Genomic DNA, 144,179 nt, shown 5'->3' with positions numbered 1-144,179 from the left:
AGTAGTTAGCTTCAGTAGAGTTAGCTTCAGTAGAGTTAGCTTCAATAAAGTTAGCTTCAGTAAAGTTAGCTTCAGTAGAGTTAGCTTCAGTAGTTAGCTTCAATAGAGTTAGCATCAGTAGAGTTAGCTTCAGTAGTTAGCTTCAGTAGAGTTAGCTTCAGTAAAGTTAGCTTCAGTAGTTAGCTTCAGTAGAGTTAGCTTCAGTAAAGTTAGCTTCAGTAGAGTTAGCTTCAATAAAGTTAGCTTCAGTAGAGTTAGCTTCAGTAGAGTAAGCTTCAGTAGTTAGCTTCAGTAGAGTTAGCTTCAATAAAGTTAACTTCAGTAGAGTTAGCTTCAGTAGAGTTAGCTTCAGTAGAGTTAGCTTCAGTAAAGTTAGCTTAAGTAGAGTTAGTTTCAGTAGAGTTAGCTTCAGTAGAGTTAGCTTCAGTAGAGTAAGCTTCAGTAAAGTTAGGTTCAGTAGAGTTAGCTTCAATAAAGTTAGCTTCAGTAGAGTTAGCTTCAGTAGAGTAAGCTTCAGTAGAGTTAGCTTCAATAAAGTTAGCTTCAGTAGAGTTAGCATCAGTAGAGTTAGCTTCAGTAGTTAGCTTCAGTAGAGTTAGCTTCAGTAGAGTAAGCTTCAGTAGTTAGCTTCAGTAGAGTTAGCTTCAGTAGAGTTAACTTCAGTAGAGTTAGCTTCAGTAAAGTTAGCTTCAGTAAAGTTAGCTTCAGTAAAGTTAGCTTTAGTAAAGTTAGCTTCAGCAAAGTTAGCTTCAGCAAAGTTAGCTTCTTCAGTAGAGTTAGCTTCAGTAAAGTTAGCTTCAGTAGAGTTAACTTCAGTAAAGTTAGCTTCAGTAGAGTTAACTTCAGTAAAGTTAGCTTCAGTAGAGTTCAGTCTTTAAACCTCAACAGTTTTACATCAAACTGCGACTTTCTTGACTTTAAAATGTATCTTTTAAATTGACAAACATCACATGTGTAGTTCAAGGCACAATTCAGACAAGTTATTCAAAATTCAATATTTTTCCGGAATAAGGTCCCATGGTGGTCGACCGGAAGGGGAGTTACTTAGGCTCTCTATTAAAGATAGTTTTACCACTTCACAGTACACCAAAAGCAAATAAATTATAACACCAGATTATCGATGTAAATGTGTTGAGAGAATAATGTTAGAAATCGAGCGTCTCAATGATCACATTACATTTACAGGAACTAGTTTCTCAGCAGCGGTGGAATTTTACTTTGCAGTTTTACAGTAGTCCTGAATACAGTTTATATCACAGTTTATATAACATTCCCAAGGGAAAAAGTGGATTATGGTAAATAATTGTGCAATTCGGAGGAAAAAAATACAGAATTACATGTGGAGGATTTGATTGACAGTGCAGAAATTGTGGCATATAAGATCAATTATCGTTCTTGGAGTTAGTCAATTAGCATTATGCCTTTCACAGGCTGGATTGTGTGATAGTTTGTGAATTATGCATGTCATGAAGAAAAGTGTCGTCTTCGCTCTCCTGTGGGTTTATGGGATGCATCTTTGATGTGTTTCTTTCAGGCGTCATGACAAACATCCCATCTGTGTCCCATCTTCCATGACATCCCGAAGGATTCGGCTCTCTCACTCTACCTATATCGTGTAAATGGAGAATGGGAGAGAGAGAATACTGTGATATGCATGGAAATAATTTAGTCCGTTTCAAACCAGTACAAGATCCACATAAATGTGGTTTCAGCTAAAAAAGGACAATTTATAGACCTTCACAACTCAAATATCAATAATTTTTGCTGTAGAATTTAAAGATTTCTTTAAAGATATAGCCTAAATTAGATATATGGAGATTACAGTTTTAACGTAAACATGCCGGGTTTTTGTTTAATCTGAAGATGTGGTTGCTTTTTATATCTTTCTAACACAAAAACTACATTTGAAAAACCTTTTATGCATTTCAGCATGTTATTAAAAACCCATTACATAGAAATGCCCTGAAAAGATTCATTTCTATCCTCTCATCACAATGTTCTGCATTGAGACGCACTTCGCTTGCATTGCCCTGTGGAATTTGACCCTGATGGAAACATCCATTGAATTTTAATTAATCATAGATTTTCAAAACTGCTATTTAGTTATGCATTTTTAGAAATGTTTTATTTGTCTCCCAACTCATTACCAAAGCTTAAAGATCACAGTTGACAAAACACACATGCTTTTGTTGAAACAAATGAACATGTTTTCATCAAATTAAAATTGTGTTAAAATATGTGGCATTGAAATATTTGGATGTTTTGTGATTTGAGGTATTTGCTAATATAAGTGGGCAAATGTGTGTGTTTCTAGGTTTATCCAGACTGATCTGAGCATGTGTTGGTACATGGTGTGTGTCACAACATTTTGGAGCAGATGTGATCTGAGAAGAAGAAAGAAGGTGAGTGTGAAGTCGCCCAGGGCTGGTTGTCTCTTGAGATTTATTTTTGGGCGTGTCAAGGATGTTAGAAGTGTGTGTGTGTTCCTGGTCTTGATATATGTGACCCTGGGTCACAAAACCAGTCACAAGTCGCAACGGTGTATTTGTGGCAATAGCCAACATTGTGGGTCAAAATTATCGATAATTAATGTCAGAGTGATTCCGCGTGTATGTACACGCCGTTAAATGTCCGAGCGAAACGAAGCAAAATGTAGATCTACTTCTGAGGAGTGATATTTTTTTCCTACGATGGTAATGGAAGACTCATTAATGCTATTAACCCCAGTGACGGGTAGGTTAAGGGACGGGGTAGGTCATATATTTATATATACAGTAATGTAACGTTAAGTCAACGGCGTTCATAAACACACTGAAAAGCGATTATGCGTGTTGATGGCACGCCAAAAATGGAAATACGAATTGGCGTGTCATACACACGCCATTTCATGAGATCAGTCTGTTGATTCCTGAAAAAACAAAAACAAAAAAAAACATTCTTCCTATTTCAGATTTCATTCGTGTGAACATCATACACAGCACAAAAGTCCGCCACCATCAATTAATTCACAGTACAGGCAGAGATAGCAGCGTTACCTAGCTACTTCCTATGACAAGACCCCTGCTCCAAGATGGCGACGGTTTTGACGCATGCTTAGATCCCCAAGGTGACGTCTACACTCTCAGAAAAAAAGGTACAAAAGCTGTCACTGGGGCTGTACCTTTTCAAAAGGTACACTTTTGTACCTTAAGGGTGCATATTGGTACCTTAATGGTACATATTAGCACCTAAAATGAACATATCAACACTACATATTAGTACCTGAAATGTACATATTAGCACCTGAAATGTACATATTAGCACATATTAGCACCTAAAATGTACATATCAACACTTAAAATGTACATATTAGCACCTGAAATGTGCATATTAGCACCAAAAATGTACATATTAGCACATAAAATGTATATATTAGCACATAAAACATACAAATTAGTACTTAAAATGGACAAAAGTGTACCTTTTGAAAAGGTACAGCCCCAGTGACAGCTTTCGTACCTTTTTTCTGAGAGTGTAGTGTATATATCTATGTTAAAGCAAACGCTCCCTTCATAGCGTCTCCGAAGCCACGCCTCCTTCATAACACATGACCACACAGACAGCAGAGTCTGCAAAGCGTCACGAGAGACGCGGTTAAATTACTTCATGTCTCAAAGCACGTACCACCTGTCTGTTGCAGATTCAATTTGGCGTGTTGACATAGAATTGCAAAAAGTCTGAGGATGTGAACAGCTCCGGGTAGAACGCCACAGGTTTCCTTCTCTCGTAATTACGGTTATGACATGGCATGAACACGGCATAAGCTCATTGTTTTGCCTCAGGAGGAACTGTAAAAGGTTTCTGCTGTTTGTTTGTGGCACTCAGTGACTGACATCTGTGTACAACTCTGCATAGCATAAAACACACTGATGTCTGAGAGCAGATGCATGGAGGTATTGAAATATATATGTTGACAGGCAGGCAGTCGAACATCCTATCATTTCATCCATTCGGACTGAACATTGCTTGGTCCTGAGACTTCCACAGAATATATTTGTACATATGCACTTCTATTATTGTTTGCTATCAGGATGTGAAGAGAATTTCAACCAGTAGAACAAAAATAGTTTATAAAAGAATTGCTGTACCTTTAAAAGTAACACCATCAATGCCAATAAATAACATTTAGTATATTAAACTAGTTTAATAGTGTGTGAGAGATACTGTAGCTAATGCATAAAAACAGCACAGCCAATAAAAGAAAAAGCAAGGCAGTGACAGGAAACAGAGATTAAAACAACACCTGTGACAAACAAATCACACCCCTGCCACTCCGAACACTCAGCAGCCAGTGCCACGAACGCTGGGCTTTAGACGTGTGAACACTGTCACACAGTCACAGAGCATTAGCGCTGAGGCCACCGCTCAGGTCAGAGAGTCACCCTGAGGTCAACCAAAAGGAAACACCAACCATCAATGCCACTGTATAATCAGCAGTGACAGAAACATGCTGATATATTGACTCTTCAGCACAAATGTACTGTGGGATATTCAGAGAGCTGCTATCAAGATGGTTTATTCACATATAGAACCTACACTGTTAAAAACAACTTGGATGTTTGTCATTTCAACTTAAATTACATTAAACTGACTTTAAAAAAAGTTGAAAGTTGCTGAACTTATTTTGATTGAGGTGCCATATGGAAGAATTGAGGTAAAAATATCCAAAAAATGAGCTACACGCATCAAAAGAATGAGAAGAAATAAGTGCAATGATGTCATTAAAAAACTGACAACTGCAAGTTATAGTGCTGCCGAGATATAAACCTAAATTAGCATGCTAAATTACTAGCCCCGGCCGGCAGGTGTTGTAATACCAGTTTCGGCCATGGGAGGCGGTATGCGGGCGGGCAACATTACCACCAGCTAAACTGCAGTACGAGTAAGTCGCGCCGTCTTGTGTGTGTACTTGATGTCCGTCGTGTGGAAATACGGTCCACTACTGCATTTCAGTTCAGGGAAAAGTTCAAAAAATGATTGGTCGACATTATGCATGAGGAATAATAAATTTTGGTAAGTTGTACCATACTGTATCTTTCAACAGTGTTCATGTTCTTTTTCCATTAGCTAGTAGAGATGATCGGGTCACGTGCGCTAGGGATCTGTCGTGTAATGTGCAAACGGTATTTATTGTTTGAATTGCGTAATGAAATTGACAGAATCTGAGAGCTTAACTAACCTGCTTGCTAAGTGTCTCATGGTGAATTTGTGCGAGTTGGCAGCTCTGAATGGATCAGCATCAGCGAATGCTGTCTGTCAAATTAATTCAAACTAACAATAAAAGTGTAATATGTATACAAAACGAATACCGTAAACTTAAAATAAGAGCCCAGGCTTTTATTTTCCCATATCGTCGAAATGCACCAGCTTGTTTTTGAGACAGGCGTCAATGAGACGGTCTTCATCATTTAGTGTTGATATGTTGTTCATTGAGTCTCTGATCTTTAAAAATCTCCAAATGCTCCACGTGAAACTGCGGTCTTCCAACCTTTTACTATCGTGTCAAATGATTTGAATAATATGTGCGAGAAAGAGAGAGCAAAACAGCGCTCCTTTGTGTTGTTTGAACTTGAAGACGTGAGAGTGCGCGCGGCCGCGGCACAACTCACTTTCTGGAGGTATACTGCCCCCATCTGTTATGGATCATGATTTGATTTTATGTGCAAGATGGCATCTGTGCAAGCAATGTAAAAACTTAACTTATTGATCATTTTTCTTCACAGTGTACCATTTAAATAAAGTGATCCAACAATTAATTTATTGAATTGCAATTCATGAAAATTTAATCTCAGAAAATAACATTGAATTGGGAGACTATATATATATATGTAAAAACTGATAGCCCTATGTATATTAATAAACACGTGTTTATACATATGAATTTGCAGTTCAATAAAATCATTGTCACGTAGTCAGCACGTGTCTGTTACTAATTATACATTAAAACCATGATTATATAGTTATTGTTATAAAATTTAATTATCTCTACATTGAGGCTTATTTCCTCTCTTTAAAATGGTAAATGTGTGGATTTTGTGCATATGTAAAGTAGCATATTGGATATTACCACACATTCTCATCCTTAAGCATCATATAGGTGACGCCATATGACGTTTTGTCGAAATACTACACGCATGGCACCCTTGAGCATCAATATAACACGCACTGTTATGGGTAGGTTTAGGTCTGGGGTAGGGTCTGCGTGTTATATTGATGCTAAAGGGTGCCATGTACGTAGTATTTAGACGAAATGTCACCTAAATGATGTCGAAGGATGAGAACGGGCTCAATATTACTCATCAAGTCTGATATTCTGAAGCCTATTGGCTGAAAAAAAAAAAAAAAAACGGTCCCAAAGCTCAGTCTCAAGGATCCACCATCACATTCATCCCTGTGGAAGATCAAGCTATACTCTCATCTAATTATGAACTGAATTATTTACTCCGGTACATCTGCTTTAGCAGCGACTGATGCTGACAGACGGGGCCAATATATCAAACCAATGATAGATGGCATGCTAGAACTCTTCTTTGCATGTGCACATTGATGGGCGAACAGTTCAGACAGAAGCTGTGTCTGAAATCGCTCACTCGATCACTCGTTTAATCCATATGAGTAGGGATACAGAACTTCCGGTCAACAGTATTTCTCGATAAGGATTTAGATTATCAGTCCTCATGTCTAAACCATCCGCTGTAGACTGACCACGAGCTGTGAGGTTGTGAAACGAATGTTTTTGCTCCTGTTGAAGCTATAAGTGTGTATTAAATCAACCTTGTTTAAAGAAAAACATGTTTTATCCACAATCTTATGAAAATAAACTACACTACCCACAATCCTAAGCATAGCAGCAACGTCTGCTGATTTTTGTTTGCTGCGTTCAAGTCCTCCTGGGAAGTTCGTACGTACGAGGTGGGAAGTCGTGTTTACGACGTGAGGTGCGTTCAAGTCAGTTTCGTCGGAGCAAAATGCTGGTGTACCTTGTTTTAACGAATGACACGAAAATACAGCAAGGTTTGTTAACTCTGTTAATAGAAAAAGAAGAACTAAGAATGTTTTTCTTTTATATTAAAATGTATATATATATATATATATATATATATATTATATTACAAGGTCTAATTTTTATATTACAATGATATCATATTTTCGTCATACAGAGAGCTTGCTTTATAAATTAAAAAGCCTTACGATTTGTCAATGAGTAAACATTGAAATTCAATTAAAATTTACCGTCAACTACATTGCATCCATTGATTTTCCCCCATGTTTCTCACTGACACGCCCCCAACTCGTACAAATCGGGGTTTAAAGAAAATCACGAGCTACGACATTGTGGTGGCGTTCAAGTGCGTTCAACTCGTAATTACGATCTATACGAGATGACTTGAACGCCGCATTACTCGCTGTTACTCGCGAACGGCTACCCGCGGCTGTTGTTGTAGTGTACCTGGTTGCTCTCCATCATGACGTAGACAGCCATACCTCCGCTTTTACGCTTTCACTTGAGAGTTTTCATTTACCATCCGAACCACATCGTCATATGTGACTTCAGGCAGGTTGCGGAGAGATTTGGTCCAGCGGTAACTTATCTATTTTTCGTGCCTATTTGGCTGGCTTCCGGTGTCATTCGCTTCAGTTATTTTTCAGTGACAAAACAACTTCTAATGCTGCTAGATATTGCAAACTGGTACATCTGCATTGCAAAACAAGCGAATGAGTAAACATTCAATTTTATTTTATTTAGTTATTTGGAGCATATGGATTTTTTTTTTCTTGTCCAAGGTCTGACATCCATCAAAAGAAGCTCTCTTGGTTTCTGTTGAGATGTGTGGAGGGCTGATATGATTGGTAGAGAAGAGAAAGAGGAATGTGATTGGATCAGAGGAAAAACGTGTCGTCTGACACTTCCATTAGATTATAATTGTACCTGGCACCTGGCACACTCACCATTTATGACTAATAATGCATGCATGCGTTCAAATGAGCTCATTTACACACATATTTTCTCAATCTCTCTCTCTCTAGGGCTGTAGATGGCATCAGACACTGTTTGCCCCACATTAGATGGATTACCTTTCAGTGATTAGATCTGGTTTAAAGACACAGTTGTGCTGCTTCATATTTTTGTGGAAACCATGATGCATTTTTTTTCAGGATGCTTTATTGAATATTAAGTTCAAACAGAGCAACATTTATTTGAAATATAAATCTTTTGAAACAGCTCTAATATAAAGGTTAAAAAAAGGTTTTCTAAAACCAATTTAATGGGCATTTTGTGGTGCTGCAAGGCGAATTCAACATCTGTTTGATGACTTGTGCTAATTGTGTTGACAGTGTTATTGACAATGACATAATTAGTCTAAATTGATGATGAGTTTTGCGGCAAAACTCCTCTGTCGTGACTGTGTAGTGTTTGAGTGAATTGCAATTGTAATTGAGTGTCCAGAAAGGCGTTATATAAAACGGAAAATGTAATGAATTAATTCAGTAGATTCCTTGTCCTGTCATTCCAATTCAAATTTCAGCTAATTAAAGGTGCAGTAAGTGATTTGTGAGAAATGCTGTTGAAAATGGATCAGAAGAGCAGCACAACACACTTGTAGCCAATCAGCAGTAGGGGCTGTGTCCACTCATAATAGGGGAGGAGAGAGAGAGAGCCAATCAGCAGTTAGGGGCGTGTCAACTCATAGAGGAGGAGAGAGTGAGCCTATCAGCAGTTAGGGGCTTGTCAACTCATAGAGGAGGAGAGAGTGAGCCTATCAGCAGTTAGGGGCGTGTCCACTTATGAAGGAGGAGAGAGTGAGCCTATCAGCAGTTAGGGGTGTGTCCACGTATGAAGGAGGAGAGAGTGAGCCTATCAGCAGTTAGGGGCGTGTCCACTCATTATGGAGGAGGAGAGTGAGCAAGAGGGAGGTTTGAAGAAAGACTGTAGAAAGAGAGATAGCTGAGAGACATTACAAAAGAGAAAAGCTCTGAGGAATTGAATTGAAAGCATTTATTGTCATTGTATTTGCATACCACGAAATAATTAGGAGTGCTGAATGATATTTGAAAGACATACATATGACCTTATAACCAGACAACCATATAACCACAACAATAAATAAACTCTCTAGAGACACTACAGTGACATTAGTATCACATTAAACTCTTATTAAGTGCATTTATTTTAAGTCCTTATACAGTAATACAGTACGTTAACATGCTTTCAATTGTAGAGTGGTAAAAGGACACCAGCAATTTACAATATAAATTATGCGTTTCCTGAGCAGTCTAAGGAAATGCTGCCTTTGCTGTGCCTTTTTGATTATTTCTGAGGTGTTAGGAGATCATGATATCCACCAAGATAGGTTTTGTTGCTAGAATGGATGGAAGTAGTCATGTGTGTATAAGGAGTAGAGGGCTCAGTACACAGCCTTGTGGGTAAAAGAAGGGTTATGATCAGATAAGAGCTTTAGGACTCGCGTTAATATTAGAAAAGCTTTCCAGTTCTGCAGAGACAGAAAGCCTGAAGATCTGAAAATGGCCGAGGTTGAGTTATTTCTGCTCCATACGTGAGTAACATTGGTTTTACACGGCTTCACTGAAGCTGGCGACTAACAAACTTGTAATTGCTCAAGTGTACTGTATGTTCATTGTTAGTTCTTCCTTGTTGTTCACCCGTCACCTTCACTTTATTTTTCTTGAATTTTCATTTCGTGATCATGAATTTTTGGGGCGGAGCAATGAAAAGAGGGGTGTGTTTGTTTGGGTTGTTTTCAAATATCAACAGTGTTTCGCTTAATGCGCCTTTAACTGAAAATAAGGAGCACAGATTGAGCAGATACACACAGACATATATATATATATACATATGTGGTATGTGTGTCATGTTCAGGCTGCGCTCCATCAGTCAAATAAACAGTAGCTTTGCCTTTATCCATCTCTCTTTCCAGGGGTTCTCAGGAGATTGTCAAAGCGCTCCAGTAATGGATCTTTGGGGAAGTGCTAATCTGATGGATAGCATGAAGTGTGAAAAACATTTCACTCAGCCATCGCTTCAAAAGAACTCCATTTCTCTCGTTTTCTTTCTGCTTCCTTACTATAGATGACCTTGCACTTTGAAAGAGATGCACAGAAAGTCGCCAGTGATAAAAAAAAATGGAGTTTACTAACACGTCGTTTTTCTTTAAAGGTGAAGTGTGTAAATTAAAATATGTTTTTATGGTCCGTTAATGTGGATAGATAATCATAAGTCATTCGTAGGTTGATTCCCCCAGCAGTTTAAGTGCTATATGATTCTGCGGCGCTATCCCTTGAGTATTACAACTCCATGGTGCAAAAATTACCCACTTCACCTAAAGTTGGATGTGAAGATAATAATAATAATAATAATATTGAAAGTAATAATCTCAACCACCATCCCATAATGATTGTAAATAAAACCCAAGAGACACTTCTATGGAGAAAATGCTTCATGTTTTTGTCTCCAGACAGTATTTCCAGTGTCTATAACCCCACAGGCTGTGCTATCACAAGTTAACAAGTGCAAAAGCGACACCTCAGTTTGACCTGAAGGACATATGCAATAAAAAAATGTAACAAAAAAAGTATGCAAATATTAAATATTAAAACTAAGTATGCAAATATTATTTTCTCTGGAAATGCGCCGACTCAACTCCCAAAGTTTATGGTCCAAACAGGCAGGAGACAGGTAAGTTAATCTTTCTCTCAAAATCGTTCGATACTGTTTGCATCAGTAAGTCAAGCCAGACTATTATCAACTTCACATAGTTTCTTTGAGTAGGATGAAAATAATCTTATTTAAAGAAAGTGTTTAGCAGGATTGATATTCAGAACGGTAAGCACGCGCTGCTTTGTTTACGTTATGTCCATCTTCATCAGGTGTTATGAAAATTCATGCTACCCATCGAGATTTGCTACTTACCGGTTATGCGCATGTGCAGACTCATTGTTTTTTTTGTTTTTTTTTTACAAAAGGTACATTTTCCTGTTATAATGTATAATTTCCCTTTAAAAATGCTTACTACCATATGAATATTTTTACGGTCAGCCAGCTGAAAAAGAATAACTGAAAGTTTCAGTTACTATGAGGAAAGGTGTACTTTGACAAGTCAAAAATGAATATTTTATTTTATAATTTTTTTACTTTTCACACCATTTTAAAAATAAAAACAGTAGTCTACAGTATACAGTAGCTACTCATAACTTAGAATTGTATTATAATTGTATTTCATACGACTTTAATCGGCGTTCTGTGATCAATTCGCGCTACGGTAGCATTTTTCGACAAGGCAGCAAAAATCGATAGAACACCGGGCTTTAGAGAGAATAGAAACTGCATTACACTGCACAACGAAGCTCTTACTGTATGTACATCATCGTGTTTGAATTGGTGAAAGCAGAGAGTGCAGAAAATGTGTTGCAATAAGATCTTGAAAGATCATTCTCGCGATCGACAGACTGTCATCTGTTGCTCAATGCTCATCACAGCAACATTTTGTGATGAGAATCTAAATACTTCAAAAACTTCTCTCTCACGATTTAGTAATGTCGATTCGTAGTGAAAAACTACATTACCCATAATGCTGTGCAGAAAATTCCACCAGAGTGAAAGCATCAAGCATCTCTAGTAAGCTCCACCCATCATTCCATTGAATTGGTGATACCACACCAATTCAATGGAGTGATGGGTGGAGCTTACGAGAGATGCTTAATGCTTTCACTCTGGTGGAATTTTCTTATATAGAAAAAATATATATAATCAGGTTTATATTTCTCCATCGTTTGTGATCATTATTCGATTATGCTCGCAATGCTTCGTGGGATTGTAGTTCTTTCTTTAATTAGCTATACAATCTTCCTTTGTATTTTTGTCAATATTTGGTCCTCAAAATTAAATTTGTAGTTTTATGACTCAGTTCATGGCTAGATGGCTTGGTTTATAATTTACAACGCTTTAACAAAGACAAAATCCCTCTGGAGAAATTGATGGAAAATATTTCCGCTGAAAAAGTGAACGTGCACTGTTGCACTCCCATTTTATGAATTTATTTTTCATTAATTTTGTCCATTAATTCTGATTAAATTGTATACATTAAAAGCTTGTACATGCTTTATCAATATAATAAGAAACAACCCGTAAAACGTGAAATTATTTTGCGATCATTTAAGATATTTCTCTAGAACCATTTTTGAGGTTTTTTAACACTGAGCTCTAAAAACTTTTTTTTTCATATGCGTAGCCTGTCATTATAGTTTTTATAAGGAATTTTCATCTGTAAGCAAAGATTTCTGCCAGTATAGATGTGAACTGTTGAACAGCTGTCCGAGTCAGAGGCCCGTGTGGGTTCAGGAGGGTAAGATGTGCTCCCTCAAACGCGCACTGACACATCACCTCGCCAGAGTCAGCAGAGGCTTTTAAGATCCTCCCAGACCCGTCACACTGCACTGCCTTCACTTAATGGAGTGTGTCTTCAAAGCATCTGCCTCTCTCTATCTCTCTATTTCATTACCAGCCCTATGGTCGCTCTCTCTTAACCGAAACGTCACACACTGGATTTCATCGCAGCACGCTTGTGATCTCGTGTCTTTCTCTCTTAAAATCATGCCTCCATTTTAACAGGACGAGAACATGTAGTTTTTCAGTCATGTCCGCTTGAACCTCTCCTGCCCTTTGCAAAAGTCTCACTTGTGTCTCTAGGCTATATACCGAAAATTACATTTCATGGGCAGTTTGCAATAAAATGCATGAAGAATTCAATAAGCTTAACTGATATCCTCAGATACTGGCTTATTTTGTGGAAATCAGGCCACTCGCAATACTAATTTCTGGTTTCGTTGGGCATCATGGCATTCAACTTTATTAGGAATATGCTTCTGCAAACTAATTGGTAGCTACAGGGCCGTATTAAGAGCTCACTGGGCCCCGGGGCTATGAGTTACTGCAGGCCCCCCCCCCCCCCCCCCCCCCACCACTTTAGGTCACCAACTACATGAGCTAAATGTTATATTATTATAGCCTACGAGTCATTTTATCCATGATATACTTCACAGTTAAGTTATGTTACTTTTAACATGATTTTTTTATCATATCAAAATGTATTGACTAAAATTTCATAATTATTGTGACCAATTTCAATATCACCAAAAAATAATAGTAGCTTAAGAAAATAATCTCAAGCTTACTGATGACAAGAGTCACAAATTAAAATAGAACAAAGGCACAATAAATCGACCTATGAAAAACTTAAAGCACTGAATAATATTATATAAAGTAATCAAATATACAATACATGGTTTTCACTATAAATTCAACATTCATTCTTGTTAATTTTGCAAAAGTAATTCAGTCAAATGCAGTAAATTACTTTCTTTCTGATGTTTGATTAACATTATTGACACACATGGCGACAGCAGCTTTATTAGCGGCGTCTGTCACTTTGAGACCTCAGAGTCGGATTCAAGTGCGCTGTGCAAAACCGTCTCAAGTTCACCACAGTCTATGGTTCACCTTGGTCTTAAAACCAGCATTTACAAAATAAATTCTCCCGCTGCTCACTGTGCCTGAGCAGTTTGAAATATTTTGTATCCAAACCACAACGTTTAAAAACGCGTTTAAATGATAAACTTACATCATGATGGCGCAGCAAAATTTAAATATTTCTACCGGATATATTATCGCCAGTCCTTTAGGCGAATATAGAGTTTAATCAAACACAAAAAGCAAAATTATACATCCATCAAGTTAATATTCAAACTTACCGAAAGTTTGTGGGGTCGATGATGACGCTGTGTTTTAAGAATAGACTAGAATGAAGAGAAGAGTAAAGGCGATTTATTGGTTGATATATAACCTATTCTAATAAGGCGCAGGCAGCAATCATCTATAGGCCTACGTGCAGCAGCAGGTCGGTCGTTCACAAGTTAAATATAGAATAAATATATTTGTCATATCAAATTAAAACCTGACGTTTCAATTTACCATGCCCTGCTCAGAGCCGTTGGCCCTGCATGCCTAGGGGGTTTGATTGACAGGTGGCCTGGCCAATCATAACGCCGAATACGCAACTTTGTCCGACAACAAAGCTGTCAGTCGGTGGACATGAACTTGAAAACGGTAATGTTTAAATTACTTAAATGACAATATTTGAAAGTTGAGACTTTGTTTCATATCAACAGTAAGCTGCCATGAACTCTCTCTCGTAATCACTCGGTGTAACGTTACGCCCGTTTCACACATACTCCGTTTGCAGTGCGTATGCGGTGAGTGTTGCGGTGCGTATCCGGTACAGGAGCCGCACGCGCTAAAGTGCTTTCACATATGCTGCGTTTGCATTGCGTCAGCTGTACCACAAACACTCGCTATTTTTATTTCAAAATCAGAAGTTATGCAGCAATAGCGTGACCAGTGACCAACAGTCCTGTTATCCCTGTTTTCACGTCCTTCCTGGCCGTTTTTTATAAAGTGATGTCCTGGTTTTCAAAAAAAAAAAAACGCTGGAAAAGATCAGCTTTATAGCAAAATAGGAGATGAGCAGACAAGGAGGATGAGGAGGAAAAACAGGATAAAGAGGAAGGAAACTAGTTCGTTTTTGTACGTTTGTGAGAGGTATTTTTGTTCAATTTGAAGGTATTTCTTTTAGTTAATTAATATTGATATATTTATTTTTCTAATACAAAAGAGACATTATTATTTTTTAATCATTATTTCATTCATTATTTTTTAAACCAACCTGTCATAATAAAACATGTTGAGTATCCTCTGAGAAGCCTATCTGATTTTGTGTCTTAATACAACAATTTTCTATCCACAGAGGGGGCATAGCCTATTTTAATTGTATTGAAATTAATAAGGCATCTTTGAGTAAACTTCGAGTATCATTTGTTTTCTGGGCCATGTGTCCTGGTTTTTGGTAATCAAAATACAGTATGTTTACCATATGCAGTAACTTTTTTAAAAATAAAAGTTTTGCCATGGCTTTGCGATTCTCTTTTACAAATGTAGCAAGATAAGCTTGAATGGACGCATGCTAGCTCGTTTAAACACGATTTAAACAACGAATGCATACAATTCCATGCATTACTTGTATATTAAGATGTCTTAAAGTAAAAATATGAAACAATTAAATACCTTTATGGAGAGATTACTACATTTTATTGAATTAAATGCATTTATGGTGAAACTACTACATTTCGAGGTCAATCTGAGTTCATTTTGACCACGAACCGAGCGCTGTCACTTTATTTCTGCGTTTGCAGCACAGCAGAAATAGACTCGGTACGGAAACGATCTCTGCACTGCTGTATACGCACCGCAACTGGAACGGATCGACGGACTGCATCCGCGTGCAGTGTGAAAGCTCTAACCTGTTAACATGGGTACGGAAAAAAATACGGACCGCATACGCACTGCAAACGGAGTATGTGTGAAACGGGCGTTAGTCTTTGCCCCGCGAAGTATTTTTCACTGCGTGAGTGCATGAGAACATGATGTGCGTGACTCGCGAGAGCCGCCTGGCTCGTGGCCCGTCCGTCACATAGTACCTAAAAAAGGCGGGTCTTTGCGAACGTCTCTATTAATGATAATGATTCCATGATAAGGCAAAGTGCAACTAAATAACAGGGATAATTTGTGGGGGACGTTGCGTGGTAAGGCTTTGGTAATCAGATGGCTTGCAGTATCTGCTCCACAGCCAATCACGGGCCCCCTCCTTGCTTGGGCCCCGGGGCTTAAGCCCCGCCTAGCCCTATGGTTAATGCGGCCGTGGGTAGCTATGCAGAAGATTATGGCAAGGTTCTCTCAAAGTTATGAATAAACCTTCTTCCAGTAACTAACTTTAATTCAGTTTTCTGGTCTTTGATAATGTTCCCAAAATGTTAGCATAATACTACGTTTTCCCCCTGAAACATTTCAGATGGACGTTCATATAACATTTTATTATTTGTTCCACGTTCCGAGAACATTTAAAAGAAATGTTCCCATAATGTTTGTTTGCAAAATTATAAATTAGAATGTTCATTTCACATTTGTATAACCCAGGGAAAAAAAAACATGTAAAAGACCTGAATATTTTGAACGTTTTAATAGCTAACTTTATCGGAACGTAGGTTATTTTGTCAAACAAATTTTTTTTTTTTTGTTAGCTTTCTGAAATGAACTTTTTTTGTGGTCTCAGACATGGACTAACAGACATAAACTGAAATTTTGTTTTCACACACACACACACACACACACACACATCAACTCGATCGGTGCTGGTTCTCTCCGTCCGGATCATCCAGGTGAACAGGTCTAAATGTCTTGACCCCGGGTCCACCTGACGGTAAGCGGGAGGATTCGCTTTGCATCCCCGCGCAAAGATGACCTGACACCGCGGGCTGCATTTGCCGCTTCGCACATAAGCGAGCTAAAAACGCAGTGCTATTTTTGTTGATGTTAATTTGCTCCGTGTTAGAGCCGCGGTTCACGGCTCGGTCAGCCTTCCCTGATACTATACTCCCGTTTGTTGCTGTAAAGGTTCCCCTGTCTCATCGCGTTAGCGTCGAGGCGCCGTGAACTGTGAATGCACCGCGCGCGGGGAGATGAAGCTCTGCAGCCCGTGGTCCTACATTCCGCTCGGTTACTGGCTCAAAGAAACACATTTATAATTAACATTAAATTTATAAAGGCAAATGTGTACAAAACAAACAAATAAACTACACTCGTTGATTTGAGGAATGTTTCTTCTATTATAAAAAACAATGCAAAATCAAAGTCTAAATATTACCTAAATGCAAAGTCTATATATTAGCTATTCCTCTTAAAATGACATTCAAAACAGAAATAAAAAAAAAATTAATATAAAAATCACTTATTCTACGCGTGTGTATATATAGGCTATTTTTTAAACATTTTTTATAATCAAAACTGTTTATAAAGAAGGAAGACTATTGCTCTACCTTGTGTTCGTCCAGCCTCGCGTGTGTCCTGTGATTCTGTGAAAAGGGACTGGACGCTTTCTGGAAACTCAAACCTCTCAGCCAGTCTATAAAATCTCCTCTTTTTCTACATCTGAGATGCTATGCATAATTAATAAATGGACAACGGAATTAGAAGATATTTTAACGCAATCCTTTTTTTTAACGCCATAAAAAACAACTTTAAGTTTTACTGTTCATTATCTGAGTTTTAAAATAATTAACGAATCAGAATATTATACGAAAAGCATCTTATTTTATTGAAATAAATACAAAAACTTGTATAGTGGCTATTCACACTTTTAGGTTGGCTAAAAATCCAAACTTAACATTTGTAATCAAGCTATTTGATTTGGAAAAAACAAGCAAGACCATGTAGGCTATTAGTGTTTCCAAATAAGTTTTTAAGAGTTTATCTTCGTTTCATATAAAACAGCCACTTTCTATTACACTGCGATGAACTGATGCACAATATAATTAGGTCACCGAACCATAATAGCGAATGCTTTTATTTCCACTAATAATAATTTGGCATATTTTCAAAAATATTTGGACTTGAGGTGCAAATCTACAATTCAATGCTTTTTAAACTTTTACAGTTCCGCGTTTACTCATGCGTTTGGTTTTCTAACAATTTTAACTATTTAAAATAAATTATGAAACAAATACTAAGTAAATGATAACCAAGACACGTACGCGTAAACTCGTAGTCTTTTTGCTAACATGAGATAAGATCTATCAAAAACAATGACCATCACGCATTGTTTTGCATATTGGCAGTATAACTATAGAAGCCTATAGCCATTTTTGTAGAATGACAACATAACCAAGGTGAGTGAAACCGCCTAGAAATAATGCAACGCAACGTTTGTCAAACGGAGGACAGGTGCGTGCGGTGTCAGTCAGGACGCATTAACCTATTGCAGAAAGTCAACCTGAGTCTATTGCGGGTTTCTATGGCAACAGCAGCAGAAGCGCGGGTTCATGTGATGCGATGTGAACTATTCACCCTGAGAGAAAATTGCAGTAATGGATAGGGCATCTTTGTGAGCGCATCTTTCGTATTTACATTGTATCAGTCTTGTTCAGACGCACTGACACGATGGTCAGTTTGGCTGTCGGCAAACAAAATGTTTGTCTAAATCATTAGGCCTACTGAAATGACCATGCAATTGACATTTTTGCGTTGAATAGGCCTGTGGCATTTTCCTGATTGAAGACCATGCGCACATTTTAAAATAAAATTAAAAAAAGATAAAAGAATTGTTAATTTTAAAATTGGGCTCCAGCTCCTTAACTCTATTTGGCCCGTGTCTGCCAGTTCTGTCTCTGTGTAATTAGTCCGTTTTCACTGAGCGCATGTGTTGTGAAATCACTCATAAAATCCACCGCGTAGCGGGCACTGCCAGGAGACATTTTGTGCCCTAGTCGAGCTCCACTGCCCAGGCGGGCACACGTGAAACCACTGCCACTGATACATCAAAACAAAAGCAATCTGAGCAGACGTCCCGGAGAAGCCCCGTCACCGGCCTCCACAGAGCCAATGAGTTCCCAGAGCAACTCTATTCTTCTTCACTTCCACCTCAGGCACATTTGCTTTGCTTCTTCGCTGTCCCGAATCTACCATTCAGCTGTAAGTCTCATGCAATTTTAATGCTCTGCCTTCATTGATGCATCGTTTTTCTTATTCATTAACTTTCCCCGTCAAAGTGTCTGTTTGGATTCAGAGAGAGCCCCAAAAAGAATGTAATTTATTTTCGTTATTATCAGATTCAATTATTGCTAATCTACATAGAAAATCACGAACCAAGAATAAAACGTTCTTAAAACATTTTCTAAAATACTGGATGTGTATGGAAACGTTAGCAAAACATTTTCAGAACATATTTTTGTTAGCCGGGCTTATACAAAGGAGGTCAAAGAAACACTGAACACATTTCTTTGAAGTTATATTTTCGACTCCAGAATCAATTATACCCTAACGATCACTAATCTGCATTGAAAATCACGGAGAACGTTTAAAAAGTTCTGACAAGGTTCTCTCAAAGTTATGAATAAACGTTCATCCACTAGGAATGTTCATTCAAAAAAGATATCTGGCCTTTGATAATGTTCTCAAAACGCATCATTCGTGGAATGTTTCAATAATGTTACTTGTTTCAGAATGTTCAGAGAACGAACATTAAAAGTAAGGCATCATTTTTGCAAAATTATTAAAAAGTAATGTTCCCCGTTTGCATTATAAAAAAAACGTATTAATTGTTTATTTATTTATTTTTTTAACTTGATGTTCAGAAAAATAAAGTTTTTGTAACTTAATGGAAACGTTAGCAAAACTTTTTTGGGTTTGTGGTAAAACTAAAGAGGTCAAAGAAACACTCAAATGCAAATTAATAGTTTAATTTCAAAGTGATTGTCCCCCCTAAACCATGGGGATCTCTTAGCCTAGCTAACGTCAGACCACCACGTCTCATGGTCTGGGAACCACATGTTCATATTCTCGTATTTGAGGCGTGGATGCCTGAGCCGTTTATCGGGTGCTACGAATGTCTATGCGCCGGTACATAGCTCATAGCCGATCGTTTTAAATAATTATAGTAGAGCGACAGAAATTAGACGATGGGTCAGAGATTTATTTGCGTTCTACTTAGAACAATATTTAAGCCTGCATCGAAAGGTAACTTCGCGTCTGCTGCCATGTTTGATCCATATATAAACAAACTGCTTCGGTGACGCATAAACGTCGTCATCGTTGCTGCTCCCTCCCCATTCTGTGATTGGTCTCCTCATGAGGTACAAATCTGGTTACATCGTATCCATACTGCCTAGCCTAGCAGCGTGAATAAAATCGCGCTGCCCAAAGGCAGTATGGGGAAACCCTGTCTTTGTGACTCTAAGCATAAAGAAAATAAAGTCTTTATGGCTAAACTGATCCAGATGTAACGGACATTGGCTAGTAAGACCTGTGCGGGTAAACTTCACTCCCTTGATCTCAAGAAGTGAGCTAGCGACTGATGCTGGAGAATGCTGTCTTTTACGTACTAGTTAGCGCGTCCGCCTCCCAGGGCAGAGACCCGGGTTCGGGTGAGTGACAGAGTGAGTACACAGACCCAGGCCTTCTCAGAGCACTGCCTCACTGGTTCCTTTGGTTTCAGCACGAACACGCGCTCACAGACACAAGCGTTCACACTCCCACCTCCGCTACCCTTTCAGGCGAGACCTCATTACATGATCAATCTTTAATCTGCCCCATAGAAATGCTACCATGCACTCTCAGCGCCAGCATCAAAATTTCATGCAGGTAATTGAGATAAAACCAAAATGGAGGGAGCTCCATCTCCGTTACCCTTCGCTCGTCAAAAATACATTTCTGTGCGGTAGAAACGTAGATGGTGTTAGACAGTGCTAGACTGTGATTTTTAGGAAGAGACCAGTCACACCTGCCATCAAACACACCGAATAAACTTAAAAAATTCAGTACTACGTTAAAGTACTATAATGTTGAATATAATATATAATAATGCAATGGGGGGAAATTTGTAGGTCCTTATGATAATATATTTTTGGGGCCAGATATCTTATTTTACCAGTAAAAAATGGCCTACATTATTTTAAATATATCTATTGAAAGTGTGCAAGCATATTCATCTAAAATAGTATATTTTTGAATATTGTCCTGTGCATTGGGTTATCAGCATCAAGCCTATTTATTTACACCCACAATGTCATATCAAATGTAGCATTTTAATCAACAGTTTATTTTTTGTTAACCTTTTACCATGTCAAAAATCGAATCGTAAGTTCGGTACTGTGATATGTATTGAATCGTAACATGAGAGTATTGTTACACCCTACTTAGTAGCTTACTAATCAAATGGTGTAAACAAACACAGACTAAGAACTGTTTAATCTTCTTTCAGAATGCACGCACGCTGTTCAGCAGTTTGCAGAGCTGTCATTTGAGCAAAATAAGCTGTATCTCTGGACAAATTCCAGTCAGAATGATCGAGATAAATTATACATATTATTACACAAACAGATGGAGAACATATGTGTGTAGTGTGGACTCCAAATGTGATAATGGGCTTTATGCACGGCGGTATTTCCGGTGAAAGCTTAAGGATGCTCGATAACTTCCGCCGATAGTGGAGTCCAATGCAATCGAGAATTTATATTGAGTTTTATACTCCATGGTTATACTAAAAAAAATGTTAGTCACAAAAACAGACAAAACAGACATCCCTCGTTGTGTGCTTCTTTTTAAAATTATATTAAATAAACATAACTATATATAAAATTACATCTAAACGTATGGAAGTTTCGTTTCAAAGATTATTTTTGACAGTACATTTTGAAGACTGTCTTAATCCCGTTTTCCTCCCCAACCGGAAACTGACGAGCATCCTTGCGTCAAATGCGGAATTTATGCGTGCATATAGCCCATTAAACGCGTCATGATTCTTTAGATATTAATAGCTTACGCTTAATTCTTCCACTAGGTGGCTTACAGACAGTTGAACTTTTGACTTCTGCCCTATTGCAAAAGGCAACACTCTTGAAAACGAATATGGATCGTTTAAGATGACCAAAGCCATACACTAATATTGCAAATAAACCGAATATGAGTGTAAGTTAACAAAAAGCGAAAAACATCAGACACATCTGTTATTTGCAAGCGATGACAGAATGACCTGAACTTGCGACCCTCGATACTTCCCCGTGTTGTTTACAGGCCCCGAGGCGAGTGTGTTCACATCCCTGATCCCACAGACACACACTGCTATGTGGAAGTCACTCAGAGGTCACGTGATTCTGCGGGTTTTGGGCACCTCACCTGAGACCCGTGAGGTTTACATTGTGCACGCACGCATTCAACTGTTTTCTAAAACTATGAATATGACCTTGCTTTTAACCCATAGCAGATGATGCCTCGCCGACTTACGGAAAAGAGAGATAATTGGAGAGAGAGAGAACTAAGTGAAGAGAACAGTGCCATCTAGTGCTCACCAGACTATAGTAGTATAGTAGTAAAAAACAATTATAAAGTTTAGTGCACCCGTTCATGACATTTCTGTCATAGTTTGTTCATTCCAAAGCTGAATGCTTTTTGTTCTTGTGGAACTCAAAAGCCGATTTTTAAAGCTTTGAAATGAACAGACAGGAAATCATTATGAAATAAAGTATTTTACAGCTAAAAGAAGCAGATGTTTTGATGATTTGCATTTAGAGGCCTCTAAATGATCAACATGATTAAAACTGTGGGAAAAGTGTTGTTCTGCACAGTCTGCATGCTTTCTATTGTCTGTTAATGTTTTTAGGAAGTTAAAGACCTTTTTTGCATTGACTTTTGAGTTTTCTTGTTGTGAAATCTTGACTGAAGGTTATAAATAACTTTTGAATTGTTAGTAATATTTCAGGATGAACAACTTATCCATAAATCCAAATCCAAAATTTTTTTGAGAGAGAGAGAGAGAGAGAGAGAGAGAGAGAGAGAGAGAGAGAGAGAGAGAGAGAGAGAGAAATCGTGTTAAAATGTGTATCAAATATGATCCATCAGGCTTTTGAGGAAAGTTTATTTGTTCATTTCTCAATCATCAATGTATTGCATTGAATATGTTTTGTCCCCGACAATAAAAGATAGCCTACAGCTTTGATGATATTTAAATGCATTGTATGTAAGGCGTCTGTTAACTTTTATTGTCATGGCAAGTGTATGTTCTGTTTTGGTTTAGTTTAATGGTTTGCCAGTTCTGCAATGGTTTCCCAGTGCTGCATTCAAGGAAGGCACCAAGGCACATCCGAATCCAATGTTAGCTCCACTGTCTCAGAGATACCTTCATCTGGTCTATTTTTGAAGGCAGCAGATGTATCCTTCGCTATTTTAATAAAATAGTTATTACAATACACAGTTATTACAATTATAGTAATTCAATATTAAGTTAGTTCTCACCAAACTCATTCTATAGATCATTAAAACGTTATGCTACCCCAGAAGTCTGTCTGAAATCAGTTTCGTGAGGAATCTGTGTGCGCAAACTCTGCCTGCAAGTTATTGCCTGGCAACAAGTCAGCTGAATTGTACGGAAGAAATCAGTGTTTGCACGTGCACTCCCATACTGAAAAGTTTACAACTTTTCATCTTGCTGCTGAGTTGTGAACAATATTTGAGAGAAATCGGCCTTTTGTGTTCAAAAGGTCTTAGATCATTGAGTTCAACTCATGAAAAATGGGGGCAAAAACAACCCAGATAGCACAAGGCTATTTGTTTGCTCATCTGCATCCTACCAGATGTCAAATAGACGTTTAATAAAAAGTTAATTTTATTAAAAAGACATGCAGGCATGATCATCATTTTGGGTCGCTTTTGGGATTTTCTTTTAAACTGGACTGTTCTGTGAAGTGTGGATAAAGTGACATTTGATAAGCCATAAAACCATTTGCAATATATAATATGCGGGTTCAGAATGAAACTTTTCAAGGTAACATAAATTGCCTTTGCTTAATGGTCCATTTGTAAATGTGGCTAAAGGTTGGCCTTTACTCACAGATATGCTGCTCTGAGGTCAGTTCTGTAGTTTTTTTCTCCAAATATGATGCTATATTTAAGGATTGGAAAACTGTTCCTGGATCAGCATTTAAGACTAGACATTATTTAGAGTGTTGCTCCTCATGGTCCATCAAAATTGATATGTCTGCCCTCAGAGACATCAGGTTGACCTTTATAAGTTCGCTGCACACTGTGCATGCAGACAGCATCTGAAGTTTTTGAAAACAGGGAAATACAAGCACCAAAGGAGCATTTTAAAGGGCATCTGGAGGGTCAGAGCTCGAATTTTCAGCATTCTTCAGAAATCACTCTAATATGGTGATTTGCTGCTCAAGAATTTATAGATTCTTTTCTTTTTTTCTATTAAAAATATTTTTTTTTTATGTTACAAACAGCTAAGCTGCTTCATGGTTTATGAAAACCGTGATGCATTTCATTTAAAAAAAAAATATTTCAGATAAATGCTGTTTTACTGTCACTTTTGATCAAATTGATGCATCCTTCCAGATAGAAAAAGTATTATTTTTTTTTCAAAACAAAAAAAACACTTACTGATCCTAAACTTTTAAACGGTACTGTGCATATTATGACCACATTGTGTTATCATTAAATGACAAATAAATAAAACAGATAACACTGCTGCGAAGGGGTTTCTAATTGAGATGCTGAGGGAGTGAGTGAATTTGAGAAAAGTCATGGGAATGCCAATGTGGATTTGTTCCCCTTTTACTCATAGAGTAATGCAACACTTACATGCTATGATCTCTCCAGAAATTGACCCTGCTTTCAGACCCAGAAAAGTGCACCATTTTATCTGCATTTGTATGTTAATCTCATTTACATTTGAATTGAGTCTCCTGGAGTCACTGTATTTAGATGCCGTTTCCTACCATTTAGGAGACAAACAACAATGCACCTACTTACATTGACTCATGAGTTTGCATGTTGGGATTGGGAATCTGGAAGAACCTACATTAAAAGTTTCAAGCAGTCAAACTAAAACAGTATAATTATACATTGAAACATGAATGGAGTGAGTGTTTTACATCCTCTTATATAAACCTCAACATTGCTTGATCTGATCTGACCAAAAGAGAAATGGGCACATGGTAATTGCAGTGAATTTAGGCTAATTAGAATTGTCAAGAGGTTTTATCATCCATTAGAGATAGCAGGATTTACTACACATACAATAAGCATGCCTATGAATGCACATCTGTCAAGTAGTTTAAGAGGAGACTGAAATTTGAAGTTTCTGCTGATGAAATGATGTTAGCATGGCCGTGTTCATTATTACCTTAAAAAGCTATAGTGCAGATAATGACTAGAAAACCCAAAATAGCAATTAATGGGTAAATGAAAGAAGTCGACTAATGCACTCAGACACACTTTCAGTTAGATTGCATATTATTTTCGTCTAATTGAAGTGTTTTCCTAAAATCTAACAATGTTGGTTTTATAAAATAAAATATGTAGCCTGCCTACTTGATGTAATAAGTGATAAATTATAGATTCTTTCAAAAGACTTGGAAATAGACCCCTTTCACACACGGAAACGACACGCTGTTGAGGAATTATTTTTCCAACATTTCATTTGTTTGACACGCCTAATAGCGAGGCGGAGGAATACTATCCTCGTAATTACCTCAGATTATATGTAAGCGTTTGGGTTTTCTGTATGTGGGCCATAAAAGAGAAATTCATTTTAAATGTGTGTTTTCACTCGATGGGAAGGGTTTTTCTCTTTCAGACGAAACAGACCCCAATTTTTAAGGTAATAATTTACCTGTCAGGATCACAGCGGAAGCACAGCAAGACGCCACTTCACCGAGGCACTAATGGAAAACACGTTCCGGAGAATCCCTTCAATAAGCTTGAATCGGTGTTAAATGTGAGTAATTTGTCTCGTTCCAATCTCGTAACCCATTATGTGAAGCTCGACTAAACTTCTTTATGATTATTTTTTTGACTGAAATGATCGTTAAACATAAAAAGGCGTTTTGGAAGTGAACCATGCACTTTACCTTAACTCATTGTATTTATTACAAAGAGAGAAAATTGCGTATTCTTCCTCATATTTGATGATAAATTAGCTAAAGATAACAAAATACAGTGAAACACATTGTTTGGGAAACGTAGTGGAACTATTTGTACAAGTGCGCCACCGTCTGTTAAGAGTGTGAATTACACACTTGCATCTGCATACTCTTGTACATAAACAGACAGCCTACTCTAAAGTTTTTTGAAAATCTGATTTATTTTCATTTGTACACCTAAACACATAAATATAGTTTAAAAGCCAAGAATCTACCAGATAGGTCTATATATTTAAATGTAATTCACACAGTCATAAAACCAACACTCCTTTTCAGTCCAGTTTGTAGCAACATCCATTGTTTCCTCCAAGCATCTCCTCAACTTTCTCCAGCAACTTAACCACGTGAGATTCCCGATATCTGTTGTCAAGCACGTGGCATCTATTCCCACACCTGCGAACCAGCCTCTCCAGGTCACCATATCTCTTCACGTGTTGCGGGCCGCTCTCTCCTAATGTTTCCCCCCAGGTGAGCAGAACAATAGTGTGTCTCCATGATGTTTCCCCTAACGCTGATACGGTACGTTCCACTGCACGCCTGTACTGACCAGTGAAGGATACATAAGCGGGAATCACAAGGATGAATGCATGTGGTCCAGGTTGACACAGAGAGACACTTTGAGAGAGATGTTTTTGAAATGTGCCTTTATTGTCAATCCCAGATCTCCATTTCAGGCCCTGAGGCTCTACAATAGTGACTTGCCTGCCGGAAATCTCTCCTCTCCAAGGGTTGCATTCATTTGCATCAGGCCCCACGAGGGTGCATCTCGCTGGGTGACGGGACGACCAGGAGTCTCCTATAAGCATAAGCCTTAGATCAGACACAGGCCAGGGTGAACATCCGATGGTGCTTGAAGATTCAAAGAAGTCTTCCTCACTTTCGCCTTCAGAATTGTCAATCTCACCATCTTCCTGAATTTGCTTAGCCTGCAGTGTTCGTTTAACCCTCTGGTTCTTCACCGATCTGTTGTTTACACACTTCATAGTAGCCAACACCAATCGCTCTTCACTTCTTTTGTCTTTTGCATTGCAAATCCCACCATCATCCACTATGTCTTGATGCATTAGATGGATGTCTTCACCTTCCATTTGTTTCCCATTCATTTCAGCGCTGTTTGCCCATGTGGAAGGCTCTTTGTGTATCAATTTAAGCTCTGTGTTGTACAAATACTTCTCCCATTTGTCAAGTTCCTCGTGCTTCCTTTCCAGCTTGTCTCGTTCATTATTTACCTCCTGCGTTCTGCTGTCCAGTTGGTTTTGACGTTCCTCAAGCTCCTTTTCTCTCGCATCTAGTGTTGTTTTTAGGAGCTCTAGCATTTGGGTTTTGGCCTCAAAATCGCTCTCTTGGTTCTGCAGAAATTTGTTTTCGTTATCTTTCGCCGCGAGCTGCATTTCCAGCTGACGCAGGTCTGTTTCTCTGGTGTCTAAAGAGCGTTCTCTGTCTTTCAAAACATCCTGCTGTTTCTTCAGACCGCGTAACAGGTCTCCATGCTGTTCTTCCCGTTTTTGCATGACTTGCTCTCTTTTCTCTAAATAGATTTCTTCACTTTTCAGCTTTTGCTCTCGTTGAGAAAGCTCTTCTTCACCTTTAATCAGCTCTTGCTCCCTTTTTCCCAACGCTTCTCTAATGCTCTCAAGCTTCAGGTCATGTTCACGTCGAGTACTGTCCCATTGCTCCATCAGCCTTTGACCTTTGAGGTCAAGTTCTTCCTCCTTTTCTTGCAATCCTTTTATTTTTTGCTGAAGATTACTTTCCTCGTTGCTCAACTCGGCTTGCCTTTTCTCCGCGTTGTGTTTGTTATTTTCAAGTTCCTCTGAGCGCTTTAAAAGCTCACGAGTTTTAACGTCCCACATCTGCTCTCGTTTATGAAGTTCACTTTCTCTCGTTTCCAGATTTGCTCTGAGCATCTCCAAGGCTTGTTCTTCTCCCTTAAGCCTGTGTTGCTCTTTAACAAATTTCTCCTCCATTTCGAACAGCTCCTCTTCTCTCCTTTCCAGCTGCTCCCTACGATTCTCCATATCTTTCTCCTGCTTTTCAGTCAGGGCTTTAATTTCCATCTCCTTGCTCTCCAACATCCTCTCCGTTGCTTGTAGTTCATCCTTTCGACGTTTCATCTGCTGCTCTTGCTCCTTTAATTTTTCCTCTTGAACCATAAGCCCTTCTGCTCTTTTCTCAATCTCTTCTCTCATTCTCATCAGATCTACAGCTAAACGTTGGTTATTCTGGGCCTCGTTTTCCAGATTCTTCTCCTCTTCTCTAATCCTGTACATCTGCACCTCCAAATCCTGCTTTTCATCTGTTAGCGCTTGTTCTCTCCTATTAACTTCACCCTCTCTAGTTAACAAATCTTGTTTGTTTTGTGCTAATTTCTCTTCTTTCCTTTCTACCTCCCTCTCTCTTTTGCAAAGCTCCTGTTCTACCTCCGTCTCATGCTCTTTATGTCTTTCCTCGTAATACACCTTCATGTCTCGCATATCGCTCTCCTTCTCCTCCAGCAGCCGTTTTAACTCGTCTAGCTGTTGTTCTAACCCGTTCATCTGGATCTCATAGCTCTCCGCTGAAGTCTGAAGTCCCTCACACTTGAGCTTCAGCTCTTCGAACTCTTTCTCCAGTTCTGCGTTCACGTTTTGTAGGACGTCGTTGCGCATTTGCTGTTGTTTCAGCTCTTCCGAGCGTCTTTCAGTGTCCGCTTGTTGCTGTTGTAACTGACTGATGATATTCTCTTTCATCTCAATTTTTAGTTTTGCTTCCTCGTACTGTTTCTTTATATTTTCCATCTCCTTTTCCATCACCGTATTCTTTCTTTTGTAGACCTCCATCTTCACGTCAAGCTCCTCCTCTAGAAGTTTTAGTTGAACCGCACCTTGCTCAGTATTCGCTTGAATGCTGCTTTTCAACTTTTCTATGTCTCTTACATGCTTTTCATTGATTGTTTGCAGCAGTTTGTCCTTTTCCATATCTCTCTGATTCAATTTGGTTATTTCTTCTCGTTTTGTTTGTAGCTCCTCCTCTAAGTGTTTAAGGTGAGCTGCACTTTCCTCAATATGTGCTTGAATACTCTCTCTTAACTTTTCAACGTCTTTTTGTTTTTCGTGAATGTTTTCCCGCAGTGTGTTCATTTCCCTGTCTTTCTCCAGGTCTCTTGTCCTTAATTGGATTATTTCCTCATCTTTTATTTTGAATTCGTCATCTAAACGTTTCATTTGAACTGCACTTTCGTCAATATTTGATTGAATGATGTCTTTCAGTCTTTCAGCGTCCTGCTCTTGGCCAATAATATTCTTCTTAAGTGTGTGAATTTCTTTGTCTTTCTCCTCGTCTCTTTGTTTTAATTGGGTTATTTCCTCTTCTTTTATCCTCAGCTCTTCCTCTAAATGCTTCAGTCGAGCTGCACTTTCTTCAGCATGCGACTCAACACAGTCTCTTAACTTTTCAATGTCTTTCTGTTTTTCGTTAATGCTTTGCCTAAGTGTGTCAATTTCTTCTTCTTTCTCTTGGACTCCCTGTCTTAATTTTTCATTTTCCTCCTCTTTTACTTTGAATTCCCCCTGTTGGTGCTTTAGTTGAGCCGCGTGTTCTTCAATACGTGCTTTTAACTTGTCAATATCATTTTGTTTTTCGCTAATGTTTTGCTTCAGTTTGTCGACGCATTTCTCATTCTCTAGGTTTCTTTGTTTTAACTTGTCAATTTCGTCTTCTTTTGCTTTCAACTCTTCCTCCCAAACTTTACGCTCCGCTGTGTGTTTATCAGTATTTGCCTGTATGGTTTCTTTTAACTTTTCTGTATCCCTCTGTTTTTCGCTAATGTTTTGCTTCAGTGTCTTCAATTCTCTGTCCCTTTCCTGATCTCGTTGTCTCAATTCGACTATTTCGTCTTCTTTTTGCCGAAGCTTCTCTCCCGTTTCAGCATTTCGATTCTGCTCTCTTTCCTTCTCTCTCATCGTTCGCTCTATTTCTTTGTCTTTCCCTTCAAGTTTATCTATGAGCGTGTTGTATTTCTCCATAAGGTCTAAATGCACTTCTCTCTCGGCTTCGGTCGTTTTTGCTTGCTCTTGATTGGACATTCTCAGCTGCTCTATCTCTTTTGTCATCATCTCGATTACCTCTCTCATCTCTTTCTCTCTCTCCCTGAATATCTCACCTTGTTCTCTTTCTCTGCTCTCAGCCTTAAGTTTCACCTCCTCGATTTCTCTTAAAATGTTTTCAATTTCATTGTCCTTCTCTTTCAGTTTGCTCTCCTTTTGCCTGGCCTCTTCTTCACACCTGCGTTGTAATGAATCCATCTCTTTTTGACTTTCCTCAGCCTTTCCTCTCATCCTATCAGTCTCTTTTTCAGCGTCCAACAATTTATTTTGAAGTTCATTCTTCTCGTCCAAATGTGCTCGCTGAATTTCGGCCTCTCTCTCTTTTCGTTCTTGCTCTTTCACGGCAGCCAAGCGCTCCTGTTCTAGCAGTTTAATTTGAAGCTCATCCACTTTCTCTTTAAGTTCCTCCCCCTCCCGCTCTCGTTCCTCTGATCTCATTAGCAGTTGCTCTTTCTCTTTCAGTCCCTGATGGTGAGTCACCATGAGTTTGCTTATTTCGGCGTTCAGGTCATGTATCTCTCGCTCCTTGTCTTCCGTTAACCACGCCATCCTCTCCTCCAGCTCGCCCATCACACTCCTCCGGTCATCTTCGCCTTTGTACGGCGTCTCTTCCCTCTCGGCCTTCCCGGGAGATTGGACTTTGTCTTTCTTGCGTCTTTCGAAGAACCACCGAATGCTCTTGACCTCTCGTTCCTTCATCTTCTTCAGTTCTTCGTCCTGCCGTTGAAGCTTCTCGCTAAACTCCTTGACCTTCAGTTGAATTTTCTCGTTTTTTTGTCTTCCCAACTCTTGAATCTCATGCACTAGCGGGGAGAAGGCCTCGCATCGATTTACCGCCGCCATCTTTTCAATCTTCTCCAGAAGTTCCGTTATTTGTGTTTTGGAATTCCGAGGTTCCAAATTAGAATTGCTGCTGATGACATGGAACCTATTTGAACATCGTTCCACCAGCCAGCGAAGTTCCTTTCCTCCTCCTTGTATGTGCTGCTCAATCGTGACTCCCTCTCGCAGCTGGTCGCCCCTCGTGAACAGAAGCAACGTATGTCTCCAAACCGCCTCCCCCAGAAGCTCCATGTGCTCCCGCACCGGCTGGGCTTGGACAAACGCATCTACGCGCAACGTCAAAAGAAACGCATGAGGTCCGGGAGGACACAACATCACACTCATTCCAATCTCTCGCTTCACTCTCTCTGGAGTTGTTCCCTCCGGTCCGCCCTCCCATCCAGGCACATCCACCACCGTCACCAGTCTGTTAGAAACCTCCATCTGCTGTCTCGAACACTCCTCCGTCGCCTCTCCGCTTTGAAAGTGTCCGGGTCCTCCGAGGATGGCGTTCCCAGCCGAGCTTTTCCCCGTCTCTCTCTCTCCCAGCAGAACCAGTCTCAGCTCCGGGAGACGCCGTGAACCTCTGGAGAAGAGATTCCTCTCATCCATGTCTTCAGTTTGAGTGTTATCGTCTAGCAGGGACAGGAGACACAATACACAGAAACAATTAACTTAAGTGGTTACTTGTGAATAATGGCTTTTGTTGACATGTCATTTAGGCCGTGTGTCCACCAAAACGTTTTTAGCCAGCTGAAAACTCTAGACGCTGTGCTGAAGATGCCGTGCTTTGGGCGCTTGAGAGCGTTTTGGCAGCGCAGCGTTTTTTCTGTTGAGACGTTTCGTTGCTATGATACAGAATATTCGCAGCAGTTTGAATGTTGTGACAGTTGGTCGGTGTGGTATTAGTCCCGCCCCTCCACCACTGTGATTGGATGGCTGGGTAAAAAGTGACAGTGATGAGCGCTGCGTTTTATCCAAAGTTGAAAATTTTTCAACTCCCAGCGACCAGTAAAAAACTCTGGGCGCTTGGCGCTTCAGCGTGAAAAAAAACACTCAGCGCCTCGGTACGCTCATGGTGTTTAAAAAACGCGACGCTCCCATTGAAAACATACGCCAGGCGCGTGGAAAAACCAGTGTTGTAGTCGAGACCACCTCACTCGCGTCCGAGTCGACACCGAGACCAGAGAGAGTCGAGTCCGAGTCAAGACCGAGTCCATAGAGAGTCGAGTCCGAGACTAGAGACGGTCGAGTCCGAGTCGAGACCGAGACCAGTGAGGGTTGATTACCTAATTTACTTTTATTTACTTAGAGAAATCCTTTTTTTTGTTTTTTACTGAATTTACTTAGAGTTTAAAAAATATGATCAGTTTAGGGTAAAACGGCCACATAGTAGGTGGTGTTAAAAGTAATTTTATTACAATTTGTCATGTGCAGTTGCGCACTAGAAAATCACCAATCACTGGGCGTGTCAATCAATTTAAAGAAATATTTTATTAACATACATTAATAATCATGAAAAATATTTTTAATTGAACTCGAGTGGACTCGGGAATAATTCCGAGTCCTAAAAAAAAAATGTTCGAGTACGAGTCAATTCCGAGTCCAAATGGACACGAGTCCATGACAAGACCAAGACCATTAAAATATGGTCTCGAGACCGAGTCCGAGATGAGTCCGAGTCTCTAGTACTACAACACTGGGAAAAACGCTTTGGTGGACACACGGCCTTAGAAGCATTTTTATTATTAAGTCTTTTTGCCAAACACAGGTTACCTACATCACTGTGTAAATGTACTGTATTATGTAGGCCTATATTAAAATCTTCCAAGATTGTAGTGCTTACATGCATTCAGGTCATATACTACATATTAATGCTGACAAATAAATAGGAGTTGCTCCTACTCATCTTGATCCAAACTAGTGTTATGTTATTTTATGTGAAGAATAATGCTGATTTAAATCAAGGACATCACACACTTAGTGCAATGTGTGTAAATGGGCCAAGCTTGAATTAATCTCAAACATGAATTATGTTTTAAGCTATGGTGGACTGGAAGAGATTTTTCCATTGTAGTTATATATGTATTTTTATGATTTTTCTTTATGGTACTTTTGTTTGTTTCCCTGTTTTGTTTTGCAGTGTGTGAAAAAGTGCAACATTAACTTTGTTTGTGTGTGTGTGTTTCACAGATGTATATGAACACGCATTTGGAACAACATGAGGTGAGTAAATTATGACAAAATGTTCATTTCTGGGTGATGAAAATGTGTCATGTACACTGCCATAGCAAAATTTATGGAATTAAGTCTTGAAATAATAGACATTTCTATAGTAAGATGTTTGTATAAACCATTCTTTTGTGACTGAATATTTTTTTTAAAACTAGTTCTTTTCAATTGGTTCTTTTTAGTGAATTTATATGAAATACTGAAAGCTGAATAGTTTTCCTCTATAGAGAAAAAATTATCCCAAACTCACCGTTAGAAATTAGTTTTGACATCTGTCTGTTGAATTTGATGCACTGCAGAAAGTACTTCTCTTGTTTTCCAGTCCAATTTTCTAGATATTTTTAAATTAAGATGCATAAAATGCAAAATAAATATTGTATATTGTAAAATATGGTATTCCCAAAATAAAGTGAGTTTAGGCTTAAAACAAATACTTTATTTTTAATTTATTAAAAGGCAAAACATGTTTATTTTTCTTACACCCTTGGCACTTTTTTTTAAAGCATTTAGATACATTTTAAGGCTTAATATCTTATGTAATTTTGCGTCTAAAGTAAATAAAGTATCTCAAATTAACTTATTCCTCTGTTCGGGTCATTTTTGGCCCAAATTTTTTTTATTTTTGTTTATATGTTAGGTCTGTCAAATGATTAATAGCAATTAATCGCATCCAAAATAAAAGTTTGTGTTTACATAATATATGTGGGTGCACTGTGTATAATTATTTTGTATATATAAATACATACACATGCATGTGTATATATAAGAAAAAATATAATTTATATAAAAAATATTTATATATAATATAAATTATATATAAATCTCTATACGTATACATTAAAATATTTCTTTAATATATACAAGCATGTGTGTGTATTTATATATATATATAATTATACACAGTGTACCCACATTATGTAAACACAAACTTTTATTTGGATGTTATTAATCGCGATTAATCGTTTGACAGCCCTAAAATATATATATATATATATATGAAGAGTTCAGATGCAAAAGCCTCTAAATGCCATTTGAAATTTTCTTCTTTAATGATGATTTTTGTCAAACTTGTATATTTAAGTTCAGTAATTTCACTTAAATAACAATTAATAGGTAATTATCATTGCCATTTAAGTGAAATCACTGAACTTAAATATACAAGCTTGATAAAAATGATCATTCTAGAAGAAAATTTCAAATGGCACTTAGAGGCTTTTGCATCTGAACTCTTCATATATATATATATATATATATATATGGGTATATGTGTGTTCATCTTAGTATAGTAGTACCAGACCTTGCTTAAGCATGTTTAGATATTTGTACTGGAAAACAAGACAAAAATTCTGAGGAAGAACACTTTTCGCATTCGTTATATTTATATGATATTTGTATTTTTGTAATTGAATTTTTGTCATGAAAATAGCCGTAGATGCTGACATGGCATCTATCTGTTCTGTTCTGTCTATCTATCCACTCACTCGTCAGCACGGCTCTGATGGTTCCTCTGTGCGTCTGCGCCTCCATCAGCCTCTGTTTCTTCCTCCTTTCTCTCGCCCTCCGTTTACTCTCCGCCTCCAGCTCCAGAAGCAGCACATCCATCTCATAATATCTCCCTCCTCTCTCTCCGACCAGCTCATCCAACTTCCTCATCAGTTCCTTCACCTGCGATCCATCATCGAGGCGCCTCTTGTTCTCCAGAACGTGAAATCGGTTCCCACATCGTTCCAGGAGCCTCTGGAAGGCCTTGCCTCCGTTTCGAATCCTCTGTTCGATGGGAATGGAGCCCAGTTCGTCCCCGCGTGTGAACAGCACCAGTGTGTGATCCCACACCGCTTTTCCCAGAAGCTCCAGGTGCTCCTCGATCTGCTGATGGTAGTCGGCGGTCACTGACGTACAGGATCGCACCACTAGAAGAACGGCGTGAGGGCCGGGCGGACACAAGGACATGCTTCGCTTGGTTTCTCTCCTCACCCAACCGGGAGTCCCGTTCCCCGGATAGTACCATTCCCATCCTGGTGTGTCCACGACCGTGACGCGCCTTCCCTCCACGTCGGCACGCCTCTTCACACACTCCTCGGTCGGTTTATTCGTCTCAAACCCTCCTGCCAGGCTTAGGATGGTATTTCCAGCTGAGCTCTTCCCGGCACCTTTGCGGCCGAGTAAAACCACACGCAGTTCAGGAAGAGGAGACGGCTGGTGACTAAGACTTCCTCCATTCGCCTCGACTGTCTGCGGCCTCCTGTCTGTGACAGATAGGTAATGTTTACTTTTAAAATAATTCATACTTTCATTCAGCAAGGATGTATTAAATTGGGCAAAAGTGATTTATAATATACTAAACATGTTCTTTTGAACTCTCTGTTCCTCAAAGAATTATGAAAGAAATGTATCATTGTTTCTAGGGATGGGCAACGATTAATCGCATCCAAAATAAAAGTTTGTGTTTACGTTATATATGTGTGTGTGGTGTGTATAATTATTTTGTATATATAAATACTAACACATGCATGTGAAGAGTTCAGATGCAAAAGCCTCTAAGTGCCATTTGAAATTTTCTTCTAGAATGATCATTTTTATCAAGCTTGTATATTTAAGTTCAGTAATTTCACTTAAATGGCAATGATGATTACCTATTAATTGTCATTTAAGTGAAATTACTGAACTTGAATATATAAGCTTGATAAAAATGGTGATTCTAGAAGAAAATTTCAAATGGCACTTAGAGGCTTTTGCATCTGAACTCTTCATGTATATATTTAAGAAATATATGCATGTATGTACTTTATATATTTATACATAATTAATATAATGTTTAAATATAAATATTTGATATATTAAGAACACATTTTTCTTAAATATATACATGCATGTGTTAGTATTTATATATACAAAATAATTATACACACCACACACACATATATCATGTAAACACAAACTTTTATTTTGGATGCGATTAATCGTTGCCCATCCCTAATAGTTTCTACAAAAATATAAAGCTGCACAACAGTTTTCGACATTGCAAATAATCAGAAATCCTCATATTAGACTGATTTCTGAAGGATCATGTGACGTAATGATGATGAACATTCAGCTTCGATCACAGGAATAAATTACATTTTAATATATTCAATTAAATTTAGTAACAATATTTTCGATTTTACTGTATTTTTGATAAATGCTGCCTTGTTGAGTATAAGAGACTTTAAAAAACATTTTAAAAAAATCTTACTGCGCTCAAACTTCTGAATGATAGTATATGTATGTAATGTATTTTATATTTAAAGAAGTGTATTTTTATTATTATATTATTTAAAAAAAAATAGTTTACAGTTGTCATACCACTGTCTTTTTAGTGAGACAAAGCCTGAATCTCCCTTTGGAAGAAGATCTTATCTTAGATAGCAAAATATTAAAGCAAGTATCATTCATTTAAAGTATGATAGCAAAAACGCACCTTTCAAGCAAAACATTTGGCATAAAGCCATTTGGGTGTTGAAAATGAGTCCGTCAGTACGCTCTCAGGAAAAAAAGGTTCAAAAACTGCTTGTAGTACAAACTAGGGATGGGCAATCGCGATTAATCGCATCCAAAATAAAAGTTTGCGTTTACGTAATATTTGTGTGTGTGGTTTGTATAATGATTTTGTATATATAAATACACACACATGCATGTATATATTTAAGAAATATTTGCATGTATATACTTTATATTTATACATAATTAATATTATGTATAAATATAAATATTTGATATATTAAGAACACATTTTTCTTAAATATATACATGCATGTGTTAGTATTTATATATACAAAATAATTATACACACCACACACACATATATCATGTAAACACAAACTTTTATTTTGGATGCGATTAATCGTTGCCCATCCCTAGTACAAACATACCTTTAATTTACTAATATTCAGCCATCAAGGCTAAATAAATAACGTCTAAAAATGTACCTTTTTGGTACCGGTTTGTTGGTTTTTCAGGTTCCTCTTATATTATTGTGACACTTTGTGCTGTCGTTGGTAAATGAAAAAAGGCTCTGAAGATACAAACTCTTGCTTTGATATATTGTTTGTCTAATGCAAAGAAGTTCAGACATGTTTTGACAAATATGTGCATGTCGTCTTCATGCATGTATGCTGTACATCTGCTCTTCAATCATGATCATCCTTTGCTCACCCAAGAACGAGGGATCCTCCTTCTGTTCCTCCATCCTCGTCTGCCTGTCTTCGTTCTCCTTTTGCTCTTGGTTTTGAGCTGTGTTGTTTTACATTGGCATCGTTTTACGCCTCACTATCTTTCAAGCATAATCGATTCGCTTCCTATATGCATGGACCGACAGTAGAGCGGAACAAAGCGCTGAACGTGGAAGCTCGATCACGTGACTAACCTGTGGTTTCTGAAACTCGCACAGGAAACGCCATGTACTGCTTGCATGGGTATGGCGGAAATCAAAAAGGAGCCTTGTGGTCAGTGTTGCTCATTTCAGATGTGCATTGACTAGCTCTATATCATTATGCTTTGTTTTGAATCAATTTGTGTTTTGTGTTGTTGTAGTATTTCAGGGGAAGTGTCTTGATTAGGCATACACTCACCTAAATGGTTATTAGGAACACCAGACTAATACTGTGTTTGACCCCCTTTCGCCTTCAGAACTGCCTTAATTCTACGTGGCATTGATTCAACAAGGTGCTGAAAGCATTCTTTAGAAATGTTGGCCCATATTGATAGGATAGCATTTGTGGGATGCACATCCAGGGCACGAAGCTCCCGTTCCACCACATCCCAAAGATGCTCTATTGGGTTGAGATCTGGTGACTGTGGCGGCCATTTTAGTACAGTCAACTCATTGTCATGTTCAAGAAACCAATTTGAAGTGATTCGAGCTTTGGGACATGGTGCATTATCCTGCTGGAAGTAGCCATCAGAGGATGGGGACATGGTGGCCATAAAGGGATGAACATGGTCAGAAACAATGCTCAGGTAGGCCGTGGCATTTAAACGATGCCCAATTGGCACTAAGGGGCCTAAAGTGTGCCAAGAAAACATCCCCCACACCATTACACCACCACCACCAGCCTGCACATTGGTAACAAGGCATGATGGATCCATGTTCTCATTCTGTTTACGCCAAATTTTGACTACCATCTGAAATCGAGACTCATCAGACCAGGCGACATTTTTCCAGTCATCAACTGTCCAATGTTGGTGAGCTCTTCCTAATTGTAGGCTCTTTTTCCTATTTGTAGTGGAGATGAGTGGTACCCGGTGGGGTCTTCTGCTGTTGTAGCCCATCCGCCTCGAGGTTGTGTGTGTTGTGGCTTCACAAATGCTTTACTGCATACCTCGGTTGTAACAAGTGGTTATTTCAGTCAAAGTTGCTCTTCTATCAGCTTGAATCAGTCGGCCCATTCTCCTCCGACCTCTCGCATCAACAAGGCATTTTCGCCCACAGGACTGCCGCATACTGGATGTTTTTCCCTTTTCACACCATTCTTTGTAAACCCTAGAAATGGTTGTGCGTGAAAATCCCAGTAACTGAGCAGATTGTGAAATACTCAGACACCAACAACCATGTCACACTCAAAATTACTTAAATCACCTTTCTTTCACATTCTGACTTTCAGTTTGGATTTCAGGAGATTGTCTTAACCAGGACCACACCACTAAATGCATTGAAGCAACTGTCATGTGATTGGTTGATTAGATAAATCGCATTGATGAGAAATTAAACAGGTGTTCCTTATAATCCTTTAGGTGAGTGTATATGAATATAAAAACATATGCTCATAACACTAACCTTTTAGTTTTGGCCAAAAATGTTCATGAAAAAGCCCATTTATAAGCAGTGGGCAGCATTCACCCTCTGTTATGTAACTTGCGAAGCTCAAACTGCTTTGACAAGCTCTCGTATTGTACCAAAGCATTACATCTTCTGATTTAAAGTTCATGGTGAAAGAAAGTTGCCTGTTCTCCAATGTAAAGGTGAGCTCATGCCTGTGACTCATAGTCTCCCAAAGCACCTAAAAGGGTCTGGACAGCATGTTTTCCCTAAGAAACATTGGCAGAATGAGATTTTTCCATATAGAAAGCCTGAAGCAGTGACTCAAACCGCCCATTAGAGCGATAATGCAGTGCAAAAATGGACATTAGGAAATGGATCAAGATTAAATGCTGTTATATTCTCTGAAAACAAGTCTTATTATCTTATGCATCATCTTTTGCTTCTCAGGTGAATATATCTTACTTTAAGGACGTCTAGATGTGTTTTACTGGGAAGCAAAGACACTGATCTGATGAAAAGTAACGGTTTACTGTAGAAATACAGTATTATAACTCATAGTTGTGCTTATATTGCATACAAGGGCAATATGCAGTAATTGTGAAGCACTGGAATTTAGAAAACATGGCTTTGATGTGATTATAATTGATTTTTACATTACTTTTTTTTTTATCGGATCACAATCTAAGAGACCCTTATCTAGCAGTAAAAATACGATTTTTTTTTTATTGAACGTTACAGCAAAATAGCATTTGCAAGTTTTGCCCCAAAATGAAACTGAATATTTTAAGTATTGATTGTAAAGTGTCTCTGCGTGTTTTCTAAAGAGATGGACGTGACGCATTCGACACGTGCCTTTTTATTGGGTCTCATTTCTGTTCACTGCAAGCCTCACAGACTCACACACACAGTAGTTTGCACTTCCACTCTAATCTCACACATACACTACACACCCTCTGCTTTTATCATGTCATGCTAATCTGCATACATAGACACACCCACTATGATGTTACACAAACACACACACACACACACTGTTATTCCAGCCCCATATAAAGTGAAGGCAGAAGTGGTCCTGGTGTGATCCCGGAGTCCAGCTTCCAGTATCTGCAGACCAGTGTCGCCTTCTACTAAACATAAACCAGGTTAGTTTACTTTTACATATTTAATAGTAAACCGTTCACTCTGGAAGAACTACTGTTCAAAAGTTTGTAAGTATTTATTAAGGAAAAGTAAAAACTTTAATATTGTGCAATATTTTTACAATTTAAAATAACTGTTTTCTGTTTGAATCTCTTTTAAACCGTAATGTATTCCTGTGATCAAAGCTGTATTTTCATAATCATTACTCCCATCTTCAGTGTCACATGATCCTAATATGCAGATTTTCTGCTCAAAAACATTTCTGATTAGTATTCTATTATTAAAACATTTGTAATGCTTCATATTTGTGTGGAAACACTTTTTTTCAGGATTCATTGATGTATAGAAAGTTCAACTGCGATGCATTTGAAGTGTAAATCTTCTGTAATATTATGAATGTCTTTACTGTCACTTTTGATCAATTGAATGCATCCTTGCTGAATACAATGATGGTAACACTTTACAATAAGGTTCATTAGTTAACATTAGTAAATGCATTAACTAACGATGAGCAATGCATTAGCTACAATGTTTATTAATCTTTGTTAATGTTAGTTAATATAAATACAGCTGTTCATTGTGCGTTCTTGTTAGTTCACAGTGCATTTACTAATGTTAACTAATACAACCTTTAATTTTAATAACGTATTAGTAAATGTTGGAATTAATATTAAATAAGATTAAAAAATGCTGAAGATGTATTGTTCATTCTTAGTTCATGTTAACTAATGCGGTGAACTAATGTTAACTAATGAATTTTATTGTAAAGTGTTACCAAAATGATTAATATCTTATTTTTTTAAACCGCACTAAGCCCAAACTTTGGAATGATAGTGTATATTTGCAATTATCCAAATATCTCCAACTAACTTTTTTTAAGAACATATATGTGCATGTATATCCTAAACACGTTTGCATCTGTGTGTGTGTGTCTGTGTGTGTGTTCACAAAAAAAATCGTTTGAAGGTAATTGGATGATTGCAAAGGATAAGCTATTGTCCTTAAAGATTTTAATTTTTGAAGTTATTTTAGATGTTTATATTTTGGATTTTAGTGCAGATATGTGTGTTTGTGTTTGCAAATGCATTGTCTGTGTGTGTGTGTGTGTATGTTTGTGAAAGTCTTGAGAATGCAGAGCCAATTTTATGTGTAGTGTGCAAAACGTAACTCTTTTAATATGTGCACCATCTGTTTTTTATTAAGTGGTAACCGCAGAAAACAAAGTCTTGACAAACATTTTTTTTTTTTAACCAGCATCAGCTTTTCCGTCTAGTTTACCTCGCCAAGATAACGTGTGGAAATGAGTTTAGCCGTGTCTCAAGTGAACAGAGACTTCACTGTGTCTGGGGTGTGTTACTCACGGCTCCGATGGGGTTCACGGGCCAAACACCTCCTCAAACGTCACACCTCTTCAAGGAGATGCCCAGTTTATGTAATCCATCATCACACAGGTGTTTGTGTGTCTGTGGTGACACGTTTTGCCAGTGTAAATGCAGCCATTGTGTCATAAAAACAAGTTTTCCACATCTAATGCCCGGGAAACACAGGAATAGGCAATCGAATGGGAAAATGTTCCTGCATTAACAGCACTTAAGAGGGAATCACAAAGTTTTGTTTAAAAACACACACGTGTACTTATTCACATACTGTGTTCATTAAGACGCATTAAAATCAAAATTTACAAATCTTATTTTTTGTCTAATATTGCAGTATTTATTATAAGTGATTTATCTGTGAACATCATACTTTTTTTTATAATTCATAAGCTTTCATAATCTTATATCAAAATAACTTCCCCTCCCTCTTGCATCTCATCTCTGATGATGTGTTTACTGACACGAAGGCGGGGCCATCTGTCAATCACATGAGATCAACCAATAGCAAACCACCACCAATCCAGAAATTCTGGTTTATAATAATATTTATTTAAATATTTAAAACAAGTTGTATGCAGGTCATTTTGTTATTTCACATTTAAGATAAAAAAGTAATTTCGTTAAGCAGATTGTCATTGTGAGATACTACCTGTGAGTAGTACCCTGTCTTAGTAAATAGTTTTGTATAGGGTGACCATATTTTGATTACCAAAAACCAGGACACTCAGCCCAGCAAACACATGGGCCTACTCAAATGATACTCGAAGTTTACTCAAAGATACCTTATTGAGGTTGAGTTTGAGTTTCTTTATTTAAAGGGACAATGCACATTAATTAACATGAGAACAAGGTCCAACATGTAAATGTGCCAGATTTAGCCATACAGGCTAATTTTCATCTGCAGTCCCTAGCAGGTTAAAATTTAAAACAATAGCAATACAATACAATACTAAAATACTGCAAAACAATAAAAATAAAAACATGATAAATACATTATTAATTTCAATACATTTAAAGTAGGTTATGCCTCCTCTGTATGGATAGAAAATTGTTATATTGTTAAATGAAAACAGGACATGTCCTGGAAAAACAGGACAGTTGGTCACCCTAGTTTTATATAGTTTTTGATCTTGTATCTGCTTAGTTTAGTCTTCCCTTGTTCGTTTTGTCCCCCTCGTTGGGTTTTGTTTTCCCCTGTTTTCTGTTCTCATAAACGTTGTGTGATTGTATATTGTCTGCATTTGGGTTCATCTGCTATCCTAATAACACAGATACTTTTTCAGGAACACTTTTAAAATACAGGTCTCATTTATTAATTTTAGTTAATTAAATTAGCTAACATGAACCAACAATGCATACGCAATATATTTTTAAAGCTTTTATTTATTAACATTTGTTCACCTTAATTAGTGAATCTAATTCATGTTAGTTCACAGTGCATTAACTAATGTTAACAAATACAACTTTGGATTTTAAGAATGTATTAGTAAATGTAAAAAGTACAATTGACTAAGATGAAGTAGTATTATTCACTAATGTTAACAACGAAACCTTAATGTAAAGTGCTTGAAGTTCAAAGAATAGCACAAAGAAGGAAAAGCCAAAAGGCATCTTACTCATTAGTCTAGCTTACGTTTCTACATTGGACTTTTCATATGCTGCTATAACTCAAAGGAAGAAAGGACAAATCCTGCAATAAAAATGCAGCAGCACATGCTTTGAGTTTGTGTTTGTGTGCATGCAGTGCTCAATGCCAAACAGATGGCATAAATGACACCCATCCTGAGCAACATTTTATAAAAATGCATGGATGTGTAAACAAAAGAAGAGGCTCTTTCATTGTTTTACCATTGAAGTGTGTATGCGATGTGTGAAAGCTGACCTGTATTGTTTCTGATTTCAGTTTAATGGCCAGCACACCAGTACCTGCCATGGCTGATCAAGAGGCCCGAGAGGACCCGCCCCCCGCCGCTGCACCCGCCACCACACCCGCCGCCGCACGCCCCAAACGCGTGTCCCACCGCGGGCGCAGTGCAGGAGCCAGAGCCAGCTCGAATCAACAAGAGAGCAAAGTGGAGGAGTTTGAGCCCTTCATGCTAATGCCCAGAGGACCGCCTCCACTCAATGGTGAGAATGAGTGGATTTATACTTTTTATTGGATTTTTGAACGGGAATAAGTGTTGATTTTTTCATGGGGAATTGATTGCATGGGTGTGGTTTGCTATTGGTGGATCTCATGTGATTGACAGGTCACTGCAAGCGGGAAGGAATTTAGATACAATGTATGAGGCACGAATAACACTGCAATATTCCTGAAAAAAACAAGAATTGCCCATGGTAACTTAAAAGGGCTAGAATATTTAAATCTTGTGTCCATAAGAAATTATATGTAGAGTAAATTTTAGTTGCATCCCTTTTATTTGTTGTGCCTTTTAATAAATCACATGTTATTAATCTTTTACGGTTATTGCAATACATCATAATTATTAATATTCTTGACATTTTGGTCTGTGTAAAGTGTATCTGTATTTTTTTCCCAAATCAGAAGTATTGAGTTAGACAAAGTGTCAACTTAATAAAAGATAAATACTGTAATAGAAGCTTAAATTAAAAAAGCGATGTCTCTCACTTAAATATGATGTCTTTATTATCAGTGTTGTTATTGTTAAGTAAAGCCTGAAATAAAATGAAATATATATATTAGATGAACATTTTTAAATTCAGAATTGAGAAAAAAGTTTGAGCTGCAGTACTAAACAAAAATTGATATAAAAATAAAATTACATATAAATGTATAAAATAAGGACATAACAAAATTGTTCCAATGTAAAATATAGTTTATCAATAAAAATATATTAATAAACGCTATCTAAATAATACTGAAATAACACTCGCCATTATTTTTCCAGTGAAAAATATCCCAACATCACATAAATGTCACATTTCCTTTGAAAATTAATAAAGCATTTAAAATGAACTACATATAAAGGGAAAGCATGATACAATATAGTCAGTTAAAGCAATTTTTTATGCATAACCAATTAAAATGTAATGGTGACATGAAAATTGGCTGATACAATGAACATGTTTTAGTTTTATTGGTTCTTTTGCATTACATGCACAAAAAGGTCAAATTCAAAAACTTTTCTGATCAGTAATAATTCATGCAGACACACTTGGTGCCGTTTCTTTGTTTACTAAAACATTTGTCAAAAGCCGTCAACTGGAAAACTGAAACAAATATCCCGATCACTGAAGACCGTTTCCACCAGATAACAGTGAGCTCTCTTCCTCAACATTTTCTGCAGGAAGCACACCACTTTTATCTTGTAACATTTTGTGGTTTTCGCCATCCTCTTCCCTTCAAACCCCCAGAGATAAAGAACGAAACACATCCTCTGTGAGAGTCATGCCACTGGTTTTGTAGATTGTGTTTAGCCTTTAACGTGTTGACAATCCCGTTTCCGTTTCTGTCCCTCAGAGTATCTCGATGTCTGGGACGTGGATGTGCTGAAACGCCCTCAAGAGCTCAATAAACAAGAGCACCACACACACCTGTACTCCAGCAACTTCCTCATCGTGCGTCGGGCTCAAGAGTTCCAGATCAAGATCACATTCAATCGGCCCTACAAACCGGCCGAAGACAAGTTTGCACTCGAGTTTGTCATAGGTGAGTCTTCAGAGACGTCTGATTGGTGGGTTTTTAAACAGAGGCACACATTTAACTGCTTTAAGCCTCTTATTATCTTCAGGGTCTTTTTAACCTGCAAATGACTTTTGGTCAAATTTTTCTTTGTCCAAATGGTATGAAACTTTCTACAACTCTTAACCCTGTCTAGATCTACCAAATATATATATATATATATATATATATATATATATATATATATATGGAAAATGATATCTGTTTTTATGTTAGCGTGAAAAATGCAGACACTTGTTGACCCTGGAGACCCCGCGTAGTAAATATAGAAAATTCATCATCCAAATCAGAAACAACGAAGAAACAACACATAGACAGAAATACTGTTCAGTTCATTGCATGTTGATGTTCAGGTCATGTATTTTTACTCAATATGTAATATAAATGTTAATTTCTGTGATTTTTATTGAGTAAAATTGTAGAATTATATTAAAAACAGATGATTGAAATAAATTATAAAATCTAAATTTGGAGTCTTGTTCAGGTTTGATTCTAATGTAACAAACTTTTGTCAGTACAAAAAATGCTAAACTTTGTGATTTTATAATGTTTGGATATGAATCCAACTGGAAAAACTTGTGAAAAGATATATAGTTTGGTTAGTCGCATAGCAAATAGCTTAAAGTGGAGTTCTATGGCCATCTAGTGGTTAAAGTGATATATTTTTATTTTAAAACTGCATTTGCCAAAAATCTTACATTAAACCATTTAAAACGATCCATGTTATCTGAAATCTGGGTCTTTTATAAAGTAAATTTTACATATAGTGCCGTTTTACATACATATTACAATATGTATTATTATAAATACATATTTATTTATTTATAGAAATTTAAATTATATCAAATATGCTCCAAAAACTGCAGCAATGTTGAGAAAAAACATTAATAAACAGAGTAAAATTACATTTGTAAAAAAAAAAAAAAAAAATATATATATATATATATATATATATATATATATATTATACTGTTACAAAATTAAATGTTATTGTCTGCGTGTAATGCACGAATCGGTGGGCGGGGCTAAACCGGCCGTGTTGAAGTAGGCGTTGATCTTCTTCTGCGAGGGTGGGGTTTTATCCTCTTTGACGTCATAGTTCCCCACTTTGCAAAGTCGTTTGCTGAGCCTGGTGTCAATAAAAGCTTTTATTGGACTAACAAGGACGTTTTCAGTCCTGAAACTTACAGGATATTCTTATAATATGATGACCTCTTAGATGTCAAAAAGTCCAGGAAAATTTGATTTCTCAGTTCATCACCCCTTTAAGTATGTTAAAAAAACAATTATTTTTTTAATGAGTCAAAATTCCATTTTTTATTAGCCTAAATTGAGTATTGTATAAATGAGCGCCACTATATCTCAAATTGGTAATCTGGACGTCTTTTTTTTTTAAGCATTCTTCACTCTGAAAAAAGGTTCTTTATTGGCATTGATGGTTCCATTTAAGAACCTTTCACATTAATGGAATCTTTCCATTCCGCAAAAGCTTCTTAAAAGGGGAAAAAGGTTTTAGAATTTTTTTAATGTTCTTATTATTCTTTTAAGAAGTGTTCACTGAAAGGTTCTTTAGCTAACCAAAAAAAAAGGTTCTTCTATGGCATCGCTGTGCAGTCCTCCTTTAGAAGCCTTTATTTTTAAGAGCGCACATGTTTTTTCTGCTTACATGATCAGTTTCCTCCTTTTGCAATACCTTGGAATTATTTAAAGAGGCATATTGTCCAGCACAGCAATAAATGTAATTCACTCTGCATTTTCTGCATGTATTTGACTGAAATTTCACAAGAGATGTCATTGTTCTGCAACCTCTAAGCACAATCAACACTTTCCCTTCTCGTTGGCACACTTCCCTTCAGTGGCAAAACCTTGTGCACTTCTCTTTTTTTCTTGACAATATTTACACATATTTGCACATTGCCACTGATATTTAAGGAAACTGAGCATGCGAGCTGACGGAAGTCAACTTGATGACTTGTTGAGCAAGGTTCTCTTTACTGGAAGATGATTTTAACAAACAACCAGACACACTTTTCGAGGAAACATAGTTGCTCAGAACAGACTTTGCCATACGCAACCATGCTAAAGTTTGGGGTCAGTAATATTTCAACTTTTATTCATGAAGGATGCATTAAAAATGGCAGTAAAGACATTTTGTTTCTATCTCAAATAAATGCCACACTTTCATCAAATTATACTTAAGTCAGTTTTACAAAAATATTAAGCAGTTTTCAACATTAAGACATTTTTTGTGCACAGAAAATCAACATATAATGATTTCTGGATCATGTGACACTGTGCATCACAGGAATGAATACAATTTTAAAATATAAAAGTAAATAAAAATATAAAAGTTATTTTAAATAAAATATAAAAGTTATTTTAAATTGTAATCATATATTTTTAGGGCTGTGCAAAGATTATGCGATTAATCGCATCCAAAATAAAAGTTTGTGTTTAAATAATACAAAGTATATGTGTGTGTGTGTGTTGTGTATAATTATTTTGCATATATAAATACATATGCATGCATGTATATATTTAAGAATTATTTGCACATACTGTGTATGTATATATATATATATATATATATATATATATATATGAAGAGTTCAGATGCAAAAGCCTCTAAATGCCATTTGAAATTTTCTTCTTTAATGATGATTTTTATCAAACTTGTATATTTAAGTTCAGTAATTTCACTTAAATAACAATTAATAGGTAATTATCATTGCCATTTAAGTGAAATCACTTTCTTTAAGTAATTTCATCTAAGTAATTTCACTTAAATAACAATTAATAGGTAATTATCATTGCCATTTAAGTGAAATCACTGAACTTAAATATACAAGCTTGATAAAAATGATCATTCTAGAAGAAAATTTCAAATGGCACTTTTGCATCTGAACTCTTCATATATATATATATATATATATACATGATCTATATTTTATATAAATATTTTAAATATGAATAACACATTTTCTTAAATATATACATGCATGTGTGTGTATTTATATATAAAATAATTAAACACAGCACACGCACATATATTATGTAAACACAAACTTTTATTTTGGATGCAATTAATCGCAATTAATCTTTGCACAGCACTAAATATTTTACAATATTACTGTGTTTTTTTTTTTTTCAAAACGTTTTTCCCCCCAAAGAATCTTACAGTAACACTTTACAATAAGGTTTAATAGTTAACATTAGTTCAAGTATTAACTAACGAGCAATATATTTATTACAGTATTTATTTATCTTTGTTAATGTTTGTAATGTTTGTTAACAACAGTGCATTAACCAATACAACCTTTGATTTGATTTTAATCATGTTTCAGTGATTTGAAATTAATTAAAACTAAAAGTAAGATGAATTAATGCTGTAGAAGTATTTTTCATGCTTAGTTCATTCTCAAATTGGTAATGAACCTTATTGTAAAGTGTAACCGATCTTACAGTGATGTGTATATTTGTGCATAATGACGAAGCCTGTAATGCTAATATTGTATTGTGATTGTGTTTGTGCACTAGGGCCGAGTCCTCAGTACAGTAAGGGCACATACATTCCCGTCTTCCCCACTGCGGATCGACAGAGTGTTTGGAGGGGTCGAGTCGTAGAGACCAGCGACAATGTTGTCACGATGGGCATCACAGCCTCACCAGAGTGCATTGTGGGGAAGTACATGATATATGTCGGTGTGGTGACGCCCTACGGCATCCGCAGGACCAGGAGGGACGCGAGCACCGACGTCTACATCCTTTTTAACCCGTGGTCATCAGGTTTGCATTTCTTTCTTTCTGGGAGAAGAACCCATATTATATACTGTAGACTCTTTGAAATTGAAATTGTGTGCATGTGTAAAAAAAAAAAAAAAAAAAAAAAAAAATTAACGGATGTTTCTTTGAAAGCTGATGCTGTGTTCTTGGATGACGAGGAGGAGCGTGAAGAGTGTGTTATGAACGAGCTGGGGATCGTCTATCATGGAGCGTACGACGACGTGTCCGAACGGGCCTGGAACTACGGACAGGTTTGCCGCGGCTTCCTTATACTCTTTAAATGTTCAGATGAATGTGTTCAAATGCACTTTTTTTCTCTAATGTTCAGGAGTAAATGAGTGCCTGCATTCATTTGGCCTACACAATTTATAAAAAGACACTTGGGACCCACTTAAGCTACGTTCACACTGCAGGGCTTAATGCTCAATTCTGATTTTTTGAAAAAATTTGATTTTTTTTTGCAAGGCCGTTCACATTTCCAATTAAATGCGAACTTTTGTGATCTCCTGTGTGAACGTGAAATGACCCAGAAGTGACCCGCATGCGCAGAAGAGTAATCAACGGTCAACGACGTCACTTGTTGTTTGTTTTTCTTTTTTTCCATATGTTGCGAGCTTTTGTTTAATTATTATTATTGCCACAGCCCATATACAAACACAGACAACAACTATTTTATCGACGGGCAAAGTTTGCACATAAATGTAAGAATTTTCCGATCCTCACCGACCTCATCATAAAACCCGTTTAATTGATAGTGCGTGTCCTCGGCGCTTCTTGCTTTGTCACCGGCGGCCGCGGTGCGACACTGGTGGCTGGTGTTGCCAGATTGGGTGTTTTTTCGCAACATTTTAATGCATGTTTACATGTGTTTTAGCCAAGTTTTCGCCTTGAAGGCTCTATAGAAATCTGGCACCCTACTGTACGAAGTTAAACTGACAGAGAGCGCACGTTCACAGACACCAGATGAACGTGTTCACAGTAATGTTCATCAGACAGTAATACGGTATATGAGGCACAACATTGGGGAAGAGACACGTCTGCAGCGGCCCATAACAGTGCAGAAACGCATTGGAGTTAGCGTGTATTGGAGATGGGTGCAGGTGCGTGCAATGACGTGCGGGTCGGATGTTTGTGACCTGGCCGTTCAGATTGAAGTCGCATTTCAAAAGATCGGATACGTATCGGATTTGGACCACATACCCAAGTGGGCTGGGTCGCATTTGAAAAGATCAGATCTGTGTCGTTCAGACTGTCATGAAAAAATCAGATACAGGTCGCATAGGGGCAAAAAAATCAGAATTAGGTCGTTTCAGCCTGCAGTGTCAACGTAGCCTTAATCACTGTGAAAAATCTCTATAACAGTTATTTATTATTAGGCGTGCACTTTTGTTATAAAATGTGCCAATATCAATAAACTAATAATTAGTTTAATGTTACGAACAATAATTGATTAATGGCCAATATTAAAATTCTGGTAACACGTACAATAAGGTTGCTTTTTATTTGCTTACATTAGTTAACACGAATTTAGAATGAACAATACTTCTACCGTATTTATTAATCTCAGTTAATGTTTACTTTTACTGAAAATAATACATACATAAGATTAAAAGGTGTATCTATTAACATTAGTTAACATTCACAATAATTTAATAGTACAATTATATTGCTCATTGTTCATGTCATTAACTAAAAATGTAATAACTTAATAAGTACAAGTTTATAATGTACAGTGTTATGGATATTTATTTTAAAACTGGCTAAAAATGACGTTTAATAGCATTATTAAATATTAGTGTTTTTTTTTATTATTTCAATTGAATGTTGATATGTGATGACAAAGGGATATTGTACATCCTTAATTATAACTAAAAGGCTGTAATAATATTTTTGCAATTTTCTGTGTTTTGTTTGTTTTCTAGTTTGAGTTTGGTGTCCTGGATGCCTGTCTGTTCATTCTGGATAAAGCAGACATGCCGCTGTCCAACCGCGGTGACATCATTAAAGTGACCCGTGTCGCCTCGGCCATGGTGAGAAACTCACACACTCGAACCGGAGAAACTACAGCTACAGTTTCCACAACACTGAATGATCCCCTTCACTTTACCATCTTACTGAGCTTCACTGTCCCAATGTTAATGTAAATGTAAATCTTACATATTGTGCCTTTAACCCCTCTGGCGCCTAATACGTTTGATTTTGACATCTTAATTTCAAAAGGCTATATCTTAAAAGTGATAACAGATAGATACTTTCTGTAAATTAAAGAAATATTAAGGATGACCCAAAGTTTATGTAGGGATTACATTTTCCCATCTAATTGGCATATTATGATGTCATATGGTAGCTGCAATCTTGGATTATAGAATTTTCATGACAAGTCACGTTTAAATTATAAAATGCAGCACTTCTTCCCTCCCAAAATGTCTCTGATAAAATGACTCACTCACACACCTACTCCGCTTTTGATCGCACTGATTCAATGCACTATAACTCGAATATTTTGTATGGAAGCATGACGTTTTTTTGAGTCGGGATGAAGTATGACATGTCTGCCTTCTAGTGGAGGGGAGGTTGAATAAAGTTTAACACCCAATTTGATAAAGTCGTCTGTTTGACTCAGTGCCGCATCTTGTTGAGTAAACTCGACCGTGGCGCCTAGAGGGTTAATAAGAATACATTTCTTTCTTGAACGCCACTGTTAAATGCTCTGGCGAGTAGATAAACATGGCGGACTGTTTGCAGCTCACTGTGGGCGGAGTCCATCAGCAGGTGTGGGTGGGGCCTAGGCTTTCATGACATCAGACTTCTTGAATCTGAAAATGACTTGTTCTGAGACACTACTAATGATTTATGGGGATTTAAAAAAAAGAAGTGGGTGGATTTTTACTATTCTTTACATTCACACATTCAAACACCATGTAAAAGGGAATTTTACATAACCGGTAACCTTTAATACTAAAAACACCCAGCCTTCCACATGATGATTTATAATGTGTGCTATTGGCGAAACAACACATCGTTTTCAACTTTCATTATTGTTGAGCTCATTTCTACCCTGGCTCAAAACAGATGAACTCCCGTGATGACGATGGCGTGTTGGTGGGAAACTGGAGTGGAGATTACACATACGGCGTCCCACCGACGTCCTGGACCGGCAGCGTGGAGATCCTCCTGGACTATGCCGGCAGCCGAGGAACGCCGGTCTGCTACGCCCAGTGCTGGGTCTACGCCGCCGTCTTCAACTCCTGTGAGAGCTCACTTCAACAGGACAAGATGTTCATTTATAGCTCACATGATAAGGGATAATGTACCTCCAGCTGGTTGTTATCACTGAAACCTTCAAACAACCGGCTGGATGTATTAGTTTATTAATGTTACACTGTCTTAGCTTGTATTAGACGCAGTGGCGTAGCCAGGGGAGGGGCCATGGGGGCACTGGCCCCTCCTGAAAACTGATTGGCCCCCCAGTGTGCCCCCACCCTTCTAATTGTCTGTCACTAAAAAATTCAAATCTTTCAGCTTGTAGTAGAATAATTCATGATTCCGCGTCGCGCGATGCTTCTCAAAACCACACGGTAAGTTGAAATATTTTATACAGCTTATTATTTTTAAGGAAAGACGATGTGTATTCACCCTGCTGAGGGGAATGCGCTAAAGCCTGGAGTGGAGGGAAAGCACGTTCCTCTCTCCACTCTAAGCATTCTGTAATCACTTCGCTCATGGTCCACTCCGGTTTTTCAATTCCCGCTCACGGAAAAACTGCTCCATGTTCACTCAATTAGTCTTAGATTTTGAGAAGTGCATGTCAGGCTACTGCTCGCTCGTTTGCTGCGGTCGTTTGATAGAAAACAGAACGCGGGTCAATATTGGTCGTTTCTCAATACCAAGAACGCAAACTTCGGAGAACGAACTCCCGAGGACGAGAGGACGCGAGTCCGGTCATTCTGCTAATGGAATAGCGCGTTCTTGATCGCGTCACTCAGCATGCGGCTACTCCGGTTATCTCTTATATGGTATAAAACACAACTTTGCTTCTTTTCATCAACAATAAAACGAAATACATTTAAAACAGCACTCTGCCTCATTTCATTTATAAATGGACATATTATCATGAACAGATTAATGGCCACAAAAATGTGGTTCAGGTAACCTTAACTCACATTGACTATCTTCACTGCATATATTTATAACACGAAATATAAAACACAACCCTGCTTCTTTTTGTTTTCATTTTAAAAATGTGAAACATTATTGATCATTAAAACTGACATACAAACAGACATGTATCGTTTTATTGTATTACACACAGTGAAGAGAATGTATAGTAAAAACATACACATATAAAGAATATTTTATATATTTTAGAATATATAAAATTACACAACCCTGTCTCTTTTGTTAAATGTCAGTTTTAATGATAATATCCCATTCAAAAGTATAAGTAGCCTAATAGGTAGGCTATAATAAGCTACAATGAGAAATAAAGTAAACAATTCAGTTAAACATAAGTCAGCTCTCTAATGGGTTACAAAGTTAAAGTTAAATAGCCTAAAAGTTAAATATATAAAGTTATGAAACTTCACTTTTCCCTCAGCCAGTTAGCAATGTTTGGTCTTATAAGATAAATAAAAACATGCACTGAAAAGTTATGTAGATGGTTGATTAGGCCTATTTGTCAAGATAAGTAATTGTTTTTCATAGATTAAAATAGCTTTTAAATTACGCAAACTGGCAATATTAGATCGGTTTAAAACATCTCTCCTTTAAACGCTATTGGTCTCGACTATTTAAATAAAGTTACAGGAATATGACTTGGCCTGAAAAAAAAAAAATCAGTCAAAAGAATTTTTTTAATTTAATCCCTGCATCCAGAAACATTCTCAAATAAAAAAATATAAAAAAGATGTTTAAATAAAAATGCATGATTAAATAGCAAAATAAATAATTAATGCTACTGGATAATTAAGTCACTGTTTCTATAATCCACATATATTACATTAAACTAAATCATACCTTTTTGAAAAAGTAGCTATCTAACAAAGTATTATGTGATATTTTACAATCAATATGCTCAAGACTAATTAGCCTTCCTCGAAATAAGCAGATTTGGTCTATTCATCAATGCAAATTTACTGCAACTGCTGAAATGCAAATTGAATAGGATGTGGGGAAAAAGATGTATACAATTTTATTACAGTTTTATGAATTCATTAATTGTGTATTTATTATATGAATGATTAATATAATTATGCATTCATATAAATAAGGCTGTTCTATTATTATTTGTGAGTTGGACACTAATACATTGGATTATTTTATTTATTACAGTTTTTCTATCACTTTTGTAAAGTGAAAAGTTAATATAAATTTTTTTTATTGTTTTGATTTAGAGCAGTAAATAACTGCTATTAAAAGATAACAGGGTATCACTGTTTATATAAATTTTAAAGCTTACTGAACTTGAAATGATTTGGATATCTATAGTTCTACATAAATACACAACATAAGAATGGCCCCTCTGTAATAATTGTGGCCCCTCTTGTGCCCCCCAGTTGAAAAAATCCTAGAATCGCCCCTGATTAGACGTAAGCTTGCTACACGCCACATAAGTACATAATTAGACACTAAATATTGATTTATTAGCTCATTCAACACAAAGTTTCCACAAATAAAAAAAATTCCTAACAAGCAGCTTTGAGCCCAGACCAACAAACACGTTCACATCACTGTAGTCATGTCACTTATTATTACACAGCTTTTCACCCCATAAATAATAACCGAGGGGCCATGAAATGGGGATTTGAGAAGTAGGTGTTTTAAAAACCTACCTGTTATTTATGTTAAAATCCATTACAGTGCATAAAACAATCGTTATAAACCACTGATTTTGACAACGGTCATTGTTGGCGTCGGCGAATAACTGACCAATCAGAACTGAGTATTTCGGAGAGCTGTGCAATTAGATTGCTGTAATTATCATCTCCTTCTTCCTCCAGTCTTGCGTTGTCTCGGGATCCCCAGCAGGGTCGTGACAAACTTCTTCTCCGCACACGACAATGACGGAAACTTGAAGATGGACATCATTCTGGACGAAAACGGAAAACTGGACCGGAATCGCACCAAGGATTCAATCTGGTTTGTGCTCTTCTACAGCCTGCAATTTAGCAATACAATTTTTTGTAAAGCCTATATAGATAATGCATTATAAAAGCATTTTAATGCACTAACTATGTCTTGTAGTTAGGGCTGAACGATTAATTGCATTTGCGATAAAATCGCGATATGATGAAACGCGATTTTGTAATCGCAAGAGCTGCGATTATACTGGTCACGTGACACGCGAGAGAAAAGCAGTCTGCAAGATAAAGCATCAACTTGCCACGCTACGCGGTCTGGCGTCCAGAAAAGAACAGTTTATTGTGTTATTTATTCTCTCCTCTCCTCAACAATCCTGGATCGATTCAGAGAATTTCAGAATCGAGTATGAGCTTATAGTTTTTAAACACAGATGCGTGATGACGCTGCGCGTGCTTTAGAAACGAACCGCGTTCTGAATCTGCTTGCTTCTATTTTCTCGCTCTCTCTCTTCCTCACTCACACACACGACACCGCTCGAACCTTCCAAAACATAGTAACGTTATTTCATAAAGTTCGGGACTGAACCGAATTACAAGGACATTCGCGGGCTTCATTGAACAGGTTTTGCCGCTTTGCTTGATGTTATAACGTTACACTTGCAGTGCGCGTTCTCTCCCGCGGGTATTTTCTTTACAAATGCTTCACAGAGGCATTATTTATGTCTTTTGGAATGCAGTTGGCTTATATATTAAAACCATTAAAATCACTGAGAAGGCTGCTTTCATTTTCAAATACTAACGCGTGCTTTGTGAAGAGCGCTCGTGCATGCGGCCGTGAGCGACTCATTGGTAAATGTACTTGCATGTCAAAATGCTTTTATGACGCGAAATTAATGTAAACACGGTCAGTTATATCTTAAACCAACAGGACAAACCACATTTACAATTTGAAAAGAGATATATGCATTAGTGTGAATGCAGCTTATCGTATTTAAACTGAGGGGAAATCACTCCAGCTCTTGATTGAAAAACATTCAGACAGCCTACTTTTAAATACTGAGACCACTCTTTCTTTATTGCTTGTAATGTTTTTTTTTTGTTTCTCTTTATTTACTAGCTTTTATATTTTGAAGCTATATTATTTTATATAGCCTATTTAAAATTCTTAACATGTAATTGCTTTAATTAAATGTTTTTTTATATATTTATTTTTTAAAGTATGTGTTTTTACACATGTAATTAAATTTTTTAAGAGTTATTAAGATTAATTAATAAGAAAAAAAGTAGATCGAATCATGAGCTATCTAAAGATTCCCATCCCTACTATACAATTATTTATTGCTTGTCTTTGTCGACTAATACAGAAGGTAAATAACTTTTTTTTTAAATCGCATATTAAATCGCAATCGCAATATTGGCTAAAAAAATCGCAATTAGATTATTTTCCAAAATCGTTCAGCCCTACTTGTAGTTGTCATTGTATGGCCTCATGAATAATTGTAAACACAGTTATAATACATTATCGAGCAAAGTGTAATCCGTTAAAAAAACATGACAAACAACCCATTTCAGAATCTGCAAATATTATAATGCATTTTAACTTGGGTTACGATTATTTATGAAAATATATTGCTTGATAAAGTACATTATGAATACCTTGACAATGCATTATACGTAAGTACATTACCAAATATGAGTTAAAATTGTACAATGAATTAAAATTATATACAGCATGTCATGGTAACATATTTGGCAGGGAAAAAATAAGTATTACAATTTCACCAAAAATGTGTTGTTTTGGATCACATGTTTTATATGTGGCACACATGTATTGACACAATTGCATAATATTGATATTGTAATGATCATCATCATGAGAGACATTAGTACATTCAATTGTTTTAAATATAAAGTGAAATTATGGTTAAAATCTATACAATCATGTACCCATTGATCATGTGAAACTTGTCTGAGAGGCGATTTGTGTGATGTTTTTATGGTATATATGTGTCTGTTGATTGTCAACTGTTCCATGAAGCTTGAATGATGATGTTTTATGGTTTAATATGTGTTGCTGGATTGTTGGTTGTATGTTTTCCTTTCCTGCCCAGGGACTACAGATGAAATTTAGCTTGTAGCTAATTCTGGTATGGCTGCATGCCATACTGCATGCCATACACTGTCCCTGTTAAATAAATATAATAAATAAATAAATAAATAAATGTAAGGCTGCTATTAACACAGTTCATTCATATTAGGCTTTTTTGTCCACTTATCATGAATTTGAGGAGGATTTTTTTGTCCATTTTGGCAGTACAAGGCCGTGTCAATCTGAATGCGGATTATGCAGTGAATGACTTGCTTTATCTTCATCCGTAGGAATTATCATTGCTGGAACGAGTGCTACATGGCGAGACCTGATCTGCCCCCTGGCTTTGGAGGATGGCAGGTTGTGGACGCTACGCCACAGGAGACAAGTGATGGTAGGACACCCCCCCACACACACACACACGCACACGCCATCTGTTTGTTGTTCTGTGATGTCATTGAGGCTGTTCTTCTGTCAGGTATGTTCAGGTGTGGACCCGCATCAGTGGCTGCCATTAAACATGGCCAGATCTGCTACCCGTTTGATGCCCCTTTTGTCTTTGCTGAGGTAATGCAAGCCATGTGACGAGCCCCGTTTACTCCCGGCATTAAGATGCAATTTAGTCGTTCGAATCAAACAGGATATATTCATTGTAACACAAGTAGACGAGGGAGACACCTGGGGTTTTAAACCGTCTCTTTTATCCACTTTCAACCACTTCTGTCCTGATCTCTCCGAGGGGAGGGTCTATGGGCGGGAAATGTTTGTATTTTTTTCACATCTTTTGACCTAATGGTCAAAATAATCTCACACAATTTACAAATGAACGCGACCGAAAAACACACAGAGCATCAGCTTTAGTTTCTGATCTGAAGAAACTAGCCCCGTCCACACTACTGCGTTTTCGTTTAAAAACGGAGAATTAAAACAAATACGATCTCCGTCCACACCAGGGTTTTATCTGCGTATTAGAAACGATCTCCGTCCACATTAAAACGACTGAAAACGCGGATCACGTGACCATTCACCAACACTGGACATGCGCGTGCCGGTGTAAACAGTGATTGACGAATCAGGGAAGGAAACGTCATGACTGATAACACCCAATCATGGAGTCAAGCATCAGCCCCTGCGTCAGCATTTCTAAAGTCCTACGTTTTGTCTCGTCTTCACTAAAACGCCCTCCGGAGATTCAAAACGCAAAACGGAGCTGCAGCGTTTCTAAACTTCTCAGTTTTAGGTCTTCGTTTTTCCCGTTTTAGTCTGGACGGGAGGTGCAAACGTAACAAAAGGTCTCCGTTTTTAAACGAAAACGCAGTAGTGTGGACGGGGCCTGAGTGTGTGTTAGAAATCAGGAATGGTGGGAAAACATTGAGCTTGGTACATTTTTGTAGCCTGGCTGCGCCCTCCTACGCACTTCCGCTCAATTTCATTTTACTTCAGTACTGCGTCTGGGATCGCTCCATATCCTTAGGTTTCCAGAAATCAATTTTTTGTAGGACCAATCAGCGAATAGAGGGAGTGGCTGAGAACGATGACGTTGATGTAAGCGCGTCAGTTTCAGTTCAGTAATAATGGCAGCGGAGAAAGACGTGAGAAAAGCTATTCGGTCCGTTGTTGGAAAAGAAACTGCCGAATATACAGAATTTAAAGCCGGATTGTTATCGTCTCACCTCTTGTTGCACAACTGAGGACCAAGTGAAGGAGGCAGAAAGTTTGGAAGTTTGTGCTGGGCAGCTCGTGCACGGTGACATTTTGGACGGACGGTTTAGCCTGGTGTTCGGAAGCCCCGAGTCCTGGCTGCTAAACTATTGTTGAAGATCGGCTCAGGAGTCATATGTCAGTCGCTCATATTCCCAACTGTATAGTTACTGATTCTTGTGATGAATAGAACATTTTGAGCCCCTTTGTGCACTCGTGCAGGAGGTTGGTGTGTCAGTTTTACATGTTGTAAATCATACAAATTGGTTGTGATTTTAAAAAAATAATTGTCATAAATAAAAATGTGAAAAACCATACTTTAAAGATATTTGATTTTCAGTTTTAGATGGCAATGGTTGATTTGTTTTACTAAAAAAAACTAAATGCCATATAAAAATGTACAAACAATATACTTTGAAGACCATAATTAAGGTAATTAAGAAACAATAAGACGTAATATGAAAAAATTGTTGTTTATTACACATCTGCAGATAGAGACAGACTGATCATTCACTGTAGCAGCTAACGTTACAGCATTTGCGGCAGATCAGAAAACGACCACAGCGGCGTATTTGTAATGATTAGACACAGCTTCCACCGTTGGATGTATCACTGTCCTTCGTGTCAAATATACATTTCGAATTAATAATTGTTCCTAGATTAACAAAACCTGCGGCGCTCGTAACATAATCCTCTTCGGCGCGTGACATACGTCACTCACGACACCCCGTTAGCGATTGGCTATGGCAGATCGTGAGTGACTTTGGGCAGATCCAATAGATTTGAACTTTAATAGTGAACCCGCCTACAAGGAAGGAAACGTTTCTCAATGGAGCGGTTCCAGACTCTATGTGGAAATGAAATGAACTAGAGTCTGGTTGAACCAGGCTAACATTTTTGGTCTCCAGCCGACAAATTCGGTCGATTGCGTTTTCCACAATCTCTGGAAGTGTTTGAAAGTGGACGAGCTCAAAACGTTTTAGACCCGTTTACACCTGTGTCCCGATCTGTTATACAAAACACTTCAGAATCGATCATCTGTTTATTCGTCAACATCAAACGTTACACCACTTCGTTCGTGCTCAAACAACAGCAACACCTCGCACTTCCGGGAATTTCATAATATGAGTCTCCTATTGACCAATTTTCAGTTGGTAAACATGCTGACATTTTTTTGTGGGCGGAGCTTAGGTGAAGGCAGAACGATCCCTAACGCTAGTTTGCAAGTTTTATTAGCTTGTTTTTTTACCAATGACTGGAGAAAATCCAATTTTATCTTAATGTGCAAGATCACTCAGTGTCTATTGACAGCGCATACAATACGGTACTGTAGATGCAGGTCTCCGAGTCTGCAGCTTCATACTACTCAAAAACGCTGGCAACCATTGCAAAACATGTTCATCCATCTATCTATCCATCTGTCTGCCTGTTCATCCATGTATCCATCCATCTAATCTCTCTGCAGGTGAACAGTGACGTGGTCTTTTATCGTAGACATAAAGACGGCACATTGGACGCGGTGAAGGTGAACACCTCTCACGTGGGCCGCATGGTCCTGACCAAAGCCGTGCTGCACGACGGCCGTCGAGACATCACCGATCAATACAAGTTTCCTGAAGGTGAGAGAGGTTGCTTTCGGATATAAATGTCAGATGACCAGGATGTTAAATCTTTCTTTCCTCCTCAGGGACCCCGGAGGAGAGGCGTGTGCTGGAGAAAGCGGAGGAGTTCGGCTGTCAGAGGGAGACATCCTCTCTTCCTAAGGGAGATGTGGATGTGGAGATCCTTAATCTGGACGTTCGCGTTGGGGACGACTTTGACGTGACACTGCAGTTTAACAACCGCAGCGACCAGCGGCGCAGTGCGGACGTGTACATCACCGGGACCGTGGTGTATTACACCGGAGTCCCGAGCGGCGAGGTTCTGTTTAAGACTCCCAAAGTGAAACTGGAGCCACAGCAGAGTGAGTCCTTCGTAGGAGAGAGTAGGGCTGGCCACACAAGTTTCTCGATTCAATGTTGATTCACAAGTTTGCATATCGATTCACTTGAATATTTATCAGTTACAGTACATTTTAAAGCTTAAAATTAGCACCTGATTTGAATAGTTGTATAGTTATAGTAATAATGACATAACTGTTTCGTTTTTTAAAAATCCTGTCATAACTTATTTTCATGACAGATTTATATAAACACACGATCAAGTTTATAGAACAGGTTGAGTTAAAATATAATGCATATATTTAGCAAAATGTTCCTCTCTTTTATGGTTTATGGTCATTGAGCAGCTTTTCTAAAGATAAACGTAATGCCGTTTTATTTACCGGTATGTATTTCTGTGGTTTCTTTTTACATAAGCTACTTTTTGATGTTCATTTGGAGCTGTAACTATTAGTAAAGACGACGAGATGATCGGTTTACATGCCGCTTTAACGGTGACCTGTCACGTTACATTGAAGAGTGCCAAAATGGTCAAATTCTAATACAATTGAGAGAATTTGAGAGCTAAGACTTTGTTTCACATCAAAAGTAACAGCACAAAGCTTATTGTAATTTATTGGTTGGTCAGCGTGATACAAATAATATTTAGTTAAAGGAGTAGTTCACTTTTCAAAAAACTTTTGCTGGTATTTTTACTCACCCTCATGTCATCCAAGATGTCCATGTCTTTCTTTCTTCAGTCGAGGTTTTTGATGAAAACATTCCAGGATTTTCTACATATAATGGACTTCAATGGGAACCAAATGGTTCAAGGTCCGAATAAGAGTTTCAATGTCGCTTTAACCTTTAACCTTTAACCACCAGACGATGAATAAGGGTCTTATCTAGGACCCTTTGAGTCATGACTTGAAAAAAGATTTGTTCATTTTGATGAACAAGTTTGAACAAGAGTCAAGGACACTCATCACAGAACAGAGCAAGGCGAGCATTTGTGCTTATAAAACGTAAACTTTTTTATTTATTTTTTAAATGAGCGATCGTTTCGCTAAATAAGACCCTTATTCATCATCTGGTTTCGTTTAAAGCCCTTTGAAGCTACATTGAAACTCTCATTTGGACCTTGAACCGTTTGGTTCCCATTGAAGTCCATTATATGTAGAAAATCCTGGAATGTTTTCATCAAAAACCTTAATTTCTTTTCAACTGAAGAAAGAATGACGTGGACATCTTTGATGACATGGGGGTGAGTAAATTATCAGCAAACGTTTTTTTTAAAAGTGAACTACTCCTTTAAGTTGTCAACTGACACATCCACTGAAAATAAAATAAAAGATCATTTATCGGGCTTAAAGAAATGATATCGGTACATAGATAGGATGTTTCTTTTATTTTCAACCCAGCCCTAAAGAGTGTATTATGATAAAATGAGTGTACTGTATCTCTATACTCATTCATTTAATGCTCCCCCTGCTGGCGATAGGTAAGGAGGAGAAAGTGTCTGTGCGTGGCGTGGACTACATGCACAAAGTGGTGGAACAGGGAAACATCCACTTCATCGCTACAGGAAAGATTAAAGAGACGGGACAGATCATAACAGCGATGAAAGTCATCACCATGCACAACCCCAAACTCATAGTGACGGTCAGGCACTACTATTACTGTACCTCTCATTTACATTAAAACAGGGTTTCCCAAACTGCTGTTGATGAGGGAACTGAAAAAGCTCAAAATATGTATTTATGTATATATATTACACTTGTATATTATATATGCTGGGTTCAACACACACTGATACAATGTTGACTGCAAGTTGCTGTTGATAATTGAATGTAAATGAATCTGCTGCCCTCTACTGGTAGGCAAGAGACTAGTTCATGTCTCTCTCTCTTGTCTCTTTGCTATGTCTCTCTGTATAGGTGACCGGTTCTCCAAGAGTGAGCGAGGAAATGTACGTGACAGTCGAGTTCACCAACCCGTTTAAGTTCAGTCTGGAGAATGTGGATCTGCGCATGGAGGGTCCTGGAATCATGGCCTTTAAACACAAGCTGTACAGGTGAACACTGTTACATTCACACCATTACATTCAAATTGTACATGTCTGTACATATAGAGGGAATGCACGTGACGTAGTTGTCATCCTGCAGTTCCTCACAGTGAGTGGCAAAAAGACTGAGCGGCTGTATTTGTTATCAGCGTGAATGCCGCGAAAAACAAACACAACACATATAAAGTGGGAAAGAGCTTTGAGATTGACTGTACAACTAGATTTGACAAAAAAATCAGAGGTATATTTATAGACTGCTATAGAAAGAGGAGCAAATGGATCGCTGCAGTTCACAAAAACAACTGGACTCCAGTCAGCGAAAGGTGGATTTGCAGTCATCATTTTGTGTCAATATGCTGAATTTAGCTGTAAAACCATATCCATATATTTTGTATTGTTATATATGAAGAGTTCAGATGCAAAAGCCTCTAAATGCCATTTGAAATTTTCTTCTTTAATGATGATTTTTATCAAGCTTGTATATTTAAGTTCAGTAATTTCACTTAAATAATTATCATTGCCATTTAAGTGAAATTACTGAACTTAAATATACAAGCATCATCATTAAAGAAGAAAATTTCAAATGGCATTTAGAGGCTTTTGCATCTGAACTCTTCATATATTAACGACTCATCAATTTAATATTTATCATTGCATATTCTGCATTATTGGATGATTTTTAATAAACACTGACCAAAAAAAAAGTTTTAGGGCTTGACGATATGATGATATATATAGGCTATATATAACACTGATATAACTCAGATTTAGACCTACCTATATTATATTTATATAAAGCGTTCACAGCCAAATTTGCTTTATGTTTAGGTCTATATTGCTTTTATTTCCCTGGTGTCAAAATCAGGCAAACATAAATGTCAGGCAACACGATTCCTGGCTGCATGTCAATATCCATGGATCACTGGATCTTTAGTAAGTTGTGAGGAACACTATATTGAGTCCAACATTCAGTTTAAATTGATAAAATTGTTCGTTTTAGTCGCATTTTTGCAATTTTCCCTATTAAATCCAGTCACGCAGCAGATCTTTTGCCACTCAGGCTGAGGGGGGTTGTTCTGGCGGGAAAAGTGATGTCAATGCATTCCCTCTATATTTTAAATGCAATGCATTTAAGTAAAATATAATATGTTATTATGACCATATTACATTAATAATGTGCCGTGCAAAAAATGGTTCATTTTTGCAAGAGGGAAATGTGACATGAACATGTGAATCTCACATAAAAACATCACTAAAGTCTTGGGTTTGATTCCCAGGGAACGCATTAACGAATCAAATGTATATTTTGAAGTTATTTTGGATAAATGCATCTGCCAGTGTAAGTCTGCACTGCATGTTTTGTGTCATTCTGACGTGTGTGTGTGATGTGTTTTTCAGTCTGATTTCCCCAGGCACATCTATAACGTGGACGGAGACCTTCAGTCCCCGCCGGGCCGGCTCTACTAAACTGCTGGCGAGTCTAGACTGCGCTGCGCTCCGACAGGTGTACGGAGAGACTGAGCTCACCGTACAGCCATGAACACACCGAGGATGAAGCGGCGAAACACACATCAGTCTTTGACCAAAGAGAGATACCATATAAACTCCAGCATAGCATGTACTCTATAAACATACTGAAGCATGTGACAAGTGCATTATATTATGTTTACTCAAAAATACAGTTATCACAATTAATATGTTCTTATATCTGAAGATTTAAAATAAAACGATTTAACAAATCAACTAAATGTTTTTTTTTTCTTGACCATAAAATGCTTAAGAGGGAAATAAGCACAGAAAACAAAAAGGTGAGAGAAAGTCACTCCACAAAACTTTTTTTATTTAATTGAAATGAATGAATCTCTTTATAGAATTCCCTCATTAGGTATGACTATAAACTGATGTATGAAACAGGAAAGAGCAATCACTCAAATGCAGTGCTGATTGTAGCATCATTTTTAGAGAAAAGGCTATATGTGTGTGAATTATTCAATGAACTTTTTTGGAGTGGACTTTTAAAGGAGTTTGTGGCAGTATATAAATGATTCAGTTCTGATAATCATAAAGTCCATTTGCTGAACTCACATTATTATACCTGTGAAGACATTCTTGAACAGGGATGTCCAAAGTCAGTCCTTCCCTCGACGCATGCCTGGAAGTATCTAGTATGCCTAGTGAGATCTTGATTAGCTGGTTCAGATGTGTTTAATTTAAGTTAAACACATCCAGGTGGAGGATTGGACACCCGATGATCTAGAGGTACAGGTTCGGACGCCTCAGAATAGTTTTGGTTATGGCTTTTTTATTTTTCTGTGAGTAGTGATGGTGGTGTTAATGCAACATGGCTAAAATTGCTGCTGTAAATGTTATGATTTCTGTGTTTGATCAAAATTGCTGTGTTTTTGTTCAGTAAATTGTTATTGTGCGACCTCTGGTGGCGACATTAAGTAATTAGTGGGTTGTTCGAAGCCACACCCCTTCCCTCGGCAGAGAAGTGCAGGGGAAACTGGCTTTCTGAAGCGTTTGAGGCTGTCATCAACTAGTGTCGAAAGACGATTTTAAAGGGATAGTTCACCCAAAAATGTTGTCATTCGTTTCAAACCCGTAAGACCTTTGTTCATCTTCAGAACACATTTAGATATTTTTGATTAAATCTGATGGCTCAGGTGGGGACTCCATTGAATAATGAACACTTTGAAGGCCCATAAAGGAAAAACATTAAAATAGTCCATGTGACTACGGTTCAACCTTAATTTTATGAAGCAATGAGAGAACATTTTGTGTGCCTAAAAAAACAAACAACCTAAATAACTTTATTAAACAATCGTCTGTATCAAGTTAAGTCACTTTCATTATAGTGCTTTTAACAAAATAGATTGTTTCAAAGCAGCTTTACAGTGATAATAGCTAATTAAAGTAATTGTTTTGGCTTTACAGCAGCTCTAGAATTTTTCTGCTAAAGCTAGTTTTAGGTTGGATTGCTTCACTTCTGTCGACAATGTTTTATCTACAGAGGTAAAGGGAAGGGTAGGAGGCCATCCCAGGGGATTGACTAGTTGTTGTTGTGTCCAGGCACAGGTCCTTCATCAGATCCGGAGAATAAAAAAAATAAAAAAGGATAAGCAAGGCAGAAAGCACGGATGGCAGGTTAACAGGCTAGCAAGATAATAGTGTGTTGTGCTAGAGATGTCAGATTAATGTGATAGGCAATATGACAATATCTGATGTTGATGAATAAGTTAAATTTAGCAAATAAGAACAGCAGGGAATGAAATAGAGATTCAAAACCGAAAGCTAAATGGAGCAGACACAAGCCAGCAGACAGTTAGCAATCGATGAAAAGCGAGAGTCTCTGACGCGCATTCACGAGATCGCCACTGCTCATATATTTTTTTTTTAAATAAATTTAAATTATACATTTTCAAATTTTTTAATAAAAATAAAATTTTTAATAAACAGTTAGAAATGTGTTCTAGTGTGGTCGAACTTGCTCTGATGTCTTTCTGATCGAAAAGCAAATGTGACCAAGGTACAGTGAAATTAAAATACATGTTGGTGTTGATGAGCCGCCAACAAATAATTCATACACAATTGACAATATTCCATCATTTAAATGTAACCACAAACGCATTCTTTCTACATTTTTTTGCACTCTTCTCTTTAACCTTTTGCAGTCATAGAACTCAAAAGGTATTTTCCCGATGCGACCGATTAGTACAGACCAAAACTCGACCATTTCTCAGCAGAATTAAACAGCCAAATTTGCGAGTCCGTTCAGTTCATAGGGTTCAGTTCAATGGCATTGTTTATGTTTTGTGCCTCCAAAATGTCCGACTTCCGGGTTGATGACGCGTCGTGAAAACTCTATATTAACACACTTTTAAATAATATTTTGTTAAAAAAATCACCAGTTCTAGTTATTAATGTATAATTTAAACATCTAAATATTTTTTTCTGAAGGCATCAAGGTCAGTTTTCTCCATATTAGGATTTTTCCGCGTTCAGCGCTGTGATTGGTGGTCCAGCGTGGCAACCTGGTGGCAACAAGAGACTAATTTTAGATGCCAGGTATCGACCAATCATATCGCTCCTCTATGCGAGTGGGGTAAAATCCGGCGTTCGAAAATGTCAGAGCCATTAATCGCGATGAAAACTGCAGGTAACGCCATTGAGGATGACATCTTTGCTAATTTAATATACACGCAGTTTTCAAGATTCAATTTTAAATACAAGATTAAGTCAATCGGCAAAGGAAGACCTACTCCAGAGCTTAATTGTGTGATGAAAACCAGAGCTTTTTAAAGCATTTCAACCACAGCCGTTACAAGCGACTCCACCGGATCACAGCATCAGCCCTGAAGCTAAACTAGTCTCTGAGCTAAAGCTACTGCTGGAATTGCCCGGTGTTTGGGGTAAGTTATTTTAAATCTAATTATTCTGACTGCCACTGTTTATATGTCCAGTTTATGTTGAGGAGAAAACGGTTTTTTTGCAGAATTAACTTACTGGTCAGTCTTTTACGAACTTAAGTCCCGTTCTAATGTGTAATTACAGCAACGTTAACTGTTAACGAAAATCATCACGGACAATGTCAGTAAAGATTACGGTAACTTCAGTGAAAGGTCCGGAAAAATTACCCCAGGTAACGTTAATAGTAACGATGTTAATTGAGAATAGACCTGTAGTAACGTTAAATATTTCTTAATTTCCTGTTTAATAAACAAAAGGCATGATCGCACACCTGCGGACGATAGGTCCGGTGTTCTGTCGATTTTTGTTAAAAATTAAACTGAGTCTGCACATGCGCATAACCGGTAAGTAGCAAATCTCGATGGGTAGCATGGATTGTCAGAACACCTGTTCCACCTGTTTCAAATAGATGCTGATGTCGTGCCGAAAATTGATGGCCGGTCGGGGGAGCGCGCGCAGGGTGTTAAAGGTGTAACTTATCGCCCTCTCTTTACGAATGCAGTTGCTTTTATGTGGATCAAGCAGACATGATAAGGTACAAATAAACATCACTCACCTACTTTTTACCTATTATAATACCCGTAAAGGGCCAATACAACAATTGTAATGCAGTATTTCACCTGACAATAAGTGATTGAAGCCTCTACTTATTTATTGAAAGGTTATTTCATGCATTGACTAGCAGAGTGGGCGCGATCAGCTCCGGTAGCCGTGTCGCAGCCGCAACGCGCCGTAGACGCATGCAGTGGGTAAAATAGAGGTAAAAAATGCGTACATTAACCGATACAATTTGTATAAGCATTTTCTGATCATGTTTTTGCTAACTAACCAAATACTTGAACAGATCTATCTGTAAAACACAATCCGAAAGAGCTATATTTTAAGTTCACAATACACATACTTAATTTTAAATAAGCAGGAATAATTTTCGACTGTAAACAAATACATTTAAATGTTTAGGATGTTTGCGTTGTAAGACTGTTCAGGGAGACTTTAGATTTAAAAACGGTGTCCAGTTGTGCATTGTTTCTCAATCAAATCATACAATTTCCTATTGATTCAACAGAACGCGTGAGCTAACTAGGGAATCACAATATGGCGGCGCGGTGGCTTCACTGTTTATGATGTCATGAGCTATCCAGTCATTCTATAGATCAGTGGTGTGGACGCATATATAGTTATCTTTATCGTTATCTTTTAAATTGACAAACATCACATGTGTAATTCAGGGCACATTTCAAACAAGATTATTTGATGTATATTTGTAACAAAATATTTGTTGACTACCATACAATATTTTTCTGAAATAGGGTCCCATGATGGTCGACTGGAAAGGGAGGGACTTTCTATTTCTGAAGGAGGGACTTCATAGAACAAGGAAGTCATCGGCCTGTTTTTTGGACAGTGAAGAAATCGGCATACAGATAAGTAAATTGTGTGAAAAATACTGTTTCTTTTTTGCACAATCTTTTCTTTTTCACTTTTTTTTACACGCAAAACATGAACGCATGTTATATTGCACACTGTAAACACAATCAAAGCTTCAAGAAAACATGAATAACGGGGCCTTTAAATGAAACCACGCGTCTGCGCCATTCATTCAAATAGAGACAAGCAGAACATGCAGGGTTCATATTTAAATAGTCGTTTTGCAGTTTAATATACACATACACCACATCAGCAGCGCCGCCAGTCGCCATGTCTCAGCGCTTTAATGAAGAGGACGCAACTTCACGCCCTTCATGCATGCATGCGCATCCAGAACTGGGTTTGACCGGGTACTAGGGCTGCACGATTCTTGTTAAAATCTGAATCACAATTTTTCAAAATCGGAATTGAGATCACGATTTTTTTTACGTGATTGTCATTTTTTTAAACCAAAAATTATTGCACTCAAGTACGTAAAAACAAACAAACAGGACATTCAGTATAATAAAGTGCAGGAGTAACTAGAGCTGCATGATTCTGGCTAAAATGAGAATCATGATTATTTTGCTTGGAATAAAGATCATGATTCTCTCACAATTCTGAAAAGATTTATTATTTTAAATATCTACAAACCCTGAAAATTACATTTCCAAACAAGATAGAAACAAAGTAAGACATAGGCCCATTACTTTTTTTTCTTCAGTAAAATTTAAACAAATGCAGAAAACAAAAAGAATGTAATATTTAAATAAATAAAATATGACAATTAAACATTGACAACATTCAAAGGTATTATGCCAGGCTAGACATATTAAAGATTCTTAGCAAGAAACACTGTCAACATTTTTGGATATGGTGTTGCGTTGAATAGCGTTGCTTTTATAGATGCTTTTTTTTTATTTGGCAGCTGGTACTTGTGATTTAGCAGTTTTTATCCATCCCTTATTCTATAGTTTAGGATACATTTTTAATTGAAGTTTTATTATAACTTTGCTTTCATTTATTACTTAAAGCTCACTTGACGTTTTTCGATAGCTATTACATTATAATCTTTTTTTGTAGCTACTAGGGATGCACCGATCCACATTTTTTCACTACGATCCTGATAGCGATACTATTCCGATACCAAAGCTGTGTTTGCTTTAATGTTATTATTATTATCATCATTGTTGATTTTAAATGATGCTGAAATAAACTCCTCAACAGGCAAGTATGATATGTGTATATGTATGCATGTATGTCCCAAAAGGCAACTTGAGGTAAGTGTAATGTCAGAAAAACAGGAAATCCGGTTAACAGAAAAAATCCCATTCTTAAAATAAATATGCAACTGTAAGGGTTTCAAATTGATAAGAAAAGTGCAATAACTGTAAACATCTTACACATACACACACTCTCTAACAGTGTGCATCTGAACAGCACTAATCAAGTACACTGGCACTAGTAGCATCTAAATATTAAGGTTTTAAAATGTAAAATATTTGAAATATAAGAAAAGTGTAATAATAACGGTAAACATCTCTCTCTCACACACACACACACACAAACATTCTATCAATAAAAGAGTGTGCATCTGAACAGCACTAATCAAGTACACTGGCACTAGTAGCATCAACACATCAAGGTTTTTTTTAAATGTAAAATATTTATAATATAAGAAAAGTGTAATAATAACTAAACATCTCTCTCACACACACACACACACACACACACTCTCTATCAATAAAACAGTGTGCATCTAAACAGCACTAATGAAGTACACTAGCTCTAGTAGCATCAACACATCAAAGTTTTAAAATGTAAAATATTTTAAATATAAGAAATTAGAAAAGTGCAATTAATAACTGTAAACATCTCTCTCACGCACACACACACACACACACACACACACACACACACACACACACACACACACACACACACACACACACACTTTATCAATAAATAGTGTGCATCTGAACAGCAGGAGCAAGTACAGCTGGAGGTTTGGCACTGAAGATGACCTGTATTAAGCTTAATGCCAAAGTCTTAACTATTCTTAAAAAGAAAACAATAATAAGTAAACGACTCCTCAAAAAGTTAACACTGAGGAAGTGATGTAGTGTTCAACAAATCTCACTTAAACATTGGCAGGTTCTTTTTGAGGATTATGAGCATTTCTGCTCTCTCTGCTGTCAGACGATTCCTCTTTTCATCCACAATATTGGATGCCGTGCTAAACAGTCTTTCGCTTTCCACACTGGTTGAAGGGGCACTCAGGAACTTTTCCGCAACAGCAGCAAGGAGAGGAAAGCGAGCATGGTTGTTTGCCCAGTACTGGAAAGGGCTGTCTTTCTTGCCCATCGTTGGTTCTTTCAAATACATTTGCATTTGGATAACCGCTGCCTGGCTACCTCCTGCAGGTTCATCATGCTCCTCCAGAATTCTGTCGTATAGACTGCTTAACATGCTCTTACTTGTGCTTGGAGGAGAATCAGAACTTGTACCAGCTTCCATGCGAGCAACCTTTTCTACTGGCTCTGCCTCTGTTGCCCCTGCTTCATCAGCTGATGCCCTGAGCAGTGCTTGCTCCATCTGCTCAAGCTCTTGTGTCAGGAGAGCCTTCGCACTCCTGGCAGTTTCTTCACCCATAAAGAATCTGACACAAAAACTAAATGGGTTGAGTTCAACTTATTTATTGCTGCTGCAAGAACCCAGTCTGCATGCATGTACACAACCACCTCCCCACTTATCAAATTAATTGTAGTCCCCATTAACAATCAACATGTAGTTTTGGTTTTGTAGTCAGACTTTAACTTTCAGTTTTAAAAATGGTCCCACTTTATATTAAGTGGCTTTAAGTACTATGTACTTACATTGAAATTAATAATTTGATACAATGGACTTATTGTGTATGTTTTTACATTGTACTTATATTTTAAAAATAACAGCATGTAATTACAGCTATAATTAATTTATGTAATTACATTTGTAATTACACAGTTGACCCTTCCCTCACACCTTAACCTACCCTTAAACCGACCCATACCACCACACCTGTCCCTAACCTTACCCGTACCTCAATAGCAGCAAAAGTGTTTTACAATACAACAGGAACACAATAATACGTTGTACTTATTTTTCGATGTATGTACATAGTACTTAAAGCCACTTAATATAAAGTGGGACCTTAAAAATTAGCCAACATTAATAAATAGGGCATTAATAAAAAGATGACTGACTCGCCTATCTTTGTATCGAGCGTCCACTAAAGTGGCAACTGCATAGAGGGGTTCACTTTCAATGCTGCTGAATCGCCTGCTGACAGCTTGGAGGAGTGTGCTTTTCATTGTTTTGATGCCGCTGTCAGTACTGTTCTCCTCGGCGAGCAGGCATGTTAAAACGGTGACGGCTGGGATTACGTCGGCTCCAGTGGAGGTCGCTGAGCTGATTTTCCTAGTTAACTCCTCGAAGGGCTCCAGCACCGTTACTATTTTTTTTTCAAGCAAACCCCATTGGCTGATAGTGTTGGTGGCAAGTTGTGATCAGCAGCATATGCACAGAGAGGTCGTTTAGACTCTTGATCATATAGGAGGAGCTGTTCCATCTTGTTTGAACATCTTGAACAAGACGAGTTGGGGTGGTCGTGGTTCCCGCACCTTGCATTTCATGCTGCAGGTCTTCCAAGCGAGACTGTGCAAGTTGTGAATGCTTGAAATGTCCTACGATCTCTGTCTATTATTGGTCCAAACTAATAAATGGTACATGAAGCATAAATAAGTAGTGTATTTTCGTTCCACTTTCATTTTGTTCGCATTTGCTGCTCGGTAACGGGTCGATGGATCGCTTATTGCTCTGATGCACATAGCAGGTTGTGATATTTGTCTCTTGTCTCCTTCCCACAGACGTTTATGCGCACTGTTCTTGTCGCACTCATTCCGGATTCATTGATGTGCTCCTTCCACGCTTAATCATGCGTTTAACGTGTGGCAAATTTACTGGTCGCACATGTGTGACTGGATGTAAAATTAATTGTTTTGAATTTCTACCAAATTTGTGTTGTTGAACCCAGAAGTACCGCAGTTTACTCTACGGCCAACAGCATAGGATGTTCTGTAGTGAGTGTGACGTAGGTCTATTGAGTTGTTTTTGTCTTAACCCCTCCCCCCTCATACCTCCCCTCCCCCTCTCACCACAGCTTTCTACACACTTTTCTTCAGTCTTTTTTCAAATCAGAGGTGTGAAGGAAGGGGAGTTTATGACCCTTTAAGCCTTTTCTGAGTAATGTTAACAATTACATGCTATACAAGAACTCGGAGTAAAAATAATATAATAAAAGCTTACCGTGATCAGATTTGCTGTTTCAAAGAGTGCAGTTGCTACTTGTGGCCATTTGTGGGTATCGCTTCTCGGCCTTTTGGCTAAGATCAAGTGTAGTATCTGTTCTTATCAGTTTAATATCTGATACGTGCCCTACCCGGGCACCATATATTAAATTGATTTTTGGATCAGGGAGATGGAATAGGGGCTTGCTCCGTCCACTCCACGCATCGACCCGGTATTGCAGTACTTCCGGGAACGGTGCACCCCCCTAAAGTGGTTAATAAAAGAAGTCAGTTTAGTCTTGTGTGACAGCAGAGGGTAAAAACAGCAGTTCATGTTGTTGTGAATGGGTGTTTTGAAGTTGTTGAGACTGGTTTTAGTATTATGTGAATATTAAGTAAGCATTCCATTCCAAGCATAATCATCATTCTACATTTAGTAGTGTATAATTGTATGTATTGTGTAGTGATGCGGCTGACTATCTTTTTTTTGGCGTGAAACTGTAGGTTTTATTCAATGAGTAACTTGTGTGTGCAAAAGCAGTGGTTCACAATAGATTTAGTCCCATTTGCCCCTGCTGGTAGATGCTGTAACTGCACCATTTCACATGCAAAACACGTGCCTCTTGTCTGATTGATGGAGTCGAGTCAAATCTTCTCTATGATTGGTAGAGAGATCTACAGTGTTCAGGGAAGTCCAGTTGAAAGGTCTAATTGTCAATCGAGACAGTACAACTGGTAAAACATGACTGATGATTTAACAAGATCCAGAGTTTAGATCATAGATTGTGAGGGTTTCTAATAGGCCTTGATGATGAACCATGTGTGTAGTGAAGTAGCGCCTCACCATGGTTGATGATGATGTTGCCTTCAGTAACTCCTCGAGAGGGAACGTGTACAACTCATACTTACCTGGCAGGGGAGACACCATGATCATGAAGGTGGTTCACCCAGGGCGAGGCTCAGCCATTGCACTCCGGTTGTGCTGACCCCTGCGAATTCCCCAAATGTGGGAATCTCGACTGCATAATTTCTGGTAGTGGGGGACTGCGTTCGCGCTCTCCCCTGATTTAATGGTACAATAATAGAATTGAAATTCATCAATAATTGGTACAGGAGTATCTCTTAGAAGTATGTGATAACATAGTGGATTATTCAGCTAAAGTCCCCCTGTAGTCAATAATTTTATCCTGAACTCAGTCTGATCATCAAATAAAATGTAAAAGTTTTCTCCTTGTAGAAAAATTTCTTCATGTCTTTAAATAGCTTGAATGTAACATATCTGTTCGTAGTCGGGTAGAGGGAGAACCTACGCTTGACAGTGCCGTAGGTACTTTTTTAATTTTTTTTTAAGAGATTGACATAGTCTTTTAATTCTGCAGATGATAAGCTTCTCCTGATGGCGGAAGAAATCACGCACGGTTTTGATGTTTATTTTTGGTTGAGGAATACCCACTTTACTGAGGCTGGATTCTCCACCGATATGCAGTGCTGAATTCGTTCGTAAACCTTCATTACAGTTTTGTCTGGGCTTTGGATCTTGTAGGTAAACCCAACCATAGTAGTTTCACCAGCGTGTACATTAATCTGTTGTTCTGAGCATTGATGTCTTGTTGAGCTGGGGCATAGCGTTTGGCCATTTTGACTTTCTGAATCACAGCAGCATTGACGAGATCATTTCTCTTTGTACGGCAGTACAGCGTGTTACCCCAGTGTGTTCTGTACTGCTGATGAAACTTCTTCGGTAGTTTATAATGTTTCTCTACGGCTTGCCACATTTTAATCATCTCGTTTCCTCACTTTTGTCGTCAGGCCCAGCATATTTACAGTGAGGCCAAAGTCTAACAGCATTGCACAGAACTTTTCCAGCTTCTGTAGTCCAGGAAGTGGGCTATGGCTACAAGTGTTCTCTAGTTACATAAACCCTGTAATCAATACTTTTATTTTAGAAAACTCCTTTGATCATCAAAATGACATAGGCTATTAAAAAGTTTTCTCCTTGTAAAAAATGTCTTCATGTCTTAAAATGTTAGCTTGAATGTAACTCTGCACCAGTGTTTCCCAACCCTGTTCCTGGAGGCACAACAAACACTACACATTTCCAACTCTTCCTAATCGATCACACCTGAATCAACTCATCAGCTTGTTAGTAGAGACTCCAATACCAGAAATATGGGTCAGACAAGGGAGATATCCAAAATGTGCGCTGTTGATGTGCCTCAAGGAGCAGGGTTGGGAAAGACTGCTTGACACTGTTGCCTCATGCAGTTTTATGAATATGCTAAATTAGCGCCGTCTGCACATTCACCCAGAGCAGAGATCCACTTGTTAACGATCACACGTTTGTTGAGTTGTTTTTTGTCTTAACACCTCCCCCCTCATAATCCCCTCCCCCTCATACCCCGTCCCCCACTCACCACAGCTTTTTTACACACTTTTCTTCAGCCTTTTTCAAATATGAGGTGGGAACGACCCTTTAAGCCTTATCTGATTAATGTTAACAATTACTTTCTATACAAGAACTCAGAGTAAAAATAATAAAATAAAAGCTTACCATCATCAGATTTGCTGTTTCAAAGAGTGCAGTTGCTACTTGTGGCCATTTGTGGGTATCGCTTCTCGGCCTTTTGGCTAAGATCAAGTGTAGTATCTGTTCTTATCAGTTTAATATCTGATACGTGCCCTACCCGGGCACCATATATTAAATTGATTTTTGGATCAGGGAGATGGAATAGGGGCTTGCTCCGTCCACTCCACGCATCGACCCGGTATTGCAGTACTTCCGGGAACGGTGCACCCCCCTAAAATGGTTAATAAAAGAAATAATTCTAGCTTTGCATGATAGTGGCGGGTAGTGGAAGAAGTCAGTTTAGTCTTGTGTGACAGTAGAGGTTAATAACAGCAATATATGTTGTTGTGTATGGGTGTTTTAAAATTGTTGAGAGTGGTCTTAGTATAATGTATATATTATGTAAGCATTCCATTCCAAGCATAATCATCATTCTACCTTTACTTGTGTGTGTGTATATATAGTATGTATTGTGTAGTGATGCGGCTGACTATCTTCTTATTTCTTGTGAAACTGTAGTTTTTTTTTTTTCCAATGAGTAACTTTTGTGTGCAAAAGCAGTGGCTCACAATTAGATTAGTCCCATTTGCCCCTGCCGGCAGATGCTGTAACTGCACCATTTCACATGCAGGACACGTGTCTCTTGTCTGATTGGTGGAGTCGAGTTAAATCTTCTCTATGATTGGTAGAGAGATCTACGGTGTTCAGGGAAGTCCAGTTCAGAGACAGTACAACTGGTAAAACATGACTGATGATTTAACAAGATCCAGAATTTAGATAATAGATTGTAAGGTTTTCTAATAGATCTTGATGAACCATGTGTAGTGCAGTGACGCCTCACCATGGTTGATGATGATGTTGCCTTCAGTAACTCCTCGAGAGGGAACGTGTACAACTCATACTTACCTGGCAGGGGAGACACCATGATCATGAAGGTGGTTCACCCAGGGCGAGGCTCAGCCATTGCACTCCGGTTGTGCTGACCCCTGCGAATTCCCCAAATGTGGGAATCTCGACTGCATAATTTCTGGTAGTGGGGGACTGCGTTCGCGCTCTCCCCTGATTTAATGGTACAATAATAGAATTGAAATTCATCTGTTTAAATCAATAATTGGTACAGGAGTATCTCTTAAAAGTATGTGATAACATAGTGGATTATTCAGCTAAAGTCCCCCTGTAGTCAATAATTTTATCCCAAAAACTCAGTCTGATCATCAAATGAAATTTAAAAGTTTTCTCCTTGAAGAAAAATTTCTTCATGTCTTTAAATAGCTTGAATGTAACTCTGCACCATTGCCAAAGTGAAAAAAAGCCTGCTCACTACTCCTTTACTTATCCCTGTCATCATCGACGCACCATCAGTAGCACATGCCACCAACTTGGCCTGCCACTCTTCTCCACAGACCTCCCTCATGTTATCTATTACCTGAGCGATGTTCTTACCATCTGCTTTCTCCACATCCTGTATCGTTACAAAGTGGACCTCCACCTTGCCTCGGTTGCACAAGCGTGTATACAGAATTTCCTGTTTCATCACGGCAGTGTCAGTAGACCCGTCAGACATAATGGACAGGAATTTCGCTGTCGCTATCTTTGACCTGAAGGGTCTTCCGCTCAGCTGCAGCTATGTGCTTAATAAACACCCTGGCTTGCTTCCGATTCACGTATGTGCTACCTGTACTAATTCCCCTTTTCTCATCTAATCTATAAAATGAAAATGGAAAAATAATCAATGAAAAGTACAGATATAAGTAAATATCGTACCATATCAATAACGTTATAGGCTACTTTATTCATATAAACTAGCCTAGAAACTGACATTAATTACTTGAGCACTATATTCTTCTGACCTTATTCAGCATTTAATCTAAAATCAAGTATTTAGCATTTCATAAACGACAAAAAAAGATTTGCTTGCATTGCCATTCGTAATCTTGAAATGGCCTTCCTTTTTTTGCAATTGCGTGGGCATTCCTAAACAGTATTATCATCTTATCCAACTGGGCCGTCTTCAGGCTGGTAAGTGCCTTCATGGCAGCTGTATTCTCCGGGCCTGCTTTTCCATGTGCTCTCTTTTTCACCTGGATGTGGCATTTTGATGATTCGTGGTCTTTTAATGGCTTCCAGACCCGGGACCCGAAGTAATAGATTCGGACCCGACCCGGACCCGGCTGATCATTTTAAAATACAGACCCGAACCCGTACGGGTCCCGGGCCGGGTCCCGGGCCGACGGGTCTCGGGTGCACTGTGAAGACCTCTACACAGCAGCATTGACGAGATTATTTCTCTTTGTACGGCAGTACAGCGTGTTACCCCAGTGTGTTCTGTAGCCTACTGCTGATGAAACTTCTGTGGTAGTTTATCATGTTTCTCTACGGCTTGCCACATTTCAATCATCTCGTTTCCTCTCTTTTGTCGTCAGGCCCAGCATATTTACAGTGAGGCCAAAGTCTAACAGCATTGCGCAGAACTTTTCCAGCTTCTGTAGTCCAGGAAGTGGGCTATGGCTACAAGTGTTCTCGAGTTACATAAACCCTGTAATCAATAATTTTATTTTAGAAAACTCCTTTGATCATCAAAATGACATAAAAAATGTCTTCATGTCTTAAAATAGCTTGAATGTAACTCTGCACCAGTGTTTCCCAACCCTGTTCCTGGAGGCACACCAACACTACACATTTTCCAACTCTTCCTAATCGATCACACCTGAATCAACTCATCAGCTTGTTAGTAGAGACTCCAATACCCAGACATCCCAACCTGCAAGAATTCATTTCCGGGAGGTATATTTCGGTAACAGGATCTTGGGTGGGAGGGAGGGCTAGCGTTCGCGAGGCACACTCGGTCTCTCCCTCTGTTCAGTGCACGCGCAGCGCGCTATGTATGTTATGCGCGCAGTATGTCTCGCTCTAGATTCCGGGAGATTTTAACTAATTTGCGGGCATCAGGGAGATGCTATCAATATGCGGGAGACTCCCGGAACTTCCGGGAGACTTGGGATGTCTGAATACCAGAAACATGGGTCAGACAAGGGAGATATCCAAAATGTGCGCTGTTGATGTGCCTCAAGGAGCAGGGTTGGGAAACACTGCTTGACACTGTTGCCTCATGCAGTTTTATGAGGCCACCCTTAAAAATATTCTTGTTTGCCGTAACCCGACCGACCCTGTCAATTTAGGGCCGACCCAATTTTTTTTTTCGTTTTAGTCCGACCGACTTGCCGGTTGTAACCTGCGTTCAGACCAACCGATTTTTTTTATTTTTTTTTTTATTTTTACTCTTCAAACGACTAATTCAAATTCAATAAAATAATATTAATTAAATTTTAGTTAGTATTGTGAAAGTTGCTTGTGTCTACATACGTTCTTTCTTAAATAAAAACCCGTGGCGTCATAGTCATCAGATTATGTTTACACCATTGGTTTAACGTTACGCGTGTCACTATATGGCTTGTACGTTCGCTCGTTTCAGTGTTCCCGCTTGGTACCCGGTATTAAAAGGGCAACGGGGCTGAATATCAACCATTTCTTTATATAATAAAAATATTAAACAATTTGTCTGTGATGCAATTTTGCTATTCGCAGTCCAGAAGAGAGCGATCTCAGGGCACGCACAGCACGACAGCCCTGTTTAATGAGTAACAATGAGGACAGAACGTGGTTACACTTTAGATCTGGGATATTATTCTAATTGTATTTTAGATTTCCGCTTTCAAAGATTATAAAAAGAAGATATTTGAGATGAAACCATTACAGACGCATTCTGTCTAGCGCAACTTCCTTCCCTTCACAGCGTTGCGCTGTCATTTCTTACTAAAACCCAAACGTACCGTCAGAATCAGCACGATTGGTGATTGTTGTAAAATGCAGTCTCTACTGTTGCTAAACTGCGGACGCGTTCAATCATTAAAAGAGCTATTAAAAGCACAAAAGTCTGCCCAAGAGACGTTGTTTACGACGCGCGCTCCGAAATGCACTAAAACGAGACAAGAAAAGTAGGCTATCGCCTCATTTTGGGCTTCATGTGCGCATCTAAACCATCAAATATACATAAAATATAAAATGACCTGCTCTGAGATTCATTTAAACACAGTTTATGTCTTAATTGGACGTAAATAGTTGGGAGAAAATGATAGTGCATCAGTCATTTATTACAGTAGATTTCTGCATTCGGTCTTAAAGGGGCAGTAGTCTAATAAACGTGATGATTTAGCCAGTAATGCGAATCAAACAACAAAAGGCAGATAAAAATCACTCACAGCTCTTGAATGAATAACTTAAACTTTAATAAGCATTAATCTCACTATGATAAACTATGCAGTGTCATTTTACATTTGATTACTAGCTAAATTAAATTTCTTTTCAGAGAGAGCGACAGATTTAACTGAAAAGTAGCTAATTTTAGACCTTCCTGAAATTAAAGCACTGTGTATATAGGCTAATTTGTATCTTTGTTTAAATGTAATCTTTGTTTGACCATGTGTTTGTACTTGTTTTTGCTTATCTCATGTATAAATGCATAACAAATATATTTTATACATTTTGTGACTAGCCTAAAATGTAACTGGTCGTATTTTGCATTAACACCTAGCGGTGGATGCACAGTTTGAAGACCCAGTCAGTGACGTCACAATATGCATTTTTTTTTTAAATTCACGATCACCATCTCCAAAATTGTACCTTTTTTTTTTTACACTGAATCTTGGAAAAAAAAAAATATAGACCTACCTACCGACCCTTTTTTAAAAAAAAAAATTGCTGTTACTGCAAACCAAAATATTTTTAAGGATGGCCTGAATATGTTAAATTAGACCCGTCTGCACATTCACCCAGAGCAGAGATCCACTTGTTGACGATCACACGTTTGTTGAGTTGTTTTTTGTCTTAACACCTCCCCCCTCATAATCCCCTCCCCCTCATACCCCGTCCCCCACTCACCACAGCTTTTTTACACACTTTTCTTCAGCCTTTTTCAAATATGAGGTGGGAACGACCCCTTAAGCCTCATCTGATTAATGTTAACAATTAATTTCTATACAAGAACTCGGGAGTAAAAATAATATAATAAAAGCTTACCATCATCAGATTTGCTGTTTCAAAGAGTGCAGTTGCTACTTGTGGCCATTTGTGGGTATCGCTTCTCGGCCTTTTGGCTAAGATCAAGTGTAGTATCTGTTCTTATCAGTTTAATATCTGATACGTGCCCTACCCGGGCACCATATATTAAATTGATTTTTGGATCAGGGAGATGGAATAGGGGCTTGCTCCGTCCACTCCACGCATCGACCCGGTATTGCAGTACTTCCGGGAACGGTGCACCCCCCTAAAGTGGTTAATGAAAGAAATAATTCTAGCTTTGCATGATAGTGGCGGGTAGTGTTGTCACGGTACCAAAATTTCAGTATTCGGTACCAATACCAGTTAAAATTCACGGTTCTCGGTACAAATTTCAGACCAAAGCTTAGTTTAAATTTACATATATTTAAGTGTTTATCACGGTTACAAGTATGGAAACTGTACATTTGTATTATAAACACTTTAGAAAAAGATTAGATAAAATTACCTAAAATAAACAATAGTATACACTAACACATTTGTAAAGTTGTTTGTAAAGTTTTAATCCATTATTTATTTAATGCACAATGAATTAAGTGAACAAACATGAACAATCAGGTGTTTGTAATAAATAACATTTTCAAACATTAATTAATGTTGTAAAAATATATTGTTCACTCAATGTGTTGATAACTAAGTAATGTTGATGAATGGTATCTTTGTAGCATTACCTTAAAACATGTTTTATTTGACTTGACTGTCCTTTTATTTAATCTAAAACTGCATTCATAATTAATTTTAAAAAGGCTTTTTAAACCTGCTGAGTTATAAAGGCAAGAATACGCCTAGAACTGGCACTGACATTAAATGACAATACTAATACCAGTAGTACTCTGGTGTCGGGTGGATACTACTGTGCTCATTAGGGTTGGGAACCGAGAACCGGTTCTTTTCCAGAACCGGTTGTGTTTTTGAAAAAATACCGGAACCGTGCAAAATTCCTAAGTTTCGGTTCCGAAAACGGTTCTGATGCCGATGCGATATCATCATGTGGGCGAAGTGCTGGGAGTAGAAGACGCCGTCTTATTCCTAAATGACAAAAACTTCACCACTGAAGTTGCGATTTGCTCTCACACGCACTGCATTTGTCACACACAGACACACGCACGCTGCGCGCGCCGACCACCGAGTCACTCCCTAGCCTACTTTCAAATCTGTTTGCGCTGAGAGAGAGAGAGCAGTTGTCGATATGAAACTGCTTTACAATCACACAGTCTCAATATTTATTTGTTTCACATATTCAAATGATTTCCATTACAGAATTAGTGAGATTATAGTTTGAGTAAACATTGACGGTAGTGGTCAAAACAGATGCAGTCCGTTGTGTTCAGAATTTACAAAATATATACAATGAGCGAGTGCATCATAATGGTTATTTTTCAAACCGTGTTTTTGTCTTATCTTGAATCACTACGTTAAGCCTGTAATAAGCGGTAATACTCGGACTTCTTGTTTAGACTGGCCGGCGAATCGCAGCTGCTGCGGAGTAGCCCAATGCCTGCGTGACTCGTCATGGACATAAACAGAGAGAAGTAGCTCCGGCAACAATGTTCTTCCGCAAGACGCATGCGGTTCTGTTTATTAACTGCTAGAGCGCCGATTTATCCAGTAATGAAATAAGTAAAGTCTTTATGAATCAATCATTCAAACCGTTTTAAAAAATAATCTGTTCTACACACATATGTGTGTTAAAGCATATTCTACTCCTTCTGAGAGGGTATTCTTCACTGTTGGAGATCCAATAAAGGAGAGGTCTAAATTATTATAGAGAATGCAGAATTTTTTAATTTCCTTTATATATATATATTTATTTATTTATTTTTTTTGCAAAGATTGCTTAATAATATTTTGAGTTTGTTTACATTACCAGTCTGTTAAACTAATTTGTCAAGTACTATAAGAAATAAACACAAAAAGGATTGTGGATTTTTCTCTTACTAATATTTTTAATTGAATGGGAACCGGAATCGTTTGGCGGAATCGGAACCGGAAAATTTCTCACGATTCCCAACCTTATACCTGCTTATTCTTTCCAAATCGCTTGCTCTCACGCGGCGTCTGTCGTTGCTATGCAACGCCAACGAGTTTTTATTATGAGCGCGCTTGAATCGCGCCTATATTTGAAATTGCGAATTTGCATGTAATCGGCCTCTTATGGCAACGTGACATTAGCCTAATCCAAAATATTTCCATATGTGGCTCTTTCCTCCTTTCGTTTCAACAAGTGGATTCAGAGAGTGAGAGCCATATCAGCGTTATAAAGAGGATGCAACTGTGCACGTTTCAGACATCGCGTCTAGAACAGAACTGGATTAACCTGGTACTCGGTACCTAGAAAAGCTGGTACCGTAACATTTTTTTTTAGTACCGACTTGGTACCGAAGTACCGAGTTTTTTGACAACACTAGTTGCGGGTAGTGGAAGAAGTCAGTTTAGTCTTGTGTGACAGTAGAGGTTAATAACAGCAATATATGTTGTTGTGTATGGGTGTTTTAAAATTGTTGAGAGTGGTCTTAGAATAATGCATATATTATGTAAGCATTCCATTCCAAGCATAATCATCATTCTACCTTTACTTGTGTGTGTGTATATATAGTATGTATTGTGTAGTGATGCGGCTGACTATCTTCTTATTTCTTGTGAAACTGTAGTTTTTTTTTTTTCCAATGAGTAACTTTTGTGTGCAAAAGCAGTGGCTCACAATTAGATTAGTCCCATTTGCCCCTGCCGGCAGATGCTGTAACTGCACCATTTCACATGCAGGACACGTGTCTCTTGTCTGATTGGTGGAGTCGAGTCAAATCTTCTCTATGATTGGTAGAGAGATCTACGGTGTTCAGGGAAGTCCAGTTCAGAGACAGTACAACTGGTAAAACATGACTGACGATTTAACAAGATCCAGAATTTAGATCATAGATTGTAAGGTTTTCTAATAGATCTCAATGAACGCGTGTAGAGAAGTGACGCCTCACCATGGTTGATGATGATGTTGCCTTCAGTAACTCCTCAAGAGGGAACGTGTACAACTCATACTTACCTGGCAGGGGAGACACCATGATCATGAAGGTGGTTCACCCAGGGCGAGGCTCAGCCATTGCACTCCGGTTGTGCTGACCCCTGCGAATTCCCCAAATGTGGGAATCTCGACTGCATAATTTCTGGTAGTGGGGGACTGCGTTCGCGCTCTCCCCTGATTTAATGGTACAATAATAGAATTGAAATTGTTCTCAGTTTATAAGTAGGCACTTCATGTATTTGGATAGTGGATAGGCCAAGAAAAGTACTTTTTTTTTAGAACACATAACTTTTTCATAAAAAATACTTGAGCATTGTTCACATTATAAAAGAAAACATTTATGAAGTGGTATTTTACATCAAAGTCAAAATTTGAATACTTTTCACCATGGATAGATGAACTTGATAAACTTTTCCCTACGAATGTCAATAACTTTTTTGCCAACCTTGCAAAACTGTTTGAAATTGTAACCATCTAAGAGGAGAAATTATTGAAACTCCCCTAATGCCATACTTGACTCTTTTTTAAAAACAAATTTTGAAATAAGTATATTTTTCTGTTTCAGTCATTGCATAAAAAGAGTCAAAATATATAGTGTTTATTGTAACAATTATAAAGGAGGACATTTGTTTATATTTTCCAGCAATATAAACTATCAAAACATATCACACCTAAAGTAACTTTAATACTTATAGATCCATCAATAGGGAAACATTGATGCATATAATATCTAGTGGTTGAGCGATATGGGTTTTTTGATTGCCGATACTGATGCCGATATCTGATAGAGCAGGGTAGCCGATTTGAAGCCGATATTTTTATTTTTATATAGCCTATACACACACACACACACACACACACACAGTAATCTGGTAATTAATGTGCACTGATGATCATATTTAAAAAAAAAACAAAAACTTTTTTTTAACTTTTGACAAGGTAACGCTAATTTTACATACAGCACACAGTGAAAACATGATAATGACACAGTGGGCAACTGGATATAGCATATATTTAGGCAGATTGTTTGCCTTTTCTGTTACAAATAATATAAAAGTAAACTCATTACTTTTTCACTTACCATTTACTTTATTTGATTACCAGTTCTGAAGCCCCCAGTTCTATCAAACAAAGTAATTAGATATGACTGACAGAGATCGTAAACTAATGAAAACAGAGAATGTGAGCGCTGTGTGATCGCTGTGTGAAGTCTGCAGGGCTGTAAAAATAAAAGTCCCGCTTCAAACACATCGGCCAATCAGAAAAACTTATCGGCCCATGCCGATATTTTAAAAATGGCAAATATCAGGCGATATATCGGTCAACCACCAATAATTTCTTTGAGAAATTCAGTAAAATGTAATTTCAAAACAATACTGTGACATCAGTTAAACGGTAACAGTAGCAATGTTTCTATCCACACGTTTTTATCCGAATTAAGTGATACAAATGAAAAATGCACTATGGAAACAGTAAAATTCGATTGAATATCAACTCAAATGAAATGCGTTCGGTCTCGTCGGATTTGATCTTGATCGATATACGGCTTATGCGATAAATGCTGATGGAAACGTTATTATGGCGCAATCCATTTTGTCTAGCAAAACTTTGTTTGCAAATGTTTGCTTGAATGTTGTGCTATTCAATGCAAAATTTATGGAAAAACCTTAATGTCTCGAATCAATTCGATATACCAATTTGATCGCAAAACAGCATGTGACGTCATTATGCACAGGTTTTTATTTGCTTTAAAGCCGTTGGATGGAAACGCACCTTTCACCAGCTTTAGTCGCAAGAGTTTTTTTTTTTTTGTTTTTTTGTTTTTAACAAACTTCAGATAATTCAATTGACAAGTGGATGGAAACTTGGCTTCTGACTTGAAAATAAAATCCATTGCATAAGTAAAAATTAAATTTCATTAAATGGAAAAAAAAAACCTAAGTTTAGTTTGTCTCTTCCTTCCTAGTGCTTTAATGTTCAGTGTATGTGATTCCGTGAGAGCCTTCTTTTCATGACATCAGTTAATGATAGAATAGAGATGAATGGATCAACAGAGTAATTAATGTAATGTATACTCAATTATGAGCTCATGACCTACTGTGTTTTCCCAACAAATGTAGCCACTTGTCAATTTCTTTTAAAACAAAATATGTCTTGTCATCATTCTGTGACAAACTTTATAAATTACCAAACTTTTAGAAATGTATGAATAGGAAAATGATAGGCCAGACACTTGCACAATTATGCCAGGAGTGTCAATTAAAATTTTTAAACATTATTTTCTTTATTTCTAAAAGTTAATATTTATGAAATAATTTTGTGTACCGTCACACCATAGGACGATTTTGAGATTTGGCTCAAAGTTGTAAAAAATGAAAAATAACTCTGGTTAAGCATTTTCTTGTTTTACATGAATTTGTTGTTTTAATACCATTTACAGTATTCTAAACGATGAAAATGTGAAATTTATTATCTTTTTCACTGGAAAATTATTATGTTGACAGTGAAAGTCAACTTTAAAACTTTATCAGGCCCCGTGGCCTTCCTGATTTTACATTGTTTAAAAACTGTGATCACATCCCCTACGTCAAAAGGGACACAACCATACTCTGTTTATCCAACACTTATTTTTTTAAATCCTTTTTCTGATTTAAAATCATATGTATCAAATCTCAGATAAAAATTGTTGAATTCCTGTCATAAAGCTGCATCTAAACTGAATCCGTTAGACAAAAACAATAAAACTGAAAACTAAAACAATAATTTGTTTTCCTACTATCCTGACCTGTGATTAAATGCATCTTCTCCCAGACAGAACCTAAATTTCCCTTTCAATTTGAACTTTAGATCTTCTCTAGACTGATTTAGCCCTTTTTATTTCACACTCACATTTCTCTCTCTCTCTTTTTTTTTTAAGCATATAATGCTCTACAATATTCCACTCTTTGAAAGCCCTATTTCTTTTTGACAGAAACATCTCAAGTGATTTTGTAACCTTTTACTGTTTGGGAATTTCTTAAACGATTTCACAGGTATTAACATATCCTCACAAAACGTCACACAACTACAAATTTAATCTGTTACGGTCTGAGCCAGTTCATAAAAACAGTCCAATCTGTACAATCCAGACACCCTTTTAAACGTAACATAGCCTCTAAAGACCAGTCTTTCTTCTTAATTACCTGTGCCTTTTCACGTTTCAGAACAGTTTTATATATAGGGACAAGTAAAATCATTATGATCTGGGGCCTCATTTATAAACGTTGCGTACGCACAAAAGAAGGCGTACGCTGCTCTCTACGCAATAGTTGGTATTTATAAAAAGCAAACTTGACGGTAAAATGTGCGGTCCTTCATGCAAGCTCTGACCCAGGCGTACGCACCAAAACAGGTGAAATGGTAAATGGCGACACTGTCGGCAGACGGAAAAAACACATGAAAGTGTGTGAAACTGTAGACGGTTGTGTAAAATAAATGGCAATACTGCTTCTCATAAATAACACGAAGACTTCACAAAGCAAATCTTACAATTAACAGCCTACACGAACACCCGTTTGATCGATCTGTAACAGAAATGCAAATTAACACATATTTCCAAAAAGAAAGAAATGTTCTTCAATAATATTGGCATATACAATTCATCCTCATAAATGAGATGGTAAACAGAACAAAATAATGTACAAAACTGAAATTCTCGCCAATATGTCCGTCTAACGGAGCAGATAGCAATTAGATAGTCAGATAGATAGGGAGATATATAGATCGATAAATAGATAGATGTATTACTTGTCCACTGGGGAAAGTTGTTTTCATCGTAAAAATATCTTCATCAGCTACGGAATCATGGTATTCGTGCATATGCCTTTAGTTTGTTTTATTTTTGATAAAATAACGTATGTGTATCAACCATTCAGAAAGCTGCAAGAAATTACATTTGCACTGAACTATTTCCTATTTGGATTTTAACCGACATCCGTAGCTTGTCCGATCCAGAATTAAATGGATGTAAATAAAATGCCCTATCACAATGCGTATAATGACGCACAATGCGTATAATGACAAATAATACATCTATCTATTTATTGATCTATATATCTCCCTATCTATCTGACTATCTAATTGCTATCTGCTCCGTTAGACGGACATATTGGCGAGAATTTCAGTTTTGTGAAATGGCTGATCTTGCGCTCTTAGAAGATGTGGCGATTAAATGGAAGGATTCGGAGCATCATCTTCACAACAAAAGGTGTGGAAAAATATATTATTTATTAATTATTTATTTCGCCCAACTACTTGGCCACCTCTTGAACCTAATGACTAGATGCTTTTTTGCCTCGACTTTGACTATTTGATCGACTATTTCTTTTTTTTTTCGGCCACAGTCCGAGGTTGTGAGGCTACAGCATTTACGGCGTCTGCAACCTTTTGCCACTCAAGTGCCTTTTTGGCATTAGTAATGCCCACACTGTGCCCTCCAAACAACATTTTTCTCCTCTTTTCCACCTTGCCAACGATAACTTCTACTTCACATTGAGTGAAGTTACATTTTTTTTTTTATTTCCTCTCTGTGTTTAACATGATTTCGCAATTCATGAATATTAACTTTTGGGCGTTTCACGGACTATTTATGGGCAACTATGGGCGTGACATGAAGCCGCAAAAGCTGCGCTACATTTAGAACTGATTGTGATTTATGAAGGGAAAAATGCGTAGGATGTGCGTGCGCACGGTTTTATAAATCCGAATATTTCTGTGCGTGCGCACGTCCTATGTTTCATCCGTACGCCACTTCTGACGCAAATCCTACGCAAAGTTTTTTAAATGAGGCCCCTGATGTTTCCCAAAGTTGGTTTCCCGACTTGTAAGCTCCTTTAATTGACCCATTACACAAGTCCAAAATTGAATCCTTACATGTTGGGCAAGTTGCATACTGAATGGCCCAGTGATTTCTTCAAAGAAAACTTATTAAAATCTCCCAGAATAAAACGGGGTGCGTCGGGAGATGCAGTTTGCAGTTCATGTACCACACGTTCAATCTCCCTTACCGCATTACCCTCATTTGTGCAGGGGTGGATGTAAAAAACCGTAACAAACAGCTGAGGAAACTCCCAGGGCAAGTACACAGGTCTTTGTGTTTCTGCACTCTGTTTTGTGCACACTCTTCAACTGATAAGCACAACTAGCACACCTTGTTGTGCCTTGTCGACACCTGCAAATCCTGCCAATCCTGTGCCTCAAGGAGCAGGGTTGGGAAACACTGCTCTACACCATTGCCTCTTGTGGTTCTATGAATATGCAAAATTAGTCCTGTCTGCACTCACTCACCCAGATCAGAGATCCACTTGTTGATGATCACACCTTTGTTGTTGTTGTTTTTGTCTTAACAACTCCCCCACTCACCACAGCTTTCTACACAGTTTTCTTCAGCCTTTTTCAAGTCTGAGGTGTGAACGTCTGATGTAAAGGGGGAGTTTATGACCCTTTAAGCCTCATCTGATTAATGTTAACAATTACATTCTATACAAGAACTCGGAGTAAAAATAATATAATAAATGCTTACCACCATCAGATTTGCTGTTTCAAAGAGTCCAGTTGCTACTTGTGGCCATTTGTGGGTATCGCTTCTCGGCCTTTTGGCTAAGATCAAGTGTAGTATCTGTTCTTATCAGTTTAATATCTGATACGTGCCCTACCCGGGCACCATATATTAAATTGATTTTTGGATCAGGGAGATGGAATAGGGGCTTGCTCCGTCCACTCCACGCATCGACCCGGTATTGCAGTACTTCCGGGAACGGTGCACCCCCCTAAAGTGGTTAATAAAAGAAGTCAGTTTAGTCTCGTGTGACAGCAGAGGGCAAGAACAACAATTTATGTTGTTGTGTATGGGTGTTTTAAAGTTGTTGAGAGTGGTCTTAGTATTTTTTTATAAATATTAAGTAAGCATTCCATTCCAAGCATAATCATCATTCTACCTTTACTTGTGTATATATATTATGTATTGTGTAGTGATGCGGCTGACTATCTACTTTTTCGTGTGAAACTGTAGATTTTATTCAATGAGTAACTTTTGTGTGCAAAAGCAGTGGTTCAAAATTAGATTTAGTCCCTTTTGCCCCTGCCGGTAGATGCTGTAACTGCACCATTTCACATGCAAAACACGTCTCTTGCCTGATTGGTGGAGTCGAGTCAAATCTTCTCTGATTGGTAGAGAGATCTACGGTGTTCAGGGAAGTCCAGTTGGAAGGTCTAATTGTCAACAGTCAGCCTAGACAGTACAACCGGTAAAACAACATGACTGATGATTTCGGAGATCCGGAGTTTAGATCATAGATTGAGGGTTTATAGTAGATTGTGCTGATGATGAACCATGTGTAGTGAAGAGGCGCCTCACCGTGGTTGAGAATGATGTTGCCTTTAGTAACTCCTCGAGAGGGAACGTGTACAACTCATACTTACCTGGCAGGGGAGACACCATGATCATGAAGGTGGTTCACCCAGGGTGAGGCTCAGCCATTGCACTCCGGTTGTGCTGACCCCTGCGAATTCCCCAAATGTGGGAATCTCGACTGCATAATTTCTGGTAGTGGGGGACTGCGTTCGCGCTCTCCCCTGATTTAATGGTACAATAATAGAATTCAAATGTGGACATTTTGTAAGTAGGTACTTAATTTATTTGGGGGCTGTGATGATCTTAAAATTCATCTTTTTGTTTAATTCATGAATTGGCACAGTAGTATCTCTGATGTTGATATGAAGGTACAGTGGATTATTTTGTTTAATTCAACCTGGTGTCAGTTATTTTATTCCTTAACTCATATTTCTTCTGACATATTTAGATAATTTTTTTTCATGCCTTAAAATAGCTTGAAAGTAACTACTTCTCAATTAGTATACGTCTATAAATGTATGCAAATGAGCCCCGCCTCCACTTGTTGATGGCCACAAGTTGACCTGATTGGTTACACAAGGTAGTTTGTGACGTCAGAAACGCCAGCGATTTCAAACCGCGTTTTTTTTCTGTCATTGGTTTTAGAGCCCACCGATATATCAGCGGGCCGATATTATCGGCCGATATTAGGCATTTTCCTAACTATCGGTATTAAGGGTTCTCCGATTGATCGGTCACTGACCGGCTTCAGCAGTCTAGCAAATTCTACAAGTCGTGTGAAAAAGCAATTCACTAGCAATCCATCTGCAATGTGTGTACCACGCCGCTCTTTGGTTGTCAAACAGTGCAGCCTCTCTGATCAACGGGTAAAATATACGGAACGAATGGGGTCCGTCCACAACGGCGATAGATTGAAGCACGCAGCCGAGTAAAGACTGCGCGAGCTACAGAGAACACCGTATCCACTTATCGTCGTGGCAACGAGCGCTCGGCTTGAGTTCAAAAACAAACACATTTTAGTGCTAGATTTCGATTTGATTTTGAATCCTCTGCTAGTTAACTGTAGATGTTTTATTTATTTGTATTTGGTACATCTGCGCCTCAATTTTACAAAAATTGGTGGGGGACAATATCGATCCTTAAAGTGGTAGGACACGACTTCACCAGCTCTAAACAAATCAGTCTAACCATGTGACCAGCAGTGGTGGCTTTCTTAATCTTTTTCACTCGCACACCTAGTGTTGTCACGGTTCCAAAATTTCAGTATTCGGTACCAATACCAGTTAAAATTCACGGTTCTCTGTACCAATTTTGGTACCAAAACTTAGTTTAAATTTACATATATTGTGTTTACATATAAATATTTACATTTACATATAAAGTGTTTATCACGGTTACAAGTATGGAAACTGTACATTTGTATTATAAACACTTTAGAAAAAGATTAGATAAAATGACCTAAAATAAACAATAGTATACACTAACACATTTTTAAAGTTGTTTGTAAAGTTTTAATCCATTTTTTATTTAATGCACAATGAATTAAGTGAACAAACATGAACAATCAGGTGTTTGTAATAAATAACATTTTCAAACATTAATTAATGTTGTAAAAATATATTGTTCACTCAATGTGTTGATAACTAAGTAATGTTGATGAATGGTATCTTTGTAGCATTACCATAAAACGTGTTTTATTTGACTTGACTGTCCTTTTATTTAATCTAAAACTGCATTCATATTTAATTTTAAAAAGGCTTTTTAAACCTGCTGAGTTATAAAGGCAATAATACGCCTAGAACTGGCACTGACATTAAATGACAATACTAATACCAGTAGTACTCTGGTGTCGGGTGGATACTACTGTGCTCATGTACTCGTAAAACTACCCCGAAAGCACTTTAGAGGCCGTTCACATGTCGCGCGTGTTTTTTAATTATATTTTTGCGCGTGCTTATTCTTTCCAAATCGCTTGCTCTCACGCGGCGTCTGTCGTTGCTTTTTAAAAACGAGTTTTTATTATGAGCGCGCTTGAATCGCGCCTATAGTTGAAATTGCTTGTAATTATGGCAACGTGACATTAGCCTAATCCAAAATATTTCCATATGTGGCTCTTTCGTCCTTTTGTTTCAACAAGTGGATTCAGAGATCGAGAGCCATATCAGCGTTATAAAGAGGACGCAACTGTGCACGTTTCAGACATCGCGTCTAGAACAGAACTGGATTAACCTGGTACTCGGTACCTAGAAAAGCTGGAACCGTAAAAATTTTTTTTTTTTAGTACCGACTTGGTACCGAAGTACCAAGTTTTTTGACAACACTACACACACCCACTCTCTCACCAGTACTCTCTCTCACTCTCAACTCTCACACACTCTTTGAAGTCACACAGGAAGTTTGACTTCCTGCTCAGCTACTGTTTGGATGCTCTTGCTTACTGCTTTCGCTTCGCTCTATTGCTTTTATATTTTTATATTATCTCCTTGTTGTGAATTAATCAGAATAGAAATGTGAATTTGTTATCTTTAATAATAACGGAAACAGTTTGACATTAATGGGGGTGTTCAGCTTTAAGAGAATTCTACCAATAATGCATCAGTGTATGTGAGGAAAAAAAAGAGAAAGAGATTGTTTTCATGTGCGAGCGCTGTATCTAATGATTCAAGTTCAGAAACTTCAGTAAACAGTTCAGTTTATTCAATTCAAGTCGTCAGTGGTCATTATTGCTGGTCAAGGAAGAAAATACACGACATTCTTTGGTGCCGAAAACCCGGGATAACTTGCAAGCAACATCCGAAATGGCGGAGCGACTTGAAAGACTACACAGAAAACGGAGAGCTGTGCGCGGTTCCACGACGAGACTTTTGCAAGACATTGAAACGGAGGTTAGCAAGGAAGATCCAGTCGTTGACAGATTATGTGAACTGTTAGCCATGTTATCTGCAAAAGAGGAAACGCTGCTGGAGTTAGATCACGAAATAGAGGAGCATACAGATGTGGAGGATCTTGAAAATGAAGTTGTCGACGCTGAGGAGTATGGCCAGCGAGTCATCAGCGCGAAAGCCCGCGTGCGGCGCGTGATGCAGAGAGTTCGGGAAAACACTGATAGCAGGCCGCGTGATGCAGTACCAGCGCAGCGCGGACAAACAGTTAAGTTACCCAAGTTAATCATCAACAAGTTCAGCGGTGACATTAGCTTGTGGCAGGACTTTTGGAATCAGTTTGAAACGGCCATTCACAGAAATGACGCGCTAAGCAAAACAGAGAAGTTTAATTACTTAAAGACATATGTAGCCGGCGCTGCTTCAAAGGCTATAGCGGGACTGATGTTGACAGACAGCAATTACGATCACGCGATCGATCTGCTTCAGAACCGGTTCGGAAGAAAAGATCTGCTCATTAATGCGCACATGACCAAGTTGTTGAATCTCTGCCCAGTGAAGAAATCCTACGACGTGAGTGCTTTGAGACAACTTTATGATGAATGTGAAGTACAGATTCGTAGCTTAGAATCGCTGGGTATTGCATCAGAAGCATATGGCAGCTTGTTATGCCCTGTTCTGCTACAAATGATTCCGGAAGACATTGCACTTCAGTACAGTCGACAAAGAGGATCCAGTGATGAATGGAAAGTCTCAGAAGTTATGGAATTTCTGCAGAACGAGATTTTGAGCAGAGAAAGAACAATGCAACTGATTAAGTCAGGTAATTCCAAAGACAGCCAGTGCTATCACAAACCATTTAAAAGACCAGAGACATTAATTGAAATGAAGCAGAAAAAACATAACATGCCATCAGCTGCAGTGCTGCAAACCTCTAGTCAAAAAATACCAAACTGTCTTTTCTGTGATAGCGCAGCGCACAAAACAGAACTGTGTACAGTAACTGAAATTGCTGCACGAAAAGCAAAATTGATGAAACTGGGACGATGCTTTGTTTGTCTTGGACAGAAGCATATAGCAAGATTCTGCAAAGCCAAAGTGTCCTGTACTGTGTGTGGTGGCAGGCATCATAGCACTGTGTGTGAGAAAGGAGAAACAACCACTTCAGACATCGACGATAAAGATGATGTAGTTTCTTCATTTGCTTCCCATTCTGTTAAAATGCAGTCCGATAAGCAGAACACGGTGCTCCTTCAGACTGTAAGAGCGTGGGCAGAAGGACCTGGTGGACGTAAAAGCATTCGCTGCTTACTGGACGGTGGCAGCCAGAGAAGTTTCATCAGCGAGAACACAGTGAGAGCTTTAAAATTACCTGTGATGAAGCAAGAAACGTTCACTCTTCATACCTTCGGATCCACAGCACCAGCAACATCCAGGCGCAACACAGTAAAGGTAACTCTGCAAAGCATCTGGAACAAAGATCAGAAAGTGGAAGTGGAAGCTCTCGAAACTCCACAAGTGTGCACTGCTGTGATGAAGATTCCAGGTGAGCACATCCAAGCAGAAATGAAACGAAAAGGCTTGCAGCTGGCAGACTATCAAGACCCAGGCACTTGTGATACAGAGTTGTCTCTCCTGATTGGTGCAGATTATTATTGGCATGTGGTGTCAGGCCAAGTGGAAAGAATCACAGATGCACTGGTGGCCGTTGAGAGTATTTTTGGATGGTCAGTGCAGGGACCAGTCACAATGTCCAGTGTTTCCGACGCAGCATGCATGCACATCCATATCGATGAAGACACACTGGTTTCAGAACGCTTGAAGGCCTTCTGGGAGACCGAATCCCTTGGCATTACCATGCAGCAGTCCAACAGCCCTGAAGAAGAGGATGCTCTTCGCATGTTTGAAAAAACTACTCAGTATAAGAACGGGCGATATGAAGTTGAGCTGCCATGGCGACCTGACAAACCAGAGCTCCCAGATAACTACAGAATCGCAAAGAAAAGATTTGAAGGACTGAAAAGGAGGTTGCGGTCAGATGTGGTAATGTATCACAGATATAATGAAGTGGTGAATGATTACCTTCAGCAGGGCATTGTCGAAGATGTTGTGGAGAATGGATCATCTTCAAACGCTGTAAAGTATTACATGCCTCATCATGCTGTTCTTCGAGAGGACAAGGTAACCACAAAGCTCAGAGTAGTATTTGATGCTTCATCACATGAAGTTGGGGTTCCATCATTAAATGACTGTCTACTTACTGGTCCTAACCTGAATCCAGATCTGCTTGGCATACTGATCAAATTCAGACTGAATGAGATTGCTTTTACTGCAGACATTGAAAAGGCTTTCTTGCAGATTTCTCTTGCTGAGACGGATAGAGATGCAGTGAGATTCCTATGGTTCACTGCACTGCCTCATGAAGACGCAGGTGAAAGGCTACGTGTACTGCGGATGACAAGAGTGGTGTTTGGAGTGTCCCCGAGCCCATTCCTCCTAGCGGCTACAGTAAGAAGGCATCTGAAGGAATATGAACACCAATTTCCTGAAGTAGTAAGGATCATCAGAGAATCACTTTATGTTGACGACTTAATCTCGAGTGCAAGTGATGTTGAGAATGCTTTCCACATAACTACTGGTGCAAAAGAGATTATGTCTGCAGCTGGAATGAATCTTTGCAAATGGACAACCAACTGTGCTGCATTGAAGGAAAAATGGAAGGAGACAATGAGTGAACCTGCTGAGGAGACAGAAACGCATGGATCAGTGCTGAAGGTACTAGGCTTGGTATGGAGAACTCAAACAGATGAATTTGTTTTTGACCTGACTGCACTGTTGGACGCTGTAGCGAAGAGAGAGAATACTAAAAGAAGTGTTCTAAAGCTATCTGCTCGCATATTCGACCCAATAGGGTTTCTGACTCCATTTACTGTGCGAGTAAAATGTCTTTTCCAAGAGCTGTGGATACGAGGACTTGGCTGGGATGAGGAGCTGCCCTCGGATCTTGCACAAGAATGGCAAGGATGGTGTGCAGAGCTACCACAGATCCATCACATACACATTCCTCGTTGGTATGGATCAAAATGCATGCATAGACACAACGCACATCAACTCCATGTGTTCTGTGACGCAAGCGAGAAAGCTTATAGCACTGTTGCTTACCTGCTTCGAGTAGCTGATGATGGAACAAAAACAACATGCCTCGTTGCTTCAAAGTCCAGGGTAGCCCCATTGAAGAAGATCTCACTGCCCCGTCTTGAGCTGATGGGAGCAGTAATTGGAGCGAGACTCGGAAACAGTCTGTTAAAGCCTCTGAATATGGAGCTTCATCAAGTTCATATGTGGACGGATTCGATGATTGTGCTGCAGTGGATTCGCAGTCCAGCTCACAAATGGAAACAGTTTGTGGCAAACAGAGTGTCAGAAATTCAGCTTTTAACCAATCCTGAAATGTGGTCTCACTGTAGGAGCAAGTTCAATCCTGCAGACCTTCCCACCAGAGGTCTGACTGTAGCTAACCTGAAGGAAAGTGAGATTTGGTGGAACGGACCTTCATTTCTGACTACACTGAATCCGTTGGAAGAAAGTGAAGAAGAGACAAGTGACGAAATTGTGGTTGGTGAGTTAACACAAGATCAGCAGATTGTGGTGCAACTCAGCAGCGGTGAAAAACGAGAAAAGGAACCTGTTGTGGACTTAATGAAGTACAGTAAGCTAAAGCGAGTTCTGCGAGTTACTGCTTGGATTAAGCGGTTTGTGCATAATGCCAGTTCAAGGTCCAAGATGCGTGGTGAGTTGACTGCAGATGAAATGTTTGAAGCTGAAAAGTATTGGATAAAGTTGACACAAGAAAGAAGCTTCAGTCCTGAAATCAGTTCGCTGAAAGCTGGAAAGACATTGAACGCAGACTCAAAAATCAGAGATTTAAGACCTTTTCTGGACGAGGACGAATTGCTCTGTGTTGGAGGCAGACTCCAACAGTCAGACTTCAGCTACAGAGAGAAACATCCATGGATTTTGCCCAACAAAGACAGATATTGTGAGTTGCTGGTCCAGTACAACCATGAATTCATCATGCATTCTGGTTTAAGAGACACACTAGTGCAAACAAGAAGTAGATACTGGATTTTGAGAGCCAGACAAATCGTTAAAGGTGTTTTGTCAAAATGTACTGTGTGTAAGAGATTCAAAGTCAAGCCCGCACAGCAGGACACGGCTCCATTGCCAAGGGACAGAGTATCTGAGAAACCACCATTTGAAGTGACTGGCATAGACTTTGCAGGACCGCTGTATGTGAAGGGTGATCGTGCATTATGCAAGGCTTATGTTGCTCTGTTTACATGTGCTGTCACGAGAGCGGTGCATTTAGAAATGGTTTCAAGTCAGTCGACAGAGAGTTTCTTGTTAGCACTCAAGCGATTTATTTCCAGAAGAGGGTTGTGTAAAGTCATCTATTCGGACAACGCCAAAACCTTTAAAAGAGCAAACCAAGACCTTAGTGAGCTGTGGAAAGCCATCAAAGATCCACAAATCCTGGAATACTTCTCAGGAAAAGGAATAACTTGGCGTTTCATTGTAGAACGAGCTGCCTGGTGGGGTGGATTTTGGGAAAGACTTGTAAGGTCTGTGAAAATGAGCATGAGGAAGGTGCTAGGAAAGGCATCGCTCACATTTGAAGAAATGTCTACGCTTCTTGCAGAAGTAGAAGCCATACTGAATTCCAGACCTCTCACTTTTGTTCACAATGAGCTTGATGAGCCGCAGCCACTAACGCCAGCACATTTCTTAGTTGGTGAACGACTCACTTCACTACCTCCAAAACCATTTCCAGCCGACTATGATCATCCCACTGTGAGTAAGGGTGATATGACAAGAAGGTGGAGATACAGAAACCGACTCATGACCAACCTGTGGAATCGTTGGAGGAGGGATTATCTACTGGATCTGAAATCTGCACATTCCTGCAACACGCAGAAACCTACTCAGTTGAAAATGGGTGACGTTGTGCTCATAGGAGATGTCAATATGCCGAGACAAACCTGGAAATTGGGAAAGATTGAAGAGCTGTTTCCAGGCAGAGATGGCAAAGTTAGATCCTGTGCTTTGCGTACATCCACAGGGACTGTGTTGAAGAGACCCGTTCAATTGCTTTATGCATTAGAGATTTAAGTTGATGAACATTTGTTCATGGGGGGGAGGATGTTGTGAATTAATCAGAATAGAAATGTGAATTTGTTATCTTTAATAATAACGGAAACAGTTTGACATTAATGGGGGTGTTCAGCTTTAAGAGAATTCTACCAATAATGCATCAGTGTATGTGAGGAAAAAAAAGAGAAAGAGATTGTTTTCATGTGCGAGCGCTGTATCTAATGATTCAAGTTCAGAAACTTCAGTAAACAGTTCAGTTTATTCAATTCAAGTCGTCAGTGGTCATTATTGCTGGTCAAGGAAGAAAATACACGACACTCCTTTTCACCAAATTTAACTTCAGCAAATCAGCACAGTGCTCAAATGCAAAATTTACTTTAAAAAAGCAGAATTCTTACATTCCTACATTCATAAGGATAAGAAAATGTCTCTTCTGCAATCTACTTACTGCTCTGCCACAAACATTTACAAAGGATTGCAGCTCTTGAAACAAAGTTAATTGCGGGTCCACCAAACCAGAAGGAGCGCACAACAGATTTTCGTCATTCCTCAGCATACAGTCGGTGAGTCCCATGAATCTAGTACTCCTCGACAGGCTATGCTGAGCGTAGAGAAACAAGCCGATCGACTTACAAATCGATCCCACAAACAGGGAGCGAGACCAAAATGCACTTGAGACATAAGATTGTCACAAGCCTCACATATTTCAGCAGTAGCATCCTCTACCTCTGATATGCCTCTGACAAGGATTGCAAACACTGGTCTCCTACTACGGCCTATACATCTAGAGAAAAGATTTGGAGTATTAATGAATGAGGAATCCCTGAATTTGATGAATGTGATCGAGCATAGACTGAGTCAGCCTGTAGCTAACACTGATGCTAACTGGTGCTCAAAGTCGAGCAGACAGCGGCACTCAGCTCAGAGCACAGCCGAGAACAGGACTCTGAGAGTGGGCGACTCCGTAATCAGAAACATTAGTAGCAGGGATGCAACTACGTGCTGCCTTCCACAAGCAACATCTTCTAATGTAAACAGGGAACTTCAGAACAATCTTATGAAACATAAGACTGCAAATCGACTCCTCATTCATGTGGGGAAGAATGTTATTCATAAAGAGCAGTCAGAACTCCTTAAAAAGGATTTCAATGAACTTTTTGAAACACTTAAAAGACTGAAAGTTCAAACATTCATCAGTGGACCACTCCCAGCAAGAGGAACAAACAGGTTTTCACGATTGCTTGGGCTCAACACATGGCTGCAAAAAACTTGCAATATAAAAGAAGTCAACTTGAGCAACATTGACAACTTCAATCTTTTCTGGAGTCAGAAGAAACTGTTTCAACAGGATGGCCACCACCGAAACAAACTTGGTTCAAGAGTGCTAAAAGACAATATCTACTTCTCCCTCCATTATCCTTCTGTAGTGTGTGCCAATCCACTCAACCTGAATGGCACACACACACACACACACACACCTGGATACAGTATAAATGACCACAGGACTTCACTTCAGCACCTGAATGGACATATTGTTGACAGATCACACAAGGACAATAACACCACACAGCCACAACAACCTCTGCTCACAGCCACAATCTCAGCAGAGCCCTGCCCACAGAACTCACCACAGACTGACTATAACATACTAGAACTGCTTCAAGATTCAGCACCCAATGACGACAATCTGGAAAACAGCCAGGGAAACCAGGACAGCAAATTACAGCCTTCCATAACACCAGAGCAACAGCCCTTCTCACCTGACACGTTATCCCTCTCCCCAGCATCTCCATTTCTGTGCTTCTCAGAGAAAATGGAACAACTGGTGTATGCTGGAACCAAACTATCCCACTCTTTTGCTGCAAGCCCCCAGATACCTGGCCCCCCAACCACCAAAGCCTGCGGGCACAACTCGCCCTCCCCCTCCTCCTGTGAGAGCTTTTCGGCCTCTGCCACAGCGCCAGGGCCCACACCGTCCTCCGTCTGCTCGAGGTGAACCAAAAACAACTGATACCAGCTCTCAGTGATATGTATCGGGTGCCCGCTGTAAAAAACAGTAACTTTATCAATTATTTACAGACCATCGGGAACAAAGTGCACCTGTATCTTTCTCTATTACTGTTTAATTACATAATAGAAAGTCTAAGGCCTTCAAAAGCTGTACAGCAAACCTATCTAATCTGGTGCCTATTACACTCCAAACTAAGATTGCTGTGGGGACAAAAAGTAAGACTATTAAGTTAGCAGTTTTAAATATCCACTCACTTAAAAATAAATCACTTCTAGTCAATGACTTAACCACATACAACCTGGATTTCATGTTTCTAAATGAAACTTGGCTAGAAGACAGCTGTAGTGCAACAGTCCTTAATGAAACATCCCCTTCTAACATTACTTTTATGAGTGTCTGCAGAGTAGGTAACAAAGGAGGGGGCCTAGCTGCTCTTTTTAAAGCTGTCTATCAATGTTATCAATTGGTAACTACTCGTCTTTTGAATATCAGGGTATTGTGTTAAAAGGTGCTTGTCGCATTTTACTTATTGTTTGCAGGCCTCCAAAATACTCTCCAGCCTTTGCTGAGAAATTTACAGAACTGTTATCAACAATTGCCTCTGAATTTGACTGTTTTGCCATTGCTTGAGATTTTAACATTAACATAGATAATATACAGTAGAAAATATGGCAAAATAAATCAAAACTGTTTTGAAAACTTTTCATCTGACTCAGCATGTACATGATCCCACACACAATCGTGGATACTCTAGATTTACTAATCAGTAAGGGCCTAACATTTCATTGATTGTTATTAAGGATGTAGCACTGTCTGGTAATTTCTGTATTTTCTTTGATATATTGATCGCTCCTGCCATTGAAGCTAGATCTGTGTCTGTCAAGAAGAGATGCTTAAATGAAAACACTGGTGTGCTATTTATGAAGGCTAAGCTATATCTTTAAAACCAAGCATATCTGCTGACTTTTGATTTTCTCCTTGATTTTTTTTTTAATCAAATGTTCGAAGTGTAATTGATATTGCTCCTGTGAAAGTCAGGAAGAATAGTAGAAAACAAAAAGCACCTTGGAGAAACTCAACAGCAGTGCAAAATATGAAAAGACAATGCAGAAGAGCAGAGCGCATGTGGCGGAAGACAAAACTTGTAGTCCATTATAACATCTACATAGACCGCATGCTTTCAATATGGAACTAGGCAAAGCTAGACAGACTTACTACTCAAATATTATAGACGGCAACATAAACACACACACTCTTTTTGCTACTGTAGAGAGACAAGCACATCCTTGAGTTGCTCTGGGGTCAGGCAGATCAGACCACAACCTGAGAAAGCAGTTAGTTACTATGTCTGTTTTCGAATAAATTGATGGCAAAATGTTGGTAGAAAACGTACAGCACATTAAAACATCCACCTGCGCCCTTGACGCACTTCAGACCCAGTGTTAAAGGTCATTCTGCTTGTACAAGCAATAAATTATATGATTACTGAACCCTGTTTAATGTTTAGTGCATTTTGCTTACTATTTTAAAATAGTATAAAAGTACTGTACATATGCAATTAAAAACTTTTTTTATTATGATATTATTAATTTTACTTCAGTATCAGATCTGAATTCTTCCTCCACTGGTAGAGATTAGAGGAATTAAAACTAAAAATAAAAGATAATAAAGTTTGTCAGTGACACTTTTGATATATTTATTGACACAAGTTATGTTTTATATAAAGTGTCTAAATTAAAAGACAAAGTCGTTAGTGAAGATTATGCAACCGTATTTATAATATAATATAACGTGCAATGCTAACTAGTTTGGTTACAGCTCAAATGTATCATTCGCATTCTATCATTCACCCCGTCTCCATTACATATCTTTGTCACACAAGTGTTTGATCACCACATTTGATTGATCATTGCAAAACATTTACATATTTATTCTGATTATACGGTGTATTCTATATAAAGTACCTATCAAAAGTTTGTACACAGCAATGGGAAAGTGTGTCCAAACTTTGGACTGGTACAGTACTATAATACATATACAAAATATTGCAACTGTATTATAATATACACAAATAATATCGGTCGATATATCGGTATCTGGCTTTTTTATTGGCATTGGGCCCCAAAAATCCTTATCGGTCGGGCTCTAGTTTTAAGAAGAAAAAACAATGGTATTGACTGACACCACATAGACACAAACAGCATTTAAAAAAGCCTTTTCACCACACTCATGTGTCGATTCTCTTGAACAGCGCAGGCCAATAATGAGCCGATAACAAGAATGTTTCTCGTTCATCTTTATTATTATGCATTTTATGTACTGATTCCATTTATATTTATACTTTTGCTTCTAAAATGTTTGTTTGTTGCAGCAAGAAAATGTGTTTGTTTTCTAACAGAGTAACATCTGTGAATGTCACTCACAAACATTACTAGGCAAGAAGTGTTTGGAACGCCCTCCAGCGCAGCCACTGGCGACTTGCAGCGACAAAGTCCCTTGTAGTGTGAACGGGGCTTGTGACAATCCATTTGGCTTTTAAAAGGTAGCGGGTGTTCGAAATGAGGGAAGTGGGCAGCCAGTGATTTTCTGTGCTGTCAACCCTCTATAGTGCTTTCTTGTCAGCTGCCAAGCAGCCAGCGTACCACACTGTATGTTAGAGTGCTCTATAGCTCTATATGCTAAGCGTTAAAGTCACCGGTAGTTTCCTACATAGATTGTTCTTTAGGAGCCTTTTGACAGTAGCTCATGGTATTAGCTGACCAGGAAAAGTTGTGAGAGATGAGTGTTCCCAGAAATTTAAAATGGTGAACTCTTTTGACATGATCTCTATTTATGGGGTCAGCTCAGTTTGTTCACTCACTGTGACTGTGTCAATACAACTTCAATCAACTTTTATTTATAAATCACAATTCAAACAACAGTAGTTGAACATTGTGCTGTACAGAAGAAATAAAATATCGTAAAAAAACAAGACTGACCGCAAAACTAATGAGAAAAGGGGGGGGGGGGTGTTTATATCGAAAACCACCAATTTGACCATTCAACATTAAATCAAGGACACTTCTAGGCCAGTGAAAACAGGTAGGTTTTTAACTTAGATTTAAAAACAGACTCAGTGGGTGTTAATCTTAAAGATACAGGAAGACTATTCCATAGTTTTGGACCAACAACAGAAAAAGCATGGTCACCTCTCGTCTTCAGCCTTGATCTTGGAACCATCAACAATCTTGTAACTTGTAATATAAAACAGACCAGTTTGCGTATACTCCTAATTCCTGATGTTCAAATAACTCCCTTTTGGTTTGAGCAAAGCTCAGCAAAGTCTGAGCTCCCTCAGGCCTGTTTAGATCATAGATTGAGTATTTAGTGTAGATTGTGATGTACCATGTGTAGTGAAGTGGCGCCTCACCGTGGTTGACAATGATGATGCCTTCAGTTACTCCTCAAGAGGGAACGTGTACAAGTCATACTTACCTGGCAGGGGAGACACCATGATCATGAAGGTGGTTCACCCAGGGCGAGGCTCAGCCATTGCACTCCGGTTGTGCTGACCCCTGCGAATTCCCCAAATGTGGGAATCTCGACTGCATAATTTCTGGTAGTGGGGGACTGCGTTCGCGCTCTCCCCTGATTTTACTGGTTCAATAATAGAATTAAAAAGTGTTTAGGGTTTAAATAGTTTTATTTTTGTAATAATTTGTAAGACTGTAATGCTTTTAAGATTCATCTTTCTTTTTAAATCATTAGTTCAGGGTTCGACAAACTCGGTACTGGAGTTTAGCTCCAACCCTGATCAAACACACCTACCTGGGAGTTTCCTTCTGATCCTGAAGACCTTGATTAGCTTGCTCAGGTGTGTTTTTGATCAGGGTTGGAGCTAAACTCTGCAGGGACAGTGGCCCTCCAGGACCGAGTTTGGGGAACCCTGCTTTAGTTGGTCAAGTATGATCTCTGATATGGACGTGAATGATATGTTTTAATATGTTTCTTAAAACACATTACAAATATTAAAAGCTGGATTTTTACCACAGGTTAGTTCATTCAAAAAGGTAATTTCTGTTATTAATTACTTTCCCTCATGTTGTGATTGGCCAGTTCCGCACTCATGTGTTATGCTCACTTGAAAAGTGTCAGCCTGACGTTGAACCCAGTAGCGCTGCACAGTTTACTCTACGTCAACAGCATAGGATGTTCTGTAGTGAGTGTGACGTAGGTCTATTGAGTTGTTTTTGTCTTAACCCCTCCCCCCTCATACCTCCCCTCCCCCTCTCACCACAGCTTTCTACACACTTTTCTTCAGTCTTTTTCAAATTTGAGGTGTGAACGACCGGTGCTTAAGTAAGGGGGGTTTATGACCCTTTTAAGCCTTATCTGAGTAATGTTAACGATTACATTCTATACAAGAACTCTGAGTAAAAATAATATAGTAAAAGCTTACCATCATCAGATTTGCTGTTTCAAAGAGTGCAGTTGCTACTTGTGGCCATTTGTGGGTATCGCTTCTCGGCCTTTTGGCTAAGATCAAGTGTAGTATCTGTTCTTATCAGTTTAATATCTGATACGTGCCCTACCCGGGCACCATATATTAAATTGATTTTTGGATCAGGGAGATGGAATAGGGGCTTGCTCCGTCCACTCCACGCATCGACCCGGTATTGCAGTACTTCCGGGAACGGTGCACCCCCCTAAAATGGTCAATAAAAGAAGTCAGTTTAGTCTTGTGTGACAGCAGAGGGTAATAACAACAATTTATGTTGTTGTGTATGGGTGTTTTAAAGTTGTTGAGAGTGGTCTTAGTATTATGTAAATATTAAGTAAGCATTCCATTCCAAGCATAATCATCATTCTACCTTGACTAGTGTATATATAGTATGTATTGTGTAGTGATGCGGCTGACTATCTTCTTTTTTCGTGTGAAACTGTAGGTTTTATTCAATGAGTAACTTTTGTGTGCAAAAGCAGTGGTTCAAAATTAGATTAGTCCCATTTGCCCCTGCCGGTAGATGCTGTAACTGCACCATTTCACATGCAAAACACATGTCTCATGCTTGATTGGTGGAGTCAAATCTTCTCTGTGATTGGTAGAGAGATCTACAGTCGAATGTTCAGGGAGTGTAGACTCTCGGCCAATTGGAAGGTCTAATTGTCTGCAGTCAGCCTAAACAGTACGACTGGTAAAACATGACTGATTTAACATCAGAGCATAGAGTGAGTGTTTAGAGTAGATCGCGATGATGAACCATGTGTAGTGAAGTGGCGCCTGACCATGGTTGAGAATGATGTTGCCTTCAGTAACTCCTCGAGAGGGAACGTGTACAACTCATACTTACCTGGCAGGGGAGACACCATGATCATGAAGGTGGTTCACCCAGGGCGAGGCTCAGCCATTGCACTCCGGTTGTGCTGACCCCTGCGAATTCCCCAAATGTGGGAATCTCGACTGCATAATTTCTGGTAGTGGGGGACTGCGTTCGCGCTCTCCCCTGATTTAATGGTACAATAATAGAATTGAAATTCATCAATAATTGGTAAAGGAGTATCTCTTAGAAGTATGTGATAACATAGTGGATTATTCAGCTAAAGTCCCCCTGTAGTCAATCATTTTATCCTGAACTCAGTCTGATCATCAAATAAAATTTAAAAGTTTTATCCTTGAAGAAAAATTTCTTCATGTCTTTAAATAGCTTGAATGTAACTCTGCACCTTTGCCAAAGTGAGAAAAAAAAGCCTGTTCACTACTCCTTTACGTGTCCCTGTCATCATCGACGCACCATCAGTTGCACATGCCATCAACTTGGCCTGTCACTCTTCTCCACAGACATCCCTCATGTTATCTATTAGCTGAAAAATCCAGCTAAAACCAGCCAAGGCTGGTTGGCTGGTTTTGGCTGGTCTCCCAGCCTGGTTAGTTGGTTTATCAGGCTGGTTTTAGAGGGGTTTTGAACACTTTTTCAGCTGGTCAGGCTGGTCTTAGCTGGTCAAGTTGGTAGCCAGGCTGGGAGACCAGCTTAACCAGCTAAGTCAGGCTGGGAGACCAGCTTGACCAGCTAATCCAGGCTGGGTGACCAACTAAAACCAGCTACTTCCAGCTTAAACCAGCTAAGACCAGCCAACCAGCCTAGGCTGGTTTTAGCTGGATTTTTCAGCAGGGACAATAATAGAACTGAAAAATGAATAGAGAAAATGAGTTATTTTTCATATATTAGATCATTGTGATCATCTCAACACTCTTGGACTGTAGTAGTGGGAAGTTTGGATTACTGATTAGGATCATATGGCGCTTGCTTTTCCACTGCTGGTATGGCTCGACGCGGCATGGATCCGTTCGCTTTAGCTTGGTTTGCTTTTTCACTCGAGTTAGTACCCCTTCAAAGTGGGTGGGATAATAGTCTGACCATTATAGTTTATCCTGGTGATTCTCATGAAAGCTTGGTTTTAAAAATTTCAAACATGAAGATAAAAAAATGCTTGAATTAACAAAAAAACCAATCAGACATTAGAAATAAAGTCTGGAGAATTTGTGAATATTAATTTAAAAACATTTACTTACAATTTAAGACTTTTTTGAGCATAATTTCCAAAACAAGTTCTAAAAAATCTCATTACCAACTGTGTGAAAACATCAACACTGTTAGAAAATAAAATACATTTTCTGATTTTTAAAAACGGATTATTAACAGTCCATTCCATACCATACCACAGTGGTTCTCAAACTTTTTAGCCAGCGACCCCTAAACTAACATCAAGGAGATCTTGCGACCCACACAGCATACACAAACAATAAACAAACAAAAAAGTGGTTTTAAATCCACTTCCTATGGACCTTGAATAAAACATAAAAAAGGTATCATGCAATTCTTATAACTTTCACTGCAAGTTTATTTTCCACAATTATGAGAAAAAAAGTCAGAATGTACACTCAATTTGTAGATAAAAAAAAAATCGCAATTATCAAATGTTTTCTTATGTGGCTGAAATTTGTGCTTCCATAACTTCAACTTTACTGTACCTTTCAGTGGGATGGGTGCACTTGTTTTTCGGTGCACAAAAGATTAATCTGTGGCCTGATGTTGGATACGGCTACTCGCAGATCGTCCTCAACATCAAGACGTGATCTGTATTTATTTTTCATGTATGTGACAGCGGAAAAACTCTTCTCGCACAAATACGTAGATCCAAACGGAAGCAGTACATCCATAGCCACATCGGATAACTCTCTGTATTCTTCTGCCACTGCGATCCAAAATTCAGGTAGTGTGGAATTGGAAAATAAAGTTTTTAATGTCCGATCACTGGACAGCTCCAGCAAAGCATCTTCCAGTTTTGTGGGGAGATTAGTCCTAGTTTCAGTGAATGGTTGTCGTATCCAGTCATACAGTTCTGGTTGCGTCTCTTTTGGAAAATACTTCTGGAATTGTTCCAAAAGGCAGTGGAGATGACCAGTGATGTGTGTTTTCAAGTTCCCGAGACTCAGTCCATTCTCCTCCAGACGTTCATCCAGCTCAGGAAACATCTCCACATTACCTTGTTCAACTCGCTCAGCCCATCTTTCCAGCTTTTTCACAAATGCATCAATTTTCTCATTCATTGTCAAGATGTTTGTGTTTGGACCTTGTAATGAAAGATTAAGCATGTTAAGCCTTTCAAATATACAGGCCAAATAAGCAAGTTTTGATAACCAATCTGGATCTTTCAGGTGGTGCGCGAATTCAGATTTAGATTCTTTCAACAACGAGTGCACTTCGTCACGCAGTTCGTAAAGCCGGCCGAGTGCCTTCCCGCGAGATAACTACCGGACTTTGGTATGAAACAGTAGCGCTTCGTGCTGCGAGCCCATCTCATTGCAAAGGGTGGCTAGCAGTCTACTGGTTACTGGACGTGACTTTATGTGATTTACAATTTTTATTGCACTTTTGAGAACACTGTTAAACTCACTGTCAAGTGCTTTGCTAGCAAGAGACTCACGGTGAATGATGCAGTGCGTAAACTTAACATGAGGAGCCACTTCTAAAACCTTTGCCTTCAGTCCCTTATTTTTACCTACCATTGCACCTGCACCATCAGTACATACGCCAACACAGTTATCCCATGAAAGTCGCATCTCTTTTAGTCTGGTGTCCAGCTTGTTGAAAATGTCACTGCCCGTACAAGTCCCCTTCAGCACTGAGCAGAAAAGCATTTCCTCGTGCAGTTTTCCATCAAATGTGTATCTGATGAATGCCAGCAACTGAGCAGAATTAGACACATCTGTAGATTCGTCGAGCTGTAACGCATATTTCTTTCCATTTAACCTATTAATCAATTGACTCTTTATGTCTTTTGAAATATCATGAATACGGCGAGCAATCGTGTCATTCGACAATGGGACAGTCATAAGCTCACTTGCAATTTTCTCGCCATGCATGGCCCGACACATAGCCACAGCTGCGGGCTTAATCAAGGTTTCACCGATCGAGTGTGGCTTTTTGGACTGTGCTATCAGGTATGCCACCTCATAAGATGCCTTCAGAGCATTAGCGGTAATTTGGGTTTGTTGTGCGAGTGTGCGTTTTTGATTCTGTAATTCCTTCTCTTTTCTGCGAAAAAAGTCTATAGGTTTTTCAACACAAGCAGGGTGTCTTGTCTCCAAATGTCTCTGCATTTTTCCTGGCTTCATACTTTCATGGGCAAGCACTTCTGAACAGATTACACACTGAGGATGGTCCACGTCGTTGACAGTAGAGCAAGTGAATCCATACTTTATGAATTCCTCTTGATATTTCCGACGTTTCCTACATTGGTCAGAAGGGGTCTTGCTCTTGTGTTTAGTAGATGTACACGGTTCAGATGACTCAGGCAGACTGTCCACAATTTCCTCAACTTTTTTAACCTTGCGAATTACAAATTTATCCATTCTTGAAGTTGCAGTTTCCACGTGCAGTTGCGTGCGCTATTGATAACAAGCGATCAGTCGCCACACGGTGACGTCATATCTTCGAGTCAAGAAATATATATATATATATTTTAATTGAAACCTTCTAATCACTTCAGTCTTTAAAAATAAGAAAATATTAAGAAAAAATTAGTTGTACTATTAATTTTTCAGTATTGAAAAATATTTATTGTAATCTGAAAATAAATAAATTTTTCAAACCAACTCGCGACCCATTGAAATCATTCCGCGACCCCCCGAGGGGTCGCGACCCCCAGTTTGAGAACCACTGCCATACCATACCATAAAGATTCTTGTTAAAGATTTATGATGACAATCATCATTTAGAGACTTGATTCACTGATCTCATTCAGAGACTAATCTATGATTAAAAGGGCAACAATAAATTTGTTTTATTCATAACTGTGATTCAGTGTCAGTGACACTGTTGTGACCATCAGATATTATTAAATACTTAACTAACAATTTGTGCAGAAAAATTTTCACTGAATGCATTGAATTACCAAGACCCACACATACATCAAGAATCATGTGCATCTCAACAATGGTGACCATTAAAAATGACTCATGCTGCAATGCATGCTAGGTACTAGCATTATACGAAAACTTATCCATGGCTCCCAGCATGAATTATTTGTAATGGTCACCATTGTTGAGATTCCTCTGCTGAGATCTTCAAAGATTTAATATATTCTTTTATCTTCATTTGATTTCATCTAAGACTGTGTTTGAAGACAGCTGTACTACTTTTGTTTCTCTTTCCTTCTGTGATTCTGCTTGTTAACAGCAGGTGTTCGTCACTAATGCTCAATCACTTAAACACTTAATTCTTGACTGCAATGTTTATCTACTTTTAGTGAACTCAACTGAAATAATTTCATAACTATTGTTTTCATCAACTTAATTGAATTGAGGCAATTGGTTACATCAAATGAAACAAATTATATTATAATTATATTATAATATTTAAATTATACATTGTGCAAGGTAGAGATCAGTATTGTCTTAATTCTGATGCATTTTTATATCACTAAATAACATGTTTACTATTTAAAATCATTAGTGCTGTGGTGTTTTAATGGTTTCGTGAGAATCACCCATCCACTCCTCGGCACCAACGAGAGGAATGTCTGTACTTCATCCACTAACCACGATTCAGTTCATGCACTTGCGCGTGCAAAGGATTTAAGCGCCTTTCAGACAGAATGCGGAATGCGCAGCGCTTTGAAACCCATTCATTTCAAAGACTTCCAAAGATGCATAACAGCTACAAGTGTATTCAAGTCTATGCAAGCACTATATACAGGATTCACCGTATTGACACAAATTGACAAGTCAAACAGCAAACAGCCATACACAAATAGTCTATAATATAGGCTGTCTTTGAGTTAACTTGAACAAGGGTTAAATTACTCGACGGCTACAGAAGAATACTACAATTCCTCAATTACAATTCAATTAGGCCTAAGACATCGAGAGTCAAGCTGACCTATAACAACCCTAGCAACAACATATAATTGGGAATAACATGCCTTACCTTAACACAGAATGAATTTCAAGGACTTTGCGCAGATCAATGGCCTCCAACGTTTATATTTTTTGAATCTTTGAGTTAACATGAATCTTTGAGTTAACATGTATTAAACATGATTGGAATTTGCACTGCAGCGCCACCATACATTGATGCTCATGACAAGAATAGCATGTATAGTTATCTTTATTGAAGTAAATTAGGTTGAAATTGCAGTCATGCATGAATTAAATATATTTTTTTATGTTTTACACATAATACTCCACGATGATCACATTACACAAAACTGAAATTGCACGTCAAAATAAAACATTGTCAATATTTTTTGAGACCCCGCAAAATTTTAGGAATCACGTTTTCAGAGGAGCCCATGCCATATTAAGGGGAGCCGAGCTCCCCCGTAGTTCGCACCCTGTGTGTAACAAATATGAAACATCACAAGTAATGCTCTAAGATTTTTTTTCTTTGAAATTTTTACGAGCCCCAGCTCTCATAAGTTGTCAGTTAGATAGAGGCGGAGCCTGATTATTATACATTCTCACTCTAATAATATAATAACAATGATTATTCCCAACACCTGCAGCCTTTTCCTATTTAAGAGTTCAAGAAAGCCTCAGGAAACCTGTTGTTGGTGGTTTTGGATTTTTTTTCCTGTTTTGTACAGGATGGGGAGTGTTTTAGTTATATTAGTATAGAGGGAAAGCCTAGGTAAGTATGCTGACCCGGAAGACCCTTTTGTGTTTATTTTTCTCGGGAGTTAGGAAAGTTTACTCTGAGTTGTAGTTTAGTTCCGTTAGCTCACCAGTCTTTAATTTCTGTATGTTTATATTTTCCGTTATTCCTTTTTGCTGCCAATTAATTTGATATTAATATTATTAGTTTTTTTTTTGCCCTGGCCATTGTGATTTGTTTTGGAGTTTTTCTGACTGGCTTTGTATGGTGAGCTGTTGCCATTTTTCACATATTGACATTGTGTGTGTGCATGCATGAGGTGTTTTTTCTTACAGACGTTGAATCCAGTAGCGCACCACAGTTTAGTCTACGTCAACAGCATAGGATGTTCTGTAGCGCTATATAAATAAATGTGACTTGACTTGACTTGTAGTGAGTGTAACGTAGGTCTATTGAGTTGTTTTTGTCTTAACCCCTCCCTCCTCATACCTCCCCTCCCCCTCTCACCACAGCTTTCTACACACTTTTCTTCAGTCTTTTTCAAATCTGAGGTGTGAACGACCGGTGCTTAAGTAAGGGGGGTTTATGACCCTTTTAAGCCTTATCTGAGTAATGTTAACAATTACATTCTATACAAGAACTCTGAGTAAAAATAATATAATAAAAGCTTACCATCATCAGATTTGCTGTTTCAAAGAGTGCAGTTGCTACTTGTGGCCATTTGTGGGTATCGCTTCTCGGCCTTTTGGCTAAGATCAAGTGTAGTATCTGTTCTTATCAGTTTAATATCTGATACGTGCCCTACCCGGGCACCATATATTAAATTGATTTTTGGATCAGGGAGATGGAATAGGGGCTTGCTCCGTCCACTCCACGCATCGACCCGGTATTGCAGTACTTCCGGGAACGGTGCACCCCCCTAATGTTGTTAATGAAAGAAGTCAGTTTAGTCTTGTGTGACAGTAGAGGGTAATAACAGCAGTTCTTGTTGTTGTGTATAGGTGTTTTAAAGTTGTTAAGAGTGGTTTTAGTATTATGTAAATAAATATTAAGTAAGCATTCCATTCCAAGCATAATCATCATTCTACCTTGACTAGTGTGTATATAGTATGTATTGTGTAGTGATGCAGCTGACTATCTTCTTTTTTCGCGTGAAACTGTAGGTTTTATTCAATGAGTAACTTTTGTGTGCAAAAGCAGTGGTTCAAAATTAGATTAGTCCCATTTGCCACTGCCGGTAGATGCTGTAACTGCACCATTTCACATGCAAAACACGTCTCTTGCCTGATTGGTGAAGTCGAGTCAAATCTCTATGATTGGTAGAGACAGTCGAGTTTTATTCAATGAGTATCTTGTGTGTGCAAAAGCAGTGGTTCAAAATTAGATTAGTCCCATTTGCCCCTGCCGGTAGATGCTGTAACTGCACCATTTCACATGCAAACACGTGTCTCTTGCCTGATTGGTGGAGTCAAGTCAAATCTTCTCTATGATTGGTAGAGACAGTCGAGTGTTCAGGGAGCGTAGACTCTCGGCCAGTTGGAAGGTCTAATTGTCTGCAGTCAGCCTAGACAGTACGACTGATGTTAAATCATCAGTTATGTTGTTTTACTAGAGTATAGATTGAGTTTTTAGAGTAGATTGTGATGATGTACCATGTGTAGTGGTGTAGTGAAGTGGCGCCTCACCATGGTTGAGAATGATGTTGCCTTCAGTAACTCCTCGAGAGGGAACGTGTACAACTCATACTTACCTGGCAGGGGAGACACCATGATCATGAAGGTGGTTCACCCAGGGCGAGGCTCAGCCATTGCACTCCGGTTGTGCTGACCCCTGCGAATTCCCCAAATGTGGGAATCTCGACTGCATAATTTCTGGTAGTGGGGGACTGCGTTCGCGCTCTCCCCTGATTTACTGGTACAATAATAGAATTGAAAAATTAATAGAGAGGATGAGTTATTTTTAATCTATATATTAGATCAATGTGAACTTCTCAACCCTCAGGCTGTACTAGTGGGAAGTTTGAATCATTGATTAGGATTAGTGTTGTCACGGTACCAAAATTTCAGTATTCGGTACCGATACCAGTTAAAATTCACGGTTCTCGGTACCAATTTCGGTACCAAAGCTTAGTTTAAATTTACATATATTTAAGTGTTTATCACGGTTACAAGTATGGAAACTGTACATTTGTATTATAAACACTTTAGAAAAAGATTAGATAAAATGACCTAAAATAAACAATAGTATACACTAACACATTTTTAAAGTTGTTTGTAAAGTTTTAATCCATTATTTATTTAATGCACAATGAATTAAGTGAACAAACATGAACAATCAGGTGTTTGTAATAAATAACATTTTCAAACATTAATTAATGTTGTAAAAATATATTGTTCACTCAATGTGTTGATAACTAAGTAATGTTTATGAATGGTATCTTTGTAGCATTACCTTGACTGTCCTTTTATTAATCTAAAACTGCATTCATATTTAATTTTAAAAAGGCTTTTTAAACCTGCTGAGTTATAAAGGCAAGAATACGCCTAGAACTGGCATTGACATTAAATGACAATACTAATACCATAGTACTCTGGTGTCGGGTAGATACTACTGTGCTCATGTACTCGTAAAACTACCCCGAAAGCACTTTAGAGGCCGTTCACATGTCGCGCGTGTTTTTTAATTATATTTTTGCGGTTGCTTATTCTTTCCAAAGCGCTTGCTCTCACGCGGCGTCTGTCGTTGCTATGCAACGCCAACGAGTTTTTATTATGAGCGCGCTTGAATCGCGCCTATATTTGAAATTGCGCATTTGCATGTAATCGGCCTCTTATGGCAACGTGACATTAGCCTAATCCAAAATATTTCCATATGTGGCTCTTTCCTCCTTTCGTTTCAACAAGTGGATTCAGAGAGAGAGAGCCATATCAGCGTTATGAAGAGGACGCAACTGTGCACGTTTCAGACATCGCGTCTAGAACAGAACTGGATTAACCTGGTACTCGGTACCTAGAAAAGCTGGTACCGTAACATTTTTTTTTTTTAGTACCGACTTGGTACCGAAGTACCGAGTTTTTTGACAACACTAATTAGGATTATATGGCGCTTGCTTTTCCACTGCTGGTACGGCTTGACGTGGCACGGCTCCGTTCGCTTTAGCTTGGTTTGCTTTTATACTAGATTTTGTACCGCTTCAAAAGGGGTGGGATTATAGTCTGACCATTATAGTTTATCCGCTCCTCGGCACCAACGAGAGGAATGTCTGCACTTCATCCACTAACCATGATTCAGCCATTTCTTTTTTGGAAGTTTTCTTTCTTTTTTTCTTCAAGCAAGTAGTTTTAAAACTCAGTGATGTCATGAGCTACAGCCAATCAGAGCAAGGCATGGGTTGAGGCCACCGGGTAAATCTTAAAAAAAATAAAAATAAAAAATCTTTTTTTGCGTTTTTTTTTTCTCAGAGCAAATCATTGCACAAAAAATGTACAGCTCTTGTTTCTGTCTGACGTCCATATTCACATGTTGTGTTGGTCTTCTTAGCTGGGTGTTGGCGCGCATGCTGTTTCGTGTCATTTACGGTTCGTTTTATCACTTGATTTTTCGAGAGAAAATGTGGTTCGTAGACAAGATAGAATCATTGGGTGACAGAGTTTTTGTCAAGTAATGTAGTGCGTTACCTCGTTGCAGATCAATCACGTTGTGTGGTGTGAACAACTCAACAACTTTAAGACTCCTGATTTCATAAGACCTTGACCTCTGAAAGAATCCCTTTTCACCTCTAAAAAGAGAATCGTCCATGAAGGAAACCCTTCTAGCTCATTGACGAAAGCTTGACATCTGTGTAACAAATATGAAACATCACAAGTAATGCTCTAAGATTTTTTTCTTTGAAATTGTTGTTACGAGCCCCAGCTCTCATAAGTTGTCAGTTGTGTAGAGGCGGAGCCTGATTATTATACATTCTCACTCTAATAATATAATAACAATGATTATTCCCAACAACTGCAACCTTTTCCTATTTAAGAGTTCAAGAAAGCCTCAAGAAACCTGTGGTTGGTGGTTTTGGATTTTTCTCTCTCTTTTGTACAGGATGGTGAGTGTTTGTTTAGTTATATTAGAATAGAGGGAAAGCCTAGGTAAGTAAGCTGACCCGGAAGACCCTTTTGTGTTTGTTATTTTTCTCGGGAGTTAGGAAAGTTTACTCTGAGTTGTAGTTTAGATCCGTTAGCTCACCAGTTCTTAACTTCTGGATTTTTATATTTTCTGATGTTACTTTTTGCTGCCAATTGATTTGCTATTATTATTATTATTTTTTTCCTGGCCATTGTGGTTTTGTTTTGGAGTTTTTCTGAAAACTGAAAAGCTTCCTGATACGTTTTTATTATTTATATTAAATGCCAATCACATTACAAATAATAAACATGACAATAGTCCAACAGCTATTGTATAGCTCACAGGCCTGGGACTGAGAGTCCTAGACAATGTCCACTGCCTTTTTAAAATCTTCAAAATTCTGTCTGTCCAGCAAGATCTGTGGACGTGGATGATTTAAAAGTATCGCAGTATGTCTCTTTTCTGTACTTTTTGTGGCCTTGAGTGGGTTGGGCACACCATGCTCAGATGTGCACTTTAACTGTAGCTGTGCCACTGTGATCTCCTTTTTGATCTGCAACGACGTGTGGCAGAGTGGATGAAAACAGCGATGGCAGAGTGGAGCAACAGGGTGGTGACTGAGCTGGCAGAGTGGAACAAAACAGCTCTGGCTGGGTGGAGGATGGAGGCAAACTACAAGGGACTCTCTTTTTTTTAGTCTCCTGGTATCTGCCAGAGACAGAGTGACCTCATACTGTTCTTGAGACCGGCTGGTGTGGGGCAGTTCATCAGGAAGCTTCGGTGCTGGGGGTTGGCTGTCAGAAAGAGACTGCTGACGGATGGATAGGCCTTGATCTGTGACATTTTTGGTCGACAAGGCCTCCTGTCTCCTGATGAACTCAGCAACACTTTTGGTGTTAATTTTCCACGATGGGAATCCCGGGCTTGCTGAATTCAGGGTCATCAACAGTCACCATTTGCTGGACACACTGGTACAGCTTGGTGACTTCCTGATTTTGTGGTGACCCACAAGTCTTCGCTCCACAGTTGGGGTGAAGCCACAGCTGTTTAATTAGGCAGTACTTCAGGCGGTTCTTCCGTAAAGGTCAGGATTACTGAAAGAGTCTGACAACTGGGCAAACAAATACTCAAGTCCAATACACTCATCACCAGGGGGAACAGGCGACCTGTAATTAACCTCCTCCACACTCCCATAAAAGCTCCTGGCACCTCTGGTTGAACCAATGGACAAGAGGTGACACGTAGACCAGGTGCTGCTTCGTCTTTTGGCCTTTAACCGCTGCTGACTCCTGATTGCTGTTCCAGTGTGCGATCCCAGCCAGAAGGGGACAGCGGTACAATGTGGCCCAAGAATGATTCTGGGCAGAAAGAAATGAAGACTTTAAAGGCTGTTGCTGCCTCTTACCGCCGTGTACCATGTACCATGGTACGTATTCCTCCCTGGTGGGTCCTGGATCCACTCTAGGTGTTTCTGCTGGTTCTGCTAGACATGATCCACTGTTGCTGGGTTTTTGAATAGATGCACCTGGTTCTTGTCCATACCTGCTGCTCCCTTCAGGACATCAATAGCACTTTGGACTCACACAAAAGTCTCTTGGGCCCCCACTGTGATCCACCTGGGTATTCCACTGATGAGGTAGACCTGGTAAGGCGGTGCCGCATAGTGGGGACCTGAACATCACAACCACAGCTATTATCAGAATGATACAAAAGGGACATGTGTTGTCTTTTTTTTAGCTGTTAAACAAGTATTTAGATTAGATTACCTGAAATCATATGGGGCAGCGACTTAAGGAACCCCTCCAGGCTGTTGCTCCCACGCAGGCCCTTATAATAGTGGAGGTCCACACTGTTGATGGTCGTGGTGCGAGCAACCCTGTACATGGCCATGCCTGGTGAGTCCTGAATGGGTTCCAGGTGTCACTGCTGGCTGGCCCACTCCCTTTCAATGGCTGCTGTAAACACAAAAACGTACAAACATGCATGGTAAGCTGTTGCCGTTTTGCACATATTGACATTGTGTGTGTGTGCATGCATGAGGTGTTTATTTTTTTACAGACGTTGAACCCAGTAGCGCCCCACAGTTTAATCTACGTCAACGGCATATGATGCTCTGTATTGAGTGTGACGTAGGTCTTTTGAGTTGTTTTTTGTCTTAACCCCTCCCCCCTCATACCTCCCCTCCCCCTCGCCACAGCTTTCTACACACTTTTTTTCAGCCTTTTTCAAATCTGAGGTGTGAACGACCGGTGCTTAAGGGGGGTTTATGACCCTTTAAGCCTTATCCGAGTAATATTAACAATTACATTCTGTACAAGAACTCTGAGTAAAAATAATAAAATAAAAGCTTACCATCATCAGATTTGCTGTTTCAAAGAGTGTAGTTGCTACTTGTGGCCATTTGTGGGTATCGCTTCTCGGCCTTTTGGCTAAGATCAAGTGTAGTATCTGTTCTTATCAGTTTAATATCTGATACGTGCCCTACCCGGGCACCATATATTAAATTGATTTTTGGATCAGGGAGATGGAATAGGGGCTTGCTCCGTCCACTCCACGCATCGACCCGGTATTGCAGTACTTCCGGGAACGGTGCACCCCCTAATGTTGTTAATGAAAGAAATAATTTTAGCTTTGCATGATAGTGGGGGGTTGTGGAAGTAGCCAGTTTAGTCTTGTGTGACAGTAGAAGGTAATAACAGCAATTTATGTTGTTGTGTATGGGTGTTAGTATAGTCTTAGTATAATGTAAATAATATGTAAGCATTCCATTCCAAGCATAATCATCATTCTACATTTACTAGTGTATATAGTGTGTGTTGTGTAGTGATGCAGCTGACTATCTTTTTTTTTGGCGTGAAACTGTAGGTTTTATTCAATGAGTGACTTGTGTGTGCAAAAGCAGTGGTTCAAAATTTGCCCCTGCCGGCAGATGCTGTAACTGCACCATTTCACATGCAAAACACGTGTCTCTTGTCTGATTGGTTGAGTCGAGTCAAATCTTCTCTATGATTGGTAGAGACAGTCGAGTGTTCAGGGAGTGTAGTTTCTCGGCCAGTTGGAAGGTCTAATTGTCTGCAGTCAGCCTAGACAGTACGACTGATGTTAAATCATCAGTCATGTTGTTTTACTTGACTATAGATTGAGTTTTTAGAGTAGATTGTGATGATTTACCATGTGTTGTGGTGTAGTGAAGTGGCGCCTCACCATGGTTGAGAATGATGTTGCCTTCAGTAACTCCTCGAGAGGGAACGTGTACAACTCATACTTACCTGGCAGGGGAGACACCATGATCATGAAGGTGGTTCACCCAGGGCGAGGCTCAGCCATTGCACTCCGGTTGTGCTGACCCCTGCGAATTCCCCAAATGTGGGAATCTCGACTGCATAATTTCTGGTAGTGGGGGACTGCGTTCGCGCTCTCCCCTGATTTAATGGTACAATAATAGAACTGAAAAATTAATAGAGACAATGAGTTATTTTTCATCTATTGGAACATTGCGATCTTCTCAACACTCTCAGACTGTAGTAGTGGGAAGTTTGGATTACTGATTAGGATCATATGGCGCTTTTCCACCGCTGGTATGGCTCAACGTGGCACGGCTCTGTTCGCTTTAGCTTGGTTTGCTTTTCCATTGGAGTTTGTACCGCTTCAAAACGGGTGGGATAATAGTCTGACCATTATAGTTTATCCACTCCTTGAACTTCTCCACTATGGCACATGGCCCCAGCTTTTCCACACACTCCTCACAGGTCTGGGAGAACTCATTGCCGATGCTGGTGAACCACTCAGCCGAGCCCTTGCCCTCCCCAGACAATTTCTTCACCACCTACAAAACTTGTTTAGTTTTGTTTTGCATAATGTGGTGTTTCCCTGTGAGTTATTGTACGTCAACACACGTGCCTTCTTTTTGGAGTCATTTTTTAAGGATTGTACCAAATGTGGAGAGAGTCTGGCTCCGGTAGTCCTCAGCATTGTCTGCTTCGGCCAGGAGGAAGGCGTGCCGCAGGAGCTGTGCGCAAAGTAGCTCTCTGGGAAGAGGTGCCGCCTTGAACTCCCCATGACCCAACGCAGAAACAATGCCTCCGGGTTCCACAGGGGTTTATTATAAATTCCACGTTTAATTGAAAAGTTATAATACTTTTATAACCTATACAATAATTTATAACCTATAGAAAAAGGTTATAATAATTTATTATAATTTATAACCTTATTCAATGTTTTGTTTGTTCCATGGATGCCTCATGCAGCTAAAGGCAAATAAAAGGCTAATAACTACTATTTTTCCTTATTATAAAAGTTACTAGTGCAACGCCTGTGCAAAAAATATTTTTTGTGTGTTTTTAGTAATTGTTGGTTTGGTATGTCTGAGTTGCTTAATAGCCTAGGCAACTATTACGCAGGAGCCTAAACTCTGAGAAAACGATAATGTTAAGCACACCAGAATAAAATATAATATTCAGAATTAAACCGTGTGGCTGACTTACAGATTCAGTTAAATTGCTACTTTTTCAAAAATGAATCGTTAATTTATAGCGAAATTTTTAGCGAAATTTGATACTTTTTTGAAAAGAATCACTACTTTTTCAAAAAGAATTGCTACTTTTTCAGAAAAGATTTGTTAATTTTTTGGAGAAGAATCGCTACTTTTCTAAAAGAATCGCTCCTTTTTTTTAGAAAAGAATCGTAACTTTTTCAAAAGGAATCGCTACTTTTCCAAAAAGAATCGCTACTTTTTCGAAAAGAATTGCTATTTATTTCAAAAACAATCAAGAATTGTATATTAATAATAATGTAACAAATGTGTAAACACTGCAATAAATGTATAATTACATTTTAATAAATGTATAAATAAATGACACGTGATCACATGCTCCAAACCACTGATTTGAAAAAAAGATTTGCAAAGGTTTCAAAGCTTCGTGAATCAGAGTTACGAAATTGCCCATCACTAGTTTCAAAAGCCAGCTAAAGATTTGTTTGTCTGTATTGAAGATTAATCAACTCAACTTCAACCTTTTGAATTATGTAAAATGTAATTTTACCATCATTACATTTGTTGTGGTATTTTAATTAAAATAATATAAAAAGTAAGCAATAATAATAATAATAATAATACAATAGCAAATACCTTATTACAATTGTGAAATCTTTATTATAAAAGTTGTTCTTTTTTCTTCTTCTTTTTTTAGCCCAGTATGATCACTCTCTTTCCATCACTGAAAAAGTCTGTTTTCACAAATTCCTTTGTTTATCTTCATAAACTGGCCTAATTATGTGGGTTTTTTTTTTTTGTAATTCTATGTTTTTAACACTAGGGGATGCTATGCATACATTTATTTTTCTCATGGCAAGCTGACTTTTTTTTAACATTTTTTTGTAGAAGTGCCATTCTTTCTGAAAATGATTGAACTCGAGCCATTTTACCTTTGAAAGCTGGAGTGATCTTTCATTTTCCATAAATTGTATATAATCGAGCAGCTTGGTTGTTTTTGTACTGAAACCACATTGTGAGAGAAAAAATAGCACAAGAGCCCACCGATTTTGTGAAATTACAGTATTTGAAATGTATTTAATGTAACATTTAAGGAAAAAAAATACACAACACTGTACATGATATAAGAAAATATATGACAAAATATTATTGACAAAGCCTTAAAATATATTTGCTTATTGTATGAGGCCAATAGTGTTTGTTATACATAGAATACATGCACAACATTTTTGGATATTTGAATTTGATTATTCTATAAATGTCAAGTACTGAAATTATGCAATAACAAACAGACGAACGTGGTGTGTCTGGCTATAAAACATGTTAATCAGTGAGTAAGAATTCCTTATGACACATTGCAGACCTTAAAATCCCCACAATATATATATATATATATATATATATATCACACAAAAAGTAGTGTCTTTCCATACTTAACATATCTCGAGTACTAGTCCTTTGCGTTTAAACCCACACTTTTCCCTTCCCTTCTTTTTTCCCAGATTGCTGTCCACAGCATCCCCCTGCCAGGCCGCGGTGCTGGGTAGCGGGAAGGTTTTTGTAAACGGCCCGGCTGTAAGGGATAAAACACAGACCCAGCTGAAGGTGCCGAGCGAGCCGACAGTACGCAGCCAAGGCCAGAACCAAGAGTGGAGTCACTAGCAAGAAACCCACAACCAGCAGAGCCACGCAGCCCCCGTCATTCAGCAGGTCCGAGCAGTACGGCAGCGATCCGTGCGGGCGCACCTGCACACAGAGACATTTGACCATTTTTGTTAATTTACATCCATTCTTTGTGCTAAGCTAGGCTAGCAGTGGATGTGTGTCAGACAGAGTTACGACACTCACGGAGATGGAAAGGGTATGTATGGACTTATCTAACTCTGGGGGAAGAGGTGGAATGTGTGTGTAGGCGTTGCTGAGGAGGTTCTCCCTGGAGGAGGAATGAGTCTCTGAGGTGTGGACAGACAAACAACAGATAGACTGGGCAAGAATGTTTGCAGACAGCACATATGCTCATTTTCCTTAGTGAGCTGATCATTCGTTACGTCCATCTGTAGATTTACATGCATCCAAGAAAAAAACACTTACATTTTCTCAAAAAACACTTTAATGTTCTTATGATATTTATTGCACTTATGATATTTATTGCACATCACCTCAGTTCTCAAAGATTTTGAAGATTCTTTGTTTGAAGATTCACTCTCCAAATCCCTCCTTTCTGAGAGTCTGCTCTGATTGATCAGATGGCTCAATCTGTTGTGATGGGTCTACTCTGCTCTGATTGGTCAGATGGCCCAGTATGTTGTGATTGGTCTACTCTGATTGGTCAAATGGCTCAGTCTGCTGTGATTGGTTTTCTCTGCTTTCATTGGTCAGATGGCTCAGTCTGTTGTGATTCGTCTGCTCTGATTGGTCAGATGGCTCAGTCTGTTGTGATTGGTCTACCCTGCTCTGATTGGTCAGATGGCTCAGTCTGTTGTGATTGGTCTGCTCTGATTGGTCAGATGGCTCAGTCTGTCGTGATTGGTCTACCCTGCTCTGATTGGTCAGATGGCTCAGTCTGTTGTGGTCGATGTTTTCACTTACAGTGTACCGAAATACCTATTATCATATCTGAATTTCAGCTCTGGATCTTCCTCAGCGTTTGATACACAGTTATGCCATACGTTTTTTCCGTACCAATTCCTTTAGAAGTGCATTCAAAGTGGATTCACAGTGCTGAAAACAACACGAACCAAACTCTTCCAGTCTCAGCTACAACTTCGGTGTTTGAGAGTCACAGTAGACGTTGTTCACAGGCAGCCAATGAACACCATAGACTCGCATTATGCAAATGAGTTACATTGTTGAGAGAAACTGGATTTACTGACGACTCATTTCAGCAGTTCAGAATTGATTCTTTCAGGAGACAATAACTTTACTTGGACTAATAACTAATAACTTTGACTAAAATGTTTTTATGTTTTTACTTTGGCTAAAATTACTAACATAACTTTGTCGTGCACTTTGATCTTTAAAACTTTGCAGGCTTTTTAAAGTCACAAACAGCATTTACACACTGCATGAAAAGTAACATTTGAAAAAAGCATAATAGAGGCACTTTAAAGAATGTTTTTTTTTCTTTGAGCTACCTGATCACTACAAAAATGTATGAGAATTTGCTTTTTTTCACGAGTATGTTGCATATTTATCTTTGGATGATCCGCCAACTTGCCTGAAGCTGCAATAGTAATACTATATGTTTAGACAGATGCCAAATTTTAGTTGTCCACAGTGATTCTTTGGTTAAATAGCATTGCACAGGAGGAAGGTTGAGGGATGACCCCCTCATTCTTTATCTTTTCCCCTGTGAGATGGAGGGAAGCAGAGTTTTAAAAGAGCGTCTGAGTAAACAGGGAGTATGAGGGTGAAAAACTGATAAAGCGCATCTGTGTTCAGATCTGCTCTTTCTCACTCTGACAGGTTTCTTCACTCAAGAGATGCTTGTAAAAATCACAGTTAAATACAGTCGTACTTAAAGCTGCAGTTTGTAGCTTTTTTTGGGGTTAAAAATTATCCAAAATACATATTTGAGAAAATACATAACCAGCCAGTGTTCAACACTATCTGCTTGCCTTAGCGTTGTGCCGTGTCGAGGGTGTTGAAGTACAACTCACGTAAAGTTGATAATTCCGCAAATAACTGCAATTGCAGATTTCGAACAGAGATGGCGATAAAGAGGAAAAACTCCGGACTGCAGCTTTAACCAATATTAAGCCAGTGTTTCTCGACTGGTAGATCACGGCGTCAACTGTCAAAGAAACTTCAACAACAAAAAACGTAGACGGAAGTGTACACTGTAAAAAATAATAGTGATTTTAACGCTAAAAGACTGTAAAAAATAATAGTGATTTTAACGCTAAAAGACTGTAAAAATGCTACATTGCAAAACTGTTAATTGGTTAACAAAAAGTTTCCATACTATATACAGTAAATAACTGTGATGGATCTCATGGTACATTTAATTAAATTTTACTGTAAAATACGATTAAATTTACAGTGAAAAAAATGTAAATTGACATTCCCATAATTCCCTGTGTGATACTTCACATTTTATGTATTTTTGTTGAAATAAAGGTTTCCTCATAGTTTTCCTGTTTTTTTTTCAGTTATTTTTTATTTCATGTGTGTTACCATGATGTTGTTTAATGTTTGTGTGAATCAAACTGTGTAGCTTCTTTAAACAAGTATAAACCTTGTGGAAGAGCTGCTTGTGATGAGCTTTGATTGATCATGTTACTCACATCGCTGCTGTGAAGATTGATGGTTGTTAGTGTATTATAATGGTACAAAACAGATATCAATTATTTAATAGGTTGGTAAATTAACATTATGTCAGGTAGTGAAATATGGTTTATTATTGTAAATTTTAAGTTAAGTCTGTAAAACCAGTAGCATTTTTTGACAGTAAAGTTCTGGCAACCACAGCTGCCGTTTTTTTTACCGTAAAAATTATGGTTTTATTTTTTACAGTGCATTTGGGATAAGAGACTTTTGATTTTCAAAGATGCTCGTGAAAGTGTACAGAATTTTTGTCAGACATGCCCGAGAAAAACGGAGCAGTTTCCATTGTTTCTTTAACCATTCATGTTGGTATTATAATATTCAACATGGCAACTGCTGTTTTCACAACCCCAAAATGCCAATTTATTTTCACATTGTGTATTTTTTTTATAACTGTGGTGGCTTACAAATTTACCAACCTTATTGTAGCAAAAACTAGTTTGGGTCTGCTAATACTGTTTATTCGTCAGTGTTAGTCATATTCTTACAATTTAACAAAAAGACACTAGTGTGTTTCAATAATTTTTGTGAAAAAAAGAAATGTGCTTGTTTTTTTGTTTAAAAAAACAAGTGGGTTGATGACCATAGGATAATTGGGTCCCATGGTCAAACCACTACAGTAAGAAAAATGTCTACATTCTGAACAATTTTGCAAGTATTTAGATGTTCTACAGGTGGAGCAATGAAGGGGTGTGTTTATTTGGTTGTCAATTTCATGATTTACTGCACCTAATGTCACATTGGTATAGATCTTTTCACGATACAAATAGTCTCAATTATCCTCTTCACTCACCCTATTATTTGTCTTTAACAGACATCTGAGGAGTCGACTGCTTATGTGAAGTGACAAACTATACACACCATGGTGGTCTGCTGTTCCCTACAGATCTTTGAGTTTATCTCTCATTCATATGTGTCACATGGGGACTAATTGGTCTCAGTGGCCATTGATCTTTGATCTTAAGGTCTGGTAATCGGAGAGGCTGGAAGAATTCAGCCTTTATTTACATACACTGACCCTTACTGACCCATGGGTGCTGTGTGACGTTAGCTTAAGCTGTTTTCTTCTAGCAAGAGACAAAGAGCATGTGAGATGGAGGGTCTGTATCTTGCAGAATATTGTCTGTTCATTTTGTAGTAGTGTTTGAGAGAGAAGTATACAATCTTCTCTTCTGTGAGTCAAAGTGCAAGATTGCCTAGTCACTATACAACTTTGTGAGAGAGCTTTTTTTCTCATTAAACTCGTGTCCTGAAACACTTCTCATCTGACGTCATCTTCAAACTCCTGACCTGCCCCTGCTAATACTCCTGCACTCAAACTGCTGAGAAATGCCCGAGATTAAGAGATTACTTGGTGAATCAAAGAGAAACAGAGGACAAACTCCCATAAATCCCTAAGAGAATATCTCTGAATCATGATTAGCTTTTATTCTGAGTCTTTTTTCCCAGATTATAGAGGACATTCCTTTAGTGCTGCTAACACTGTTTTGCATAAATTACTTTTGTTAAATAGCTCTAACTTCATCTCACTTTGATTAATGCAATGCCCTGTTTTCTACTTCAAACCCTTTACACTAAATTTTGACACGCAATATGTCTTCATAGGACTTATTTTAAGTTTATTTTAAGGTCTTCTATTCATGAAGTGTTGGCTGTCCCAAGATATAAATATAAAACTAAAGCATTTGCTGTGAAGACACCATTATGAAATTATCTTTACGTTGATATTAGATCTGTAAAATCTGTGTCTGTTTTGTATAGACCTGCTTTTATTACTTAGTGAAGTTTTTGTTAATGTGTTTTTGTTTGTTTATGGTATTTTTGGCATAATGTAGCTATAGACCATTTCACAAGATGTAAACAACACCGGTCCAGAAGCACTTCCGGTTTCAGTTTGTAACTGTTTTCTTTATTTCACATGTAAAGAAAACATCTTAAAGATGTTTGTTTAACTTTTGATTCAGTTTTAAATGTTCTGTTGGTTGTATTTTATCCCAGCTTTTATGTAGTGTTAAAAAACTGAAACAGGAAGTGCTTCTGGACCAGTGTTGTTTACATCTTGTGAAATGGTCTATAATGTTGTATAAAGGAAGCGTTTTTAAAATGATTTAACTTTTTTCACTCCATTCTCGGTTCTGAATAAACTGAGAATCAAAGATGTTTTTCTTTAAAGTAGATATTATGATGCTCTCGTGATTTTGAATAGACAACTAAACAAAACATTTATTTATTTTTAAATATTTCATATATATATATCTATCATATAACATGATGTCCTCATCATGTTTACGGTCGTGTCCAAAATCATTTCACTCTTCCTCCAAAAACAGCCTTTTCATACACTTGGCATCTCATGTATGTGACCCTGGACCACAAAACATGGGTAAAAATTGAACCAGAAACAAATATTTATTCAGCTTTCATATTATGATTTATGCATAATCTGAAAGCTGAATAAATAAGTTTTCCATTGATGGATGGTTTGTTGGGATAGGACATCTGAGAATCCGAGGGTGCGAAAAAATCGCCTTTAAAGTCCATTTATCTTAGCTGGATTCACTCACAAAAATAAATTGTTTATATATTTACGATACAAAAATCTCCAAAACATCTTCATGGAACATGATCTTTACTTAATAGCCTAATGATTTTTGGCATAAAAGAAAAATTTGTGTGTATATATATATATATATACAGGGTTCGTACGGGTGCTTGAAATCCTTGAAAATGCTTGAATTTTGATGTTGTGTTTTCAAGGTTTGAAAAGTGCTTAAATTTTGGATAAAATGCTTGAAAGTGCTTGAAATTGTAACTGTTTCTTTCACAACAAATACCTATCTGACTGAATATTTTGTTTATTAAATGGCGAAATAAATCGTTTGATGCGGCCCGAGCGCGTTTGTTACCGGCGCCCCCCGCAGCGTTGGCCTGGTTTCACACTCAACTTGATTCTATCAAATCCTGGTGCGTTTGCGTGCAACTTACGTCATCACAAACGTGCACGACGCATGATAGAAAACAGAACACGGGTCAATATATTGTGTTATTATGCGCAGCTGAATGAACAACAGGTTTACTGTGTATCGCATTTGGCTCTCTGCTGCTTGCAAACGCAGGAGACAGTGGACTTCTAATTTGTTAGCCTGAGTCCACGCGCTATATGTGTGTGCGAATACACTGTAGACTTACTCTCGCTCGTATCCAAGGTCAATCAACACTATCATCCTTTATACATGTGTTTTTATTTTACATCATAATCAGCTAAAAGTAAAACGCATGCACAGGTCACTTTACTAAGTGCGCACCCGAGTCCGTGATTCTTTCACATTCACGCGAACCGCGGCACGGTTCGGGAGCAGCCGAACTCGGAGCACCTCCTCCAGGTAGTTTTGGATTCGGTACCTGAGGCAAAATTACTAAATATGCAGCGCCAATTATAAATTTCTAACTCTAAACAATTGGCCTCTGAACCAGCTGATAAAATCTTCATTTGATTCGATCCGTGATACAACCTGACGCTCAAATGAACCGATCGCATTTTACTGATGCAAAGGACGCGCGCGCACACACACACTGAGAGGGATCTCGGTGTTTCAGTGTGTACCGCGGCTGTGGTGACATATTAAATAATGACGCAGTTATAAGGTGTGTATAATATAGGTGTGTATAACTGTCAACATTAACAGTAGCTGCTGTACGGTTTTCATACTGCTGCTCTCCTTCTAGTCACTTCTGAACTTGACACAACTGATTCTGAACGTCTCTTGAAAGCTCCAGGTACAAAAAGAGCAGAACAAGCCCCTTAAAAAACGAAGTATAATAAGCAGACATGGCAAAAAATGTACCGGGGAACACATTTAAACATAATAGTATTGCTAATATTATCCTACCAAATTAAAAGGAAGTTACTAAATTATTATGAATAGAATAGTTCAAAATAAAATATTTTGATATTATAAACTGATTGATAAGGTAAAGCAATAACATGAGATTGAAAAATGATTCAGCAACACTTTATTTAAAGTTTAATTGCACCTATGAGTTGTATTTAATATCAGTCAGTTGGGGGAAGTTCTTCTAAAAGTTAATATGTTTTTTTCACTATATTTAGCTATCAAAATAGTTTGCCAAATAAGGGAAAGAACTTTTCATTTCTGGATTTATTTAGTATACAAAGCCCTTTATGATGATTTTTGGAGAATAACTACATGTATAAATAACTATAACGTGAAATATATCGTTACCGTGAAATAAAATTAGTCATACCGTGAAACAGAATTTTGGTCATACCGGCCTCCCCTACTGCATGTCATTTGGATCAAATCCTCTAACAACATTTTGAAAAATAAAACCTGTGTTTTGCTTCAATATCTGATCCTTCTGCTATTACGAAACACAATTTTGTCTGTTTATTTCATACTATCTCTTTTAATGTGGAAAAACCGCAAAATAATATTTTTTTACTATGTATTGGTTTGTAATTTACGGTGAATAAGGTCCTGGAAAAAACTTTAAAATGGACCTTGAAAGTGTTTGAAAAGTGCTTGAATTTGACCTTGGAAAAGGTGTACGAACCCTGTATATATTTATATATTTATTTTAAAACGCTTTGTCCGCTTATTTATTTAGACAGTTTTCAGGTTGTGTTTTGCTCCTTTGTCTATACGTAATGTCTTATCAACTTTGAGCTGCGTTTTTACTCTCATGTTCAAAATCATTTGCCGTCACATCCTTCCATAAATTCGGTACATGGTATTTTATTTTGATATTTTGAGCAGTTTTTTTTAACGCACTTCTCCCAAATCTTACCGTTGAATGACAGAGAAAGCCGAACACCACCATGACAATAGCAGGAGTGAGGATGAGGCCGAAGACACAGCCGGCCAGGCAGGCGTTGATGGCGGCGATCAGCAGGTTCTGCGCTGTCACCAGCACTGAACACGCCCAGCAGTCCAGAGACCCCCGCAGCTCCAGCGGACCCTCCGCAGCCGAGTACGGCGGCGGCACCACCACCCCGGACCCCCCCACCGGGGTCCCGGCGGGCACAGTCGAGGTAAGGGAGTTTGTGTGCTGGAAACTGGGGTGATGGTGATGGTGGTGATGGGTGTTGGTTGGGAGCTCTTCGGAAAGGTCGAGGGCCTGGTGATGAGCCCCCTTCTCCAGTGTGCCATTCATGCTCATCTTGATCTAAGGGCGAAAAATATCAAAATTGAAAGTACTGTGGAAACAATAACACCTACATCTTGGACGCCCTTGAGGTAAGCTAAAACATATCAACAATTAATTTTAAAGTGAACTATCTCTTTAAACAAATTAGTTCAATCAAATTAACTTTTGTGAGTGTTTAGAACTTTCTTTTTCTTTTGAGTTCATAAAACTAACACAGTTTAAGTGATCTGAATTGTGTTCTGGTTTTGAGTTTTATGAACTTGTTTCTTTTAATTTATATTGAACTGAATCTGGGCTGGGATTTCTATTTTCCAGCATGCTTTGCCATGACGCTCAAAAGTGAGAGTAAATGCTAAAATGAAGTGCTATATAATGTTTTTGGTGCAAGATTAATGTAAAGTGGGAGATTTAGTAGCGTTTGATGTTTTGTTTTGCTAGTTTAGAAGAGTTTCTATTATGTTTGTTTTTTGTAGGGTTAACCTGGCATGAGTTTAGTTTGAGAACAAATATATATTACATGTTGAATGAGAACAATAACATGAAACAAGTGCTATGTTGCTATCAAGGAATTGTGTTACTAAGCATTTATTGAATTAGCCACTTAAAGCTATAAGTTTCCCGAACTAAAAATATTTCAGTTAAGGTTACAACGTACATGATCATTTTAAGGTAAATGTATAAATTAGTGATTTACTGTGAATGAAGTGTATGAATTACTCAATTATATTTCAATTATAATTATTCAATTATATTATATTTCAAGTTAGGAACAAAATAAAAAAAAAAAGTTCTGCGTACTTACAATTTTTTAAGTTAAGAAATTTAAAGTTTATGTAGTCTAACTGATTACTTCAAATTTGAGTTTTGCCAACTTATTCGGTTTTACATCGGATAAAAGCGTCTGCTAAATGCGTAAATGTAATGTTTGCAATTTAAATGCATTGTTTCGCCAATCATAATTATAAATTTGGGCCTTAGCGACCCAGATCTACAACATTTGAAGTGAATCAAACCTTTCATCAAAGTTATACATGAATTTTGAACAATACCCGCTCCTGTCTTAGGAGAACTTTGATGAACTTTTTTTTTTTTAACAGACTACTGCACATCTAACATGGAAATCTCTTATGATATTTTATTAAAAGTTATGAAAGAATAAAATAAAAGCATTATTCGTTACCTTTCAGAACTTGAAAGGATTAAATTTGAGCAGATGTTTTTATCATCATCAGAGCTCATTCACATCTGGCTCGTGATTGTGATTTGTGTTCGCTAACAACAGTGGCTGCAGGAAACGGTTATTTCACTCTGAGCGATTGTTTGTAAATCTAAAAAAGGTTGTTACTTTGGTGGATGTGTTCATAGCGTCTGTTTTGCTCTGTTTACTAAAGTTCAGAGTAAGGTTAAATCACTTATCGCCAGGAAACTAGGGTTGTATGATCCTTTAATTAGGTCTTTAATCAGAGACTGATTGTTATCTCAAAGCCAATTGGCCCTTTGTGCCGGAAACTAATTGGTATTTCAGTGTGTTTGTAACAACACTGGCGATATGATGAAGTGATGAAGAATGAGAAGCCTTGACATCGCATCACACACATCTGGAGATTTGATCGCTTTTATCATGTGTATGGATTTGTATGTCACCCCCCCAAAAAAAAAATATATATATATAATAATATTTTTTTATAATTAAGCCCCAATCACTGTTTCACTTTTAATGTTTATATAATTTATTTATTCTAAATGACGTTAATATTCTAAACGCGTTAATATTCTAAACGCTGATTTATTTGTCAAATAGTGATGAGATTCATCCTTGGCGACACAATGATTGTTAGAAAAATAAAATCAGCATTAACAACAAATGTTACTATGATGAAAAAAATATATATTTTTTTATTTTTTTCAGAGTACAGAAATAAAAAATTCACAATGCTAAAATCCTTATGATCCTTAAGAGGCTTAATGTTCTTTATGCATGTTTTTTGTACGTTTTCTAAACTTTATGTTAGTCAAAATCTATAAACGTCATTTAAATTGCAAATCAGAAAATGTCACTTTTATTGTCATAATCTCTTCCAAAAATTGTCTTGCATCTGATGACACTCTAACAATCAAAGCCATAAAGATACAAATTTAGCACAATCACCATAATAATAGTACTAATAATAATAAAGATGCAGAACTGGCTGACAGAGCATCATCGAAATATACCTTTCAGACCTGAACTCTGAGACCTGGAACCCCAACTCTAATTTAATCATTTTACAGGCTGTTTATATATACATACATGCATACATACAGCTGTGGATAGACATCCCCCCTCCCTCTCCCCTGGTTTGACTGACTGACTATCCAGATAGGACTCCAGAACAATAGGCCGAGGTCAAACTACATAAATACTTTACACGCCAGACAGCTGTGGCCTCAATGCCATGCGCTAATCATCTAAATATGGATACAGGATGCTCTCCGACTCTAACACACACACATACACTCTCATCCTTAAACACTAGATCCTGAATATGCCATCGGTGATGCTGCATGATGAGGGTGACATGCACACGTTTTCGCGCTTGCTGACCGTTGTGTTGTCTTCCTGCCTTTGTATTCTGTTTGTTAGCGCCTAATCGATCACCCCTCACAGGAAACCTGAACACAAGCGCACAGCATGCCAAACCTGGAGAAACACACACTGCTCCACCCGATAACACGGTTTCCACTTTTCTGGGAATCACTTTTCCTGAGAATTAATCTGGCGAAAATACTTAGAAAGCAGCCATATTTATGCATAAAGAACAAATGAGCTACTGTAGAGGTGGAAATGTTTTGACTTTGCTATTTATATTTGGTTTGATGTGATCTTATACTGATTCGTTACTTTTTTTTGATCAAGGCCTGCTTCTACTTAATTATTGTATTTCATGAATCCAGTATAACTTCACTTGTAAATACGTAGCTCATTAATGAAACTAATGCCATGGAATTAGCCAATATATTCATAACTTAACCGGCGAGATTATGAAAAAAAATCAGTGTATACCCCTTCTCCTCCCCAGCACCACCTGTCCTGTAGACATCGTTTTTTTATATATATGTTTGCAGCCGCATGTACTTTTATGTATATATTTAAGAATTTCACAAAAAGTAACAGATCTCGTCCGCCGAAATTAAGCAAGTACTTTCCATGCCCAATGCCAATAAATGCTTGTTAAATAATTCACTTCTTTAAATGAAAGGTATCAGCACTTGCAACTCTCCACACTATAAGTGCACATGCATTGTCGCTGATCTAACGGTTATGTGAATTAATGTTAAATAAGCAATCAAACAGATCTGTGAATTCCAAGCATGTGGCCTCTGATAGGTCAGTCTCACACACACACACACACACACACCTTATCAGCCCTCTGCACCCCCACTCACCCGATGCTGAGAGTCCAGTAGTCCTCTTCTTCTCGTTGCCTTTGTCTAACTCAACATGCACTCTCTGTTTTTTGTTCTTTTTTGGAATTCCTTCTTCAAAAAGTTCTAGAATCTTTAAAGTTCTAAAAACGTTTTTCCTTGACTGACCCTTGCTCTCATTTCTGTGTAGCTGTTTTCGTCTGTGTGTGTGTGTGTGTGTGTGTGTGTCCACTCGCTGTGTGTTAGTGAGGCAGACTGAGATATGGATGTATCCTGCCTGGCAGTTATAGCGGTGCCTTTCTCTGTGCCTCCCTCATGCCCCCTCCCCCTTTTCCTCACCCTTCTGCTCTCCTCTCACTCCCTTTCTTTACTTTTTGTATGGGGGAAAGAATGTTTATATAAAGAGCTGAAGTCAAGACTTAAATTACTGCTGATGGATAGAGAGGACATGCAACCACCTCGCATTTACACCACATCTTCCACACCTCCTTTCTCCTCCGCTCGAAACATAAACTGCTCTGACCACATGGTGCCAAGTGTTGTTTTCCTGTAATCTTGTGGTAGTTTGATTGATATTGCACAAGTTACCATAAACTCATGTTATCCGTTAGCACTTGTTATGCAACAATTAGTATTTTAGGGGACATTTCAGGGATAAAAAACAAAACAAAAACAAAAAACAGTTTGCATACATTTTTTGATTTTTAATGTACTTCTAATGTAATTACGTTCAACTAACGAACTACATTGGCTTAGAGGAACTTAATTCGTAGCATGAATGGACACAAATTTTTAAGTTGATAACTCGAAAAAAAATAAATGGTTCATTTTTGTATTTCCATTCAGTTAGTATAACACATGGTTCATGTGACTTGTTTAAGCTTCAAGGTACAAGTTTGTATTTATTTATATAGCATGTTTAATAACAGCAAACAGGGCTGAAAGACAATATACATAGCTATTGTTTAGCACGTACATTTTATGAGTAAGTGATTACTTGTCACTGGCATTTGCTCAATGGTCACCACAAAAACCCCAACATAACTGACTAACATAACAGCATTAAACACTAACAGGTCTTTACTTTCACTAAAAAAACCCCAAACAAATAAAATAACACTTACTTTTAACATTTAATCTCCTGATCCAGTCATGTGTAAAGCATACTGGGATCTAGAATTGAACTGCCCCAAGACAAGTTACTGTAGCTACTGTAGTTCTCAAAAACAATTTGAGATTTTGCGTTTAAATTACCTACAATATTAAGTTAATGTAATGATCAACATTATTACGTCAACAGAACACAAAATAATGTTCACTTCAAAATGGCCCATATACATAAAACACTGGCTTGTTCATCATAACGTTAACACATTTTCATGACATTTGATATATATGTATATACACTCACCGGCCACTTTATTAGGTACACCTGTCCAACTGCTCGTTCACACTTAATTTCTAAGCAGCCAATCACATGGCGGCAACTCAGTGCATTTAGGCATGTAGACATGGTCAAGACAATCTCCTGCAGTTCAAACCGAGCATCAGTATGGGGAAGAAAGGTGATTTGAGTGACTTTGAACGTGGCATGATTGTTGGTGCCAGAAGGGCTGGTCTGAGTATTTCAGAAACTGCTAATCTACTGGGATTTTCACGCACAACCATCTCTAGGGTTTACAGAGAATGGTCCGAAAAAGAAAAAAACATCCAGTGAGCGGCAGTTCTGTGGGCGGAAATGCCTTGTTGATGCCAGAGGTCAGAGGAGAATGGTCAGACTGGTTCAAGCTGATAGAAGGGCAACAGTGATGCAAATAACCACCCGTTACAACCAAGGTGGGCAGAAGAGCATCTCTGAACGCACAGTACGTTGAACTTTGAGGCAGATGGGCTACAGCAGCAGAAGACCACACCGGGTGCCACTCCTTTCAGCTAAGAACAGGAAACTGAGGCTACAATTTGCACAAGCTCATCGAAATTGGACAATAGAAGATTGGAAAAACGTTGCCTGGTCTGATGAGTCTCGATTTCTGCTGCGACATTCGGATGGTAGGGTCAGAATTTGGCGTCTACAACATGAAAGCATGGATCCATCCTGCCTTGTATCAACGGTTCAGGCTGGTGGTGGTGGTGTCATGGTGTGGGGAATATTTTCTTGGCACTCTTTGGGCCCCTTGGTACCAATTGAGCATCGTTGCAACACCACAGCCTACCTGAGTATTGTTGCTGACCATGTCCATCCCTTTATGACCACAATGTACCCAACTTCTGATGGCTACTTTCAGCAGGATAATGCGCCATGTCATAAAGCTGGAATCATCTCAGACCGGTTTCTTGAACATGACAATGAGTTCGCTGTACTCAAATGGCCTCCACAGTCACCAGATCTCAATCCAATAGAGCATCTTTGGGATGTGGTGGAACGGGAGATTCGCATCATGGATGTGCAGCCGACAAATCTGCGGCAACTGTGTGATGCCATCATGTCAATATGGACCAAACTCCCTGAGGAATGCTTCCAGCACCTTGTTGAATCTATACCACGAAGAATTGAGGCAGTTCTGAAGGCAAAAGGGGGTCCAACCCGTTACTAGCATGGGGTACCTAATAAAGTGGCCGGTGAGTGTATATATATATGTGTATATATATATGTGTATATATACAGTGTTGCCACAGTTACTTTGAAAAAGTAACTAAGTTATTTTACAAGTTACTTGATTTTTAAAGTAACTAAGTTACTTTACAAGTTACTTGATTTTAAAAGTAACTAAGTTACTTACAAGTTACTTTTATTAGTTACATTCAGCAGTTGCCGACAACACACCCTCAACATAACGACCTCAACATAAAAAAAAACACACAACGTCAACATAAAAATTATAACCGGTTTTGCCAACATTCACTTTATTGGAAGTGTATTTTTAACAGTAACATCAACAATCTATCTCCTGTCATTGAAAGTTTAGCTTAAAAACTATTTCCTGAAAAAAACATTTTTTACCAAAAAAAAAAAAAAAAGTCTTTCTTGACTTAACTTAAGTCTTTCTTCACCTCACTTAACATAAATACTTGTTTTTATAAAAAATAAAATAAAGACAGCCTTTCTTGTCTTCACTTAACATAAATACTTGTCTTTATAAAAATTTAAAATATAGACTAGGCTATACAATTTCTTGACCTGAAATATTTAACAGTTAACACTGTGACAACTTACTATTTATAATCTGCATTTTTTATTTTTTTATCTTTATTTTTTATCTTATGTTTAATCCCATGTTATGAGTTAAGGAGAGAGGCGAGTAAAACCAGTGGTTGTACATCATTAACAGAAGCTTCTCAAACCTCTCGGGTTGAAACGAAGGCGACCGTGTTTAATCGCAGCATTTCCTCCACAACAAACTGCCCGACCAACTTCTTCAACTCCCCCCACTTACTGGTTTTGCAACGAAGTCCAGCTTTTGCTTTTGTGGTGGGGAACCTGCTCTCTGCTTCGCATCACCTGGCGTGACTTGCTCTGTAAGTTTGGCTGTGCGGTGCTGCGAATCCAAATGTTTTTTGTTTGTTTTTTGTTTTTTTCAAATTTGACGAAGTGTTTCTGTAGGTAGATAACACTTTGTCACCGCCAGCAGTTTACAACCGACCTTAATGTTGCCGTCTTTAGCTGAGACAAACTCAAAATAGTGACTGTATTTCCAGCTAGAAAAAGCGCATCTCTCTCCTCCCTCCAACGTTGTTTACATTTGTGTCGCTGCGTGCGTGGTACACGTGACGCGAACCTCATTCTGAAAACGTGACTTGTCGCGCACACTCCCCGAGATGCAAGAAGAAATAAATATATGTATTTACTAAGGAAAATTACAAAAATAGTAACGCACAGTGACCTGGATAAGTAACTTTAATCTGATTACTGGTTTCGAAATAGTAACGCGTTATATTACTCGTTACTGAGAAAAGGGGTCAAATTAGAATAACGCGTTACTTAGTAACGCGTTACCGGCATCACTGTATATATATATAGGTTTTACTATTAGAAATGAAAAGAATTTTGGACCTCCAATCTTATATCATTTCAGCCTCAATTCTCTCTGCTCTTTGGCCAAAAGTGATATTTAACTTTATTAAGTTTTATTAAAATATGAGAAAAAAATGCTATTAAAATTAAAATGTTACACATGGTTAAGGTTTTATTTATTTGACAAAATTATTTGGACAAAATTTTTTTTTAAAAAATGCATAGAAAAACAAAACGTTCCAAGGAAAAAGCTCAACGTAATCAGTTATTAATATTTCGTTGGTTTTCTCTTGTTTTTGCATGTTTATAATGTCTTTGTATGACAGCCTGGCCAGAACGAAATCCGCACAATTTGCCGTGTTTCATTGTGATATCATAAATATAACGATCGACCCCGAGCAAAACTATGCAATATGCTATAAAATCCTTTTTAATAATAAAAACTATTTTTTAATGTATTTCCTAGGCTCCTGTTTTTCAATTTTGGCCACTATTGTAGAACAATATTTATATTTTTAAAAAAAATTATATTTTCAAATTTTGCAGTTATTTTACTCATACTGAGAGTATATCAAGGTTGCGATCATGATGTGGAATTAGACTGATAGTCTGAGGTCCGATAAACAAACAAAAAAAGATTTATTATAAAAAATGAAAATTAATTAAAAGAGTGATTTAAAAAAAAACTTTTTTACTGATCAGCTTATAAAAAAAGTAAAAGTGTAAAAAGTACATTTCTGCAACATTTAAGAGCAAGAACAACTTTCCAGTCGCCCCCCCCCCCCCCCCCCCGCCTAATCCAGACCAAGGCTATCTTCAAAGGTTAACATGGTTTAAAGTTGAAGAGTTAGGCGAGTGAGGCTGATCAGATTGCAGTTTTTGTCCACATGGGAAAAGAACAGAAAGGTTTTACAAACAACTGATGGCAAAGACAGATCTTAGAGAAGGATGGAGTGGAGCAGCTCTCCTTCATGATGAAAAGAGTATCTGCAAATACAGAGGGAGTGGATACACAGGAGGAATACTGATAATAACCCATCACACACACACACATCAGAACAAATTGATGTTTCCCACTGCCCATGTTTCCTCACGGTCAAGAAAAGATAAAACCTGGGAAAATATGCAATGCTTATAGAAGCGCTGAACAGGACTGACCCTACTGAAGATATAACAAGACTGAAGATATCTACAAAAATATAACTTTGTCAAGGTTCGCTGCAAATAGTAAAAAAAAAATGTTTTTGAGTGATTTGCTTACACCAGCCTCTGGTTTGTGATCAGTGAAATTTTGAGTTCACTACAGCGCCTTGACTTTACTTTGCATTAATTTAACAAGCTTTGCATTTTGGCTTTCTGAATGGCGAAATCTGAGCAATGTGCTAAAGGAGGGGTGGAAAGAGCTTCCTGTTCTCACAGGAAGTAGGACATCCGCAGGCCTGCGCAACGTTAACCTCTGCATGAGCCTGACGTCCTTTTCCAAATTCAGTCAGTTTGGATACGTGTCCGCTTACATATGTGGAGTATTATGATGAAAATGCCTTTCTGCAATTGAGGCAAACTCCTGGTGGTTGATGTTTGAGTTTGCATCGCTGTTGTAAACGGCTGGACGTATCTGACCTTTATTTCAACTCTCCTGTGTGTGTGTGTGTGTGTCTTACATAAATCTCAGTTTACATAGATAAATCGAAAGCTACTGCATGAAGTGAGGAATCCTGTGCCAAAAATGCATCAAAGTTTTGCGATAGGACCTGTTACTGAATGCTGATCACAGAAGTAAACAAGCTCTGGTTCCTCGACTTGCGTCAGCAAAGAACAGGAAGGAACTTTGATAGGGACGAACCTGACGCAAAAACAAACAAGTGTAAATGTTCGCCTACAGATAACAGCGTGCCTGCTACTGGCTGATGAAATTGCGGTGTGATGACGAGCATGATATTAATCATGTGTAGGAATGTTTAATGCAAAAATTATTAAATTGATTTAGATTTGAATTTTTTAGACAACTCGACGAATAATAAAAGAAACGTTTTTTAAAGGTAACTAACATTTAAAATTATGAGCTAATGACATCAATTCTTTTTCCAAAACGTTGTTACTTTCGCTCGTTGTGAAACTATCTTCACCAGACACGTCAAAGTAGCCTGAGCAACATTTCTCTATTTAAGGATCAGACGGGCGAGTGACGCATGTACGCATTTACCCTCAAAAACCACCCCGACTGGTCTAAAATATATAAAATATCAATTTGTTTTCTCACCCTGATTCACTGTGGTGAGCCTATTAATGAATCAGGGTGAGAAAACAAATTGATATTTTATATATTTTAGACCAGTCGGGGTGGTTTTCGAGGGTAAATGCGTACATGCGTCACTCGCCCGTCTGATCCTTAAATAGAGAAATGTTGCTCAGGCTACTTTGACGTGTCTGGTGAAGATAGTTTCACAACGAGCGAAAGTAGCAGCTAAATCTCCAACCTCCAGGAACCGCACCTGTAAAAAAACATAAAACAAAACGACGCCGAACAGAGAGTCTGGTGACAAATGCAGCAGGATGTGCATGACTTTTCGTGACCCTTTTATCGAACAATTGTGAGGTTTACATTCTAAGAATTGAGTGATAGTCAGAATTGCGAAAAATAAACTTACAATTCTGACTTCTCTCACAATTGTTTATATCTCATAGAATTGTGAGATAAAGTAGCAAATACGTTTTTTATTTTGTGGCGGAAACAAGCTTCCATAGTTAATTGGTACAGCTACAGTAAAGTTTTCAGCTCATGTTGAGATCATTTCCGTCTAAACTGTTCATATAAGCCTAGCAGTTTAACTGTGATGAGATGAGATGAATGACAGGTCAGTTTACGGGCACGCGACAGAGCTGTCCGTTAAAGATGACGAAGTAGTATGTCCCAAAGCTTGCCTACTCTTTTGCTTCACACTCAAAAATATGTACTTTTTCTAAACAAAAAGTACATACTTTTAGGGCGTAGTATAAGTAAGCGAATTGGGACGCAGGGATCCAGAGCAAATTTAAATTTGCGGGAAGTTGTCTGGGTTTTCCCAGGCTATATTACACATTGGAACGTTGTTGCTGTTCATGTCAGGGACTTTTTTTTCTAGCGGAAGTAAGGCTTTTAGTGATTTTACTTATGAAAGTTGCACTAACACATTTTTTTACTGTAATATTTTTATTGTGTGGTAACCAGGGTTCGAATTACAAAGTGGCTTTCGGGGGAGCCCTATTTTCCGATCCTCCCTGACTGACGTTAACGCTTTTGGTGCATGTTCGGGCATTTAAAACAATAGTGTGATGCAAAACAGGTTCGTTGTGTGTGGGTGATGGAAGGAGACACAGGGTCGGCAAATGCTGGAACTTGTGCACTTTTATTTACAAGGCTCTTTTACAGCGCCTGGTCGCGCTCAAATAACATTAACTAAAAATATCAAAAAGGCAACAGAAACGGATGATAATTAATAGGTTACTCTTTCCGCTGGACACAGCTTTCTGGATACAGTTTATAGACCCACTCTTTCCGCTGGATACAGCTTTCAGAAGTCACTTTCTCTCAGGATACGTGCACGAGCTCCCAGTCTCTCTCACACACTAATGTCAGCACGGCCCGCTTATATGCGGTCTCCTCATGCCAAGATTGAAATTTTACTGAAATCACAGACAGGTGTTTGTCATTTGAACTTGACTCGCGTTCATCGCTCGGCTTCGTCCCCTCCCCACTCTCCCGCTACAGATTTCGCTGAACCATGCCCATTGCATTTATTAGTGGAGTCAGATGTTCGGAAATAGAATTGAGCGAATAAACACTGACACATTTTTAATATCATCATTTATTTCAGGAACCTTAATGTACATAAAATCAAAATATATGCGACACAAAAAAGGGACAGTGTTAGAGCTCCCCCTAAATGTCTCAAAGTAGGCTTTCAGGGGAGTCCAGGTCCTTTTCAGGGGAGCCGAGCTCCCCTTAGCTCCCCCGTAATTCGAACACTGCTCTAGACCCTTCCTGAGCTGAGATATTGAGATATTTATAATGGCATAAATGCTACGTGGGATCTTGATATCTCAGCTTGATATATCAGCAAAATTCAAAATTTCGACCCGAAAAAAAACCCGACAGTGTTACCCCTTTCGTTTTTTTTCGTTTTTGGCCGAAAATTTAAGTTTCTCCAATATTCTCAAAACTCTGGATTATGATAGAGGGCTGTGAGACTTTGACCTGAGTGCAAAAATGGAGGCTCTAGACCCTTCCAGAGCTGAGATATAAAAATTCAAAATTTCGACCCGAAAAAAAAACGACAGTGTTACCCCTTTAGTTTTTTTTCGTTTTCGGCCGAAAAATTAAGTTTCTCCAATCTTCTCAAAACTCTGGATTCTGATAGAGGGCCACGAGACTTTGACCTGAGTGCAAAAATGGAGGCTCTAGACCCTTCCAGAGCTGAGATATCGAAATTCAAAATTTCGACCCGAAAAAAAAAACGACAGTGTTACCCCTTTCGTTTTTTTTTTCGTTTTCGGCCGAAAAATTAAGTTTCTCCAATCTTCTCAAAACTCTGGATTATGATAGAGGGCTGTGAGACTTTGACCTGAGTGCAAAAATGGAGGCTCTAGACCCTTCCAGAGCTGAGATATCGAAATTCAAAATTTCGACCCGAAAAAAAAACCGACAGTGTTACCCCTTTCGTTTTTTTCCGTTTTTGGGCGAAAAATTAAGTTTCTCCAATCTTCTCAAAACTCTGGATTCTGATAGAGGGCCACGAGACTTTGACCTGAGTGCAAAAATGGAGGCTCTAGACCCTTCCAGAGCTGAGATATCGAAATTCAAAATTTCGACCCGAAAAAAAAACGACAGTGTTACCCCTTTCGTTTTTTTCCGTTTTTGGGCGAAAAATTAAGTTTCTCCAATCTTCTCAAAACTCTGGATTATGATAGAGGGCTGTGAGACTTTGACCTGAGTGCAAAAATGGAGGCTCTAGACCCTTCCAGAGCTGAGATATCGAAATTCAAAATTTCGACCCGAAAAAAAACGACAGTGTTACCCCTTTCGTTTTTTTCCGTTTTTGGGCGAAAAATTAAGTTTCTCCAATCTTCTCAAAACTCTGGATTCTGATAGAGGGCCACGAGACTTTGACCTGAGTGCAAAAATGGAGGCTCTAGACCCTTCCAGAGCTGAGATATCGAAATTCAAAATTTCGACCCGAAAAAAAAACGACAGTGTTACCCCTTTCGTTTTTTTTCGTTTTCGGCCGAAAAATTAAGTTTCTCCAATCTTCTCAAAACTCTGGATTATGATAGAGGGCTGTGAGACTTTGACCTGAGTGCAAAAATGGAGGCTCTAGACCCTTCCAGAGCTGAGATATAAAAATTAAAAATTTCGACCCGAAAAAAAAACGACAGTGTTACCCCTTTCGTTTTTTTCCGTTTTTGGGCGAAAAATTAAGTTTCTCCAATCTTCTCAAAACTCTGGATTCTGATAGAGGGCCACGAGACTTTGACCTGAGTGCAAAAATGGAGGCTCTAGACCCTTCCAGAGCTGAGATATCGAAATTCAAAATTTCGACCCGAAAAAAAAAACGACAGTGTTACCCCTTTCGTTTTTTTCCGTTTTTGGGCGAAAAATTAAGTTTCTCCAATCTTCTCAAAACTCTGGATTCTGATAGAGGGCTGTGAGACTTTGACCTGAGTGCAAAAGTGGAGGCTCTAGACCCTTCCAGAGCTGAGATATCAAAATTAAAAATTTCGACCCGAAAAAAAACACGACAGTGTTACCCCTTTCGTTTTTTTCCGTTTTTGGGCGAAAAGTTAAGTTTCTCCAATCTTCTCAAAACTCTGGATTCTGATAGAGGGCCACGAGACTTTGACCTGAGTGCAAAAATGGAGACTCTAGACCCTTCCAGAGCTGAGATATCGAAATTCAAAATTTCGACCCGAAAAAAAAACGACAGTGTAACCCCTTTCGTTTTTTTCCGTTTTGGGGCGAAAAATTAAGTTTCTCCAATCTTCTCAAAACTCTGGATTCTGATAGAGGGCTGTGAGACTTTGACCTGAGTGCAAAAATGGAGGCTCTAGACCCTTCCAGAGCTGAGATATCGAAATTCAAAATTTCGACCCGAAAAAAAACGACAGTGTTACCCCTTTCGTTTTTTTCCGTTTTTGGGCGAAAAATTAAGTTTCTCCAATCTTCTCAAAACTCTGGATTCTGATAGAGGGCTGTGAGACTTTGACCTGAGTGCAAAAATGGAGGCTCTAGACCCTTCCAGAGCTGAGATATCGAAATTCAAAATTTCGACCCGAAAAAAAACGACAGTGTTACCCCTTTCGTTTTTTTCCGTTTTTGGGCGAAAAATTGAGTTTCTCCAATCTTCTCAAAACTCTGGATTCTGATAGAGGGCCACGAGACTTTGACCTGAGTGCAAAAATGGAGGCTCTAGACCCTTCCAGAGCTGAGATATCGAAATTCAAAATTTCGACCCGAAAAAAAAACCGACAGTGTTACCCCTTTCGTTTTTTTTCGTTTTCGGCCGAAAAATTACGTTTCTCCAATCTTCTCAAAACTCTGGATTATGATAGAGGGCTGTGAGACTTTGACCTGAGTGCAAAAATGGAGGCTCTAGACCCTTCCAGAGCTGAGATATCAAAATTCAAAATTTCGACCCAAAAAAAAAACGACAGTGTTACCCCTTTCGTTTTTTTTCGTTTTCGGCCGAAAAATTAAGTTTCTCCAATCTTCTCAAAACTCTGGATTATGATAGAGGGCTGTGAGACTTTGACCTGAGTGCAAAAATGGAGGCTCTAGACCCTTCCAGAGCTGAGATATCAAAATTTCGACCCGAAAAAAAAACGACAGTGTTACCCCTTTAGTTTTTTTTAGTTTTCGGCCGAAAAATTAAGTTTCTCCAATCTTCTCAAAACTCTGGATTCTGATAGAGGGCCACGAGACTTTGACCTGAGTGCAAAAATGGAGGCTCTAGACCCTTCCAGAGCTGAGATATCGAAATTCAAAATTTCGACCCGAAAAAAAAACGACAGTGTTACTTACCCCTTTCGTTTTTTTCCGTTTTTGGGCGAAAAATTAAGTTTCTCCAATCTTCTCAAAACTCTGGATTCTGATAGAGGGCCACAAGACTTTGACCTGAGTGCAAAAATGGAGGCTCTAGACCCTTCCAGAGCTGAGATATCGAAATTAAAAATTTCGACCCGAAAAAAAAACGACAGTGTTACCCCTTTCGTTTTTTTCGTTTTCGGCCGAAAAATTAAGTTTCTCCAATCTTCTCAAAACTCTGGATTATGATAGAGGGCTGTGAGACTTTGACCTGAGTGCAAAAATGGAGGCTCTAGACCCTTCCAGAGCTGAGATATCGAAATTCAAAATTTCGACCCGAAAAAAAAACGACAGTGTTACCCCTTTCGTTTTTTTCCGTTTTTGGGCGAAAAATTAAGTTTCTCCAATCTTCTCAAAACTCTGGATTCTGATAGAGGGCTGTGAGACTTTGACCTGAGTGCAAAAATGGAGGCTCTAGACCCTTCCAGAGCTAAGATATCAAAATTTCGACCCGAAAAAAAAACGACAGTGTTACCCCTTTCGTTTTTTTCCGTTTTTGGGTGAAAAATTAAGTTTCTCCAATCTTCTCAAAACTCAGGATTCTGATAGAGGGCCACAAGACTTTGACCTGAGTGCAAAAATGGAGGCTCTAGACCCTTCCAGAGCTGAGATATCGAAATTCAAAATCTCGACCCGAAAA

The 144,179-nt window shown here is 38.4% G+C and overlaps 4 protein-coding genes and 15 non-coding genes across 20 annotated transcripts; 16 read left to right on the top strand and 3 right to left on the bottom strand.

The window, feature by feature from the left end:
* Window positions 1-25,593: 25,593 nt before the first annotated feature.
* LOC120469429 (uncharacterized) lies at window positions 25,594-37,153 on the bottom strand. Its single transcript, XM_039658411.2, has 3 exons — window positions 36,975-37,153; window positions 34,265-35,029; window positions 25,594-31,186 (listed from the first exon to the last, which is right to left on the bottom strand). The coding sequence occupies exons 1-3, from the start codon at window positions 37,006-37,008 to the stop codon at window positions 25,917-25,919; spliced, it is 6,069 nt and encodes a 2,022-aa protein (XP_039514345.2). The 5' UTR covers window positions 37,009-37,153; the 3' UTR covers window positions 25,594-25,916.
* f13a1b (coagulation factor XIII A chain b) lies at window positions 34,905-64,099 on the top strand. 2 transcript variants are annotated; one of them, XM_039658413.2, is made up of 15 exons: window positions 34,905-35,042; window positions 43,000-43,223; window positions 44,578-44,766; window positions 48,337-48,585; window positions 48,715-48,833; window positions 50,505-50,612; window positions 51,655-51,832; window positions 54,582-54,720; window positions 57,042-57,145; window positions 57,230-57,318; window positions 59,918-60,071; window positions 60,140-60,415; window positions 61,873-62,033; window positions 62,309-62,445; window positions 63,835-64,099. In XM_039658413.2, exons 2-15 carry the CDS (start codon window positions 43,004-43,006, stop codon window positions 63,974-63,976), a joined length of 2,265 nt encoding a protein of 754 aa, XP_039514347.2. In that variant the 5' UTR covers window positions 34,905-35,042; window positions 43,000-43,003; the 3' UTR covers window positions 63,977-64,099. The 2 variants fall into 2 exon arrangements, with proteins under 2 accessions (XP_039514347.2, XP_039514346.2); XM_039658412.2 differs by lacking the exon at window positions 34,905-35,042 and adding an exon at window positions 39,616-39,722.
* An 8,615-nt stretch (window positions 64,100-72,714) lies between these two features.
* Window positions 72,715-72,905, top strand: LOC120470464 (U2 spliceosomal RNA). Its single transcript, XR_005620528.1, has one exon. It is a non-coding gene; the product is annotated as a U2 spliceosomal RNA (small nuclear RNA).
* A 634-nt stretch (window positions 72,906-73,539) lies between these two features.
* LOC120470456 (U1 spliceosomal RNA) lies at window positions 73,540-73,703 on the top strand. Its single transcript, XR_005620520.1, has one exon. It is a non-coding gene; the product is annotated as a U1 spliceosomal RNA (small nuclear RNA).
* A 1,543-nt stretch (window positions 73,704-75,246) lies between these two features.
* Window positions 75,247-75,437, top strand: LOC120470465 (U2 spliceosomal RNA). The gene has a single exon (XR_005620529.1). It is a non-coding gene; the product is annotated as a U2 spliceosomal RNA (small nuclear RNA).
* A 665-nt stretch (window positions 75,438-76,102) lies between these two features.
* LOC120470455 (U1 spliceosomal RNA) lies at window positions 76,103-76,266 on the top strand. The gene has a single exon (XR_005620519.1). It is a non-coding gene; the product is annotated as a U1 spliceosomal RNA (small nuclear RNA).
* A 4,071-nt stretch (window positions 76,267-80,337) lies between these two features.
* LOC120470462 (U2 spliceosomal RNA) lies at window positions 80,338-80,528 on the top strand. The gene has a single exon (XR_005620526.2). It is a non-coding gene; the product is annotated as a U2 spliceosomal RNA (small nuclear RNA).
* Window positions 80,529-83,348: 2,820 nt separating this feature from the next.
* LOC148998522 (U1 spliceosomal RNA) lies at window positions 83,349-83,512 on the top strand. The gene has a single exon (XR_016168803.1). It is a non-coding gene; the product is annotated as a U1 spliceosomal RNA (small nuclear RNA).
* Window positions 83,513-88,952: 5,440 nt separating this feature from the next.
* LOC148998521 (U2 spliceosomal RNA) lies at window positions 88,953-89,143 on the top strand. Its single transcript, XR_016168818.1, has one exon. It is a non-coding gene; the product is annotated as a U2 spliceosomal RNA (small nuclear RNA).
* A 643-nt stretch (window positions 89,144-89,786) lies between these two features.
* On the top strand, window positions 89,787-89,950 carry LOC120470457 (U1 spliceosomal RNA). The gene has a single exon (XR_005620521.2). It is a non-coding gene; the product is annotated as a U1 spliceosomal RNA (small nuclear RNA).
* A 13,286-nt stretch (window positions 89,951-103,236) lies between these two features.
* On the top strand, window positions 103,237-103,400 carry LOC120470458 (U1 spliceosomal RNA). Its single transcript, XR_005620522.1, has one exon. It is a non-coding gene; the product is annotated as a U1 spliceosomal RNA (small nuclear RNA).
* Window positions 103,401-104,265: 865 nt separating this feature from the next.
* Window positions 104,266-104,456, top strand: LOC120470466 (U2 spliceosomal RNA). The gene has a single exon (XR_005620530.1). It is a non-coding gene; the product is annotated as a U2 spliceosomal RNA (small nuclear RNA).
* Window positions 104,457-105,092: 636 nt separating this feature from the next.
* LOC120470459 (U1 spliceosomal RNA) lies at window positions 105,093-105,256 on the top strand. Its single transcript, XR_005620523.1, has one exon. It is a non-coding gene; the product is annotated as a U1 spliceosomal RNA (small nuclear RNA).
* A 1,526-nt stretch (window positions 105,257-106,782) lies between these two features.
* Window positions 106,783-108,663, bottom strand: LOC120492636 (SCAN domain-containing protein 3-like). The gene is made up of 2 exons (XM_089122342.1): window positions 107,815-108,663; window positions 106,783-107,325 (listed from the first exon to the last, which is right to left on the bottom strand). The coding sequence occupies exons 1-2, from the start codon at window positions 108,661-108,663 to the stop codon at window positions 106,783-106,785; spliced, it is 1,392 nt and encodes a 463-aa protein (XP_088978468.1).
* Window positions 108,664-111,634: 2,971 nt separating this feature from the next.
* LOC120470467 (U2 spliceosomal RNA) lies at window positions 111,635-111,825 on the top strand. Its single transcript, XR_005620531.1, has one exon. It is a non-coding gene; the product is annotated as a U2 spliceosomal RNA (small nuclear RNA).
* An 822-nt stretch (window positions 111,826-112,647) lies between these two features.
* Window positions 112,648-112,811, top strand: LOC120470460 (U1 spliceosomal RNA). Its single transcript, XR_005620524.1, has one exon. It is a non-coding gene; the product is annotated as a U1 spliceosomal RNA (small nuclear RNA).
* A 4,616-nt stretch (window positions 112,812-117,427) lies between these two features.
* LOC120470463 (U2 spliceosomal RNA) lies at window positions 117,428-117,618 on the top strand. The gene has a single exon (XR_005620527.1). It is a non-coding gene; the product is annotated as a U2 spliceosomal RNA (small nuclear RNA).
* Window positions 117,619-118,279: 661 nt separating this feature from the next.
* Window positions 118,280-118,443, top strand: LOC120470461 (U1 spliceosomal RNA). The gene has a single exon (XR_005620525.1). It is a non-coding gene; the product is annotated as a U1 spliceosomal RNA (small nuclear RNA).
* Window positions 118,444-120,555: 2,112 nt separating this feature from the next.
* tmem88b (transmembrane protein 88 b) lies at window positions 120,556-132,647 on the bottom strand. Its single transcript, XM_039658207.2, has 3 exons — window positions 132,432-132,647; window positions 128,646-129,023; window positions 120,556-121,256 (listed from the first exon to the last, which is right to left on the bottom strand). Exons 2-3 carry the CDS (start codon window positions 129,015-129,017, stop codon window positions 120,975-120,977), a joined length of 654 nt encoding a protein of 217 aa, XP_039514141.1. The 5' UTR covers window positions 129,018-129,023; window positions 132,432-132,647; the 3' UTR covers window positions 120,556-120,974.
* Window positions 132,648-144,179: the final 11,532 nt, after the last annotated feature.

Source organism: Pimephales promelas, chromosome 1, assembly GCF_988280905.1.
Source record: "Pimephales promelas chromosome 1, fPimPro1.hap1.1, whole genome shotgun sequence".
Classification (NCBI taxonomy): domain Eukaryota; kingdom Metazoa; phylum Chordata; class Actinopteri; order Cypriniformes; family Leuciscidae; genus Pimephales; species Pimephales promelas.
The sequence above is the reverse complement of the archived record's forward strand: the minus strand, read 5'-3'. Positions and strand labels throughout refer to the sequence as shown.

Excerpts from the sequence above, each read along its gene's own strand:
- f13a1b (XM_039658413.2), top strand. The coding sequence starts at position 43,004 with ATGGCCAGCACACCAGTACCTGCCATGGCTGATCAAGAGGCCCGAGAG. Across the intron at positions 43,224-44,577 it reads AGGACCGCCTCCACTCAATG|AGTATCTCGATGTCTGGGAC; the intron begins GTGAGAATGAGT and ends TCTGTCCCTCAG. Across the intron at positions 57,146-57,229 it reads GCCACAGGAGACAAGTGATG|GTATGTTCAGGTGTGGACCC; the intron begins GTAGGACACCCC and ends TTCTTCTGTCAG.
- tmem88b (XM_039658207.2), bottom strand. The coding sequence starts at position 129,017 with ATGAGCATGAATGGCACACTGGAGAAGGGGGCTCATCACCAGGCCCTC. Across the intron at positions 121,257-128,645 it reads GCTTTCTCTGTCATTCAACG|GTGCGCCCGCACGGATCGCT; the intron begins GTAAGATTTGGG and ends CTCTGTGTGCAG.
- LOC120492636 (XM_089122342.1), bottom strand. The coding sequence starts at position 108,663 with ATGGATAAATTTGTAATTCGCAAGGTTAAAAAAGTTGAGGAAATTGTG. Across the intron at positions 107,326-107,814 it reads CTGATGGTGCAGGTGCAATG|CTGGAAAGATGGGCTGAGCG; the intron begins GTAGGTAAAAAT and ends TTTGTGAAAAAG.
- LOC120469429 (XM_039658411.2), bottom strand. The coding sequence starts at position 37,008 with ATGGAGGAACAGAAGGAGGATCCCTCGTTCTTGG. Across the intron at positions 35,030-36,974 it reads GGAGGATCCCTCGTTCTTGG|ACAGGAGGCCGCAGACAGTC; the intron begins GTGAGCAAAGGA and ends TATCTGTCACAG. Across the intron at positions 31,187-34,264 it reads CATCAGAGCCGTGCTGACGA|ACGATAACACTCAAACTGAA; the intron begins GTGAGTGGATAG and ends TGTCCCTGCTAG.